Source organism: Vicugna pacos, unplaced genomic scaffold (genome assembly GCF_048564905.1).
Source record: "Vicugna pacos unplaced genomic scaffold, VicPac4 scaffold_19, whole genome shotgun sequence".
In the NCBI taxonomy this organism is placed as follows: Eukaryota; Metazoa; Chordata; class Mammalia; order Artiodactyla; family Camelidae; genus Vicugna; species Vicugna pacos.
This window is the reverse complement of record NW_027328740.1, coordinates 65,544,285-65,688,463: the sequence shown is the minus strand read 5'-3', so window position 1 is coordinate 65,688,463 and position 144,179 is coordinate 65,544,285. Positions and strand designations below refer to the sequence as shown.

At 43.0% G+C, this 144,179-nt stretch overlaps 1 protein-coding gene and 2 long non-coding RNA genes across 4 annotated transcripts in view; 2 read left to right on the top strand and 1 right to left on the bottom strand.

Moving 5' to 3' along the window:
• Positions 1 to 2,387, bottom strand: part of LOC140693181 (uncharacterized) — a 6,879-nt gene extending 4,492 nt beyond the window's left edge. The window contains exons 1-2 of the long non-coding RNA XR_012068894.1: positions 2,211 to 2,387; positions 590 to 826 (exon numbers count right to left, since the gene is read on the bottom strand). This is a non-coding gene — a long non-coding RNA (uncharacterized lncRNA). The remainder of the gene's footprint in view (positions 1 to 589; positions 827 to 2,210) is intronic.
• A 24,808-nt stretch (positions 2,388 to 27,195) lies between these two features.
• On the top strand, positions 27,196 to 112,281 carry LOC140693369 (trafficking protein particle complex subunit 9-like). Its single transcript, XM_072957274.1, has 3 exons — positions 27,196 to 27,218; positions 29,130 to 29,208; positions 111,912 to 112,281. Exons 1-3 carry the CDS (start codon positions 27,196 to 27,198, stop codon positions 112,158 to 112,160), a joined length of 351 nt encoding a protein of 116 aa, XP_072813375.1. The 3' UTR covers positions 112,161 to 112,281.
• Positions 112,282 to 118,073: 5,792 nt separating this feature from the next.
• Positions 118,074 to 122,245, top strand: LOC140693041 (uncharacterized). Of its 2 annotated transcripts, XR_012068693.1 has the most exons (5): positions 118,074 to 118,293; positions 119,468 to 119,823; positions 120,149 to 120,241; positions 121,724 to 122,023; positions 122,134 to 122,245. It is a non-coding gene; the product is annotated as an uncharacterized lncRNA (long non-coding RNA). The 2 variants fall into 2 exon arrangements; XR_012068692.1 differs by lacking the exons at positions 121,724 to 122,023; positions 122,134 to 122,245 and having other exon boundaries at positions 120,149 to 121,367.
• Positions 122,246 to 144,179: the final 21,934 nt, after the last annotated feature.

The following is a 144,179-nucleotide window of genomic DNA, read 5'->3' as shown; positions in this document are numbered from 1 at the left end:
GTAACCTATAATGGAAAAGAACCTGAAAAAGAAAAGACTATGTATATGTACAACTGAATCACTATGCTGTATACCTGAAACTAACAAAACATTGTAAATCAACCACATTTCAATTTTAAAAAATTGATAAGCTCTAAATATCTTTATTCAAAGAACATCTTGAAGTCTTCCCTCTTACAAAACTTAAAATGTGTAGCTTGAGCAGGACCAAATTATACTGGATGGGCAGTTACATACCTTCTCCAGCACGTGGCCCATGCTACACAAACATCGTGTTTTCCTACAGGTAAGAAAAGCCCTGAGTGCAGAGGGAGCGAGTCCTTCTGGGACAAGGTCTGTGGCAGTGGCCTCCTTGTCACCGCTCCATCTCACCAGGAGGCCAGGGTTTTCAGAGGTGAGGGGACATAGAGCTCATACACTTCAAATTGATTTCCCGAAAAATCTATGGAAAAACCAAATTCACCTGCAGTGTGGGAAATATGAGCAAGGCCCCTAAGCAGACTGACAAGACCAAAGTAAGATGGCCCGATGTTCAGATCGGAACCAGAACAACGACCACCTGGCCCCAGTTAAATGATCACCGCCTCACCTGCAATGAACTGCTCGTACTCAATGTCAGGGATGTTTCTGTTGAGACTTGGGAGGTCAAAGGAGTCGGACCAGGGAATCCAGACCTGGTTGATGTCGGGGCTCTGCCAGTGGTAGAGGTGGCCCCAGTACCGGCTCCTCCATCATCAGCAGGGCCTTCAGGAGGAAGGCAATGAGGATGCAGATGTTCGTACGGAGGCTGAAGCCCTCTGGAAGGTTGAAGTCACACAGAAGGTACCTGGCAGGGAGCAAAGGAGAGCAGGTCTTCAGGGCCAGGCCTTTTCACAGGAATCCCGGCTTAGATACAACAGATAAAATGGGAATCCCTGCACAGCCCATGGCCTAGACTCCAGACACATTCAGCAGCTTCTGGTTTGTAAAGTGGAGGCACTGCCCGCCCATTTCCATGTGGCCAATTACTTCAAGTCCGGGAGCAGTTGCGGAAGACATCTTGGCGTCCGTCTGACACCACTAAGCACCTGAGCACTCGTTCTCCAGGGGCTCTCATACTTCTTGTTCTACAGAACCCTATACACTCTTAACAATTACTGAGAACCCCAAAAGACTGCTATTTATGTGAGTTAAATCTATCAATATTTCCTGTGTTAGAAGTTGAATAAGAAGTTAGAAAAAGTGCATGAATTCACTTAAAAATATTAACACTCTGCTGTATGTTACCATTAATACTCTTAAACAAAATATAATTCTATTTTTCAAAACAAAAATCATTAGTGAGAAGAATAGCAGTGATTTTAATTTCTGCAAATCTCTTTTGGACTGGTGAGAGCTGAATTCTCCCATCTGCCTCTGCATTCCCTGTTTTTTGATATCACAGGCCAAGTTTTCCCTGGAAAACCCCACAGGGACACGGGAGAGCAAGAGTGTGCAAAAGGCAGGTGACATCCCGGCGTTTCTATGAAAATGGTCCTGCACCTCAGGGGCCTTGGATACACTTTGATAACTGCTGCCTTATCCTAGGTGAGACTCTTCTACACTAGAGCCAGGCAAGGGTCCTAGATTCTGTAATGAGTTACCGCCACCACACCCCTCCCTTCTCTGTGTGTTTCTCACAGCCTCCATTTCTGCAGATGAGGATGTAATCCTCATCCAGAGCCTCTAATCCCATAAGACTGCTAACTTCAAGAGAGAGGGTCCTATCTACCATCCCTACACCCCGCATAGTTTATTTTGAGTTAAGCCCTAGATAACTGCTTATCGGCACTGACCCTTGTGTCTTATTCCTGAGGTTGACTGAAGGAACCAACATCTGGAATGAACTGAAATTTCCCTGCAGATAAACAAGGCTGATAAATCACACCATTCCAACATCTGATTCTGGGGCTCTTCAAAACCCGGGTAAGGCCCCGCTTCATCTAAGATGGGTTCTCTGCCTGCCCTTCCCGGGGGGTTCTGAGAGGCCGAGGCCACTAAGGGAGACCCAGACTCGCGGCCCCAGCCCCAGGGCCTGAGGGGGAGGAAAGCTTGAGGCTGTGCCCAAGCCCTGCCCCGCCCCGCCCCAAAACGCTCCCCGGCACCATAGACCTCCCCCGCCACCACCCCAACCCCGATCCCACCACGGTTGATGTCCACCGGCCCCGCCGACGGCGCGGACGTACATTTACCTTCTGTGGGACGCCGCCCCAGACAGGATGTCGGCCGCCTACTGACCAGGTCAGAACTAGTCGCCCGGCCAAGCAAGCCGCCAAGCCCAGCAGCAAGCACCGCCATGGTCCCTGGCAGCTACACACTTCCGGAGCCCGCTCCCCTCCCCAGAAGCGCACTGTGGCCCGTGCGGAGCGCGGCGCCTGTAACCATGGCAACGCCGCAGGGCCCTCCCCTATCGCTTGCGTCGTGCGTCCTCCCGAGTCTAGATGTGCGAGGGCAGAACTTGTGGAGCCAATGGGAGCCAGGGCACGGCCAGCACGGGGGTGGGGGGAGGCTTATGGGACAGCTGGGCGGGGCCGGGGAGGGCGGGGCCGCGCGGACATCCTCACCTGCAGGTGGCGCCGGCCAGAGGCTGGGGCGGTGCTGCCACCAGTGGGCGGGGCAAGGGGCAGCGAGGCTGCGGGGCAGATGGGCAACGGGGCAGCGGGGCGGGGGCACCCTCACCTGTCTGTGTGCGGGGCTCAGCCTGGGCTCCGGGGCCTCCCCTTGCACCGGACGTGGACCCAGGCTGCCGGTGGGCAAGATAGAGGACTGAGCCCAGGCACGCACGGCTGGCCAGTTAGGGCACCTGAAATGCAGATCCGCCAGGCCCGCTGCCGGCCTTGAATACGCGCTGCTAGGCAGTTTCCATGAAGACGGGATCTGTCATAAGAGGGGAGGTAGGGCTGGGGTGCCAGATGCCGGATTGGGTGCAGTCTCAGAGGAGAGACACTGTGAGAGAGCGCAGAGTGGCCCCTGTGTTGGCTGGGCTAAGAGTTTGGTTTATAGGGTGGGGGTGGTGTGTGCCTTGCTCTGTGGTCTCCCCAAGAACCCTCACTCCAGAGCAAGGGGCTCTGCTCCCCCCACACGTCACTGCACTCCCTGCCTTCCCCAGCACCACCTGGGGTGTTGTCATGCCAGGGCAGGGAAGGCCCAGTGAAGGGGCTCAATCAGGGGGAGGGGCCATTCTGTAGGGATGCTGGACCTGATAGCGATGCGGTGCTTCAGAACTCCCCTGGGATGGGTTTCTAGCCAGTGGGATGGAAGGGCCTCTCCTTCCTGGGGTGCAGTTGGGGAAGCTAGATCCATCATGAATGTCAGCCCTGAAAATGGAGGCTGCACTACATCCATTCCTGGAACGAAAAATCAGGCCCCTCTGGCCAAGGTGACTCAGAAAGTCATTCAGCAATGTTCGGGGTCCCCAGTTTAGGCTTTCAATTAGAGTTGAGCGGCTCAGGAGGCCAGAACCCTGTCCGTGGCTCCAAGAGTAGGCTTTCTGCTGGGGGACAGGATCCTCACATACACCTGTGTCTTTGTGGGTCACTCCTTTCTGACAAGCTTGGAGGCAGGGTGCAGTTGTGGGAAATCGTGTTTCCATGAGGAGAGGGCCACCAAGTGGTGGGGGCACAGGAGACAGTGAGAAAGAGTCCCGCAGCCTTTCTGGAATCAAAAAACTAGCAAATGTGGAAAAGTGCATAATTTGTTTTATTGAACAGGCTGCTTATGTACGTCTGGAGGGCCAGGTTCAAGGACTCTGTATCCCTCCCGGACAACAGCCTCAAGAGTAAAGCAGACAGAGTAGGAGGAGATGTGGGGTTTCTCCCAGGAATGAGGCAGAACAGGGATTTCTGCAGATTTGCAAGGAGACCCCGACCACTCAGCACGGCGTTACAACCCCACGTGACCCTTGTCGTGTTTGGGCTCTGGGTCTGGACTGATCATGTATTATTCCAGGTGAGTTCCAGAAACATAGAGCGTAGAGTTAGAGGGGCTGAGCTTGGAACCTGGTGTGGAGACAGAGGGTCCATTATCCTGTGTCCCCTCAGCCTAATCACTGTAGCTGAGTTCCAACACCACCCAGGCCCCCAGAGTGGCCGTGGAGGGAGAGAAGCCTGGTAGGTGACCCAGGGGTCCCACTGCTCTTCCCCTCCCTTATCTTTGTTCCCTTTCTCCCTGGAAGGTGTGGATTGTCTCATGTCATGGTGACAAGCCATCTCTCTTCTCTGTCAGGTGGGGTCCCCACCCCCACTCAGCCTTCTCTCTGCATGGATGCTGAAGGACCAGTCTCACTTGAAGTTCTGAGCTTGAGCAGTAAGTTGGAAACAAAGAAACCAATGGAAACAAAGAAACAAGTGATTGTGGCAAAGCTCCCCACCACAGAGAACCTGCCCTGAGTGTAAGGGAGGGTGTGGGCATGCCCATTTGTTTCCTGTCTCCCAGTGCTCTTCATTTTCTTATTGCAGACCTGCATGGTTACAATAAAATGATCTGCAAAACTGAAAATATTTACTCTCTGGGTTTTACAGAAAAGGCTGACCAGCCTCTGGTTCCCATACCGGTCAAGTGATTGGAGTACCTTTCCAGTTTGCAAACATCTGGGCAGACCCAGGTTTACAAAATTCTTTAAGAGTAGTTACGGAGTTTTGCTTCTAAACATTTTTTACTGCTGTATACTTCTGAGCTGAGGTTGTGCTGTGTAATTCTTAGCCGGGATTTTCTTAAACTGTTTCTCATTTCTTATACCAGACACCCCTAAATTCCAAGGGGAATGGGATGTTAAGGAAGCCATGGAGTTTAAGAAAAAGTTACAGATTTAATTTCCACATAAGCATTGATGTATCTCCATCCTAGGCAGTATCAGTTCTGTGGTATTGATAGGGGAACTAAATAGCAACCAAATTTATAGAAAATAGTGGGTCATTGGGTACACAAGTTCTTCTTTTCAACATTTTTGTAATGTTTACAGTTTAAGATGACCATTCCTGAGAAACAGGCAGCCTCTTAGAATGAAATAGCATTTTCCCTGAACCATATTCAATTTTTATTTTGTAGACAGCAGGAAGGGCAATTACACATCCAATACTTGGGGACCTCAAAGATAAAATGTAACTTTCTGAGAGCACACTCCCCCCTTCTCCCCCTGCTCTTTTCACTATCCCATTGTCCCTGAAGGCTCTTTCGTAACTCCTGCTCCTGACTCTAGTAGCTCTTCCTCCTCGTTCCTCAGCTGGTAAGTTTACTTTTCTACTTTGACCAAGCAAACTGAAGCCAACAGAAGGGAACTTTCACCAGCAACTCCCAGCACATCCTCTCGCCTTCTGATGTCTGTGACCTCACTCTCACTGCCCCACCTCTTATTACAGGTGACATCGAAAGCCAGATCATCCAAAAGTCTCCATGGGTGCCATCCATCCAATCTTCTCCAGGCTGTCACTCCCACATCCATCCTCTCAGTCACTACCTCATCTATTTTGTTCTCCTGCTAGTTGTCTCCTATCAGTATATAAAAGTCCATCCTCTTAAAAGAAAAAACAGCACTCCTTGACCCTAATTCGCCCCCACCAATTGCCACCCCATGTCTTTGCAGCAAATCTTTAATGAGTAGTTTAAACTCAATGTCTGCATATTCTCTTGAGCCATCCCATTTTGCACCCACTCTGGCTGTTCCCCTGATCCCTTGCTCTATGGAAACTGCTCTGTCAAGGCCATCAGTGACCCCACGTTGCTAAATATAGTGGTCAGTTTTTAGTCTTCATCATGCGTGGCCCTTTGGCAGCATTTGACCCAGCTCTTCCATCACTCCTCCCCCGTGTTCCTGCTTTACTTGGCCTCCAGCCCATCGCTCTGCTTTTGATCCACTGGCTGGTCTTTTGCCAAAGTCTCCTCTTTTTTCCAAACATTTAATGCGAATGTGTCCCGGAGTTGGGTCCTGCGATACCTTTGGTGGAAGCAACCAGAACTGGAAATTGACATGTCCTCAATGTCTCGATTTGTCCAAAACTCCCTGATTGGCCTTTTCCATTTGGAACTCTCTCCCTGATACTCATATTCTTTTTCTTTCATTCATCTTGCTTTCACATTCATACATGTGTTCTACTGAGTAAATTACTTTTCCAAATTTTGAATCAGTCCATACATATCATGTGAAATGCTCAGATCTCTATTATTTCCACTAAGATGCTCATTCTACCTTAGAACATTTCTGCATTTCTTTATTTATATTAATAAAGTGAATAGTATTTCTACAAGCCCCATAGTTAAACAGTGTGTTTGTTTGGGGCTGTTATGTAACATGAAATAATGATACATCAACATAGTCCTTTTTCATTTAATTTTATGTAGCACCAAGATGAGGTTTTTGCATTGAAGACCGGTTTTATTGAAATTTTACCTATGTTATGGACAGTCAGTTTATGTGAAAGCCCTCATTTCTCCCCTTTTCTGATATATTTTCCATTTGGCTATTATAACATATAACTTGGCATGAATAAAATTCCAAATTCATTCACATAATAAAATTAATACATTTAAATTATATTTTTAAAGTTAAAAAGAAAGAAAAAAAACCCCAGACTCCTCTACCTATTAGGAATTTTGGTAGCAATATCTTATAGACTCCTTAACCATGACATTGGAGAACTGAGCTGATTCTAGCCCCTTTCCACCTGCTCAACCCCATCTTGTCCTATCCCCTGTGGATGGAGAGGACATCCATCCCATTTTCCAGGTCCAGATGTTGGAACCATGTTCTTTCTCTCTCTTTCTCTTAAACACACACACACACACAGCAAATCCATCTTGTTAGAAAATTCTGGCTACTCTGTCTTCATTAACCACCTACTCCCTGTTCCCCACCCTCCTAGGAGCCACCTTCAGCCACTTCTTGGACACCAAATAGCCTCCTTCTTCCATCTTTGCTTTTCTACAATCTCATCCACACAGAGTCAGAGGGAGCCTATAAAAGCATACATTGAGGGGGTGGGTGTAGCTCAGTGATAGAGCCCATGCTTAGCATGCATGAGATCCTGGGTTCAAACCACAGCACCTTCATGAAAATAAATAAATTAACCTCCCCCCCAAAAAAACCAAAACACAAGCATAAATTGGACATCACCCATCCCATCAAAACTCACTTAAAGGGTCACCATTTCATTAGGATCCAAAGTCGCCCCAAAGTCTTCCAGGACACGGCGTGCTCTGCCTCTCCGCCCACACTCTCCCCCTCAGTCTGGGGGCCTCTGGCTCCGGCTCTTCCTTCTTCCTCCTGATCTATGCTGCTTCAAGTTCATTACTCTGTGAGATCTGCCAGAATTGCCTTGTTCCCTCCTGTCTGCCTCGCACCCCACCGCCATCACCTGAGTTTGCTCATATCACTCGTATTTTTCCCCAAGCTCTTGCTACCCCCAACATGCTGCCTGTTTCCTCTGCTAAAACTCTGAGCCCCCAGTGATGGGGAGTCGTGTCTATTTTGTTGAATAATAAAGCCCAAGAGCCTTGGGAACGGGTTTAGTTACTAGATTCCCATATGTAGTAGGAGCTTACACAGATTTGCTGAATGAATGCAGAGGTCCTGGTCCAATCTGATGGAGCACTTCTGTATCCTGCTCAAAGAATAACTCTCCTTTCCCCCTGAGAGGGGGTGACCACTTCCTTGGTGATCAAAGGCAAGGTCTATTTTCTTTATGCTGTTAACCTTAGGCGGGGAGACTGGGGGATCTTCATTTATATTTTAAAATTTGATTCACTCTGTAGTTTGTCTTCTGTCTATGTATTCTTTTGATAAACCATTTATGAGTGATCATTCTTCCATCAGATTGAACAGGATCCAGGGGGAATTACCAAGCCTGTTCCATCGGACATCCTGTGTGTCATGTCCTGTGACCCAGTGGATGCTCAGCACATAAGTGAACCGACAGGAGTGAGTGAAGAGATGGGAGCATCTCATTATTGTGTTGGCTGCACTCTGTCCGATGCCTTGAGATTTGGGGGTTTACAAGTGCGGAGGGTAGAGGTAAGGTCCTCTGTGATCTTCCTGAGTGCCCTGGCCTTACCCATTCCCCCAGCCCCCTCTGGGCAGCCAAGGCCAGGAGCTGGGCTACCGGCGATTGTGCTGATCATTAATCCACCTCACCCAAAGTCCGGGGGTAGGAGCGACCAGCACAACTGGTTATAGACCCTAGAGTCAGGTCCTTGGAGGAATTCCTCACTGAATGATGTTTTGGACCTTTTATTTTTCTCTATAGCCTTCAGCTGAAGAAACAGTTTGCCTTAGATACATGAAAGTTGAGGACACCTACTATCCCCATCGAGCCCTGGTGGGGCTGGGAGTGTGCTGTTTGTACAGCCGGTGGGCTCGTGTTGCTTTGGGCATCCCTGTGCGTGAATTCCTGCAGTACACTCGGTGGTAAGGATGGGGGTGCCTGGCAGGGAGGGAAGCGGGTCGGGAGACGGCACAGCTGGGGTGATGTTAGCCTGGGGTGAGCGGGAACCTGCTGATGCATGGCATCTCGGTGTAGGGAACTCTCCACACTCAGAGGGGTTCCCACTCCTGCCGGGGCCCTTTGATCAGGGTGCTGGGCTGTCAGCACAGCAGGGTCCCTGTGAGGATCATGGTGCCTTCAGGCAGTGGGAAGTGAGGGGTCAGTGGCACCTAATGTGTTTCCTAATCTGCAAAACTGGAATGATGTTAACCATCCCGCAGGTTCGTTGATGGGCTGGGACACACTAGACAACCAGGAGCTAGAATTCCTCTGTCCGGATTGTTTTCCTTCCTTCCCACTATTTGCTCTCACATGCTCAGTCTCTCTGTCTCTCTCTCTTTCACTTGTAACTTTCTCTCCTGCTCTGGTTTCATTTGATTCCCACCCTCCTCCCAATCCCCAGATGAGTGAAATTAATTTCTGTGTGTCAGTTCCAAATTCCCGGGAAAGATGCTCTGTCCCATCTGGATAAGTTGTCCAACCAATCAGTTGCAGCCAGAGGAGAGAGTCCCTCTTTGACCAGTGCAGGGGCTCTGCCCAGCCACCCAGCCACCACTGTGGGAGCACATAGCTCTCCGAGGAGGAGGTACTGGCTGTGACTTGGTGTCACTAAGTGTGAATTTATGTCTCCACTTGCCCCACCTTCATCCTCCTAAACAAAGATGAAAATTAAACATTCCTGAGATTTGTGTCATGGAACACTCAGGGTGGGGGCTAAGAGGGCTGGATTCCCTGCTGAGGGTAAGGGGCTGCAGTGACTCCCCAACGAGAGCTTGTGAAGGGAACAGCACCAGCCCCACCGGACGCTTAGCACGCTGAGTCTGCGTGACATTGAGTCAGGCTTCTGACCACAGCTCAGGGGTCTGGTCCGACTCGTTAGTCTCTGAAACCAACCAGCTTTGGATTCCTCAATCCCTCCATGAGGTTTTACCTGTATCACCAACTTCTGTATCTCTGAAGACAGATGATGAGGACCCTTCACGTAAGGCATTTGTACAGCCCTGTGCGGGAATTTGTGCTGCACGGTCTGCCCGGCGAGCTGACCGAAGTTGGTATTTTACTGATCTTAGAAATAGTCTGGTTTCCTGATGCACTGTTTCACTTAACAAGCAACAGAAGCAACCTCTGTCTGATAAAAACAAAAAGGGACTTAATGAAAAGATACTGGGAGGTTGCATGGAGTTGCCCAGACCAGAGCCGACCCGGGGGCCGTAGGAGATGTTGGGGAGCCCTAGGCACCAGGCTGGGCAGGGTGTCACCGGGCCCCCTGCTGCCCCAACAGGGACCCCCCTCCTCCTGACCCTCCACCTCAATGCAGGTTCGTGTCCTGGCAGGGCCAGGTCACACTGAAGCCACCAGCACACAGCTCAGTAGGGGAGTTGGCCCCGTCTCAGCTAAGGGCGTGCCTGGTGTGGGGAGAGGCCCAGTTAGAGGAAGGCAGTTCCCCTACTGTTCCGAGTTAAGGTGCAAGTCAGTGCCGGTCACTCAGGGGAGCCAGGGTGGTCTGACTTCATTGTGGTGACTATGCCGTCTGAGTTCACTTATTACTTTTTAGGTTGGAAGGCCCAAGAGGGAGAAAAATTGGAGGTTCTAGTACTTATTTTATATTTCCCATGTACCAGGTATAGTAAGCAAGCCACTTGGGACAAGGCCCAGAGCAACCACTTTAATAGGCCACGGAGCAAGTCGTGCAGTCAGGCCCCTGCAGCCCCGAAACCCATGTCCTCATCAGCTCCGTAGTTACCAGTGGATGTTGTAGGGATTTATGGGACTGTGTGCTCCTGTGGGGGCTCGGATGTGTGTGTTTAAATCCACATCTTCAGAAATTGGGCTAGAACCACAGCCACTGATTGTCTGCATGGAGGCAGAGGAGGGGAGGCTTGCAGACTCTAGTCCAGCTTGTGAGGAGCTCAGAAGTGGCTCCTTCTGTCCTTAAAATACCAGAGCTGAGGGAGCTGAAAACCCACTGCTCTTCTTAGATCCATAAGAAAACTGAGGGGGAAAGCTGCTCCCAACCCAGAGAGGCAGCCGGGCAGGCTTAGAAAGTCACAGCTCCCAGGGCAGAACCGTCTTTTGTAAGAACCTCAGGGGCAGGCAGATTTAACAGGTCCCTGAGGCCAGCGGGAGGTTCAGCGTGGGGAAATCTGAGTGTGACAACTCCAGGGGGCCAGTCAGATGGGCCCCCTGCTCTTTTCCATGCATTTTACCTCCAAGAACGTGTTCTGTTCTCAGAATGAAGGTCAGAGGAAAATTCCTCATGCTTCCTGCCTGGAAAGGAGAAAATAACTCTATTGAAATACACCCAGAACATTCTGTTTCATTGGGGGTAGTTGTTTTTTGTTTGTTTTTTTAATGAAAAATTATTTTGCCAGAGCCTAACCAACCTGGGAGAAGGGAAATCCCTTCTGTGTCACCCAAATTGGGGTGGGGGGAAAGAGACACACTTGTGGAGGTCACAGCTCAGGGCACAGGCTCAATGAGAACTAATCACAGGACTGCAGATGCCCTGCTCTTTCCCACTCCCCCAACACCTTACCTCCATGACAGTAGGGCCCCTGTGTAATAACAGGAATAAAACTAAAAGAAGTAAATGTCTCAGGAGTGTCTAGGGAAAATCCAGAGACAGCGGGGAGATGAAAACAAGGACACGCAGGCTGTTTTAGCCTCTCACACCAATAGCTGTAGCAAACTACACACAGCCCAGCCCCAGTAGATAAACAGACAACCTCACAGAAGAAATTATTTATTTTGGTTCTCTTACCCAGTGCATTCCGTAGTGCATCCTCGCCTAGAATTGAGTGGAAGCAAGTCCATCTCAGAAGGGACATAACTGAAGAGGGATGACTTCCCAGACTCTGATGGGCAAAGAGAGCACCAGCCTGGGTGAGAGCACGGTGAGGGGAGGGGTAGGGGGTGGGATGCCTTCTTCCCCAAATAAGGAACCTTCCTGAGGCCAACACAGTAGGAGGGAGGGCCATGGGGTGGAAGCAGACAGACTTCTTCCTGAGAACTGATGGGATGCCTCAAAGGGACCATTCAGGTGCCCAAACTGGGCCCTGAGGGTGGGAGCCAGTCGGTCTGACTCAGAGCCCAGGACTGAGGTGGGCGCACAGCAGGCCGGTCTTACTTGGCCGGATCCATTTCTCTTCTCCGAAGCCCTGTGTAAAACATGAAGCGTGGACGGCCTGGTGAGCACAGCTCTGCCCTCAAGACCTGTTTCAACTCCTCTCTTCCCGGAAAACAGCATCTCTAAGCCCGTCCTTGGTGACCTCACAGAGATCACCCAAGTGGCCCAGGCTAGTGACCGGGAACATGTACCTTCCTGCAGGCAACCCCTGACGTCCACTGATGCATCATATACTGGCAAAGAATGAGTCCCTGTGCATTGGTCTAACAGCTGCCAAAGGCCCAAGAGGTGGTGTGTAGGACATGCAGGGGTGCAGGTGTGTAGGCAGTGCAAAAGTAACTTATGACAGACGTGCAGGGGCTGTGGAGGGCGCAGGCAGTTCAGGGGATGCGGGAGTGGAGGGATGCAGAATTGCAGAGAGTAGCAGGGGTGCAAATGTGCAGGGAGTGTAGGGATGCAGGGAGGTGCTCAGGAACGTGGCCAGGATTAGAAGGCAAGTGCACATCCTTGCAGTCAGCCTGACCCCGGGAGGCTAGTACAATGCTTTTGGGCGGCGGCGGCGGCGGCGGCGGCGGTTGGGAGGCTGCCCGGGCAAGCCGGTCGATTTCTTCTCTTCCCGGCAGCCTGGCCTGGGTGGGGCTTGGCCGCCAGAGATTCGCCAGATTTTGGGCTCCAGGTAAGCTTGCTCCTGGGAGGTGGGGCGGTCAGGTCAGGGGGCGGCGGCAGAGACAGAGGGGCGGAGCGGGGCTGCCCCTGGCGAACTGGTGGAATAGCTGCCTTGTCCCGGCTGCCGGGCCTGGGAGCGGCCTCTGCTTCCCCAGGTCGCCGGACACGCCTGCCCCCTCAGCTTGCTGAGTGGGGAGCGGAGGCGGTGTCGTTAAGCTGCGGGGCCAACGGGGGGAGGGGGGCTGCCGCGGGGAAGCCCGTCAATTCGCTCCGCTCTCCCCGGCGGCGGAGCCAGGGGCGGCTTCTTCTGCCCTAGAGGCGGGACGCGTGTCTCCAGGTGAGCTTGCTCCTGGGAGGCGGGGGCGGCGGCGGCAGGGGGAGGGGATGTGTTCCAGGGAGCTGCTCCATTTCTTCTCTCCCCCGCGGCCTGGCCTGGGGGCGACCTCTTCCACCGGAGATTTGCCTGAGATCCGACTCCAGGTGAGCTTGCTGTGCGGTCAGGGGGCCGATAAGGTGGTGGCTGAGGGCATAAGGAGGCTGCCCCGGAGGAGCTTGTGGATTAGCTCCCTGTCTGCATTGCGTGGCCTGAAGGCGGCCTCTGCTGCGCCAGGTCCCGGGCCACCCCTGTCCCACTTTGCCTGCTGGGGGCGGGAGGCAGGGTAGTCAGGGTGCAGGGGTGGCGGTTGTCGGGAGCCTGCAGTGGGGGAGTGGGCCCATTTGCTCCCATCTTCCCCGCGGCTTGTCCTGGGGGCGGTCGCTGTTGCCCTGGGTTACGAGACACGTGTATCCTAGTCGGCCTGACCCCGGGAGTTGGACTTGGTACGTTGGGGGTGGTGGCAGCAGCGGCAGGTTTTCCCATGGAGCTTGTCCATTTGCTCCCACTTCCCCCCATGGTTTGCCCTGGGGTCGGTCCCTGTTGTCCCAAGATCGCCGGACGTCCATCTCCAGGTCAGCCTGCTCCATAGAGGAGGCCACTTTGAAGTCAGGGGCAAGATTGGTGGCTGCTGCGGGGGTAGGGGCTGCCTTGGGGAGCTGGTGGATTGGCTCCCGTCTCCCTGATGGCCTGGTGTGGGCGTGGCCTCTCCTACCTCAGATCACCAGACACACCTGTCCCACTCAGCCTGCTGGGGGAGGGGCGCCCTGGGCGGTGACTTTAAGGTGCGTGGGTGGCTACGGCGGGGGTAGAAGACATGCAGCGCGGAGCCTGTCAATTTGCTCTCCTCTTCCCTGTGGCAAATCCTGGGGGCGTCCTCTGCTGCCCAAGAAGCCGGATGCCCGTCTCCAGGTCAGCTTGCTCCTGGGAGACGGGCTCGATGCGGTCGAGGGGCAGAGGCAGCTGCGACGGCCGGCTGCCCCGCCTAATGGGGCCACTTTTTCTCCTCTCCCCTGACCTGCCCTGGGGACGGCCTCTCCCCCCCAAGATTCGCCTGACACCACACACCCGGTCTGGTTGCTCCTGGGAGGTGGGCGCTGTGAGATCAGTGGGTGGAGAGGACAGGGTGCTGCCCCTGGTGAGCTGGAGGATAAGCTCCCATCTCTCTGCAGGCCTGACGTGGGGGCGGCCTCTGCTGCCCCTCATTCCCAGGTCACACTTCTCTGGGTCATATTTCCCCGGGGTTGCAGTAGGGTGCGGGGGTATCGTTGTGTTGGCGGGGGTATGGAGCCTGCCGCTTCGGAGCTGGTGGTTTAGCTCCCATCTCTTCCGCAGCTTGGCCTGAGGGCAGCCTCTGTTGCCCCAGGTCGCAAAGCATTTTCCCTGACGGGTTAGCCACCGGAGGTGGGCAGGATGGGCTGACAGGGTTGAGGCAGCCGCCAAGCCGCCTGGCCAGCTGGTCAATTTGTTCCCATCTCAACTTTGCTGCCCCAGTTTCACAGAACTCCCTTCTCCAGTTTATTCTTCTCCTGGGAGGTGGGCGCAGTGCATGCAGCCCAAGGTCTGGGCTTTCCCCTGGGGAGGGGCAGAACTCTCTTTTTCTCCTTTGTCTTTATTCTTCAGCGAAGTGGTTACTGGACGCAATTCTTAATTCTGAGAATGTGTAGCCTGTGTTACGGAAGAGCTGCTGGACAGTGAGTTTTCTGGGTGGATTTTCACATCAGCTGATGCCCCAGGCAGGCAGGAAAGCTATTACTCAGAGCTTCTTAGTCTGGAGTTGGCTGTGGCCCCGCAATCCTCACCACGCTTTTTAAAAATGTGTTACTCCCCTCGTTTTCCTAGGTGACATTTTAGGTTATTGGGTCACAGATTCCTGGCACACTCATCCCTGTTCTCAAACATCTTTTAAACATGGGTGAAGTGATAAGTAGGGGAAGATGATTTACTGAAAGTTAAGAATACTTAAATTCGCATTAAAGCTACATTCTGTCAATCTTTCTCAAATGATTTTTCTCTGATTCTAAATCCACGACCTAGTGAATGTTGTACTCCTGTGTAAATCATTGATCTTCACATCACATTTGTTGAGTGGTCAACGAGATTTGTTAATTAGATTATTCCTGAAAGGAAAAGTTCTGGCTTTTCAGAATTCCTTGTCTGATGTCACCCAGGCAGTCACAGTAGAAGACAGAGCTGATATAAAAATCCCTCAGCTGGCTGAACTGCAAATCTTCTGGGATTACTGATCCCTGAAATGCAGGTGACTCTTGATAATCTGGGGGATGGTTTATATGATCAGATTCTTCCAGTCCTATAAATGGGTTCCATGGTCCCAGCCCCGGGAGAACTGGTCATAAGGGCCATATCATGAAGGGTGGGATGGGAAGGCAAGGTGTAAGAGCTGGAATCACTGAGCTTCCACACTCACTAAACACAGACTCCAGAGCCTAATTGTTGTCAGATTCTGTTCTGGATTTGAGAGTGTGTTCATTCATGATTCTTGCCCTTCTGGAGTCACTGCCTGGGTGGAAGTAACCTTTACATAGATCTGTGGAGGATGACAATTAAGTAGATGGGCTTTTATGGTTCTCAGAGTGCCCAGGCTTGCTCTTCCAGGCACTCGTGGGACTAACGAGAGTCATGTTATTCACTCATTCACTGATTTATTACCCTTGAATTGATCACTCGTCCCACAGTAAGTGAAACAAGGGATCAGGAAGCTGAGTTTTGTCCCCTCTCCTATCACTGATTGTATCTGTCAGTCGGGTGCCCTGCGTATGCATTGTGAAATGGTGGTATTTCGTGCCCAATGGGGCAGCCCTGTCAGTTCTGAGAATCAGTGTAGACACGTGGTTAGGACAGCAGCCTGACACAGATGGCACCCCCCCACCCCGTGAGACAGCATTGTCGATGCTCAGGTGACCCGATGTAGACCGCGGTGCTAAACCTGAGCATGTTTAGTGATCCTGGTGGCTATGGGAAATACAGACTACCGGTCGCTACCTCTGGAGTCTCTGAGGGTGTGCACCCCAGAATACTGCATTTTAATAAGCAATTTAACTAATTCTGATGAAGAGATCTGAGTGTCCCACTGAGAAACACTGGTGTGCGAGGCACCAATATTGAGGATTCTCAGGGAACGATGTCTTTTCAGGATGGTCCAAGGGCCCTCACTTGAGACTTTTGCCTTGGGTTTAATTGTATGTGTTCAGAAGAGATGTCTTTCACTTCCAGTGCTTGTCAGCATGCTCTGTGCAGGGATTTGCTCTCAGTAGATGGCAAAAACTATGACTCTTCAGGTCACCGATCTACAGTGTGAACGATATTTTATTTTGGTTTTCTTTATAGCAATGCAGAGTCTCCCGAGAAGAGATTCAGACTGAACAGACTTTGACTTTGGAAGACTGCTGCTGCCCAAGGTGTTCTCTGGCAGTGCAATGACGAATCTAGGCCCCTCTTTCACTGCTACATCAATGAAGTGGACCACTTGGACAAAGCCAAAGCTGGTATCCCTACCATAGTCCTTTACAGTGATATTCGGCTACAGGAAGTCATCAGATGCAGCAGGTGGCCAGAGGAGGAGCCGAACAGACTCATGAAATGTGACATCCCCAACTTCATCAACACGGACCAGAACTCTTCCTTTGAGGAAGATGATCTCCTGATTTTGTAACTACCGATTGTTCTAGAAAATAAGCCAGTTGTCCAGAACTCACACAAAGACTTGAATTGAGAAACGTGCTTGTCAGGTATCTTTCTGAAGATGTGAAGTCTGTCTTTGTATGGCAGGAAGTCCCCTTTCACAAAACTGTATGTGTTTGTGTCTGAGAGAGGGAAATGGAGACAGACAGAAAAACGAAGGAGCAGAAGAGAGCCCCCTCAGAAGAGAGCTAGTTAAGGTGAGTTTTTGTGCCTTTAATAAACATTTGGGGTTTTGGGGGGAACAAAGTATTTACACTGTCTTATTCTCCTCGTTGGAAACCTTGGCCCCGTCCTCAGTGTCAGTGGCCTTGAACGGGGGTTGCACGCTGCGTTACATCTGGCGCTGCCACTTCCACGCTCTGCCTTTAGCACGTTGCTTTGCCTGTCAGGGTTGTTACCATTTTAACTGTAAGGTGAGGAGTCTAGAGTAGATGATACATCCCAGCTCTGCTGTTTTGCAAATTTCTGATTTCGTATTCGGATGAGGCTGGGATACACCCAGAGCAGTATAAACCAGGCCCTATCTCCTGCCTACTGCTGGGGCATCCCTCAGGTCTGTGCCTTCTACTCAACCCTTTACTGAGCCCAGCTTTTGTCAGGAGCCCAAGTGCCTACCGGGATGGCAGGGGACTTGTCTTTCATGGTCACGGTGGCCTACAATTCTATTGGTTGTGCTGAAACAACTCTTCTGAGATCCTCCACCCACCCTTGCTCACACCTAAGGACAGCCCTACGGTTCCTTTCCTAGGAGGAGGATCAATCCATGGTGCATTTTATGACAATCCTGTCCCCAGGAATGCAAGGAAGTTTATCAGCTGAGTGAGGGGAGGTGCCTCTGTGTCCCTGTATCTCTGTCTGCTCACAGTTCCCTGCCACCGGCTACTGAACAAGAAAAGTGCTATTCACCATGCTGTGTGTTTTGCAAATGTGTAGGTGATGGTCTTGTGGCTCGTGTGTGGGCTTTGATTTGGGAGGGTGAAGGGCTTATGTATACCTCATCAACATGTATTCGAGGTGGCCTGGTGCCACACAGATTTGATTCATGAAGGCATCAAGCCTGCACACTGGTTTGGAAACAACTTGGTTTTGATCATTCACACTGCATGCATGGCTCGCTGCTAATCTGTGGGTGATTTTTTCATTTTAGTTTTATTCACCCCGTGTCTTGCTTAAGCTGATAAATACATTTATTTCACCAGAATATTCTCTGATTCTTTGTTTACACACATCCAGTTTTTTTAATTCCTTTAAAAATGATTCTGTGTTTATAATGCCTCCTAATTTCTATCATCTCTATGTTCCCAGTGGCCTGAGCCATGCACCAGATTTGATGCCGGAACTGTTCCACCAAAAGAAATCCCTTCGCCGTAATATCTTTTGAGGAAAATATTATTCTTTAAGGCTCTAATAGTAAATCGTAGAACAAAGCATGGAACATTTCTTGTAGTTAATATATGTTCGTGCAAAAAGAAATGATATTTTTATTAAACTATGTTGATTTTAATAACTTTTACAAATGTGAATATTGTTATTCATAATTTAAGTAACCAAATAAAATCACAGTTATTCATTATGAAGATTGAAAACTATTTACACGGTCTCTTAATTAGAAGTAGCTTTATTAGAAGACTGAAGGGTATTTAAAAGATGGAAAAATACCCATGATGACAGCATCATTTTTATTAACTAAATATCAAGAACTCTGCAGGGTTAAGATTTAACCCTCTGCAAGCTGCCAAGTTGGCATGAGGTAGTTTGTGGATGCTGCCAGAAGACAGGACACTCCCCCAGGATCAGAGACATAGGACTTCCTGCCAGCACAGCAGACAGCCAGTGGTTCATGTTCATGTTGGTTCCTGAGTTCCTTTCCTATTGCTGTTGTAACAAAGGACAACAGATTCAGTGGCTTAAAGCAATACACATTCATCTTCTCACTGTTCTAGGGTGCAGAAGTGCAAAGTCAATGTCACTGGGCTAAAACCAACGTGTGGCCAAGGTTACGTTCCACACCGAGGCTCTAGGGAGAGATTCGTCTTCCTACCTTTCCCAGCTTGCAGAGGTGCTCACACTCCTTGGCCCAGGGCCCTGTGTCACTGTGACCTCTGCTGCCACTTTACATCTCTGTCTCTGACTATATAGATATAGAGGAAGAGTCTTCTACATCTGGTATGGACCCTTTTTCCTAAATGGACATTGTATCCCTATTTATGTGCAGATGTAAACCCCTTCCCTCCAGGTTGCGGTGGCATCAGCTCACAAGATGACCACTCTGGGCTTTAAGTGTCCTCTTTGTATTGTCACCTGGGATATTCTCTCTCCATATTTAGCTCTGTGTTACTTTTGTTGTTGTATTTTACCCGGCATTACTGAAAATTTTACTTAAAAGAGATCCTAATTAACTCTGTTTACCTGTTTCCAGAGCTGAAAGTTTCAGTTTTAGAGTATCTGTTTGATTTTTCTTAAAAATACATTCCAGTATATTTCTCTGGTGAAAGTCTTTACCCTGTTATCTATTCTCCCATCATTTCCTTATTTTCTTGAATATATTAAAAGTATTTTATAGCCTTTAGGGGTAACTCTGATGCCTACATCACCTGGGGGTTTACATCCTTTGTCTAATGCTTCTTATTCTCATATTATCCGTCATATAGTCTTGACATGTTGCATGTCTAGAAATTCTTTATTACATGGCAGACACTGCAGATCAAAAATCCATACATTATCATCCGTGAAAGGTTTTCTACCTTCCCGTTAGGCAGACAGGGTGAGGGACTTATCATGTCACTCCAATCAGGTGCTGAGTTGGATCAGGCCTGAAGTGCCTTTTTTCTTAAAACAGCTTTGAGGTATACTTGGCAAAACAATTTTCACACGTTTAAAGTGTACAGCTTAATACGTTTTGACGTAGGTATATCCCCAAGAAACCATGACCACACTCAAGACAGTGAACATACCCATCACCCACAAAGCTTCTCTCCTGCCTTTTGTTGTCCCTCCCTCCCTCCCCATCTCTTCCCCTGGAAACCATTGATCTGCTTTCTTTCACAACATATTGGTTTGCATTTTCAAGATCCTTGTATGAATGGATACATGCAGTATCTACTCTATGTCGTCTGACTTCTTTCATTCAGTGTAATTATTTTGAGAGTCATCTGTGTTGCTGTATTAATAGCTTATTTGTCTTATAGCAGAGTATTGTTCAGTGCTGAGTTTTTACTGAATAGTTTATTGTGGCCAGTGTTTGAATAGACCATCATTTCTTTCTGCATTTACTTCTTTATGGATGCATGGGTTATTTACAACTTGAGCTATTATAAATAAAATTGCAGTGAATATTTGTTTACAAGTCTTTGTATGGACATATGCTTTTATTTTCTAAAGCACCAGATGAGGAATATCTGGGTTATATGGTACAAAGGTGTTTACCTTTTTTAAAGAAACTGTTAAAGACTTTTCCAAAATGGTTGTACTATTGTAAATTCCTCGTGGTGTGTATCAGTTCTGGTTGCTCTACTTCCTTGCCAGCACTTTGTAAGGTCAGTCTTTCTAATCCTATTCATTCTAGTATGTATGTGAACTAGTATCTCACTGTGGTTTTTAAAAGCATTTCTCTAATGACTAATGGCATCTTTAATCAGCATCATTTCATATGCTTATTATCCATCTGGATATCTTTACTGAAGTGTGTTTCCTGGCCTCATTCATTCATTCATTCAGGTGTTTGCATTATTATTGAATTTTGAGACCTTTTTATTCTGGATCAGATACAAAGAGAGATCTTTATCAGATATATGATCTGCAAATAACTTCTGTCTATGGCTTGTCTTTTCATTTGCTTAGCAGTGTTTAGAAGAGCTTTGAAGAGTCTTCATGTTGATAAAGTTCACTCTACCAGTTACTTTTTAAAATACATTATACTTTTGGTGTCATAACAAAGAAATATTTGCCAAACCCAAGGTCATAAAGCTTCAGCCTATGCTTTTTCTCCTAGCTGTTTTATAGTTTTAGATTTCCTATTAAGATCTATGATCCATTTTAAGTTAAATATTGTATATTTTGTGAGGTATGGATTAAAGTTCATTTCTTTTTTTTGCGTATCACTATCTAATTGTTCCAGCACTACATGTTGAAAAGATCCTTTCTCCACTGCATGCTTTTTGAGAATCAATTGTCTATGTAAGTTTTGGTTTAGTTCTGAACATTCTATTGTGTTCCATTATTCTATTTTCCTGTTTTACACCAACACCATACTTTCTGATTACTGTAGCTTTATAAAAAAGTGTCTGAAAATCAGATAGTGCAAGTCTTCCAGCTTTGTTTTTCTTATTCAAAGTTGTTTTGAATATTTGGGATCCTTTGAATTTTTTTTTTCCATGTGTAGAAGTGTTTCACTTTTTTTTTTACATTTTTTTCTCTGTGATTTATCATAACATTTTGTGTATATTTCCCTGTGCTATACAGTGTAATCTTGTTTATCTATTCTACAGTTTTGAAATCCCAGTCTATCCCTTCCCACCCTCTACCCCCCCATAACCACAAGTCTGTATTCTCTGTCCATGAGACTATTTCTGTCCTGTATTTATGCTTTGTTTTTGTTTGTTTTTGTTTTTTAGATTCCACATATGAGCGATCTCATATGGTATTTTTCTTTCTCTTTCTGGCTTACTTCACTTAGAATGACGTTCTCTAGGATCATCCATGTTGCTGCAAATGACATTATGTTGTTGGTTTTTATGGCTGAGTAGTATTCCATTGTATAAATATACCACATCTTCTTTATCCAGTCACCTGTTGATGGACATTTAGGTTGTTTCCATGTTTTGGTTATTGTAAATATTGCCGCTATGAACATTGGGGTGCAGGTGTCATCCTGAAGTAGATTTCCTTCTGGGTACAAGCCCAGGAGTGGGATTCCTGGGTCATATGGTAAGTCTATTCCTAGTCTTTTGAGGAACCTCCACACTGTTCTCCATAGTGGCTGCACCAAACTGCATTCCCACCAGCAGTGTAGGAGGGTTCCCCTTTCTCCACAGCCTCTCCAGCATTTGTCATTTTTGGATTTTTGAATGACGGCCATTCTGACTGGTGTGAGGTGATACCTCATTGTAGTTTTGATTTGCATTTCTCTGATAATTAGTGATATTGAACATTTTTTCATGTGCTTTTTGATCATTTGTATGTCTTCCTTGGAGAGTTGCTTGTTTAGGTCTTCTGCCCATTTTTGGATTGGGTTGTTTATTTTTTCCTTATTGAGTCGTATGAGCTGCTTATATATTTTGGAGATCAAGCCTTTGTCTGTTTCACTTGCAAAAATTTTCTCCCATTTCGTAGGTTTTCTTGTTTTATTCCTGGTTTCCTTTGCTCTGCAGAAGCTTGTAAGTTTCATTAGGTCTCATTTGTTTATTATTGCTTTTACTTCTTCTAGGAGAAAATTTTTGAAATGTATGTCAGATAATGTTTTGCCTATGTTTTCCTCTAGGAGGTTTATTGTATCTTGTCTTATGTTTAAGTCTTTAATCCATTTTGAGTTGATTTTTGTATATGGTGTAAGGGTGTGTTCTAGCTTCATTGTTTTACATGCTACTGTCCAGTTTTCCCAAACCTTTGAATTTTTATATGAATTTTGGAATCGGTTTGGAACCTTACATCCTGTTCTGCCAAAATTCCACACATGTCTTTGGCCATCTCCAAAGCCACATTTTCTGAAGAAGTCTCTCTAGATCCCAGATGAAAGGAATTTCTCTTTCATCTGTGCTCCAATCACATTTGATATTATTTGATTACCTTTATGCACATTTGGCTGTATGTACTTCTCTGATCTTTCCAGCCATATAGTAAATCTCAAAAGATTAGGAATCTTGACTTGGTTCCCTCTGTCTGCTGAGAAATTAATTCTATGTTTTGCAGGAGTGAGCCCTGCAGCAAGAGGTATCTGCAGCACACATCTAGCTCATTGCTTGCGTATTGTCAAGGAATCCTACAGATTTAGAATTGTTTATTGATTGTTGTCTCCAAGACGGCTCAGTCTTTTTTATTTCTATTGCAACTGCTGCAGTTTCAAAGAACAATGGGCTAATTATTTTCCAAATATCAAATCATACTCTAATTGTGTTGTCACGCAAATTATGTACTGCTGTGTCTTAACAACCTGCTTAGTGTTCACAGGCTCCTTCATTCATGGAACTTTTGGGAGAATGTCATATCCTTAGAGATAGTAATGCTGTCTTTGGCGACCTGAGCAGCAGTATCTGAACTCACTCCTGCTGTTTTTCCTGTGTCCCCTCTAGCCCTCCTCCAGCCCTCCATGGGGGGCCCTACATTTCTGCCTTGGAAAAGCCTGTTGCTTCTCAGGAAGACTTCCCTATGAAAGATAATCATGTCCTTCTTTTGGGGACATTCAGTCCAGAGACCTGACAGCAGGGGAAAATGTTTAGCCTGCTTTGGGTAGAACCTAAATTCTTCCATACTTATTAGAAGCAAATCCAATGAGGAAACTGTTCTGGCATCTAACAAATCAGCATAAATATCTGATAAGGCAGATCAGCTTCCCCATCCCACTCAGTGGTCATGTTGATGTGACACTCACCTTGGTTAACATTTTCTCCTGTGAGCAACGTAAAGTTCAAGACGTTATGAATGGCTTTTTTTCTTCCTTAGTCTTTCTGCATTCACTGTGTTTCGTGAGATTATATGAATCCTGCTTATTTTCAGCACAGTACTAAGCTTTTTAAAAGGATCATGTGTTTAAAAGGCTAGTGGACAATTTTTTAGAAGACAGAAATCCTCAGATTTTGGTCCTAGAGTTGAATCTTGGTTAGTGATGAACGAAAATTCCCATTAAAATTTTAAATTCAGTGATATAAAGTTTTAAAAATAGTTAAATATTAGTCAATTTCATTAAACACTATAGCAGTTATTTACTTTTAAGACTGTTTCTGGGGTAACTTTGCAATGATTCCCTCCCTTTATTGATTCCCTCTTTATCAAATCCTTGAGAGTCCCCTGTCATCATTGTCAGTATCATCATCATCATCATCATGGAACTGATTCCTCTGGAAGATTCTAGGAAAATAAAGAGATGGACGGGGTTATGTGTAGGTCAGTGTGTGCATATACAATAAGAACAGCTGTCAGACATTAGATGCAAGATACCCATTTCATTTAGGGAAGAATGTGGTCATGAAATCCTGATGTGGTGAATGAAGGAAGCGGTGGGAACAGGATAGTCAATGGAAAGGAGGAGGAAGTGAGTGAAGCGGGGAGCATAGATCCTTGGTTAGGTGATCAGCACATTGGTGAGAAAGAGGGGAGTGTGATGGCAGAATCATGTCCCTCCCAGGCCACAGGATAGCCACCTGTGACATGTTACTGTACATGGCAAAAGGGATGACAGATGTTTTAGAAAAAAAATCTTAGAGGATTTCTGTTTCCTAAATTGTCTATTAGTTAGCCTTTTAAATCCATAGTACATTATTAAAGATAAGTGCAGGGGCACAAATAAAAAGGATTCATATAATCTCACCAGACATACTGAATGTAGAAAGATAAGGAAGAAAAACAAACAGTCACTTATAAGTGCCTTGAACCATAAATTGCTTGTGAGAGGAAATTTTACACAAGGTGAATGTCACGGCCACATACATACTGCCTGAGTGGGATGGGACAAGGGGATCCTGAGATAAGACAATAGGGTGAGTAGCCTGGATTGTCCAGGTGGGCCGAATGTAATCACAGGGTTCCTTAAAATGGGGTGTATTTCCCAGCTGAGTTTAAAATCAGAGGGAGGTGTAGCCATGGAGTAATGTTCAGAAAGGCTGCTGGCCATGAAAATGGAGGAAGTTGATGGGCACAAACTAAGGAAGGTGGGTGACCTCTGTAAACTGGAAAAAAACAAAACAAAACAAGGAAATATTCTCTTCTAGACCCTCTAGAAGGAAGGAACCCTGCTGGTACCTTGAATTTAGCCCAAGGAGAACTGTGTTGCATCTCTGACCTCCACAGCCATAAGCTGATAATTCTGTGCTAGTTTAAGCTGTTAAGCTTATGGAAATTTGTTACAGTGGTAATAGGAAAATAACATAGTGAGCGGTAGTGTAAGGGATTAAAGGTCTAGGATGGGGTGTGGATAGAATTCTGACATTTACCGCTAAAAAACAACCAGGTGAAGTGGGAAGGTGTTTTAAGGAAGACCTACCTGACAGGGCTGTCAAGCAGACTGGAGCGAGCGGAGCCTTGGGGTTAGAGGAATCAATTAAATCTCTACCAGAAAAATAAGGAATAAAATGTAACAGGGCTTCAGTGTTAGTGGATGTAGGAATGGAAATGGGCAGAGAGATATAAACATTATTTTGAAATTAGCTACAGGTTTGATGACAACATGTTGGGGAGAGTTAGCCGATGTGTGGACTGAATGTTTGCATCCCCTCAAAATCCATATGTGGAAACCCCATCTCCCAGGGTGATGGTATTGGGAGGCGGGGCCTTTGGGAGGTGATTAGTAGGATAAAATGAGGTCATGAGTGTAGAGCCCTCATGAATGGTATTAGTGTTCTTATACAGGGCCCCAGAGTGCTTGCTTCTCTCTGCTCTCTGGCCCATGAAGATAGTGGGAAGACAGCCATCTTCGAGCTGGCAATCCTCTCCCAGATACATTGACCTTGAAAGCCTCAGCCTCCAAACCGTAAGGAATATGCTGGTTGTTTAAGCCACCCGACCCACGGTAATTTGTTACAGAATCCCAGACTGACGAAGACAGTGGAGGATAACACTGAGTTTGGCACTGATTGACTGGAGAATGCTGAAACCCAGGGAAGTGGGCAGCCCAGACGTTTACTCATTTAATCCTGCCAACACAGTAGGGGATAAAGTCTACATATTCCTCGCTATTTGAAAAGTAAGGAAAAAGAGGCACAAATAATAACAACGGCAACGACAACAACAATAATTTGTCCAAGATTAACACAGAACCCCCTGGAGGGAGAGTGAGAATTTATACTTATGCAGGCTGGCCCCAGAGCCCCTGCTCATAACTACTAAGTCAGACCATCTTGCTTATGTGGATCAGTTGTTTTCAACTGTGATATGAGGGTACTGTGTCCAGTAACTTATAATTTCAAAATACCTCACTGTAAGGGAAACATTAGTCACAGGCATTACAAACCACCGAAAGCAAGACATACAAAAATAACTTGTTAGGGCAAGATAACCAAAAATGTTTTTAAATATTATACCTGCTGACCCTTTGCAATAAAATGTTTATTTATAATTCTGTCTGGCTACAGAATAACATCATAATCCTGCATGTGGCTCGTGGCTCCCATGTTGGACAGCACGGGACTAGAGAATTTAAATGACTTGCCCAGCCTCGCCCAGGAAGCTCGTGGTGGGATCAGAGCTATAGTCTGGGACTTTTCCTTCCTATCCAACAAGTCCCTCATGGAAGTTTAGAAGCTTCTCCTTTGGTGCCCAGCTGTCTATCCGTACTTATGACATCTTGTCAGGTGCCCCGGCCTGCTTCTGAAAATCAGCCAGAGCCCACTTCTGCTCTTTTTTGGCCTGGTAATACCTTCTAGCAACTTCCATTGCCTTCTTGGCATCAGTTCTTACCTGGAAGGGTAGTGGCTAGAGATGGAAATGTGTCCACATGACAGGTTTTTCATAAGTATAGTAGGAGTGGTCAAGAGAAGAAAACGTCAGGAAGACGAGTGGTAGCAGGTCATTTAATATACAAAATGCATACTTTCAATGTATGTTTGTGTTTCCGAGTCCAGGCTTGTTCTACTCGTGCATTACAGGCCAACACATCAGGAGACCAGGTTTTGGGGCAAGAAATAGCGGCTTTAATTTGTAAAGCCAGCTGAGAAGATGGCAGACCAATGTCCTGGAGAACCATCACCCCAAGTCAGAATTCAGGCTCTTCTTATATTAAAAAGGAGAAGCGGGAATGCTTGGTTGTTGCAAACTTGGTGTATGAATTCTTATTTGTTAGAATCCTTGGTTCTTGCAGCTCTTCACCTGGGTCAGATCCGTGTAAATCTCCAACAAACAAATGTTATTTTCTATTCTGTATCTTGTTATCTTTATACGAATGGAAAAGTGTTAATATCCTTCAAAGTCAGAGCCTTGAGAATAGTGTCTCCTGTATATTTCAGGCTCTAGGCAACATTGTTTCACAAAAGGTGCAGAAACAACAAGACTAAGCCTAGGAAACAGGGCACAGGGTTAAAGTCAAAGGAACAGATCTAATAAGGAGTCAGATTTGTTCTTTCCTATTTCAGTAGTGCCATGGAGAAGGCACTTTGGGCAGCTTTCTGTAGGGTCCTGGAGGCATTCTCTCTCAGACTCTGTGCGCCTCTATTGAAACCTCTCATCGCTATCTGGCCTGCTGGAAAAGCACTCCGCCTGTTTTGACCTGAAGATGTGTTCTGTTTATAACTCATCACTACTCCTTGGAAAACAACTCAATAAAAACTCAGTTGGCTTTCCACCAGCTCTGGGCAGGGGTGAGGGATAGCTTGTTATTATTTTATAAAAAAAAAAATATAAAAGAAGTCTTAAAACAGCACAGGGCACCTAGGAGAGAGACAATCAATGCTTCCTGGCTTAAATCAAAAGTGATGACTCAGTGAGTCCATGGCTGCTGTATTTGCTGAGCTAGTTACTCCTTTGCTCCATTACACTTTTATTTTAACTGAAAAAGAAATATATGCATATGGTTACAAAAATTCAAATAGAGCAAAAAATACTCACGTGAAAGAAGTTATCCCTCATCCTCTGTTCTTACAGGCCTCCCTTGAGATGCCACTGATTACAATCCTTTGTGTGCTTCTCCAGATATGCTATGCACATTCCCACAAAAGTATGTAAATTCATTTAAAGTTTTACTTATTTTTAACTGAAAGGGATTTAAATCCTCAAGTGGCTTCTGCCACGGTAATAGAAAAGAACAAATCTGACTCCATATTAGATCTGTTCCTTTGACTTAAACCCTGTGCTCTGTCTCCAAGGCTTCATCTTGATTGTAAAACAATGTTGCCTAGAGCCTAAAATATACAGGAGAGCCTATTCTGAAGGCTTTGATCTTTAAGGGTATTTAACACTTTTCCAATCATATAAAGATAACAAGTTGCAGAATAGAAAATAACGTTTGTTTTGTTGGAGGTTTACAGGGATCAGACCCAGGCAGATTACTGCAAGAACAAAGGATCCTAACAAGAAGGAATTCCTACACAAGGAAATTTGCAAAAACCAAGCACATAGGAAAGGAGCCTGAATTCTGACCTGGGGAGATGGTTTCCCAGAACATTAGTTTGCCATCTAGGTCTACAGAAACTATCTATTCCATGCCCCAACACATGGTCTCCCAACTTACTGGCCTGTCCTGCACTGAGGAGAATGAATTTGGACTCAGTAACACTTCTACCTTCCTAGCAAGCTGGGCACTGGAACTGAGGGCAGCTCTCCCACACACAGGGGCCTACAGTGAGCCCTTGATTATTCCCCAAGGTTGGGGTGTGGTTTACTCAGGAGGGATGGGGACTATGCACCAACACTCAGGCAGTCTGCTCCTTCTGGGGCTCTGACATGTTACCTCCCGCTCCCTGCCAGCCCAACACTTGTGACAGTGAAGCTAAGGCAGAGATCCTGCCTCCCTGTTTCCCAGCGTGTAAAACGGGAATGTGTACTCTTCCCAAGGTAGTTTTGAGCGACACCTGCGGGTGCTTGGTTCCCGGAGCAACAGTAAACCCAGCTCCTTGTGGGGGCAACGGGTGAGATACCCATAGGGTTTCTGCAGAGACCTTAGCTGGAGGGCTGGACCAGGGACGTAAAATATGAGCTGTGGGCATTGAAGGGTTAAAGAAAGGTGCATAGGCAGGACTGCTGTCTCCTTTGTGGTGCCCCCAGAGGTAAAACGCTTTCTCCCCATCTCTGCAACTCCCCTCCCAACTCCAGATACCTGCCTTCTCTCTGCTCCTCCTGTCCATCTGTCTCCCTCCACTTTTCCCCTCCTCCCCTCCTCCTCCATTATTCTCCCTCCCTCGGTTCCCCACCTTCTCTCTCAGGATCCAGAGCGGATCGCTGGCCCTCCTGCGCATGCGCAGTCGCTGCCAGCTGGACCGCGGGTTGGAAGCTCCAGCTCAGAGTGGAGGATCGGCCCCAAAGGCTTCTCAGCCCTGTCGCCCGGTAGGCCTTTGGCTCCTGCCTGGGGCCGGGGCCTCTGGCTGTGGACGTGCAAGGTGGGGGGATCTCGGGAAAGGGGTCATTCGGCTGCGGGAGGGCGGTCGGCTTGTCACAGCCCCCCAGGGCGCCAGTCAGCGTGTGTTCTGCTGAATTGCTCGCTCCAGGCCCCTCTGCCCGCGTCACCTGCCCCGGCGCCCCGGCCACAGCTGTCCAGTGCCAGGTGTGCCCCTGCCGCCTCTTGGCTCAGCCGGGATCCCCTCAGTCCTCGGCCGGCGTCCACTTCCCCTCTCCCGCCCGCTAGTCCTCTTCTCCCGGGCTTCCTCTCCTCGGCCGCCGGCCGGTCCCCACCACTGGCTGGGCTGCGTCCCGGGCGGGCGGGGTCTGCGGACCCGGACGGGGGCGGGCACCTGGGGATGGGGCTGGGGCTGGGGCTGGCCTCTGAGCGGGGCTGCAGCCCGCATCCCCCACCCCGCTCTCCCTGTCCCGCGACCCCGGGGCTGCCTTCCTCTCCCTTTCCCGCTCCCTGAGGTACAGATCAGCGGCGTGGGCGCTGCTCTCCCAGCTAAGAGCCTCCTGCTGTAACGCCCAGCTTTTCCTGGTGGAGTCGGGAAAAGGGAGCGGCAGTTCTGAGGGAACTTCTGTCTCCTCGCTCAGTATTTCTGCCCCAGGTAAGTACCTTGATCCATTTCAGGTGTTATGATGGCCGTGCTTGTTGATGTCACGTGTTTTTTATAGTAAGAGGGATTACAGTTGTGAAAGCAGGGCTTGGTTCAGTTAAAAATAAGCTGAAGGCATGAGGCTGTGACATCCTCCATCCTTCACTGTCCCAGGGTGAAACGTGAGACCGTCGATCTTAAAAAGATACTTACAGTCCCTAACTAGCCCAGCCCAGCTAGTGTGTGTTAACAGGAACAGCACCACCCGAGGCATTGGAGACCCAGGGACTTCGCAGTCCTAAAGAGCTCCTGGCAAAATCTGTTTTTTGTTTTGTTTTGTTTTGTTTTTTGTTTTTCTTAAATTGTGGGACAGACTAGTAGTATAGAGGGAAAAATAATTGGCAAGAAGGATTTTTTCATATAACAGCTTTATTGTGATATTGTTCACACACCATGAAGTCCACCCACTTAAATGTTACAATTCAGCAGCTTTTAGCATATTCACATTTGTGCAACCATTATTATTCCAGAACGTTTTCATCACATCAGAAAGTCCAGTGGAAATGAATGACCTATCCACTCCTTCCCACTGGTGGTTCTAAAGAAGTTTCTTGGCTGTTTTTGACCATAAATTAACTTGTTACATTCCATGAAATATCTCGGAGGAATTCTAATCAGAATTGCAATGAATCTGTCTATCAAAGCAGGAAGAATTAATGTCTTTATGGCATAAACTTCTTCTACACATGAATATATCTGGGACCCTATCTTTTCATCTGTCCAGAGCCAGGCCTATGGGAAATCCTCATTAATTCTTGGGTTTGTGGATGATGAGATTCAATACATCGTTAGATGCAACTGTAGACTTTCACAGAAGAGAAAAGTAACCTCCTAGAAGCCAAGTGATTCTCTAATGGTTAGAATTAGTGACAGCCTGTGCTGGAGTGTTCGAGTGGACTTGGTGCTTGCAGAGATCTCCACCACCTACAGCTAAGGGGATTACCGTGTTCTTTTACTTTTTTTTATGGCGTTGCTTTTATTTTTGCTTATTATATAAAATTATTTTTTATTGAAGTGTAGTCAATTTACCATGTTAGCTTCAGATGTACAGCAGAGATTCAGTTATAAGCATATGCATATGTATATACATGTCTTTCAGAATGTTTTTAGTACAACTCATTACAAGAAATTGAATATAGTACCCTGTGCTATATAGTAGGTCCTTGTCATTTAGTTTATATTTATTAATGTGTATCTGTTAATCCTCCCTTTCCTGCCTGCTAACATCAGTTTGCTTTCTATGTCCATGAGTCTATTTCTAGCAGCACCGTTTTTGCTAGTAATATATGCTGGTTGGCTGCTTTCGGTTTCAGTAATTCCATCTTATGTGTGGGCGTTTTTCTTCTGGTGGGCCTGTGTGTGGTTTGCACACGTGATAATAGAGATCTGTATTTGGGAGAACTCCAGGCCTCGTGTAGTCCCTGGTACGGAGCGCCCACTGAACTGATGTTTGAACTTGGAAAAAAACAGTAAATGTTGGAATTTCCACTATGGTTGAGACTTCCAGGTTTCTATAACCTGTTTAGCTCACCTTAATGTTGGCTGCACCCATAATGGGTAATTTGGTGGAACTTCATGGTATGGTGATGTAGAGACAGGGCCTTGTATGCTTCTTCTCTTTCTGTTTTCTAACACTCATTCTACTGGGCCTTCCAGATCCTCCCCCTGAAGTGCCCAGGGCTGGCTTTGTGCTGCGCTGAGGCAATATTTGTTAATAAGGCCTTTCCTCATCTCTTCTGAGCCACCGTTTCTTTCTCTGCACAATGAGGGCTTAGACTAGACAAGTGCTTTTCAGTTTCTTTTAAAGCCATGTTTCCTTTGAGAAACAGAAAATGCAAATCTCTCCTCAACCCAACCTTTTAGATTTTGATAAGTCCTCCAAGGAGTGACATAGCTCTTTGTGGAAAATTGATGTGATTGTGATTCCAGGTGACAGAGAAAAGGCTCTTCAGAGATTTATTGCAGGGAGAGTGCAGGAAAGGGGCAGTATGTCACACTTTCTAGTGTAAGCACTGGAGCAAAGGCTTGGGTTTAAATACGGTGTCTGACGTGGCCTCTCTCTAATCTTGCACAATGTGATAAACCTCTCTCCCTAGTTTCTTAATGTGTCAAGTTGGGGTGATAATATTTTAAGGGTTTTGTGAAACATTATTCACATAAGCCATTTGTGTCTCGGTAGATACAAGACCTGCTAGAGAGTCAGGGATGTCTTTAAAAATATATATATATTGTCCACAGCACTCAGTCTGTGTGCATTTTGAAGCTCCTGGAGGGTGAGTGTGGAGTCTAAAGTCCATCGTGGGACAGGTGGCCCATGGGTCTGTGTGCCTCAGATTGCCCCCTCCTCCCCAGTCCTCTTCCTCTCAGTCCAGGATGAAGTTCCCTCGTAGATTTACACAGAGGTCTTGTGGAAATGGCTTTTCATTTTATTGTTTCACCAAGGAGGGTTGCCATCATGATCTCTGTGGTCAGATTTTGGTGACCTGAAGGCTATGCAACTGGGGATTTCTATTTAATAAAAAGAAAAAATTACAAATACAAAATTAGACCTAGGGTGATTGCAGGGGCTATTGAAAGTGGGGACCATTAGCTTTGTTAGCTTCAGGTGCAGTGGCCTCTGGTTTGTTGGAAGGGTCCTCTGGCACGAGGACCCTTCCTCATGCTCTGAAGTTGGAGGGACCAGTGGGTTCAGTGGGAATATTTACTGAGTGTATCTCATGGGCTGTGCATTGTCTTATTTGTACTGTGTGTTCATTATTTGAGACAGTGAGCTCATTTAACCTCAATAGCCTCTTTCAAAAATTAGACTTTTTATTTTGAGATGTAATGTAGATTCCCATGTATTTGTAAGAGATAATATGGAGAGGGCCTATGGACTCTTTGCCCAATTTTCTTTAATGGATCCATCTTGCAAAGTTGGGGTACTATTCATTCGTGACTCACTAACCCTTTTAGGTTTGTGTTATTGCCCTCATTTCTACTTATGAATAAACTGGTGTTTAGACAAGCACACAGGCCTGCCCAGATCACCCACGTGGTTAGTGTAGAGTCGGGTGGAATGTGGGCTTGGCATTTCCACGCAGTAACATTATGATGGTCTGTGGCAGGGAGCAGCATTCACTTTGCTTGTTTATTCATTCATTCAACAAACATTTATTGAATAAACTGTATGATTCAGATGCTTTCGTAGGGTTATCTGATTCTTCAGCATTATGGAGAATCAGGTAATGTTTTCTTTTTTTTTTTAATATGAGAAAAGTATCTCTGAGAGGTTATGATCTCCCCAAAGGAAAAATAGCTCATAAATGAAGGATAGCACATTTGTATAGTTCCTACTTATGCAGGTGGTACTCTACGCATTTTACATTTGCAAACTTCCATAATCCAGATGTATTCTTGTAAGGCAAGGATTTTTTTAAATTGTTTTATAGTCAAGTTTACAATGTTGTGTCAATTGCAAGGTGTTTTTATTTTGAAGTTTGAATTGAAAAAATATTTTTGAGGGGGTAATTAGGTTTATTTAGTTGTTGCATTTTTTAAAATGAGGTACTGAGGATTGAGCCAAAGTCCTCGTACATGCTAAGCACGTGCTTTACCACTGAACTGTACCCTCCTCCCCAAAGGAAGTTTTCTTACCCATTATTCTGCACCTTAGGAGTTCAAATAAATTGGAATTGAAATCCAGATCTTTTGATCCCACTATGGTTCTTTGCATTATATCCTGCTGAGAGGTGGGGAAGCAGTTCCTTTATTCATTCCTTTATTCAGCAGTTTTGAGCACTGACTTTGCATCAGGGCCTGGCTAGGTGCTTGGAAACAGAAAACAAGAAATGACCCTTTCCTGCAGGGGATGGAAGCCTAGACCAAAAGCTGGGTAATGTGATCTGAGCTACAGTAGCCATGTGCAGACGCTGAGGACAAACTTACCCCCGATTTGCTAGGGCTTCCCTTGCCTTCTGGCTGGTACACACCAGGTCGCTGCAGCCCAGTGAGGCACGCAGCCCACAGCACAGTATGTACCTCGATCTCTCCCCTCTCGGCAGGGCCTGCAACATGAGTGCCCCTGACTACGTGCAGTGTGCTGAGGACCACCAGACTCTCCCCGTTGTGGTCCAATCCGTGGGGATCATCTTAGAGGAGAATTTCTTTTGCATCTATAATGGAATCTCCTTGGTGAGCCAGATCAGCCAGTGCGGCTCCCAGTGGGCACTCTGTATCTTCTATAGGTATCACTATGTGCCCGAGAATGGATGGAGTGGCTTCCAGACCCACCGCAATGTCGTGGGCCTTGTCACCATTACCGACTGCCTCTTGGCCAAGACCTTCTAGAAGCTCCACGCACAGAGGAGCTGTATGGCACCACGCTCTACGACTCTCAGCTCTTTGTCTTTGTGCTGTATGGGGAGGTGGCCGAGCAGCCGCGCGCCGACATGGCCTTCAATCTACGAGGACTGCAGGGTGGTGGAGAAGAGGATCGAGGACTTCACTGAGTCACTCTTCATCTTGCCCAAGTCCAAGTGGCTGGATGGGGACCCTGAAAAGTCTGGGGAGAAGACTCCCTTCCTCTACATCCTGTTTGAGAAGGAGGACTTCGTGGGACTGAACACAGACAGCAGGCAAGTCAACCTGGAGGCCGGGCCACCCTGGCTGTGTGAAAGGTTGCTTCCCTACATCCTGAATGGGATCAGCAAGGAAGACGGCTGTCTTGAAGCCAAGGCCGGTTTTCAGACGTTTAAAAGTGAATCCGCCTTTGTTTCAGAGAGATCCTTTTAGGGTTAGTGTGGACACTTACTCCCCCTTTTCAGCCAGGACACTTGGTGGGACCCCTGGAGTTGCTGTCCAATAGAGTAGCCACAGCCACTGATGCTAGCTGCGCTGGGGAGGAGGCTGGTCTGAGCTGAGATGTGCTGTAGGTCAAATGCACATCAGACGCTGAAACTTGTCTAGTAAAAAGAATGTAAACTATCTTCTTACTTTCTATATTGATTACATGTCAAAATGATAGTATTTTACATACAGTAGAATAAGTAAGATCTGTTCTTAAAATCAGTTTCTAGTTTTTTTTTCTCTTTTTTTTACTTTTTAAACGTGGCAACTGGGAAACATTATTTACATGACTCTCATTTCATTCCTGTTGGACAGCCTGTCGTGGGACAGTTTCATCCCGTTGCTTATAGATGAGACTCTGAATCCCGAGATGCAGAACGAAGCGCTGGTTGAGCTGGGGGTGGAGCCGATGTCTCCTGCCTCCCAGGCCCAGCACCAACACGGCTCAGGCCCTCTACCCTGCCTGACAGCCGCCATGCCAAGTTATGACATCAGAAACACTGCCAGGGGCTTCCGAATGAGCTCCATAAGCAGGGAAAAGCGTGTCACGGAGAATGGGACAGGGCAGGGAAAAATTCGTCCTCACTTTGTCCCTGTGATTAGGTCAAAGGCCCCACTATGTCTTGGAAATGCAGACGAGCTCTTCTGGGCTGCCTAGCCCCTCACCCTCTACCATGATTCCCTGTGTATCTTTCAAGTTGTACCTCGGGCGGAAGAGGGTGAGATGTCTTTGCCGATGGGTTGTCCCCCTTTACTGGGGAGATTGAGGGCAGCTGTGTCCCCCTGGCCTTCGGCCTCGGGCCCTTAGTCTGGAGAGCGCTCATGGCGGTCCCACAGGTGAAGGTCGGAGGACCTGGCACGTGCTGCCGGGCCTGATGTGGAGGAGGTGCTCTATGATTCTCTGTGATTCTAACGTCAGATTCTATTTTCTGGTTGTTGGTAGATTGGAGGAGAAGATGCCAGAGAATTTATAAAAAGAAAGTCGACACCAGTCCTGTGAATGACAGGCACAGGGGATCCGTGTCCCACCTTCGTGTGGTGCCTGGCGGGCTCTGGATTAATTTTCACTTCCTCCCCGGACATGCCTCTATGGTTTAAGGAAGGGGAGAGTCATGTCGTGGCCATGATCTGTACTTGTCCTCGCAGGGCCCTATGATCTACGTGCCTGCACTCCCCTTCTGCTCCTTGTAGATGAGCTGGCAGGTTTAGTGGCCTGGGCAAAGCTGAGGGCACAGCTGCCAGCACCGGCCACTCCCAGGCTGGCTGCATTCACCTGATCTGTCACCTCCTGCTGAGCCCCCAGGCTTTAGTCAAGGTAGGTGCATCGGTGCAACGTAAGCAGGGACCACCTTCTCCCCCTGGACAGACTGGTGAGTGAGCAGTGGAAGCCTGGAGCCCTGCCCCAGCCCCCAGGACAGTGCCTCCTCTATTGTCATAGGAGACACTGGTGACATTTTTGCTCAGCAACTGCTTGGCTGTGAGTCTGCAGACCCACCAGAGAATGCGAGCTTGTTTTTGCCTTTTGAAGTCTGCCCTTGGGATTTGGCGGAGTAGCTGGATGTGTGCTTAGCCCATAGTGGTTGACACTGTCACCATTGTTTACCCAGAACCTCGTGTACCAGGCATGGCTGCCGGCATCAAAATACAGCAGCGCATTAAACCTCCCTCCTGGTGGGTCTGTCTGTTCTGGTACCATAAGGGCTCAGCCAGCATCTGAACGTCAGTGAGATAACGTGGCCAGTGAGCTCGGGTCAAGCAAGTTCTCTTCCAGTCACTTTTACTCCATTGTTGCTTTTACTATTCCACAGTCATTAATTTTTAAAAGAATGTTTTGGTGCAGGAGCAGAGCCTAATTCTCCCGTTTCTCTTGGTGGGATTGAGTAAAATTGTCCAGCTTGAAATGAGACCACATTTTGTAGCTCAAAAGCTGTCTACACGCATCTAGGTGAAGTTTTGGTTTGGGGCGCTGATCACGTTGGGGTTCCCCGGCAGCGCCGCTTCCCTCAGGGCCCTGCCTTCCCTGGATCAGGAGGTGAGGGTGGGTCTCACCGTCCCCACGTCCCTGTCCTCATCACACTCACGTAAATTCTTGTAAATGCTGTCAGTTATTTTTGTTCTCGTGTGTTTCTAATTTTTGCTGTTCCTCTTTTCCTTTTTCTATTTTCCTTCTTCTCTTATACCACCCTGTGAGCATGTTGTTGGGTCTGAAAATGTGGGCTGTGCACACCCTGCATTGGAAATAGCCAGATCGCCCTCTGTGCTGTCTCCATCGCTTTAAAAAGCAAAAACTTAACAGTTGCCTTGATCCATATATTATCCTGGTCATCTTTTTCTTTTCTAGTTTTTTGAGATTTTTGCTCTGTTAGCACATCACCCACTGGAGTTTGATACCTGTTAAAGTCCTTGCTTTCAGGAACCTGTTTGTTCCTCCTTATATTTGGTGACAAATGTGCTCTTACTAATTTTGTTTATTTGTTTTGAAGAAGTGAGATGCGAATTGATTTAGGCGGCTGCTGAGGGATTTTTTTCATGGAGTATTTAAACTTGGAAAGTCAAAATCTGCAGCACCTTGCTTGATTCTGGCTTTTACACAAACGTGCTCGGTACGCGGTTCCTGGCTGTCACTGTGTGACGTGCGTGATGGCTTTTCCTGGCCCGCGGTCACTGGTGAGGAAGTGGCCGGCTCGGGGGTGAGCAGCTGCAGGTGACGCTGTTGGAGGAAGCAGTCACCGGTTTTTTGTTTTTTTGTTTTTATTTTTGCATTCACTTTCCCAGTGCCATTTGCTTTACTTTGCATTCATAGAGGGGCAGGAGCGGGCCTAAAACCATGCCACTCTTTTGTTCCCTTTATGAGGCTGGTTTTTCTAAGCATCAGGACAACATGGCCTTCTCCTAAGTAGCTGGTTCACTTGGATCTGGTGGACACAGGGACTGCTAAAGGGGACCGTAGCTTCCACTCTGCTTCAGCCAGTGAGCATTCAGAGCCAGGTCTGTGGTTTGCCTCAGCAGCCGTGCAGGCCTCCCTGCAACGGCCTTTACTTTTACCCCTTTTTGGCAGTAAATAGCTGACTCTGTGTCTGTTGCAGCTGATTCCACCACTGACGGCCATGTCGTTATTTTGCGGTAGTGAATCTCCAACACCCCTGTCAGCCGTGAAGGGACCTTGCATTCTCACCCCGACCCTGGTTCTTCTCACCCAGGGGAAGGGTTTGGCCACCACCGTCATGCTGGCCATGAGACCTTGTTTCTCCTTTCATGCTCTGGTCCAAATGTGGACACTTCATCCTTCACTGACTTGGTCTCGTTTGAGACAGGCCAGACTTTCTGAAAGAGTCCATCACATTCTGGAGGGGAACAGAACAGAAGTAAGAGTCGCAAGTAGCAGTCTAGGCTGTCTGGGTTGGAAAATGCCGGCTGGCATCTGTGATGACCGGGCTGTGCCAAGAAAACAGGCCTTTCCCGTGGCTCCCGAGAGACCAGGGGTCGGAGCGAGAACAGACTTGCCTGGGTTCCCCCATCCTCATCTGCTCACTTGCAGGAGTGTCAGCTAACTAGGAGCTCCCCCAGACCTCGGGCCCTTCAAAGCTCAGACCACAGGAGATCCTTGAGTCCCTTCTCCTGGTCCTCCTTTGTGAGAATCCAGTGCCTTCTAAGGTGACCGGCGGCAGGAGATGCCTCCCCCTCCAGGGAGCTCCCTTCGGAGGACTGTGACTCAGTGCACCTTTCTGTGAGCTTGTGGGTTTCCGTCCGTGGTCCCTGCAGAACCAGACTTGAGACTGGCTTAGCGACAGAAATGACAAGACTGATTCCAGGGAAGGGTCAGGTGGAGGGAACAGTGGAAATTGAATGTGACCTCAAATACCTTGGTGGGTGCTGGGGCTGTTACTAAAATGGGGAGCCTGGGAGGTACCTGCCAGGAATCGAAGTCTAGAGTAAATGGTGGACATAAGGCTTATTTTTTTTGACATAAGGCATTTTTAAGATGCCATTTGTCTTTCAAGTTAGGACTTCCAAGAGGCACTCGTGTCTATGAGCCTGGGGCTCAGGTGAAGTAGGCGGACTAGAGATACACGTTGGGATTCGTCATTCTTAGCTGGTGTTCACAGCCGTGCAAATGGATGAGCTCATCTCAAGAGGTGCCGACTGTGGCTGAGGGAGGGCAGGGCTGTGCCTGTGTTGGAGGAAAGCCCAGACCATGCAGCTTTTCTGTGTCAGTCAGCAGCGTTTGCGATTTTCAGAGCAATGGCATTTATCCTTAAGGTTCTGGGGGTGGGCAGGGTCACCCAGGAAGAAATCTGAAGGGAGGGTTGTGGCCACGTGTGCCTGTCTTGGGAAGATCCAGAGGCTGCAGGGTCCAGGAGGGGAACCTCCTCAGAAGCTGGAGTCGGAGTGGGGAGTTGGGAGAAGGTAGTCACGCTCTCCTGTGAGGAAGGGACGGAGGCCTAGGGAGACCACTCCCTAGTGGACTCTCTTTCCCATGAACAAAAGGCAATCAGACAGAAGATTTGAGGTGAGAAGGGATGGGCGCTGGGAGAGGAGCCAACCTGGAGAAAGGTGGTTGAACAATTCTGGAATTGTCTCCCTGCAGCATAGAGTTAAAAAAACCCAGACTCTTAAGAACATTGATAGTGACTGTGGAGGACGCAGTTGTTTTTCTGGCCTCCTAAGGGTAAGGTATGTATCCGGGGATACACAGAAGAATCGGGCAGTCTGTTCCGGGGTCTTCACCCTTACCAGGGGGAACAGTGCAAGTTTAAAGGGGGAGAAGGGCAGCGGTGGGAAACTAGCCAGGCCCCGTGTCAGGTACCAGTCTGCCGCCCTACTTGTGTGTTGCATTCACATCCATGCCTCCCAGGTGGGCGGTGGCAGCCCCGTTTTGCAGATTGGGAAACCTTCTCAGAGGGGTTAAGGAATTGGTCCATTTAGCGGCTAGTAAATGCTGTAGCAGGATTCAAGAAGGGCCTTGTCAGACTTCAAGGGCATGTTCTCTCTACTAATTCCGGTACCTCCTCTTTGTACCTGAAATTGTGAAGTGAGTCAGTTTCGGAGTATTTCAGAGAAAGTACTCTTTAAGTGCCTCAGGACTGTTGCACAAAGCTTAGTGTTCTTTGATGGTTCGACAGCACCGCAGTGCTTTATGCCCCACAGATGTAAGGTTTTACTCTTTTGACGATGACGTGGTTGCAAATGACGTACAGGTGCAAAACCACACTTAGCAGCTTCTGAAGGGAAACTCTCCAGTTCTCCCTTGATCGGCTTACTTCCTCGGGATGTAACTGGGCTGCAGTGTAAGCCTGAGCTTTCCGTATGGAGTGAGGGTTTGATATCCAAATTTAGCATAAAACAGTCAGATGGAGAAAATCGAAGATGATAATATATTTTGCGGTTTCATTAGACAAGATATATTATCTGTCAATGGCCCATAAAGCGAATGAAATTGAGTACAGAACATTGCATTTCTTACTTTCTACTGAGAGCTGTCTTCCAATGTAAGGTTCTCTGCTTTGGAAATTCGGCTCAGACACTAGGGCGCCTGTCATTGTGTTGGTGTGATTGCATTTACACAGTGCATGTAATCTGGGCTTCATTAGCCCCAAACACTCCAGTGCAGAATCATAGGCTGTAGCCATCACTTAGTTATACAAATACTTCTAAAACTATATAATACCAAAATAAATAAATAAATAAAAATAAAGAGAGAGAGGGAGATTGCCTTTATCAAAGTTCCTTTGGATTTTAACTGCAAAGTGTTGTTGAGCAGCTCTGGTTTCCTTTGGATATGAATGTATACATTTCTTTGCATGTAACTTGGATTTTATACTTGAACACCAAGCTCTTGTTTTCCATGAGCCACAAAAATCATAGCCAAATGACACACGTATGAAACATTTTATTCTTTTTATCTGAGGCAGAATCCTTGAATTTGGGACTTGGGCTGTGATTTTGCTGTTTGTTCTTCCCACCCCTCTTGTCACCTCACTCCTTTTTCCCACGTGGCCTCCAAGAGGTCATGGTCTCAAAGGAGCAGGTGGACAAATACCAGTTGGTCGCCAAGCAGTGCTGCTGTAGAGGGAGCCCAGCCAAGAGCTAAAGGACATCATCAGAGAGGACTTCCTGGAAGAAATTGGCTCTACATTCAGTTCTGAGGACAGAGTAAGAGTCAGCCAGGGGAAGGAATCAAGAGGGTGACTCAGGTGGCAGGAGCAGCCCGGGTAGAGGCCTGGAGGCTTGTGGGATGGGGACTCGGGGAGAGTGCCCTTTGTGGTCCAGGGTGGTGGGTGCCCCTGCTGGGAAGGACACTGGAGAGGGCCTAGGGGTGGAGGGCTTTGGAGGAGCTTGGTTTTTACTAGAACTGACTCAGAGGAGGCAGTGAAGGGTGTTAGCAGGAAGTGACCCTCAGGAGAGCAGCTCTGCCTGTCCCTTTGAGCACCACCCCGTCATTCATTTATTCATAACACACGCAATTCTGAGTGTCTAGGGGAGAGGGGGTGGACCCACAGTAGTAAGCAAAATGTACTTGCTTCTTGAGAGCTTAGTAGTGTCAGAAGTTGACTTAGTGTAGATTGTTCTAGGAACACAGCAGGGCACCTAACTCAAAGTGCGCAGGTTGGAGGGAAGGAAGGCTTCCTTGACATACAGTCAAAATGAGCCTGGAGGCAAGTGGGAAGTAGCAGCAGGTCACGAGGCCCCTGAGGTCACTGGGGACCTGGGTACTGAGGTGAGGCTGGGCAAGCAGGGTCGGGGGTCGGGCTGGAACTCTACCCGGGAGCCTCTGAAGGGTTTGAAGTGGGTGATGTAATCAAATTTGTGCTTTGGGAAGGCTGTCTTGGCTCTGTGTGTGTGTGTGTGTGTGTGTGTGCACGCACGCACGCGTGTGCGTAGCAGGGAAGAGGGGGATGGTGCCACCAACTGGGAGGGTCATTAGAAAACCATTCACAGGCTGGGAGGTGACCAGTGGGAGAGGGGCATCGGGGCTGCTTGGGGACTTCAGGGGCAGTGTGGATGCCGGATTTCCTTATGGGGAGCGCTTGTTAACGGGGTCTCTCTAGCGGCACCTTGTGGCTGGAAGAAAACAGATGGAGGCCGCCAGCTGGACTTTCCTCTTCTCTCCTTCCCTGCCTTGTGTGATGATCCTAGCTCAGCCAACAAAAGGAACAGAAGAGCTAAGTTCCAGGGTAGCCCAGGACTTTGTTGAGCTCGTTCGACTGAGATCTGATAGGATATAGGCTTTTGTTGAGATTTGCATGTTCACTTAGCTAGAAACGTTCCATCATTTCGATTTCCATAGGGGTATTAATTCTTGATAAAAATTGTTTTCTTGATGAGAGGAAATATAATACAACTGCTTTCTCAAAAAATCTTATCTTTTTAGAAATTTAATATTCAAAAGAATTGGAATATTTAAAAATGATAAATTAAGGCTTTGGTGTAGTTTCTTTGGTTTTCTGAGTTGATGTGGAGGTAGAGCCTATGCATTACTTAATAGCACATCCTTGTCAGTATTTAAAGAGCTGTTAGTGAGCGCCCCATACCGCACTTTTCAAAGCATCATTAAAGCTTACTCTGAAATAGTGAAGTCATATAGGTCTTGTTTGCAGAAATCAAACAGTTGGTTTATAATCTGTAGCATAGCTCCCTTTATAAAATAATAATAGGTTTAAATTAAGAAAGTGGAAGATAATTGATTTTTTTTTAAACTGAAACATAAACTTTCTTCTGCTAATGTTGCAACTGGAAATTTCAAAAAGAAAGATCCCACTGTAATATCATCTACGTGAAATACATATATGTCTGTCACGTTTGAAAAGTAACTGCGCAGTGGTTTTTGAAGTCAGGATCATTCCAGCTCAGATACTGGCAGTGATGGTTGCTGGTTTTCAATGGAAGAGACTAAATTTGCTTTCTTAGCTTTATTCTTTTCTTTTCTTTCCTTTTCTTTTCTCTTTCTCTCTTTTTTTTTTTTTTTTGTAGTGCAAGGGTTGAGTAGTGCTTTCCCAACATGATTTTGGGGCAATTTGGGGGCAGATGTCGTGCACCAACAGTGAGATATTTCCATGCATTTTAATTTCCGGACATCACCAGGGAACATGTGTGGTTTGTGCCTGCAGGCTGGGATGCGGCAGGACTCCATGGTCCATCACCGTTATGTCTTGGAGCTGCTCCGGTCAGTGAATGATTTTCTGTGGCTTGGAGGTAATGTGGTCTGATGTAGTTGATCAGATGTTTAACTAAATTACTGTTACTTGAAATAAGAGAAAAGTTAGCAAAAATGGCTCTAAAATACAGGATGAGGGAGGAGAATTGGCTGAGCTGCTTGCAGTGGGGAATATTCTCAGGTGACTCCCTCACTGTGTCTCCTGTCACTCTCCCCCACAGCCCTGCACGGCAGTCCTACTGAAGCAACCATGCACTTTCTCAGAAATGTGCTGAATTTTGTTGTGCCTCTGACTGTTTGCTTTTTTTCTTGAAAGCACATCTTGCCCTTTGCTTAAATGCCATCCCTGCAAGCCACCTCTTTCACTCATTTTCCTGGACCTCGTCCATATATAGCTGCTGAATGGATGAACAAAATGCAGTATCTCCATTTAGTGGAACATTATTCAGACATAAGGGTGAATAAAAAAGAAAAAATAAATAAAGGGGAATATGAAAAAAGCCACCTGCTCTGGGAAGTCCACGGTGACTGCTTAACCCACCCTTTTCCCTTTGAAATCCCACCCCTTAAACTCCTCTCTACTCTTTTTGCTAGTATTTACCACCTTCTAATAAAGTTTAACATTTTCATAAAAAAAAGAGAGATGCTGATACCACTTCAACATGGACGAGCCTTGATAACAGCACGTTAAGTGAAAGGAACCAGACACCAACGGCCACATATTGTTGACTTCAGTGATCAGAAATGCACAGAAAAGGCACATGCAGAGGCAGAGAGCAGGTGATGGTTGCAAGGGGCTGGATGGAGGGGGGTTGGGGAGTGACTGCTAGTGACAGGGGTGTTCTTTTCGGACGATGAAGTGTTCTGGATATAGATGGTGTTAAGGGCTGCACAACCGTGACTGTGCAGAAGACTGCTGATGCTGTCTCTGGGAGTGCCTGTTGTTGGGGCGGCTTTATTTTGTTCTCACCCTGCAATGTGAAGACTCATCTTGTGCTGAGGCCATTCTACTCCTGTGAGAGTTGAGGCTCAGAAACTTTGTAGAGTCATGTTTCTTTTTTCCCCCTGGCTGAGTGTAGGCGAAAATGTTTTAAGCCTGAGAAAGTGCTCCATCTGCAGAAATGTCTTTCAGATTTGCATGGTGTAAAATTCTTGACAGTTTTTTAATCGTTGAGGACACTCTGTTGGGGGAAACCGCCCGTGAAGCCTGGGTGAGACCTGGAAGAGCCGCGCTTCCCTCCCAGACATGGGTGGGGATTTGACCCCCGTTCAGGCATTGAAGGGCCCAGACCCATGAGCGGAGTTGACAGTCGTGAATATTTACGTGTATCCGCTGCTTCATCTTGGATTTTAATTTCTAGCTGAGTCATTTTGTGGCGGCAGCCTCATCCTACATCAGGAATTTATAGTATCTGTTTTTTGAGGTGAAGACCTGACAGATTTGATTATTTAACAGTCTCCCTTGAATTGATATCTCAGATTCCTTTGTCAATCACAAAACAGCAGAAATACAGACATCCTTTAATGAAGATGTGACCTGGAGCAGGTTTAGTTTCTGTGCCTCAGTGGCCTTATCTGCAGGTGGGGAAGATGATAACAGTGCTTCCCTCAGAGGGGCTGGTGAGGGGAGAGTGAGAAGCACAAATGGAAGACTTACACGAGATGATCATGAATGACAAAATTTATTGCTCTCAGCCTGGTGAGGCCTCAGGGGCAGAGATGTCAGAACAGAGCATTCCTAGCCAGAGCTCGATCCGCCTTGGCAGCTTTTATGATCAGTATAAACACTGTGGGTTATCAGGTAGTTTTAAGACTTGGTAATATGAATTCATGAATAATGTTAAAAGACTAGACAACTCAGAGTCGGTTTACATAGTTCTCAAGATTTCCTGTGAGAAATGGATTTTTTTTCCCCATGTTAAATGTGAGTTGAGTCTCTAAAAAAATTCTGTAGTCTTCCATCTTTTTGCTTTAATTCTCCATTTTAAAAAAAAATAGTTTTTAAATGGAGTTACTGGGGACTGAACTGAGGGCCTCATGCATGCTGAGCATATACTCTCTCAACTGAGGTATAATCTCCCCCGTAATTTTTTTAACTTTACTTTCCTTGTATTCAGAGGTTAGAGGCCTCTAATTCTTTTCCTGGAGACTTGTCCATGAACCTGTAAATCTATAATTAATGGACAAAATTTGGTTTATTAAAAAAATCAATAGAACTTTCCTCAATCCATTCAAAAGGAAATGCTCATTGAGTTTAAATGTTTCTCCTTTATGGTGATTTCTAATTTTTGGTCTAGCTTAACTTATTAAAAGTAATCCTCATCATCATAATGACCAAGCTTGCTGTGAGTGGACACCTACCAAAGGCTAAAATGCGTTTCTCATGTTTCGCTTCAAAGCAGGTGTTTGCGGGTAGGTATCAGTGTCTCCTTTTTTGCAGCTGAGGGACTGAGAAGTGGGCAGTTTGTCCCAAATCAAACGTAGCTGGCGGTGGCAGGCTCAGGGCTGGAACCCAGGCTGCACAGAATGCATTCTCAATTGCTCCTCTGATCAGCCTCCCGTTGAGTGGTTTCCAGAACTCCTGTGAGTCCATAAATGACCGATTTTGGCGATCTCAGCCTGATGAGGCCTTCAAAGGAGAGACACCAGTGAGAATGTGAGACAGAGTGGCATAAATTAAAATTGTATATTTTCACACATGTTGCATTCTCAGGTAATGACTTAAAAAGTTTATGTTTTCTTTATTTTAGTGTTATGAAAGCACAAATAACAAAACATTAAAAATGATTATAGTGCAAAATAGGAGTAGGCTTTGAAAGTCCAACCATTACTAATGATGTTGCTTGTTTTTCTCTAGTGGTTTATTAACAGAATAATTTGCAATGACTGAATTTGTTTTATGTAGTCTTAGTATGGAGGAAAAGTTTGTCAGTGAATATTGAAAGTAAAATATTTACTCTTTTCTTTCCTGATGACAAATATGTAAGTTGTTTTTATGGCTTAAGTATATTTCCTCATAAAATTTGAGTGATGCCGTTTACCGTGTCTGACTGTGAGAGTTAGACGCCTTGTATACAAAGCATCCATGAGCTGCTTAGTAAAAATGTGCTGTCACAATGACAGGGATTTGCATGTGTGTGTGCATGCAGTATGAACTTTTAATGAAATCTGTATCATTCTATTGAAACAGGGACTAGTTAAATTGTCTTAAGCAGACGACCTTGAAGATTATTTACACAGAATGTGTATTGTTGCAACTCAGTATTCATGTTGCCGTGTAACTATCCACTCAGATATTTAAATTTGTAGGAATCTGACCAGAAGCATTAAGTTTATAAAAATCCACATTGATCATTTTCAGGGAATAAGCTTCTCTCTTTTGTGATTAAAGAAAATTTTGATTTATGTTTCTGCACTTTTAATAGGTTTTAAAATATCAAAACATTGATTTGACATGTCAGCTTTTTTAATAGAAAAAAGCTCATGCTGTTTTAATATGTAAATAAATGTTTTTGTATTTCAATACACTTGTATGATTTCTTGGCTCTTTGAGAAGTATTTTGCAAGATACGTAGATTACCTACTGTTGGCAAAATACAGACGTGGCTTTTATGAATATAGGCCTAGTACAGGTCTGTTGGTTTTTGCTACAGTGCAAGACATGAGGCCTAGGAGAGCTTTGCTGCCAATGGCCATGAGGACAGATCCCAGATCTCAGTCTCCCCTCCTGTAAAATGAATTGGCTGGACTGGATTCTTTCCTCTTCAAAGATGAGTTTCCATGAGCCTGGGTCTTTTGTATATATTCAGGAGTATTAGCAATATCAGATTAAATACTGAATACCCCTTCCTTTCCCCAAGCGAAGTGCAGTATGTGCTACATAAGCTTTTAGTTATCTGATTCTTGTTTCTGATCCACAGGCAAGTTTTTTGTTGCATCTTTCCCGGCAACCTGGAAGGTCTTTTTAGCCATAGTTGGCGCTGTTGCACCTTCTTACAGTCTTAATATTCCTGTTTGTAAAAGAAGGCTTAAACAACGTTATTTTGTTTTGATTCCTTTGCTTAGTGCTTTAGGATAGCACAATGTCCATTATGTCTGTCTACCTGGAAATATTATTCTGCTTATATCTTAGTTTTATTCTATCATCTCGCTGTGAACATTTCAGACTTCCTGTGCAAACAATGGCAACATCGGACTTTTCTTCCAGTGTTAGAAACCAATGAGCCGGGATTTTATAAAGCAGATAGAAGCGGCCTCTGGAGCACCTTAAAGCTGAAAAGTGTACTGAGTTCCCTAAGTATTGACCCCGCTGCTGTGTGTCAATTGGTGGTAGGAGATTTGGTACATATACGATGGGGTGTAGTGTTTTGACTTGGGTTTGCGTGCACGCGCTGCCACTGAGCTACGTGATCCTGAGTCAGTTCGTTCTGAGTTTTTCCCTCGTCTATGAGATGGGGACACTCATTTCTGCTTTGTAGAATTGTGAGAATTAGAAATTTTGTAAAGTGTTTAGCACAGTGCGTATGTCAAAAGGGCTCATAAACTTAACTGCTGTTTTGTGTGAAGCCAACATTTGATAGTCTTTGGCAATTATTGAGAAACAGGAAAATAAGAAAAGGTGGTTTTATGATGAAAGATATTTGAGGAGGTTCCATAGTTCCTATATTCATAATTTAGCATCAGCAGAGTCAGAAGTGTTACACAGTCACCCTGAACCAATGTTAAGCAACAGAATTTCTTGTTACTTCATATATGTTGGGGCTTAAGGGGACCCAATACTTATATACATGTCTCCAGCAGCCAACTGAGAGATAACAAAGAAGAACAGGCAGGTGATAAATGTCTCCTTTATTACTGATGAAGCCACGTTCTCCATGAAATTCAGTGCTGTGGGATAGTGGGTGTCATGACACTATGTCCCAGAATTAGAGTCTCACGCAGTCCCACGTAACTCTGGGCCACAGCAAGCCTTCCCTTGAGAGGATCTGACCCATAATGTACAGGGCTGTCTTGCCATGGAGCTGAGCATCCCGGGTGCTTCCTAAGGGTGGCCAACACTGGAGGGAAAGGAAAGGTTTCATATGCCCTGTTTGTCTCCCCGGACTCACACCTCAATCTGTTAGTGTGAGGAGGGCTAGCCGTGGGCCAGGGGTCAGGGGTGTGAAAAGAGAAGCAGTCTCCCATGGCCCAGAGGAGTGGGGAGGAGGCATCCCCTCCCTCAGTTTAAACAGGTGGTGGACTGGAAGAGAAGGGTGCTCCCCAAGAGTTTATAAGAGGGGAAATAAGGATTTCCTTTGGGACTCAGACTAGCCATGAAATACAGAAGATGAATAGATGGGAGACGTAAATCATTTTCTTATTAAATTGACATTTGTTGGGCACCAAAAATGTGCTACATTCTTTTCTGAGAGTTTTACAGAAATGAATCCTTCAAACTTCACAACAAGTGAGTAAGGAAGATTTGATTGTTATCCCAGGTTTACAGTGTGGAAATTGAGATACACAGAGGGTAAATAAGTTGGCCAAGGTCACAGAGCTAGTAAGTGGCAGAGCTGGGATTTAAACCCTGGCTGTCTGGTTTCCAGGCTGCCAGGGATGGGCTTTGGGTGTTTAGAGGTATCTGCATCCCTGGATCTCTGTACCTCTGTGCATCAGTTAACCCAGAAAGGACAGGGAAAAGAGAGTTACACAGGTGCTCACAGTCGTGTCACAGCCACTGTTCACGGAGAGTGCACCGTGATTGGCGTTAATTGTCTTCTGGGCAGCAGACCTGTTCTTATAACAGAAATTTAGTCCATTGAGTTAGTCTAGAAACCCTTCCTGCTCTGCTTCTGTCCACAATTGCCATGTGACTGCCTGCCCAAGTTTGGGCCGTTGAGGAGAAACTGTACTCATGGTTGAACTCTGATATTTCAGTCTGGTTTATAGTTTCACATTTCCTGTTACATTAATAAGTTAAATTTCTGGTTTTCTTGCATCAGTGTGTCATAAGTTTGGTTAATATGAAACCAGTCAATGGGAGCCCAGGGGTGCTGACGGTATAATTTCTGAGCACGTTGTGACATTTCTACCCGTGCAGACATGGCTGGAGGATGTCCATCTTCCTCACTGATTTCTCCCAACATCAGGGTCCTCTCCCACCCCAAGATATGAGGATGGGAGCTCTCTGAGTAGGCCAGTCAGAGGCCGAGTCCATCAGTCAGAAAATGATGAAGTACCTGGAAGTGGGTTTAATAGAAGAAAAGGGCTCCCAGGTTTTCCGATGGGCTGTTAGAGTCAATTTGGTGAAAAGCTGTCCACTGTCTGTGGTTGAGCTACTTCTTTGCTTTTTAAAAGTCTGTATTACATGAAGGGATTTTAAAAAGTAGAAGGAGTGATTTCAGGTGGTACATCTGCACTGGTGAGAAGTGATGGATGACCGCCTGTGTGAGGCTTAGACAGAGTCTTACAAACTTCATAAAACAGCTTTAAAAGCTCTGCCATCTGAGTGCTCTTCATAAGGGGTCCAGTTCATCATGGCCGTGCTGAGAGGGCAAGTAAATGATGATGGCAGAAAGGACACAGAGGCATCAAATAGGTCTCAGTCATGTTCCGTGTTTAGAAGATGCGGCACAGTATAATATATTTGAGCTGTTTTTTCACTGAACACTTTTGAGTGTTTTCTGGGACTCCCCAGTTCCACAAGTTTCCATGCAGCTGGGTGTCCCCTTAGAGCAGCACTGTCAGCGCTTGCCCTGGGCTGACGCGGTGTCACGGGGAGCAGGACGGTCAGCGTCCCCGGCTCCTCCGAGCTCCGTCCCCTCATCCGCAGCACCGGGTTTCTCATCCGTGTCTTCTTAGTAGGGATGCTGAGAATCACACGTGATGCTTGTCAGGTGTGATTTCTGGTTGTCTCTGGGATTATCATTTAGTCAATATTTGATAGAAACTCTTGTTTTTTATTATAATTGTGGCTCCTAGATTGCAGTGGTTTTCAGTATGCATTTTTTTAATAAATTTATTCTTATTTTTAAATAAGCACTTGTGTTTATTTATTTTCATGAAGGTACTGGGGATTGAAGCCAGGAACATGTGCATGCTCAACAGGTGCTCTACAACGGAGTAAAACCCACCCTCCTTGTCTGCACTTAATAATAAATATTTCAATACACAAAATAGTTCTTAAACACCATCATGGGACCTATTTTCTGCATAGACAATTGAATACATATGCTATTTCAATAAGAATAAATGTCGTAGGGACATACGTTTCTGAATCTGTTTACGTGTTTTAAAACGATCATAGGTAGTGATAAACACGAGTCTTGGATCCACTACTTCTTAGGGTTTGCTTTGCCATCATGGGAAATTACGTTCTACAGAGAAGGCTAATTGGGTCCCTTTGATATTTGGATGATTTAGCAATGTTCAAGGCTTTCAAAAGCTGACAGTTTTGTATTTTAAACTAACTACAAACTTATCTTCTAGAAGTTGGAAGTCCTTAGCTTGTGAAGTGCCCAGTAATTCAGTGTGTATGTCTGTGTCTCTGTGAACGTGTGTGTGTGTGATTTCAGGAATGTAGCAATAAGTTCCATATAGCCTTCTGATACCTTTCTCCTCCAGTTCAAGGTGTAGGTATATATTTACACAAATAAATTGATACTCTTTTGTCATTTGGCATATTTGTGGGAATAAGAGGTTCTCATACTTGTTTCAGAAGGGTTGGGGAGCATGAGCTTAGAAAATGGGAGGAGATAGAGGCAGGGAGGTTCTTTACACTTTGTGCAGGATGAGAAACAGTAGCTTTTCTTTTTTCTTCTAAAGCAAACTGGCACTGAATTGTAACATACTAATACTCAGAATTGCTTTTCTGATCAGAGACAAGTGCCTCAGATTTTTCAAGGCAACATGAATGATGAAATGTGTTTCAGCAGTTATCTTTAAATGTAGTTTTATTTTTCAAGTAAAAGGCTATATAGCCTGTTCTTTTTTCCAGCAGAACAAGAATTTCTCATTGATCCAGGTACGTGATCAATGTGTTTAGTTTCTTTGGGTTTTTTTTTTTTAAGTGCTTGTTTCATTCTGGTGTGAATGAATGTTTAAAATTTCAGGATTTTGATCTTTAGAACATGCTGAATTATCAGAACTGTTAAAAACCTGATGTTTGGTCCTCGTATGGTGGGGCAACCTATTGATTTATATTGTCTGTTAAAGAGGGAACTTCTTCCTCCAGCCTGCAGATAAGTAAATGGTTTGCAGTGTACCTTTAAAATTATTTGAATGCATTGAGCATGTTTGTCCAGTGAATTTTGAATTGAGTCATAATTATGACTTTGCTTTGATTCTGTGTCTTTTGTCCTCTCCACAAGAATTTGTATTCTGTGTTGCATTTTGTATACGTGTTCTTAAAGGGGAAGAAATTTTGCATTTTTTACAGAGGTGGGTTTTCCTATCCTCTCTGAATGCCTTCTGTAATTGATACAGCAAAAATCTGTTATTGCAGTGCTTAATTATTTCTTAAACTATTTTTTGGCTTAATCAGAAACAATGACAAAGAATGATAAGAAAAAATAGGAAAACCTTCCTTCCTTTGAAGAATAGAAATGAGGTGGTCTGGCTCACGCAAGCTTTGTGCCTGACACACTTAATTTCATGTCATTGTGTATCATGATTCGGAGATGGAGTTGCTTCATGTCTGTAGATTTTTGTTTTAACATTTGTGTTGAATTCATTCTCTAGGCTGATGATTCCTGTTGCATTTGTAGAAAGTGTAGATGAAGGGAAACAAACGCTTTGTTTTGTTTTCTGGAGGCCTGTGATGCTGATGAGAAAAGAGAATAGGTTGGGCTAAGGAAAATAGTGACAGACCCTCACCTCCAGGCTGAAATTGATGAACAAAGAAATCAATTATGTGTATCAGTATTTGACTAATAGAAGTCAGACAGCCCAGACTGTCTAGTTATGCCCAAAGGAAAGTACTGAATTCACCTGCAGAATTAGGTGCTTTACCAATAAAGCAGCTTAGAGCAATCAGAAAAATCAGTAATATGATGAGATATAAAAAGAATATAATATCTTTTATTTCTGAATCTTTTCTACATTAATTTGTGTAGAGCTAAAATTAAGTTTCAAGCACAAGGAGTTAAGAGTTTAGGTGGTTCTGTGGGGTCGTTATTCAGGGATGTGTCTAGACCCTGCTGGAGTGGCCAAATCTGGCAGGAAAAGACCCAGAGCCAGGATTTGTCATCCTAGGATGTCCTCAATAATGGTTCCATTTGGGAGCCCATGATTGGGTTAACAAGTTGTAACACACCCCAGCCGCCTGTCAACTTTAAGAAGAAAAAATGTGCTTAGTAACTGCTTTTAAGCAAGCACCTGTGCATCCACACTCCTGTCTCCTTGCCATAAAAAGCAGAGACAATGCCTTGCTTGCATAGTTGAGGTTTTAGATAGCACTCTGCTCATTGTACAGCAATGACCCAGGCCCTCAGATATAAACGCTGGGCCTGCGTGGTGTTAGTCTATTAGCCCCAAAACAGGGACCTGGCTGGTCTGGTGTTCTGCTGTGTAATGAACATGTCTAAAGAATGTATCTTGTTCCCTCTCCCCAAGACTTCCCTATAGGTACACTAAGCCTTTGTACTTATGGTGGATCTACAATCTGTGTCTCATCCTGTCTTTCCCCAAGTTTCTGTCTACTATCACACAACTGTTAATGACTTTTTCGTTGATTATACACAATAAATATGGGAGCATTTGAGAGACTCGTGGAGTTGGCTCCCTAATCCCTCTTGCTTTCTTTCCTTTTTCCACAGTCTTGAGTAATTCATTCCCTGTAGGTAAGATTTCTGCCAGCCAGAACCCACAGTTCTAGGTGAGAAGGATGCAGGTTTTATCTCTCCTACCCGAGGGAGAGAGAGAAGATAATTGAGATCTGCTTCCCCATGTTCCCTTCCTGCCCCAGGGCCACTCCAGTTCACCTGCAGCCTTCTGGCCTCTGCTCTCAGGGCCTCTGTCCCAGGACTGACTGCAGCCTTTTCTTGTCAACATTTCCTGTGCCTTTCAGAAGTTGGTCTGTTTTCTGGAATTTAGCCCTGGCAGATGTGATGGTGGTCAGCGTGCTGGTGGGCAGTAACTTGGGGACTTCCAGGAGCTATCTTGATTCTTCTGAGTCTCCCATTCGTGGTTAAAGAACTGTCGAGCACCGTAGGAAGCCCATTCACGTGAGGTCAACACAGCATTGCATCACTTTCATTTTATTTTTGAATTTTCATTGGAGAAATTATTTGTAGCAAACTGTTCCAGATCTTCGGCCACCTGCTTTCCTCACCACAATTTCCTTGTTGGCTCTGGCGCTTGTTTTAAGAACCAGGTTTCTTCTCTGGTCATTTGTACCAGCTGGGCTTGCCGAATCCTTGATTTGCATTTGAAGCAGAATGCTTTTTCGTGATGTCAAGCTGATTTTCCTTGTCATGTCTGAATATTTCGTGTACACTCAGCAACTGTTTCAAGTGAAATGCTCTTGTCCAATTTCGGGTAACTCACATTTGCTGATCTCCTAATTTCATGCTGAGGGCAGTTTCTTCTTCTTGTAATAAAAGTTAGCAATTTGTATTTACTATGGGAAGGTACTAGACTGAGGTGCTTTTGTTCTTAACAGTTTTAATACAATTCACCCATTAAAATGTACAGTGGATTTTACTCTATGCCCAGAATTGTGCATCCTAGTCAATCTTAGAACATTTTCATTCCCCAACAGGAAACCCCGTATGCATAAACAGACATTCCCAACTTTCCCATCCCCCAGCCCCAGGGAGCCCCTCTTCTCTCTCTGTGGATTTGCCTGTGCTGGACATTTCATGCAAATCGAGTCACTTCATGTAAGTGGAACCATCTATTGTGACTGACTTCTTTCACACTGAGTAACGTTTTCAATGTTTGTCCACGTTGTGGCCTGGGTCAGTACTCTATGCTTTGCTATTGCTGAATAATATTCCACTGTATGGCTGAGCCCCTCTGTTTACCCATTCATCACGTGATAGACATTTGAGTTGTTTCTGTTTTTTGGCTCTGACTAGTAATGGCGCGGTGAATATTCCTGTAGGAATTTTTATGTTAACATTTGTTTTCAATTCTCTTACTTGTGTGCCCAGGAAGCAGAATTGCTGGATCACTCTGAAATCAAATGTTCAGCTCTCTGAGGACTTGCCAGGCTGTTTTCCAAACTGGCCACGCTGTGTTACGTCCTCACCAGCAAGGTCTGCGCGCTCCAGTTCCTCTGTGTCCTCAATAGAACTTGTTACTCTTTTTCTGATTATAACCTATTGTAGTGAGTGTGAAGCGGTTTCTCCTAGTGGTTTTGACTTGATTTCCTTTAGCGCTAGTGTTATTGAACATTGTTTCATTGTGCTTATTGGCCATTTGTTTATTTTCCTTGAAAAATATGTTTTCAGATCCTTTATTCATTTTTTAGTTAAGTTGCCTTTTTATTGTTGAGCTGTGGAATTTGTTTTTTGTTTGAGATACAAATTCCTTATCAGATAAATGATTTGAAAAAATTTTCTCCTCTCTGTTGTTTTTCCACTTTCTGGATGGTGTCCTTTGAAGCAAAGTTTTAAATTTTAATGAACTCCAATTTATCTCTGTTTTCATTTTTCCTTGTGCTTTTAGGGTAATATTTAATATCTGAGGTATTTTATTTAAACTTGTATATATAAAATAACTTAATTCTTAGGACCGTTCTAGGAGACGGGTGTTGTTATTATCCCCAACCTATGGATCGGAGACTGAGATGCAGAGAATTTGACTGACATATCAGTATCAAAGCTACCCAGTGCTGTGGGATTTCAGACCCTCATGTTTTTCCCTAGCAACTGAGCTCTTCACCACCATGCTCCACTCTTTCCAGGAATCGTTAATGAAAATGTCTTTACTTTTTTGATTGTTAGTTTGTTTTCTCATTGGGGACCTCATCTCCTCATTGTCCTGACAGAGATCAGTGTAGGTTTATTTTAGGTCTCTTGTAGGCAGAAGCATTGCTATCAGTTAACTTCTTTATTACTCACTCTCCAGTGATTATTGTTGCTAGTTTACCTAATCAAGTCATGCTTAAGTCTTTCCTGCTCATGACACTAAAAACAGTCATGGCTTACAGAATGCTCAAGAAAGAAGGTAATTGATTGATTTTATTTTGCCAACCAATCAAACCAATCAAATAAAAACCCCGGTGTTGACACTGACTAGGGTCACTGTCTTACTTGTGTTTCATTTGTTGGGTCACAGTGTCTGGATAGTGCCTTGCTGTCCAGCAGTTTTGTGAGGATTCGGTGCTCGTGAATCATTGTAAGGACAGAATTTTCACAAAAGACTGTGTTGTTCATTTCACGAGGGGAAAGGTAATATAGAATTACTGCTCAGATATGTTTTAAAATTAAGCTTTGAATTTTGAGAATAGTTCAAAAAACCATAAGAAGAATTTTTTCACTAATTTTAGATCTATCTTAGACACATTATGGTTACATAGCAGAATAATTTATCAACTAGATTTAACAAGAGGAGTGTAATATTGATTACTTGTTTTAGTTGAAATATTCTACCCGGGATAAAGTAATCAGTGCCCATAAATGAACAAATATGTTTGTATTTCTATGCAACATGGGAGCAGACTTCATATGTTTCTATATAATATATATGACTGTGTGTTTTAATCTTTCTGTCAGTGTTTTAATAGTTTTTTTAGCAATTTTGTAACTTTAGAATTCTTCTAAGAAAATCACCCCCAATTCTAGTGCAGTTTGTACTGTGTATCCTGTCTTATGCATGGGATTCCACTGTCCCGTCAGTGAGGAATTTCCTCTCCTATTGAGTTAGTAGCAGATTTAAAGAAGCTGTGATTTCTAGGCCTTTGCTATCCACGTGTTTGCAGTTGGCTGTCAATCACGATTTTCCCTTTCCTGAGTTTTCATTATTCAATTAGAATTTTTGAAAATAACTATTAATATGTTGCATTGGTCTCCCTAGAAACTTCACGTGTTTGTGCTTTTCAGTTTTCAATTAATGAAAAATGAAAATGCACTCTTGTTTTTAAGTAGTCCTTTTTCACTAGATATTTGTTTATATCTTTATTGATAAAATAAGTTTTTCTGAATGAATGAATCAGTGTGCATGTTTTAAAGTATAAATTACTTTTCATTTTTCTTATTGTAACAGTTATATTCATTGTAGAGAATTTAGAAAATAAAGATAAACATAGCAATCTCTTCACAATGGCCTCTAATCTCACCTAGAGTTACAGTTGTAAGGTTTGAAATTGAGAATTACAAGTCCTCTCACGTTGTTCTTCTTTTCCAAGTACGTTTTGGTTACTGAGACCCTCAAATTCCCATATGAATTGTAGCAGCAGCTAGTCAGTTACTGCAGAGGAGCCCGCAGGGATTGTGATCGAAGCCATGTTGAGTATACGGATCGCCTTGGGGAGCACTGTCATCCCAAGAGCGCTGTCTTTTGATAGAAGAATGTGCGTGGAGTGTCTGTCCTGGTATTTAGGTCTTCTTTAACTTTTGTTTCAACAATGCTTTGAGTTTACAGAGTATTATTTTACTTTTTTCTCTTTGCCTTTATACTGAGCACAAGTGTGCAAGGTACCGGGATCAGAAGTGTATTTGAGCCCCACAACTTGCTGCCACCATGGACGCTTCGCTCTTGCTTTACCTGCTGTACAATCTTGCACAGAATAGGATCTCAGTAACTCTCTCTTGAATGAATGATTATATGATTCTAGGATGATGCTTGAGAGTCATTGTGATGATTTTTTTTTCCCCAGCCTTTCCCCAATTCTTAGCTATGCCCTTTCTCTTCCTTTCCTCCAGCCTGGGTTTCAGCATTCCTGTGGCATTGATTTTTCCTGTCTGTGGACTCTTCCTTTCACTGGTTCACGATAATGTTATATGTGGGCTGTGGAAACGTGCTAGATGTCAAGAAACAGCAAATCCATTGTATGCTAGTATTTTTAGAGTGTGTTATTGTTTTATCGATTGAAACTAAATCAGCTGCCCCTTGAACTCTCCCATGAGCTCTTTTCGCCTTCCTACAGGTGATACTGCTCTAGTTGCTGCATGGGCCCTTTCCCCAGCCTTGGTTTTGGAGTTGAGTAAATCACCATCAGTGATGCCCTCTCTTTAAAAGATGAAGAGAACATTTGCTCCTTCTCCCTGTTTGGGGACTTGTATGAGATGAGGTACCAGATAAAGAATGGAGCCCCACCTCATTCTGACCCCCACTTTTCCGTTCCTTTCTCCAGGGGAAAAGAGTACAACTCAACAGTATAAAGATTGATTGTGAGGTAATGAGATAGACAAGACAACCGATCATTTATTAAATATCCTTTCATGCTAGAAAAAAATGTATTATACACACAAACAGCACACAAATCACGGTAGTACCGTGGTTACAAACGTGGGTCAGAGTTCGAGTCCTGCTCTGGAGTGACCAGTCCTGTGAGATGGAGAAATGGTAGGTCGGCTTAGCCTCTCCAGAACTGGTTTTCTGTCCTGCAGAGACTGGGCTCCCTAGGCGTCCCCCACCCGTAGAGGTGCTGTGGGGTGTAAATGATGCGCGTGGGCAGCCTGAGCACAGCTGCTCATTCCTCGTAAGTGCAGGATAGCATAGCTTTTGTGGTGACGGCTATATGACCGCCCCGTGTACACTCTCAGTGCTCTGAAGGGATGCCTTGTGGTTTGGAGATGGGATTCTCACTTCTGTAAATACCCAAGGATATGGTTATTGGGCCCTGCTGATTTGAATCTATTCTTTAGAAAGTACATATTGTAGATATATTTTTCAAGCATGCATGCTTTTTTCTTTTACTATATAAGTTCTACCCTCTCATCTCTTGGTGTGACTTTTCATGGAATTCAGGAAACAGTCTTAAGCTACCTGCCTCTTCACACTTCTCCGTAGTGGTTTCCTTCCCTGACTAGAAGAGGGTTTTGCATAGGAAATTTTCTTTGTTCCCCTTTTCTTGGAGTTTGTCTGTCTGCCCATCTTTTACCTCTCAATCCGTCCATTTATCTACCCACTGATTATTCTGACATGTTCCAAAACGCATTTCAGGCAGCTTACAGAAGAACCGATATCAAATAAACAGGTGAGAAAATGGGGCCAAATTCATACAGTGAGGCTAGGAGACGAGCCTGTGTGAGGGTTGTAGGCGTGAGACACACGCCTCTACCCTGTGACTTACAAGATGGACAGCAAGAGTGTGCCTGAGGCTGCCAGCAGACACAAGGATACAGGGCTTGTGGGAGATGCTCACTGGCTGTGAAATAAATAAATGGCTGAGCTACTTAGGCTTAGAAGAATATTTTGAGTGTCTTCCAAAATCAGAGAATTGCATCTTTTATTTTGTGAGAGTTCTACGTATAGTTGGTTACATTCTATACCTGGAAGTTTCTCCAAAACTCCTCCCCACGTGAGTCCCATGGCTCGGGATTGGGGTGGTTCTGCTCATTGACGGGAGTTGGCCAGAAACCGAAAATGACAGCCTCAAAGGAGCCTGGGATTTGTCAGTTATGTTTTGTCAGTTCTGTAGAGTTCAAAAAATGCTTTCACAGTTTCTCTCCATCTGAGGTGGCAGCGTGCTCTCTTACCAGCATCAGGAGCTCAGGGCCACGTGATGGTGGGGGCTGACTGCACTGCCGTCAAGACAGCTGAGCTAGTCACTGCAGGTGTGGTTCTTTTACATACGGCATTTCATGTTCTTTACTAGAATTTTTCAAAAGGAAGTTAATTAACTGAGTTAATTAACATTTAATAAATGTGATCTTTGTTGAAAAAACACTTATAGGCAGAATATAAGTTGTGAAGACTTTAAAAACGGTTTCATTACTGAAATTTCATTTGGGAAGATACACAGTTTATCTTATAAATGCCTCTCTTTTAAAGTAATAAAGAAACAAGACAGAAAATGCAGAGGATGATTTCTGTTCTTCCTCTCGGCTTGCAGGTCCCCTCACCCCCAGTAGCATCCATCCAGACACCATCACTGACACTGGCCGTGCTCAGAACTGCCTCAGCCCTGAAGACACTGCTGACAAATAGAAGGGGGCCGCGCCCTGTTACAGCTGGTGCTCTTACTTTGTGGGTCCTTATGTAACTGCGTGGTGTTAATCAGGATCGCCCGTTGTACATTGTGTGACGCTGCTGCCTTGTCTCCTAGCTACTTGTTTCTCTAAGTATTCATGTATTATTCTCCAATGCGTGGTACTACACACCTGAAAATGCTTTTTTCAGATGAAAAAGAATGTGCATTTAAAATAATAAGTCTGAAAAAGGGGGCAAAAGGGGCTATCCTGGTCCCGCTAATCAAAGATAATAATTAACACGTTAACGTCTTTTTTCTATCATTTTGTCATTGAGTATCACCTCTGTCATAAAAAACCAGAGAGCACTCTGTGCCTGTTTTCTGTGTGGACACCTCCATTTTCCATTCGGCTTTTTATATGTTTTTCTACAATATTCTATCTCCTCTGGCATGATTTTTGATGACCAGTATAGCATTCTGTCTTGTGGAGGCATCGTCCATTTTACTTCGGACTTAAATAAACTTTTAAATTCCAAGTATACTTAACTGAAATACAGAAAAGAGAACTGTGGTGGTACAGGAAGGCCCCTAACTCCCTTCCCCTTATTTCCTGAGAGTAAAAGCTGTTGAAAATTGGTATATATATTTCATGACCTTTATGCCTATGACATACATATTTACACACATATGAGAATTCTATGTATACCTGTGTGTATATAAGCTTTATTGAAAAATAAGGCCACACTATATGTTTTTCTGCAGCTCGCTTTATTCACTCAGGTGTATATCATAGACGTCCTCCCGCTAAAGACTCACCCGGTCCTTTCAGATAGATTGGAGGGGTCTCCTGAGGTGCGGCTGTGGTCTCTTGTCCACGCACACTTTTGGTGGGAGAATGCTGTGGACAAGGCCCTGGACCACGGTGAAACGCCGGCTCCCTCAGTGCTCGCAGCTCGCCGTGATTTACCGCATCATTGTTTTGATGGTGGACAGTTAAGTTTTCTCCATTTTCCACTGTCAGAAAGGATGTTTGAATGGGATCCTTCTTGTACAGACATTCCTGTGATCTTGAATGAGTATTCCTTTAGTTAAGGCTTCTTGAAATTTAGTCTCTGGATGTGACATTTACATTCATCACAGACTCCTTTCAAGTGACTCTAGAAATTCCTTCTCCATTGGGGCATGAAAAGATGCACAATTACTTATGTAACCAATTCTCTATTGCTGGATATAATTTCACTTCAGTTTTTCTTCTCACCATTGTAAACAGTGCTGTGTAAATGCCCTGACTGATACATCTTTTTGGACTGAATTTTACTTTTTCCTAAAGGAAACGATTCCTAGAAGTGGTGTTGAGTCAGTGTGTACGTACGTTTTTCAGAGTTTACATATCCATTGACATGTCGTCCTCCGAAAATGTCGCTCATGGTTTGTTCTCCCACAGATGGACACTAGCTAGAATATCTATTAAAAATATTTGCGCATATGATGAGCAAAAGTGCTTTTTCATTATTTTAGTTTGCACTTGATGACCAGTGAGGTATTGAGCATTTTTTACTCATTAGCGATTTGAATTCTTTAAAATGAATGATTCCTTTTGTCCTTTGCACACACTTAAGTGAGGGACCTTCTTGTTGCTTTTTGACAGCTCTTCGTATGTTATGAACATTAACTTCTTGTCTTCATCAACATGTATCACAGAGCTTTTTCTTGTCATTTCTTGCCTTTCATATTGTTCAGGAGGATTTTTATTTTGGTTGTGTCTGAAAATATTCTTAAGATAGTAAATGTCTTCCTTATGGGTTTTATCTCTGACATTATTCTTAGAAATACTTTCTTATAATTGAATAATTCTCTTCTGTAGGTTTTTTTTAATCTCTAAGATGGGGATGATAGTAGTACTTGTTAATCTAAGGGTAAGTTGAGTTAATATGAGCAAAGTGTTGTATTTGCTGTTATTAGTACTTTTTAATAGTTACATCACGGTCTGTAATTTATCTTGTGGTCCTTATGAGAGGAATAGAATTTATTCTTTCCAGGTGATTCTCTGATTGTCCCAGGACAATTATTGAAGTCATACTTTTCTCTTTGATTTGAAATACCACCTGTACAAATTACTTATGTACACTAGAGTCTCTTTTTGAGATCATGGTTCCCTTCTGTCAATCTGCCTTACTTACTCCAGCACCATATCTTACATATTGTAAAACTTTATTTAATAATTGTCAGTCTGAATTTTTTTTGATTCTTTTCTTCCATCCCAAATTTTCTTGTCTAGTATTATGACTTTATTATTCCTGAAGAATTCCAAAATATTTTGTTAAAGTTAAAAAAAATCAGATTGGATTTTTCATGGGATTTTTTAGTAAGTTTTGAATTATTTAATGAGAACATACATCTTTACAAAACTGCTTTCCTCCATGCAATTTGTTGATGTCTCTATATTCACACATCTTACTTTACCCCCCAGGACAGTCCTGAAGTTTCTCCATTTAGAACATGGGCATTATATTTGAATTTATTCCAGATTGTTTATGTTTTTGTCAATTTTGTAAGTGAGAATTTTTTGCTATTATATTTTTAAATGCTTAAAACTGACATTTAGAAAGGAAGATTCGGTTTGTAAATACTCACTTTGTAACTTGTCATTTAAACTTGTAAGTATTAAGTACTTGTTCCAGAATCCTTTCTTTTTTTGTTTTTAAAAATTTGTATCCAAGATTCTCAAAATGGTCATAGCTAAGTAGTACAGGTGGGGAGACAAATGGAGAGAGGTAGTGTGGCTCATGTACAAACTGTGAGCAGTTTCATGGCTGCCTTTAGGCTGGAGGAGCCACAGAAGAGCCCAGGTTAGACCAAGGATGGCTTTGTATGCACTTGAAAGCCAGCTTTCCTGCCTGTATGGAGAAGCCTGGTGGGCGTGGCAGGTAGATGATCAAGGTCTGATCAAGGTCATTGGCTGCACAGAGCACTGTGTCTGTGAGAACTGGTGACCGTTGCCATGGGAAATGCTTGGTACCAGGAACACTGCAGGGGAGCTGGGGAGCCTGTGTGTTAAGGATTTTCCAGTCCTGGGAGTGGGAAGATCAGACTCTGCATTCAACTCTGAGTTTGAATTCATCCTCTTTAGTTTACTAGTCCTCTGACTTTTGTCAAGTTATACATCCTGTTTGAGCTCCTGCTTTCTTGTCTCTCTAAACAGGAGAATTACGGCCTGCTGCTAGAGTGTTTGATCATGGTAAATGATTTGTGTCTATAAGATGCCACGTACAGTCACAAGCTCAGTGAGAAATGAGCTGTCGCCTCTTCTTCTGCAACTCAGTGCTCGATAAGTCATCAGGGGAAAGCAAGTCCCTAATTTGTATGTGGTGCAAGGAAGAAAAAAACTAACGTCTTGCCTTTCCATGGCAGTACTCTTACTTCTTTGCTTCATGTACCTCTTTCCTCCTTTTACTCTCCCCTTTCACCTCCTCCACCAAGAGCCTGAGACTCTCTCAGAACACTAGATACAAATTAATTTTAATGTTGGCTCATCCCCATGAAATGACAGTCACATAAAAAAAGTTTACACATCCCAGACTTGATTGTATTTGACTTACACACACACACGTGCACACACACACACACACACACACACACACATCAGGTTACTTCCCATTGCTGAGGGAGAAGGGCCACTTTTTCTGAGTTTTCATTTACTGAGAGTGAGAGCAAAGTCTCTTAAGCAAAATTTCGCCTGGGTTTGTGCATGATTTTTTAAATTGGATTTCTGCTTTGTGTCCATAGAAATATTCTCCTATTAGAAGAGAGGAAGTGGAGACATAGATATTCTGCTGAGATATTGGTGTTATCATATTTGAGTTTTAAACGACTTTAGACAGCATAGAATCGTAACTTTTTATGGGTGAGAATCCATGATGGTGTAACTTGGACAATAACCTAGGTCTCCTGCCGTCATGTCCATGCGGGTGAAGAGGCAGCTGGGTGGGAGATGGCAGGAATCCTTCTTGCTTGATTTCCAGGGTCTTGTTAGTTTTCATTGCTCAACTGCCTTTAGTTTATGTCCATGTGGCCTCTCATGGGAAGGTCACTATGTCTTGAAAGACTGAGTTACTAATCAGCAAAAAGCTCTGGACCCACTCATATTTTCCAGAATTTTTCTGCTGACCTGCTGACACTATATATAAATGAGACCTAACAAACTACTGGATATAAAATCTTTATTGTTATCATTTGCCCTCGTGTTCCACAGGAATGGGGTGCTGTCTCAGGCTGTCTAAGGCTAGATCTGAATAAAAATAGGGTGATAGACTGTGCTGCTGGACCCTCCCCAGTCGAATGGGATTTCAACCTTAGTTTTTAGAATCAGGCATATGAGTTCAAATCTTGTCTTTACCAGTTACTAGCTTTATGACCTTTGGGAAGTAACTTTACTGTTTTGAGTTCCAATTTTCTTTATCTGTAAATAAGTTCAGTATTTATTTTAGGGTGTTTGTTTTAGAATTGAATGAGCTAATTCCCTCATTTATTCCTCAAATACTGATCACATGGTTCTATGCTGGTGCCTTAGTAGTTGATTACTAAGGGACTCAGCAGTGAGAATGGGGGTGGGGCCCCCTGGATCATAGAGCTTATATTCCAGGATATGCTTGTAAAAGACTGGATTGCAGTGGATTTTTAGTAAATGTCCATTCCCTTCCTAATCCCCATTGATTGTGTATATATCATTATAATAATACATGCACAATTTTTTTTGCAATTTATATCTCTTTGTAGTATTTAAAGAATGTAGCTATAACAAAAATATGTGAAATAAAATGATTTGAATTTTATTTTCCTTTCAATAAGCAAAACAAAATAAAATAGAAAAGAAAAGAAAAAGTATTGAAGGAGTAGAAATAATTTTATTTCCGTGGAATCAATCCCTATGTTAGGTTTTTCCATTGTGTTGTTAAACAGCATATAAAATTGACAGGTTGTGACGTCAGTGTTGATAGCTAGGTGAGTATAGTTTCTTTTTGTTGTTGTCTTTGATGAATTATTTGCACTAGATCATAAATGATGTGCATGTTGCATATTGGAAATGAGGAAACAGTGGAGACATACTAACTCCAATGCAGTCATTTTGTTACCGAGTCCAAACTCGTTCTGCTCGCCTCATGACAGGCCAATAAACCGGGAGATGAGGTGTTGGAGCAAGGAATAGTGACTTTATTTGCAAAGCTGGCAGACCCAGAAGACGGCAGAATGATGTCCTGGAGAACCATCTTCCCCAAGTCAGAATTCTGTCTCCTTTTATACTAAAAAGGTGCGGGGATGTGGTTGCTTGTTGCAAACTTCTTGCTGTATGAATTGTTTGTCCTTTGAATCCGCTGTTCTTGCAGCTGTCCATGTGGATTAAATCATGGTGCCCCTGTAAAACCTCCAAAAAAACAAAGGTTATTCTCTTTTTTGCAACTTGCCATCTCTACAGAAGTGCAGATGAGCTAACATTTTTAAAGATCAGGGCCAGGAGAATAGGCTTTCCTGTAGATTTCAGGCTAAAGGAAACTTTCTTTTACAAATCCTGCAGAGCTACCAAGTTTGAGCCTAGAAAACAGGGCACATGTTTAAAGCCAAAGGAACAAATCTAACATAGAGTCAAAATTGTTCTTTTTTATTACAATTCCCTTTTCAGCTTCATAGATAATTTTAGTAAGAAACAGCAGAAATTTTGTATTTTTGCTTCTTAATAACCGATTAGTGGGCCAACTACATTTTTGTGAGTAGGGATGCTGTGCGGGCATTGGGGTCACAGCAAACTCTTGTTGTGGGTGGCCGACCCTGCAACATGTGTGATGCCCCGTGAGTGTTGGTGAGGGTCCCAGTAGCCAGGGGCTCTCTTCAGGAACTAGCATATGGGCATTGACCTCTGGAGACCTCTTTTTCGGCTGCAGGAATTTTTTTCAGATACTGCGATTGAAAAATCACTCCAGCTGGGGTTAATTAGGGAAAAAAGGAAAAGGAAAAGGGTTTGGAGTAGAGTTGAAGAGTAGGACATAAGATCACGGAGACTGAGTGCTTGGCAGCCGAGCCTTGGTAGAGAGGGGAGCAGAGGTGGGGAGGGGCCTGGCTCCGGAACCAGCTCCTAAACCTGTCCCCGCACCCAAGCCACATGGCTTTTAATTGGCCTGGGCCACCTCTCTGGGCTGGATGTCAACCTGGGTAGAACCTTGAGAATCGATGGTAAGGGGTGGGCACCACTCACCTAGGGGGTCACTGAGGACTTCGTTCAATCCACAGTACCTTTTCTGGTCATGTGTCTTCACTTGTCCTTTATCTCAGGATCTGAGTAGGAGGAGCAAGGAACTCAGTGAGAGATCCAGGAAGATATCCGACTGTGTTAAGAGAGGACAGAAAATGTGAAACGGGGAGTGAGGAAACTTGCAGCAAAGTAAAATGACTTTACAACTACTGCACAGAGCTGCAGGTGTGAGAGAGCCTAAGCCTGTCTCAGAGTGCAGGGGACAAGTGGGAAGGAATGGCAAAATTTCCACTGTCAATTGAAATTTTGTTAAATAGCCTGCTACTCTTGTTTGTATCACTTGAATGAATGCAGGCAGATTTCTGTGGGTAATTTCAGGTTCACTCAAACCCACCAGCTCCTCTTGACCCCATCGGGGATGGGCTTTCTCAAACACAGTGCCCCTCCTGCTTGGGTGGGCCACGCTGCTGGTCCTTGCCTGGGGCCGGGCTGCTGCAGGGCACTGAATCCCCGAGGCACGGCCTGTGAGACACGACAGGAACATCTCTGCTCTTGACTGGGGGCCTCCGATTCCCCTGCAGTGTAAGAATGCCGGTGACTGAGTTAGAAGCATGCTTCCAAGCTGTCCTTGTCTTCGGCATCCCGAAGCGGAGCCGGGAAGCTTCCGAATTTCTCCAGAATGCGGTCTACATTCACCTTCGGCAGGTGAGTGTATGTCCTTATAGAAGTTGAGGAATAACTGCAGTTTTCCTGGAACGTTCTCACCACTAGTCCATCTGATTTTTCTGTGCTAGGATTCAGTATGGCCTGCTAAAAACTCTGGAGTCAGGTCTTGAAACCCTGATGAGGAGGATTATTTATTTCATTTCCCTATATGATAGACTTTTACTTTTAAAATTCAGAATTTTTGTTTCTTTCAGGAATTTTTGGGGGTGTTGGAGAATCAACTTTGCTCTTACCATCTTTGTGACCTGTCGCTTTGTGCCTCTCAACTGTCTTCTGTCACTTGTGAGGCGGTTCCATTTGTGACCCTGTCAGGGTTGTTCATTTTATAAAACACAAAGCCTGTAAAAGTACTTTTACTCCGAAGGCATTCCACAAATACTCCTTTAATCTGGGTGTGGTTTTAAGTAGACAGAATCATTAGAACATGACATTGTAGGTTGCTAGTGCAAAATCCCCAAATCAATAGTCTAGCTCAACATCTAAAATCTTTCTAATCTTCCTTGGATTTGTATAGATAAGTGAAGCAGTTTGCAAAGAACTCAAGACCAGGTTTAGAATACAGGCTGGTGTAGCTCAGTAGGTCCATCGAAGCTGATGCTCTGTCAGAGGATGGGGCCAAGGGGAGAGGGCTGGTCCTGCCCTCCCTGTGCTGACAGTTTCATGGCAAAGACTTTCACCAGGTGAAGAACTTGGAGTTTCTTCTAGGAACAGTGGGTCTGAAAAGAGTCCAAAAAGCACGGGAGTGACACAATCCCATTTGTATCAAGTAGGGGAGAGTGGCTGTGTGGCCACTTGGGAGACTCGTGAGTCCAGGTGGGCAGTGTTGGTGGCTTCCTCTTGAGCGGTGGGACGGTCAGTGTGTAAAAGCGAATAGATTGAAGGCATGTTAAGATGGTAAAAAGGAAAGGATGAATGCTGTCTGTGAATGTAGGATGGAGTAAGGCCAAGGTTTCTGTGTGGATTAATGAGGTAAATCATGGTCCTGCTTTGCTGTGAGGAGGGAAAGCTGCAGAGGGAGTTCTGGGGGAAAACTGATGAGTTCAGCTGTGGGTAAGGTGAAAGGCTGTTAAATGTGTGGTCTGGGAGCTCAGGTGAGAGCCAGTAGTGAGTAATGGGAGGGGAGAGGGACTTTCAAATCATTTTGTCTTGTGAATATACAAATAAGTATGGGTAATGACACACTTAACACCTCTATATTCGGGATTTAAAGCCCAATAACATTTTGCTATACTGACTGCAGAGTTTCTTAATTTTTATTAATAGAAAGAAAAAGAAACCAAATAGTGGAGTTAATGAACATCTTAGAGTTGATGTGTGTCCTTGTATGTATTTTGATACCTCATCTGTTTATACCCATAATCTACAAAAAGTTAGCTTGCTTAGCATAAGAGTTAAACAGAGGGCCTTGACACACACTGTTTGGGGTTAAAGCTGATCTTCTTGGGCAAATTATGTAGCCTCTCTGTGCCTTAGTTGCATCTTCTGTGACTGCCCCCGGGCCCCTCATCACAGCTGATTTCCTAGACTCGATGTTGGGAGGGAGGCTGCTGAAGGGAGTAAGAGGTGGCAACTGCTAGGGATACTGAAGAGAGAGACAAAAAAAAGGTTAAAGCCGATAAACTGGGTACAATTACCCTCAAAAGAGTAAGAATCCCTCAGTGTTTTGAGCCACTTAGCGTAAGGGAAACAAAATCACGTGGATCCAAAGCTCTTGAGCATATGAGTATTGTGGGTGGGAGGGTTTCATTATAAAAGTGTTGAGAAATGACCTCTTCGTTTCCCTTGACTTTCCAAGTAAGTATGGGGAGCAGAAGCGAAAACCCCCTGCTTCACAGTTGAAGGTGCTGTTTTGTGCAAAATTGACCAAAGTTTGGAGACCAGTCATCAGCGTTGCTGGCAAATGAAGAGGCTTCTGTATGGGGTGGGGCACTTACTGTGACTTCCAGGTGACCTGCTGGCTGGGGGCTGTGAGGTGGGCAGTAGGTTTGCAGGGTGACCTGGGCATAATCCCTTGGTCTTAGGCTGCTGGTCTGACTAGCAGGCCTGGGCACCCACAGTCCTAATGGGGCTCCTCGGGGTGTGGCCTGGGACACCTGCTGTGCTGGGGGCGAGAGTAGGGCTCCCCGGAGTGGGTGTCTCTGCGAAGAGTGGAAACATCCTCCTGCATCGGAGAAGAGTCTCTGAGCAGGGGGCCGGATGCACTGGCAAGACCAGCTTGAGCACGGAGGTTTCGGGGAGCCGGGATTCATACAGTGGCCCGAATAGCCTTGTTCCTGTGAAACTGGAGGGAAAAGATGCTGAAAATGCATGCTAATTTCAGACCCTGTGGTGGGTCATGAGTGATGGGAAAGACTGGTCAGGCAGGAACAAGAGAGCCCTGTGGGTATCCCAGTTGGGGTGTCACACCGGAGGGAGAAGCAGAGTTATAGACTTTGTCACTTATTATCTGTGTGACTTTGAGCAAGATCACCCCACCTCTCTCTATATATATCTTCATCTGTAAAGTGACAGAGTGACAAGCTCGTGTCATCAGAAGGCTTAGTTAAGCTCTGATCCTCTTTGTCCAGTCCTGTCAGTGCTGCCCTGCAAGGTTCTGCAGCGGCTGCTCTTACCCTGAGATGGGAGGGCGTGGAAAGACATTGTAGCACCCGAAGGCAGGAAGGGGTTGCTTTAAAAGCAGACATGTAGCCTCCTGCAGCTGCAGACCTGCAGGCAGTTTGGTTGACGGTCGTGGAGAGGACTTTGTAGGCCTTAGCATTGTCTTAAGACTTGTTTTCCCTTGGGGACCTGATTTGCCTTTGCAGATTAATGTTGAAGATTTGGGCTTCTGGCAAAGCTGTTTTCAGAGATGGGTATATAAGTAATATGTCGTATAAAATAAAATGTTTTCATTTAATATGTGGGACTTCGCAGCTGTTGGGAACAGCTCTGTTGGCCTGGTCTCCACGGAGGACACTAGTGGTCAGCAGAGCGTGCGGGAGGGCAGGCAGCCAGCCCTGCTTCTGCGGGGGCTTCTCCCCAGCAGGGCGCTCTGCTGCATTGACTCTTCTCTGAGTTTGGTTGCCAGATGAGCAGACAGCAAAGTAGTGAGTTCTGGTGGGATTGTATAATGACAGGAAGAAAGATGGAGCCGTGGATTTTCGTGACTAATACACGCTTTTGGTTCCTGTGTGTCCCTTTACAGAATTGACGATTTGTGTCTATTCTTGCACTTGATTGAAATAAACGTGGAGCCTTAAAGTTAAGAGTTATGTTTTATTTGTCGGGAGGACTCGAGCCAGGATGACCGCCTCTCAGATTACACTGAGGGACTACTCCCAAGAGTAGGGGAGAAGCTAGGATTATATAGGAGCTTTATAACAAAGACCAGGTAGTTGAAATAATAAGATTGCTTGTTATCTAAAGAAAGCAGGTATCTCAAGTTCAAGTGTTTAGTGCTTATCCATGTATGGGATAAAGCAATCATTTGGGTCTTTGAATCCATACATTTGACAAGCACCTAGCTGTCTAGGGCCAGTATCCTGTTCTTTCTTATTCTGAGTCCGCTCAGAGGCACCACTGTGAGTGGCTGAGAGGCTGGGCTGCAGGCATGTCCTCGCTGGGGGATGGCGGCAGCTACTGATGACTTGGTTTCAGCATCCTTTGTTTACTGACATGGTTGCAGTATTTTCATTCACAGTGTGGTATTTTCATTCACAGTGCTCCCCCTTGTTCCTAAATTCGACCAATATTTTGAGAGACATTTCAAGACCAATTTTGTCCCACGGTGCTAGGATGGCTCATATCCTAGTTCAGGTGAAGAATCCTCTGAGCTGCCATTCAAGGTGTTAGGTTATTTTTCAGGCCCTGTTGATACTGAAAGTTCTCTGGATCGCCTGTCTTCCTAGCCTTTTTTAATCCAGAAAATGTTTTCCCTTCGTTGTTCATTCCCATACCTCGAATCACACTATTATATTTACTTTATGCAGGGTTATAAGTTTTATCTATTTCTTCAAGATGTTTAGCCATCATCAATCTTGTAGGCCTAGTTACACATTGGGAAATGTAAGAGAGAACAATTATATAAAATAGACAGTATATAACTACTACAGCTAGTAACATTAATAAAGTCACGAGTAAGAATTTAATAGTCGAGAAGTTATATTCTGGGGTAAAATTTTGCTTGTATTTCTGATTGAGTCTGAGTGATCTTACGAGGAAGTTCATATTTAAGATCAGGCTCAGGGAAGTTATTAATTGGCCAGGTGATGTCTCCCACCATGTAAGATCAACAGTGGCCTAAATAGAACTATAATTTCTTTTTAGAATAACGTTTCTGAGGGCTATCTAGTTAGAGACTTGGAGTAGGGAAACCCACCAATGTAACACAGAAGTAATAGACATAATTAATTTACCATAACCTTAACAATTGGAGTAGTTCATAATCTAAGGTAGGAGAAATTATCACAGTAATTGGTATACAGGCCTAGTCCGGTGTCTTGGGTCAGCTGTGTACCTCAGATGTCGTCTTCTTCTCATCCTGGCCTGGTAGCTTTTTCTCCAATTGGGCATTGCTTAAAGCTGAGCAGTGCTCTATTGGCCATTGCACTGCAGGGGATGTTTCTTATAGGAAATGATTCTGAATGTCCGTTTCCTTCAGTTTTGGTGTGTATGGTCTAGTTAAGAGTACCTGATAAAGGGTCCTTCCATTCAGGTTGTAGACAGTTCTTTAAGTCATGCCTGTTCCACTATGTATAATCCCCTGGCTGCAGGTCATGGGGCTTTGGAACTTTACCCAAAGTTAGATTACTGAGCTTCAGAAACAAAGCTAGGGTATCCTTTCAATAATTCAATTAAACTTTTCAGCAATGTTACATAACAGCAAGGAATGATCTGGGAAGTGTCTTACTAAATATAGACCTCAATTAACGAAACTAGAGTTTAATATCCACTAATATATAAACTTTTTTCTCTATAAAGTGACCATCATTTTTCTCAAATATAGCCAAGTAAGGATTAATTTGTTTACAAGTTAATTCTGATTATTTGATCATATATGCTTTTTTAAATTGGCTGTGTTGGAAGTTTTAATAAGGAGTCTAAGGGTAGAAAGTTAATAAGGTTTTCTAAGGCCAGGAAAGCCACGTCAAGAGCTTGACATGGATTTCTGCCGTACAGATTTAGGTAAATACTTTTCTCTTTAAAATCCTTAAAATATCTTTAGATTCCTATATCTATTAGGAGATGATCTTCCTAATTTGTCTGATAGAGCCACTGGGGACCTAAGAGTTTTTAGTCTCTTGAGGGCTCAGATAGAGAGAAAAGATAACTCTTCCAAGGCTGCTTACATAGGTATAATTTATCAAATTGCTGTGAATCATAAGTAGCTTAAGGAGAAGAGTTTCTTTATGTCTGAGAAACAGGTTTAAAGCGAGTAGTATTTCAGACAAAATCAAAAATTATTACCATATTCATCATTTTACTCAGTCCCATGTAACTAATTCTTTTAATCAGAGTTTTCATTAGACCTTTAAAATTTCTTACCCAGTTTAGTTCAGTGCTATAGTTTGAAATTTATTAGAAATCAGTAAATCTCCTTGAAGATCATGCATTTTACAAAATCATCAGAAGAAAACAATTAACTGTCTATAAATGACAAAAGATTTAAAAGCATGGTTAAGCACCATTACACCATAATTGATAATGTAACCTGGTCACAATAACCAGAATTATGAATGGTAACATTTCAGATATACCAGAATTTTAGGGAGTCCATATAATTTCTGTAATATCTATATTAATAATATTTTCTCATACAATATAACCTAGGAAGATTTATGATTCATTTGACAATACCATGTTATTTAACATGCCAAATGAAACTTAGTTGTTTAAAATCTCTCTTTGGGATGTTTCAGGGGCCCTCTGTAGCATCCCAAACTTAACTGGAGATTAAAAGAACTTTAATTAGAAATTGATATCTGGGGAGCTTTTTGAAAGATTTCAAAACACTTGGTCAGATAAACATATAGATCACTGTAAAGTAGTACTTATTCATTAAAAAGGTAATACGTCAAATGTAAAGGCAGAACAAGTCAGTTAAGTGTTATAAGAAGTTTTACAATTTGTTACTGAAGGTGGATTATCATTTTAAGAAAATTTTGTCCTCTTAACTGTGAGAAAACCAATTCTAGTCTTGTACCAGCTTACTCCTAATATTCATTTACTTTGCACAAGTTGATTCTAAACTTGGCCAATTCCGACCACGTACAAAACTCTTTCCTCAGGTTTCCTCTTCCACAAGACTTCCACAGCTTTCTATATTCATATTAGTGTGTCCTTCATTTTCTCTTCCATTCAGAAGTAACCAGCTTCAGTACAAAGTCACTATTTTTCATTAACAAAATATAATTCCATTCGTTATATCTTCCCTTACACATTTATCTTACTTTCCTAGGATAATGAGATCTTTCCCTTAATAATAGAGACTATTTCAGGATGGCACCAATCATTTATTCATATTTCTAAACAGCTTTAGTTTCTCTGTAAGAGGAAGTTAAATGTTATGTAATTCATATTTCAATCTTAATTTATCTGAAAATGGCATAGCTATTTAATAAAATCCTATCATTTAACTTAATTTAGCACAACTCTAGAATTTAAAGATAGTAAACATTCAGAGATTATGTTAAGCATACATTTTAAAAATGTATTTGAAAGAATTTACCCAAAGTTCTCATCTCATTTGCATTAAATTTACTTAAAATTTTACCACACCACATTAGTATTGTTTTTTTTTTTTTGACAAATCTACAATGGATGTAAAAGGATCTTATTTGACTTTCATTAAACCTAGGTACAGTAAAGGTATTATACTTATTATTGATGAATTTAAAGATGTCTATATTAATTAGAACATACTTAAACAATACTTAATATCAAGTATTATCTTAATATTGAATATTTTCCAGTACACGTGAACCTGAAGGTCAATTTGGTCAGTTTTTATTTTAAAAATACTTAATTTGTAACCTATTATTTTTTACATCAATTAAGCACAGCTCTTTGACTTTGTTTTTTGTATTTTTTTTTTCGGTGTATAAATATCTCACATCTATAATGTGTATGCCAGCTTATAAAGAGACAAAAGCTAGAGATCTCATAGCTTCACTTTAAAACTTACCTATGAGATAGGGATAATAATAGTTGGAGTAAGCTGAATTTGCTTGCTCAAATCACTAAGGCTTACTATTTATGAAACAGACATAAAAGATTTCTTGACAAATCTGAAGGACCTGTCAGAGTTCTCAGTTCTAAAATGCGAAAACTTTCTTTGGCCTTAAGTTTTATCTCGTTGAGCTAATTAGGTTCACACCTATGTCACTGCTGTATTTACATTTCTGATCTGCAAGACAAAGACACATGTGTCCAGTTCTCCAGAGAACTGCTCTGTCACCCAGGCCCAATTGCATCTCCTTAATTTGCTTTTTTGAATCAGTGTGAAGAGCTGTAAACAAAGAATTCCATGTGTTAAAACTTTAAAGTTTACTTTATCTTGTCTTCCAAAGCTTGCATAAGGCATTAAGTAAGGTCTCTTTCCCTTGAATTATAAGTTAAACTCAGGGTAAACCTCTTATTATACTTTTTATTAGCCACTGAATATTAGTTTTTAGTTTTACGTTATATTGGACGGCTTGTGTAACTCTAATATTTTCCTTTACTTTGTTCAGTCAATATTTTCTGAGGGACAAATATGTGCCCAGCCTTATAATACCAAAAAGGGGAAGCGTTTTTCCATTGAAACATATCTATCCCACAACATAATTAAGTAAAAAGTTTATATAAAGCTGATTTAAATATACCGATTTTACAAACTTTTATCTCAAATTTATTAACTCTTACAGCTTTAATTTTAATATTTATTAGGTTTAATCAATAGTTCTTATTTCTAGAAGGAGTGCCAGAAGCCTTTTTGTTTGTTTGTTTTTGTGCATTGTATCTAATTTAATAGAAAAGTCTCTGGAATTCACAAGTTTGAGCCAAAGGGCTTACACCCTTCTCAATGTTTAATTTGATTAATTGATCTGTTGTCCCAATCACTGATGAAGTATCTCAGTATACAAATATATATATATATGTATATTTTAGCCCTATACATTCATACATACATATTAAACCGTGGTAAATAAAATGGACTTGTTTGAACTTTAATGTTGGGGGGCAGTAGGTGATCTCTTTGGCCCTTTTTTTTTAACTTTACGTAGTGTAGTATCAAAATCTTGTATCTAAATCCAAAATTGTCCATTTTATTTATCTCATTCAAAATAACAACATAAAAATATTTATCCATTTGGGATAAGCCCCTTAACTTTTTTTTTCATTAAGAAAAAATCGAAATTTTTACAATCCTCTTTCCAGTTATTCAACCTAATTAACATTAATTGTTCTAAATTTTTATTAGCATCTCTAAAATCATTGATGCGAAAGGAAAAACACAAATGTAGCTTTTCAAACCAGGTTTTTTTTTAAACTAAGTTCTTAGGTTAAACATTAGATATATTTTTCTACCTTTAAACTTGATTTTAATACGTACCAAGAAAACAGCTGTTTATATTGAGAGCTCTTTCAACTTTCACCAATTTAAAAGTTTTTCCAAATTAAAGGATCCATCATATGGCCATCAATTTATATATATATATCTCAAAACCAAAAAGATGAAGAGGCTTTTCCACATGAGAGTGGGGGTGTTGCCTAAATGAAATTCAAAAGTTTACTCTCCAAAAGCTAAAGGCCTTTGTGGTCCAGGCTGATGCGAAAAAGGTTAAGATGGCAAAATGTCTAAAAAATGGTACAAACAAAGGATTGTTGAGAATCCCAATTCATTTGCGTGGCCACCATATGTGCACAATACTTGTACCTTTCGCATGGCAGAGTCCAAGATTTCCTTTAAAAAAAAAGGAAACACATATATACATACATATACACACACAAAATACCCAAAGAAATAAAAACGTTTATATTACAAGGACACAGGAAGAGAAATCCAAGTTCCCATAAAGGGGATTTTGTTTTTATAAGTTCAGAATTCCAAAAAATATTTTTATCAGGCCTGCTTAGTTACTTTCAGAGTGAGATTTTTTTTCTAGTTCCTAATTAAAGTTGTAAGTTTTCTATGTATATAAACCTGGCTGGGATATTAGTTGGAGGTTGGCAATCTGTCATTTATTTTTCTTTTCTTTTCTTTTTTGTTTGAAAGTTCTGTGCCCCATTCTAAGGCCGGGTTGTCAGAATAAAATTGCTAGTAAGATTTCCCGCAGGGACAACTCTGTGGCATGAAGTCTTTTCCTCTACCACTCTTTCAAGTTTCTCTCTCACCCGAGAAAGCTATTATCAGCCAGGAAGAGGGTCCCATTTTTGGAGTTGAAAGTTTCTTCATAAGAGTTTTACTTTTATCCCAAAATATTCAGTGGAGTTAACTAAATTGAGGAAAGCATTAGACCAGTCTCCTACCTAGCCACTCAGTCCTGATCCCAGTGTCTTTCAACTTGGAACCAATCGGGACGTCTCCACTGGGTGAGTATTTTCCAGGTATCTTTCCAACAGCCCCACCTCAGGTGTCTCCTCAAGGTGGGTATTTCCTGTTACCTTCCAACAAGGCCCCACCCAGCATGTCTCCACTGGGTGGGTAATTCCCCCCAGTCTCTTTCAACTGGAGGGCCAGGTGCCTGGATACACTGCCAAATAAAACTCAGGATCATCAATCAATATTGGAGATCCGAGAACCAGGACAGGCTCACCCAAATTCATCTGGACTCCCTGAGGAGGCATATGGGCATAAAGGGCCACTGATGGTACCAAGGCTCCGGTTAATCAGAGAGTCCAGGTGGAGAGAAGTCTGCTCTGGGTCCCTTCATGGTGGCCAAAACTGTTGACTGAAATACATGTTCAGCCTAAAAGTTTAGAGTTAAGTTTAATTTGGCGGGAGGACTCTAGCCGGGATGACAACCACTCAGATGGCTCTGACGGACAGCTCAGAAGAGGTTGAGAACAGCTAGGATATATAGGAGCTTTACAACAAAGACCAGGTGGTTGGAACAATAAAACATTGCTTGTTATCTAAAGAAAGCCAGTTACCTCTAGTTCAAGAATTTAGTGCTTTTCAATATATGGGAGTAAGCAAACATTTGGGCTGACTGAATATATTCTTTAGACAAGCACCTAGCTATCTAAGGCCAGTAATCTGTCCTTCCTTATTCTGAGTCTGCTCAGAGGGCACCGTTGTGAGTGGCTGCAGGCCTGTCTTCACTGTGGAGTGGCGGCAGTGCTGATGATTTGGTTTCAGCATTCTTTGTTTAGTGACAAGGTTGTAGTATTTTCATTCACATTGTAGTATTTTTGTTCACAGGAAATTTTGATATTACACTGATTATGTATAATCTGGAACCTTGGAAAGAACCGACATGGAATTACTGCAGGTACCTTCTACTTTAATAAGCCGTGTGCAAACATAAACACGGAGGAAGCATACAAAAGGATTCAGTGGTGAATGGGAAGGGTTTCTGCACGTTACAGGAGAAGGCAAGGCAGAATTCCTCTTCTTTGTGGGCAGGGACGTGAGTCCAACATTTCTTTCTGAAGTGATTTCTGAGAACTGTCTATGGTAATTAACCAATATTGACAAATGGAGACACACATTGCATTTAAAAGCTGGCCGGCTTCAAACTTGGGTATTGGACAGGTGGATTTCATAGGCAAGTGGTCAGGTGGATGGGAGAGAGATGGAGCCAAGGCCTGGGCCCAGATTCAGGTTGAAATCGCCATTTCTTCACCACAGGGCCTTGGACTAGAATGTAACCTCTCAACCTGTTGGAGAATCTGTGAAATGGGCATGATAATATTCATTTCTTCCAGGGATTTTTGTATGTTCTAAAGAGTATTATAGTATATATGAAGCACTTAACACACTGGCACTTAGCAGTGTACACTTTGTGCGGCCGCCACACTTGGCGTGTGTCAGAGCCAGAAAGGCAGTATTTGTCTGTTGAGGATGCACTGGTAGCCCCTTGGCTAGGTTGTGAATTTGGTGATTTCCTTTAACACTTGTAACTCTGTGTGCCATGGACAGTTATTTTCATGGACAGATGAGGAATCTCAGGGTAAAAAAGACTGTGTAATTTGCCCAGTCAGACCATAATTTTGGGTGCAGGGGCCTCGGTTCAGCATGGGCCCCTGGGCTTTCTACCCTCTCCGTTCAGCACCAGAGCTAGATGTGGGATCGGCTGTTTCCCAGCCCAGAATATCCGGCAGGCCGCAAGACACACCTGGCCCTGCGCTGCTTCAGCAAAAATTCCGGAGGAAAGGCAGTTACAAAAGGGATAAACATAAAAAGAGACGACAGCAAACTGTAATCAGCTCTGAGAAGGGAAGGAACAGGTCTCGCCGTTCAGCGCTGGCAGCATTCCCGACGGGGCTGCTCTGGGGGCGTTCATCTCAGCTAAACAAGCTCTGCTGCTGCACCAAGGCAGGAAGGTAGGGCGCGAGTGGCCAGGTACACTGGGCCTCATTGATTGTAAACATTCCCCATTAAGCGGCAGCTCTCACGGGCACTTACCTAGTAAAAAGGTGTCGGCCGTAAACATCACGCACTTTGCTTGGTAGTTTTATTGGCCCCAACTTTGAGATGAGGTCATTGAAGCTGCAGAGTTTGCTGCATACCCGTTTATAACATGGAAATATCCCCACTGGTTTTTCAACATACACTGGTGTGGCTGTCATGTCCCAGCCCTGTGAATGTCATCCTGTAGCTTCTCCCAAGCGGCCCAAATGACTGACATTGATATGCTTAATTCGTAGGAAATGATATGTGACAATAAGAGAAAAAGGTAGTAAGAAATTGTTTGGAAAACTAGAAAAGAATCCAATTCTTCCCCAGCTGGGGGAGCGTACCCTGTGTCACTCACCCCACTCACTGCCTGTCACCTCTTCCCTGCCGACTCTGCATTCAGAAGCCACCCTGAGCCTTTGAGGAACATTTTGCCTCATGACACTTTTGACTAGGACCTGCAACATCTTTGTCCCTGGTTAACTCTCACTTCAAAGCCATTTAAATTTTATGCAGATTCCACTCAGATGCAAGAATAGCCTATTTAAACTTCTTCATGCAACTCCTTAATGAAGATCTTGTGAAGGAACCTTGCCAAAACCTGGGAGGTGTGCACATACTGACTGTAACCTCAGCACTTTGTGAAGTTCAGCATCAGAGGGGTGGGAGACTCAGGAAAGGCTTTTTTAAGGTAACAAGGGGAAAGTGAAAGGACACAGGCTGTGTGAGAAAGAAACACCTCGGTCCCAGCCAGCAAGGCACCTGCATTCAGGACGGTGTGTGAAGACTGCAGAGTTCTCACAAAGAAAGAAATGGTGGGATTGGAGGGAGGACAGTTGGGTATTTAACTGGGGAGGGAAAAAGTGGGCTGAACATTCCCTGGTTGAACAAGAGGATTGTGACATGATGTGCTTGTATTTTGGAGAGAAGGGTTCCGTGGGGACAGGCCTAGGAGAACGCTCACTGGCTGGGGTGTCATCACAACAAACACAGAGAACCGGGCCGACCCCCAAGTCCCCTGCTAGGGGAGAGGTTGACAGCCAATTGGAGCCCTGTTGGCTGCTTCTGTCCCATAGCTGGGGCCTCAGAGCTCCCTTCACAACCCAGTCCTGTTGATACAAGAAAAAAAAAATGTGGGGCATGAGAAGGGCTGTGTCCCAGGCTTTGATTGAGCCCCTGGGATGTGCCCCACCAGATTTTGTTCCTTGGCTTCATGCATCAAAGAATTCAAGAGCAAGCCAGTGTTGAGTAAAGGTAGATTTATTCAGAGAGATACACTGAAAGGCAAGAGAAACGTCACGAGATTTGGGGGTTTGATTCTCAGATTAAAAGTAGGTACACAATCCACAGACAGAGTGTGGGCCTTTTCGGAAGAGGGAGAGAGAGGGGTGCCCGCGAGGTGGCGCTTTGTTGCTTGTTTTCTTGGGTTTGGTGGTTTCATATGCTAATAAGTAGAAGGACCAGCCTAAGGGCAAGGGGCTGGGATTCCCAGGGAGTTGGCCATTTCCCATCCTGTGATATATTGTAGCTAGCCTTGGGACTGCTATTGTGTCTGGGGGCATGTTATTCACCATGTTACTATTACAATGGGTGTTTAATGAATCTCAAGATCTGCTAGAATTTAAATCTCTTCATCCTGAGCCTCAAGGCCTATTGGGGTTGAATCCTTCACCATTTTGATGTTAATTGTTTTGACCTTCCTTGAATGGCTGTGCTCTGCCCCCTTTCCATCCTGTCTCACTGTGATGACACGGAGAGAGCAAAGGCCTGGCCCTGCCTGTGCTCCTGCATTTAACAGCGGGAGGGGTGAGGTGGACTGAGGCTGACTATGATTGATGAGAAGGATGTTTCAGATTTTCCCACGTGAGATATGGGGGCCTCCCAGCAGCCACCGCAGATTTATTTCACAGGCATTATCGCTTGTGTTGTTACAGAAACAACACGCTAGCCAAGAAACAAGCACCACACAGAGGGTGGGAGTACTGAGATTTATTACGCCTGCAGGTGCAGAGTGGCTTCTGTTCTGTGGCTCTGAGAACCTCCAAGTCCTGCACATGAGGTTTTATAGGGTTAATTACAAGTACGGGGCTATTAGCCAATAAGACTCAAAGAGCAAAAAGCAAGGAATCAGTACACTGAAACTTATCAATTTGGAACAGATCTCGTTAATGACAATTGTTGATCTTGGATTTAGGAGTTAGCTTACTAGCCCAATAAACTGACACTAAACTTCAGGTTTACCAGGTAGCCCAGCAAAACTGAGATCAGTAAACCGACACTTAGCACACTTATATTTCTGACTTAGCTTGTTAGCCCAGCTGGGCTTTTCCTTCAGAGTGTCACTTGTCTTTTCTAGTTTTCTTTTTATTTTTTTAAGTATTTAATCCAAATTTAATATCAAGGATTTTTGGAAAAGAAATTTCTCTTTTTGTTTTCTTTGGGGCTCTTTTTTGCGGGTAGGTAATTAGGTGTATTTATCTGTTAGTGGAGGCCCTGGGGCTTAAACCCAGGACCCCGAGCTCGCTAAGCACATGCTCAACTACCACCCGCCCCATCATCTTTTTCTTTTTGCTTTAGCTGCCAGGAATCTTACAGTTGAATTTCTAGTCGGACTTTAACACTTGCCCTGACTTCATGGAATCCATTTTTATGACTTTATCTACCCCTTGTTTCATTTAAGTATTGAATCTCCATTGCCTCTTCACTCTCAGTTTTGCCTTTTTATTGTTATGGTTGTTAAGCTGTGTTAAAAAATATTGTTTAAATTCTCTTTTAGCAGGAGGCTGAAAGTAAATAAATATGTAAACATACAGCACACTTAAATGATTTTATACATTCTAAGTTGTTTATTAGTTATTTAAAATCTGAATCGAATATTAAATTGATGACATTTTAAATTATTTTTTAACTTTTTATAAAGATATAGCTGATTTAAAATATGTTATAAGTTTCAGGTGTACAATAGATGCTCCATTTATAGTTGCTGTAAAACATTGGGTGTATTCCCGGTGTTGTAAGATACATCCCTCTAGCATGTTTACATTACATGTTGCAGTTTGTATAAGAACTTTGGGTAACGCAGAGTCTGGGACGTGGCTGTGTCTGACCCAGGTTCACGCTCACCCTGCCTGTCAGAGCTGAAGCCCTCACAACTGTCTGCAGGGGAGCGAGTGGAGGCAGCTCTCATCAGCGCTGGCACCACCCTCTGAGTGGCAGTGACAGCAGTGACTGTGTGTGGACGTGCAAATTGTTGTTCCAAGAGCTTTACATACATTTCTGCATTTAATAATTAAAGCCCTCCTGTGAGGAAGCGTTTTATGTTTTTATGAATAATAAATTTTATTTTGATATTGATAGACTTCAAATCTCCGGAAAATTTACAGGAGTATTACAATAAACTCTTAGATACATTTCACCTTAAAGAGGACTATTTGCCCTTTTGTGATGTGCTTATTTTAGCATAAAGTTTCAAGGTTCATCCATATAGTAGCCTGAATCAGTACTTTATTCTTTTTGTTTGATAATATCCTTTTCCTTTTTTTTCATTTTTGGTCAATTTAAAAATATTTTCATTGAAGTCTAGTCAGTTTATAATGTATCAATTTCTTGTGTACAGCACAGCACTTCATTTAAATAGGAAAATACCTGTATTCATTTTCATATACTTTTCAAACATAAGTAACTATAAGATATAAAATATATTCTTCTGTGCTATACAATATAAACTTGCTGTTTATTCTATACATACTCAGTATCTGCAAATCTTGAACTCCCAATTTATTGCTTCCCACACCCTCTCCCCTCTGGTAACCATAGTTTGGTTTCTATGTCTCTGTGTCTGTTTCTGTTCTGTAGATTAGTTTATCTTTTTGTTTCTTTGTTTTTTGTTTCCTTTTTAGTTTTGTTTAGTTTTTTTCTTTTAGATTCCACATGTGAGCCATCTCATATAGTATTTTCCTTTCTCTTTCTGGCTTACTTCACTTAGAATGACATTCTCTATGTCCATTCATTTTGCTGCAAATGGCATTATTTTATTATTATTTTATGGCTGAATAGTAGTCGATTGGACAAATATACTACAATCTCTTTATCCAGTTATCTGTCAGTGGACATTTAGTTTGTTTCCATGTCTTGCTATTGTAAATAGTGCTGCTGTGAACATTGTGGTGAATGCGTCTTTTTGAATTACAGATCCTTTTGGATATATGCCAAGGAGTGGGATTGCTGGGTCTTATGGGAGGTCAATTTTTTGTCTTTTGAGGAACCTCTATAGAGTTTTCCACAATGGCTCCACCAAACTGCATTCCCACCACAGTGCAGGAGTGTACCCAATTCTCTGCAGCCTCTCCAGCATTTATTGTCTGTGAACTTCTCAATGATGGCTATTCTGACTGGTGAGAGGTGATGCTTGATTGCAGTTTTGATTTGCATTTCTCTGATAATGATATTGAGCATTTTCTCATTTGCCTATTGGCCATTTGTATGTCTTCATTGGAGAAATGTTTCTTTAGGACTTCTGCCCATTTTTGAATTGAATTGTTTGCTTTTCTTTCTTATTAAGTGTAAAAGGTGTTTACATAGCTTGGGAATTAAGCCCTTGTCAGTTTCATTTATTGCAAGTATTTTCTCCCATTCCATAGGTTGGTTGTCTTTTTGTTTTGCCTACTGTTTCCTTTACTTTGCAAATCTTGTAAGTTTAATTACATCCCACTTGTATATTTTTGCTTGTATTTTTATTGCTTGAGTAGACTGCTCTAGGAGAACATTGCTGAGATGTATGTCAGATGTTTTGCCTATCTTTTCTTCTAAGAGGTTTATAGTGTATTGTCTACATGTTTAAGTCTTTAAGCCATTTGGAATTCATTTTTGTGTATGCTGTGAGGGAGTATTCTAACTTCATTTATTTACATGCAGCTGTCCAGTTTTCCCTACAAGATTTGCTGAAGAGGCTGTCTTTACTCCATTGTATGTTCTCACCTCCTTTGTCAAAGATTCAAAGACCAAAAGTTTGTGGGCCTATTCTTGGTAATTTTGTTTATCCATTCATTGATGGATGGATATTGTTAGCAAATTTGGCTACTCTGAATGATACTGCTATGAATATTGATGTGAAAGTTTTTGTGAGAATAGGTTTTCATTCTGTTGGCTGTTCAGTTGGCCCGCCATATCTGTAGTTTCCTTTTCATGGATCCAGATGGCTGAGTGTAAAGGGACTTGAACATCCTTGGATTATGGTATCCAGGGTGGGGGGTTCCTGAAACCAACCCACAGAGTGTACTGAGGGATGACTCTATATGTAGGAGTGGAATTGCTGAGCCATATAACTCTAAACTTTAGAGAAAACACCGGGCTTTTACAAAGAAGCTGCACCATTGTCCCTTTCCACTGGCCTCATATGAGGTTCCTCTGTCTCCTGAATGACACTTGTTATTGTCCATGTTTTGATTATAACCATCCTAGTGAGTGTAAAATGAGATCTCATTTTGATTTTGATTTCGCTAGTGATGCTGAGCATCTTTTCATATGCTTATTGGCCAATTGTGTATCTATTTAATTCCTTGGCAAATTTAATAATTGGGTCAATTTTTTTTGTATTGGTTAATTGTAAGCATTTGTTATATATCCTGGATACTAATCTCTTATTAGATATATGATTTTTAGTCCCTAGATGTGACATTTACATTCATCACAGACTCTTTCATTTGACTCTGGAAATTACTGCTCCACTGGGGAATGAAAAGATGCACAATTACTTATGTAACCAATTATCTATTGCTGGATATTATTTCACTTCAGTTTTTCTTCCCACCATTTTAAACAGTGCTGTGTAAATGCCCTGATGGGTACATCCTTTTGGACTGAATTTTTGTTTTTCCTAAAGGAAATGATTCCTAGAAGTGGTGTTGAGTCAGTGTGTACGTACGTTTTTCAGAATTTACATATCCATTGACATGTCATCCTCCGAAATTTTTGCTCATGGTTTGTTCTCCCACAGATGGACACTAGCTAGAATATCTATTAAAAATATTTGTGCATATGATGAGCAAAAGTGCTTTTTCATTGTTTTACTTTGCATTTGATGACCAGTGAGGTATTGAGCATTTTTCACTCATTAGCCATTTGACATTTTTAAAATGAATGATTCCTTTAATCCTTTGCACACATTTAAGTGAGGGAGCTTCTTGTTCCTTTTTGACAGCTCTTTGTATGTTATGAACATTAACTTCTTGTCTTCATCAACATGTATCACAGAACTTTTTCTTGTCATTTCTTGCCTTTCATTTTGTTCAGGAGGATTTTTTTTTGGTTGTGTCTCAAAATATTCTTATGATAGTAAATGTCTTCCTTATGAGTTTTATCTTTGACATTATTCCTAGAAATACTTTCTTATAATGGAATAATTCTCTTCTGTAGGTTTTTTTAAATCTCTAAGATGGAGATGATATTAGTACTTGCTAATGTAGGGGTAAGTTGAGTTAATAAGAACAAAGTATTTTGTTTGCTCTTATTAGTACTTTTTAACATTTACATCACTGTCTGTAATTTATCATGTGGTCCTTATGACGGGAATAGAACTTATTCTTTCCAGGTGATCCTCTGATTGTCCCAGGACAATTATTTAATTCATACATTTATCTTTGATTTGATATCCCACCTGTACAAAATACTTATGTACACTAGAGCCTATTTTTGAGCTCATGGTTCCCTTCTGTCAATCTGCCTTTCTTACTCCAGCACCATATCTTACATATTGTAAAAATTTATTTAATAATTGTCAGCCTGAATTTTTTTTGATTCTTTTCTTCCATCCCAAATTTTCTTGTCTCGTATTATGACTTTATTATTCCTGAAGAATTCCAAAATATTTTGTTAAAGTTAAAAAAAAATCAGATTGGAGTTTTCATGGGAATTTTTAGTAAGTTTTGAATTATTCTAATGAGAACTTACATCTTAAAAAAACTGCTTTCCTCCATGCAATTTGTTGATGTCTCTACATTCACACCTCTTACTTTACCCCTCAGTACAGTCCTGAAGTTTCTCCATTTAGAACATGGGCATTATTTTTGAATTTATTCCAGTTTATTTATTTTTTTGTCAATTTTGTAAGTGAGAATTTTTTGCTATTATATTTGTAAATGCTTAAAACTGACTTTTAGAAAGGAAGATTCACTTTGTAAATACTCACTTTGTAACTTGTCATTTAAACTTGTAAGTATTAAGTAGTTGTTCCAGAATCCTTTCTTTTTTGTTTTTAAAAATTTGTGTCCAAGATTCTCAAAATGGTCATAGCTAAGTAGTATAGGTGGGGAGACAAATAGAGAGAGGTAGTGTGGCTCATATACAAACTGTGAGCAGTTTCATGGCTGCCTTTAGGTTGGAGAAGCCACAGAAGAGCCCAGGTTAGACCAGGGATGGCTTTGTATGCACTTGAAAGCCAGCTTTCCTGCCTGTATGGAGAAGCCTGGTGGGCGTGGCAGGTAGATGATCAAGGTTGATCAAGGTCATTGGCTACACAGAGCACTGTGTCTGTGAGAACTTGTGACCATTGCCATGGGAAATGCTTGGTGCCAGGAATACTGCAGGGAAGTTGGGGAGCCTGTGTGTTAAGGATTTTCCAGTCCTGGGAGTGGGAAGATTAGACTCTGCATTCAGATCTGAGTTTGAATTCATCCTCTTTAGTTTACTGGTCCTCTGACTTTTGTCAAGTTATACATCCTGTTTGAACTCCTGCTTTCTTGTCTCTCTTAACAGGAGAATTACGGCCTGCTGCTAGAGTGTTTGATCATGGTAAATGATTTGTGTCTATAAGATGCCACGTACAGTCACAAGCTCAGTGAGAAATGAGCTGTCGCCTCTTCTTCTGCAACTCAGTGCTCGATAAGTCATCAGGGGAAAGCGAGTCCCTAATTTGTATGTGGTGCAAGGAAGAACAAAACTAACGTCTTGCCTTTCCCTGGCAGTATTCTTACTTCTTTGCTTCATGTACCTCTTTCCTCCTTTTACTCTCCCCTTTCACCTCCTCCACCAAGAGCCTGAGACTCTCTCAGAACACTAGATTCAAATTACTTTAAATGTTGGCTCCTCCCCATGAAATGACAGTGACATAAAAAAATCTGTACACATCCCAGACTTGATTGTATTTGATTTACACACACACATGTGCACACACACACACACACATCAGGCTACCTCCCATTTGCTGAGGGAGAAGGACCACTTTTTCTGAGTTCTCATTTACTGAGTGTGAGAGCAAAGTCTCTTAAGCAGAATTTCGCCTGGCTTCGAGCATGGTTTTTTAAATTGGATTCTGCTTTGTGTCCATAGAAATATTCTCCTATTAGAAGAGAGGAAGTGGAGACATAGATATTCTGCTGAGATATTGGTGTTATCATATTTGAGTTGGAAAGGTCTTAAGACAGCATAGAGTCGAAACTTTTAATGGGTGAGAATCCATGATGGTGTAACTTAGACAAAAACCTGGGTCTCCTGCCTTCGTGTCCATGCGGATGAAGAGGCAACTGGGTGGTGGATGGCAGGGATACTTCTTGCTTGATTTCCAGGGTCTTGTTAGTTTTCATTGCTCAGCTGCCTTTAGTTTATGTCCATGTGGCTTCTCATGGGAAAGTCACTATGTCCTGATAGACTGAGTTACTAATCAGCAAAAAGCTCTGGACCCACTCATATTTTCCAGAGTTTTTCTGCTGACCTGCTGACACTTTATATAAATGAGACCTAACAAACTGCTGGATATAAAATCCTTATTGTTATCATTTGCCCTCATGCTCCATAGGAATGGGGTGCTGTCTCAGGCTGTCTAAAGCTAGATCTAAACAAAGATAGGGTGATAGGCTCTGCTGCTGGACCCTCCCCAGTCGAATGGGATTTCCACCTTAGTTTTTAGAATCAGGCAGATAAGTTCAAATCTTGTCTTTACCAGTTATTAGCTTAGTGACCTTGGGGAAGTAACTTTACTTTTTTTGGGTTCCAATTTTCTTTATCTGTAAATAAGTTCAGTATTTATTTTAGGGTTTTTGTTTAGAATTGAATGAGCTAATTCCCTCATTTATTCCTCAAATACTGATCACATGGTTCTATGCTGGTGCCTTAGTAGTTGATTACTAAGGGACTCATCAGTGAGAATGGGGGTGGGGCCCCCTGGATCATAGAGCTTATATTCCAGGATATGCTTGTAAAAGACTGGATTGCAGTGGATTTTTAGTAAATGTTCATTCCTTTTCTAATCCACATTGATTGTGTATATAACTTTATACTAATATATGGGCAATTTTTTTGCAATTTAAATCTCTTTGTAGTATTTAAGGAATGTAGCTATAACAAAAATATGTGAAATAAAATGGTTTGACTTTTATTTTCCTTTCAATAAGCAAAACAATATAAAATAGAAAAGAAAAGAAAAATTATTGAAGGAGTAGAAATAATTTTATTTCCATGGAATCAACTCCCTATGTTAGGTTTTTCCGTTCTGTTGTTAAACACCATATAAATTTGACAGGTTGTGACGTCAGTGTTGATAGCTAGGTGAGTATAATTTCTTTTTGTGGTTGTCTTTGATGAATTATTTACACTAGATCATAAATGATGTGCATGTTACATATTGGAAACGAGGAAACAGTGGAGACATACTACCTCCAATGCAGTCATTTTATTACCGAGTTCAAACTCCTTCTGCTCGCCACATGACTGGCCAATAAACTGGGAGATGAGGTGTTGGAACAAGGAACAGTGATTTTATTTAAAACTCTGGCAGACCCAGAAGATGACAGAATGATATCCTGGAGAACCAAATTCCCCAAGTCAGATTTCATTCTCCTTTTATACTAAAAAGGGGCGGGGTTGTGGTTGGTTGTAGAATACTTCTTCCTGTATGAATTTTTTGTCCTTTGAATCCGCTGTTCTTGCAGCTGTCCATGTGGATCAAATCATGGTGCCCCTATAAATCCTCCAAAAAAACAAAATGTATTCTCTATTATGCAACTTGCCATCTCTACAGAAGTGCAGATGAGCTAACATTTTTAAAGATCAGGGCCAGGAGAGTAGGCTTTCCTGTAGATTCCAGTCTAAAGGCAACTTTCTTTTACAAATTGTGCAGAGCTACCAAGTTTGAGCCTAGAAAACAGGGCACATGTTTAAAGCCAAAGGAACAGATCTAACATAGGGTCAAAATTTTTCTTTTTTATTTCAATTCCCTTTTTAGCTTCATAGATAATTTTAGTAAGAAACAGGAGCAATTTTGTATTTTTGCTTCTTAATTACGGATGAGTGGGCCAACAATATTTTTGTGAGCAGGGATGCTGTGCGGGCATTGGGGTCACAGCAAACTCTTGTTGGGGGTGGCCGACCCTGCAACATGTCTGAAGCCCCGTGAGTGTTGGTGAGGGTCCCCCTTGCCATGGACTCTCTCCAGGAACCAGCATATGGGCATTGACCTATGGAGAACACTTTTTCGGCTTCAGGAATTTTTTTCAGATACTGCGATTGAAAAATCACTCCAGCTGGGGATAATTAGGGAAAAAAGGAAAAGGAAAAGGGTTTGGAGTAGAGTAGAAGAGTAGGACATAAGATCACGGAACCTGAGTTGTTGGCAGCGGGGCCACGCAAGAGAGAGGAGCAGAGGTGGGGAGGGGCCTGGCTCCGGAACCAGCTCCTGTACATGTCCCCGCACCCAAGCCACATAGCTTTTAATTGGCCTGGGCCACCTCTCTGGGCTGGATGTCACCCTGGGCTGAACCTTGAGAATCGAAGGTAAGAGGTGCGCAGCACTCACATAGGGGGTCACTGAGGACTTCGTTCAAGTTCACAGTACCTTTTCTGGTCATGTGTTTTCACTTGTCCTTTATCTCAGGATCTGAGGAGGAGGAGCATGGAACTCAGGGAGAGATCCAGGAAGATATCCGACTGTGTTAAGAGAGGATAGAAAAAGTGAAACGGGAAGCGAGGACACTTGCAGCAAAGTACAATGACTTCACAAATATTGCACAGAGCTGCAGGTGTAAGAGAGCCTAAGCCTGTCTCAGAGTGCAGGAGACAAGCGGAAAGGAATGGCAAAATTTCCACTGTCAATTGAAATTTTGTTAAATAGACTGCTACTGTTGTTTGTATCACTTGAATGAATGCAGGCATATTTCTGTGGGCAATTACAGATTCACTGAACCCCACCAGCCCCTCTTGCCCCCATCGGGGATGGGCTTTCTCAAGCACAGTGCCCCTCCTGCTTGGGTGGGCCACGCTGCTGGTCCTCGCCTGGGGCCGGGCTGCTGCAGGGCACTGAGTCCCCGAGGCACGGCCTGTGATACACGACTAGAACATCTCTGCCCTTGACTGGGGGCCTCCGTTTCCCCTGCAGTGTAAGAATGCCGCTGACCGAGTTAGAAGCATGCTTCCAAGCTGTCCTTGTCCTCGACATTCTGAAGCGGAGCCTGGAAGCTCCGGAAGTTCTCCAGATTGCAGTCTACATTCACCTTCGTCAGGTGAGGGTATGTCCTTACACAAGTGGAGGAATTACTTCAGTTTTCCTGAAACTTTCTCACCACTAGTCCATCTGATTTTTCTGTGCTAGGATTCAGTATGGCCTGCTAAAAACTCTGGAGTGAGATCTTGAAACCCTAATGAAGAGGATTATTTATTTCATTTCCCTATATAATAGACTTTTACTTTTAAAATTCAGAATTTTTGTTTCTTTCAGGAATGTTTTGTGGGGTTGGAGAATCAATTTTGCTCTTACCACCTTTGTGACCTGTCGCTTTGTGCCTCTCACCTGTCTTCTGTCACTTGTGAAACGGTTCCATTTGTGACCCTGTCCAGGTTGTTCATGATATAAAACATAAAGTCTGTAAAAGTACAGTCCCTATTACTCCGAAGACATTCCACAAATACTCCTTTAAACTGGGTGTGGCTTTATGAAGACAGAATCATTAGAACATGACATTGCAGGTTGCTAGTGCAAAATCCCCAAATCAATAGTCTAGCTCAACATCTAAAATCTTTCTAATCTACCTTGGATTTGTATGGATAAGTGAAGAAGTTTGCAAAGAACTCAAGACAAGGGTTAGAATACAGGCAGGTGTAGCTCAGCAGGTCCTCCTAAGCTGATGTTCTGCCAGAGGGTGGATCCGAGGGAAGACGGCGGGTCCTGCCCTGCCTGAGCTGACAGTTTCATGGCAAAGAGTTTCACCAGGTGAAGAACTTGGAGTTACTTCTAAGAACAGTGGGTCTGAAAAGAGTCCAAAAAGCGTGGGAGTGACACAATCCCATTTGTATCAAGTAGGGGAGAGTGGCTGTGGGGCCACTTGGGAGACTCGTGAGTCCAGGTGGGCAGTGTTGGTGGCTTCCTCTTGAGCGGTGGGACAGTCAGTGTGTAAAAGCGAACAGATTGAAGGCATGTTTAGTTGGTAAAAAGGAAAGGATGAATGCTGTCTGTGAATGTAGGATGGAGTAAGGCCCAGGTTTCTGTGTGGATTAATGAGGTAAATCATGATCTTGCTTTGCTGTGAGTAGGGAAAGCTGCAGAGGGAGTTCTGGGGGAAAACTGATGTGTTCAGCTGTGGGTAAAGTTAAAGGTTTTTAAATGTGTGGTCCGGGAGCTCAGGTGAGAGCCAGTAGTGAGTAGGGGGAGTTGAGAGAGTCTTTCAAATCATTTTGTATTGTGAACATACAAAGAAGTATGGGTAATGACATAATTAACACCTCTATATTCGGGATTTAAAGCCCAGTAACATTTTGCTATACTGACTGCAGAGTTTCTTAATTTTTTTTAATAGAAAGAAAAAGAAACAAAATAGTGGAATTAATGAACATCTTAGAGTTGATGTGTGTCCTTGTATGTATTTTGATACCACATCTGTTTATAACCATAATCTACAAAAAGTTAGCTTGCTTAGCATAAGAGTTAAACAGAGGACCTTGACACAGACTGTTGGGGGTTGAAGATGATCTTCTTGGGCAAATTTTATAGCCTCTCTGTGCCTTAGTTGTATCATCTGTGACTGACCCCGGGCCCCTCATCACAGCTGATTTCCTAGACTCGATGTTGGGAAGGAGGCTGCTGAAGGGAGTAAGAGGTGGCAACTGCTAGGGATACTGAAGAGAGACAAAAACAGATTAAAGCCGAGAAACTGAGTATAAATACCCTCAAAAGAGAAAGAATCCCGCAGTGTTTTGAGCCACTTAGTGTAAGGGGAACAAAATCACATGGATCCAAAGCTCTTGAACGTATGAGTATTGTGGGTGGGAGGGTGTCATCATAGAAGTGTTGAGAAAAGTCCTCTTCATTTCCCTTGACCTTCTCAGTAAGCATGGTTAGCAGAAGCGAAAACCCCCTGCTTCAGAGTTGAAGGTGCTGTTTTGTGCGAAACTGACCAAAGGTTGGAAACCAGTCATCAGCGGTGCTGGCAAATGAAGAGGCTTCTGGATAGGGTGGGGCACTTGCCGTGACTTCCAGGTGAACTGCTGGCTGGGGGCTGTGAGGCGGGCAGTATGTTTGCAGGGTGACCCGGGCATTATCCCTGGCTCTGAGGCTGCTGGTCTGATTATCAGACCTGGGCACAGGCAGTCCTAATGGGGCAGCTCGGGATGTGCCCTGGGACACCTGCCCTGCTAAGGGCAAGAAGAGGGCTCCCCTGAGGGGGTGTCCCTGCGGAGAATGGAAACGTCCTTCTGCAGGGGAAGAAGAGCCTCTGAGCAGGGGGCCGGATGCACAGGCAAGACCAGCCTGAGCATGGAGGTTTTGGGAAGCCAGAAGTCATACAGTCGCCTGAGCAGCCTTGTTCCTGCCAGAATGGAGGGAAAAGGTGCTGAAAAGTCAGGCTAGGGTCAGACCCTGTGGTGGGTTATGAGTGACAGGAAAGGACTGCTCAGGCAGGCATGAGAGAAACCTGTGGGCCTCCCAGCCGGGGCTTCACGCCAGAGGGAGGAGCAGAGTTATAGACTTTGCCACTTATTAGCTGTGTGAGTTTGAGCAATATCACCCCACCTCTCTATATATATATCTTCATCTGTAAAGTGACAGAGTGACAAGCTCGTGTCATCAGAAGGCTTAGTTTAGCTCTGATCCTTTTGTCCAGTTCTGCCAGTGCTTCCCTGCAAGGTTCTGCTGCGGCTGCTCTTACCCTGAGATGGGAGGGCGTAGAGGGACATTGTAGCAACCGAGGGCAGGAGGGGGGTGCTTTAAAAATAGACATGTAACCGCCTGCAGCTGCAGACCTGCAGTCAGTTTTGTTGACGGTCGTGGTGAGGACTTTGGAGGCCTTCGTTTCGTCATAAGACATGTTTTCCCTTGGGGACCGGATTTGACTTTGCAGATTAATGTTGAAAATTTGGGCTTCTGGCAAAGCTGTTTTCAGAAATGTGTATATAGCTAACATATATTATAAAATAAAATGCTTTTATTTAATATGTGGGAGTTTGCAGCTGTTGGAGCATTTCTGTTGGCCTGGTCTCCACGGAGGACATTAGGGTTCAGCAGAGCGTGCGGGAGGGCAGGCAGCCAGCCCTGCTGCTGCGGGGGGTTCTCCCCAGCACGGTGCTCTGCTGAGTTGACACTTCTCTGAGTTTCGTTGCCAACTGAGCAGACAGCAAATTAATGAGTTCTGGTGGGATTGTACAATGACAGGAAGAAAGAGGAAACCGTTGTTTTTCTGAACTAGAACACGCGTTTGGTTCTTGATTCAGTGTGTTCCATTACAGAATTGATGAGCTGTGTCTATTCTGGGACTTCATTGAAATAATCTTTCAGACTAAAATTGAATAGTTATGTTTTATTTGGCGGGAGGGCTCGAGCCTGGATGGCAGCCCCTCAGATGACTCTGAGGGACTGCTCCCAAGAGGTATGGGAGGAGCTAGGATAAATAGTAGCTTTACAACAAAGACCAGGTACTTGGAACAATAAAAGATTGCTTGTTATCTAAAGAAAGCCAGATATCTCAAGTTCAATTATTTAGTGCTTTTCTATGTATGGGATGAAGCAAACATATGGGTAATTGTATTCATTTCTTTGGCAAGCAACTAGCTATCTAGGGCCAGTATCCTGTCCTTCCTTATTCTGAGTCCACTCAGAGGGCACCGCTGTGAGTGGCTGAGAGGCTGGGCTGCAGGCATGTCCTCACTGGGGGTTGACAGCAGCCGCTGATGGCTTGGTTTCAGCATTTTTTGTCTACTGACATTGTTGTAGTACTTTCATTCATGTTGTAGTATTTTCATTCACAGTGCTCCCCCTTTTTCCTAAATTCGACCAATATTTTGAGAGACATTTCATGACCAATTTTGTCCCACGGTGCTAGGATGGCTCAATCCTACTTCAGGTGAAGAATTTTCTGAGCTGCTATTCAAGGTGTTAGGTTATTTATCAGGCCCTGTTGATACTAAAATTTCTCTGGATCGCCTGTCTTACTAGTCTATTATGATCCAGGAAATGTTTACCCTTCGTTGCTAATTCCCATACCTAGAATCACAATATTACAATTATTTTATGCAGGGTTATAAATTTTATCTATTTCTTCAAGATGTTTAGCCATCATCAATCTTGTAGGCCTAGTTACACATTGGGAAATGTAACAGACAACAATTTTATAAAATAGACAGGATATAAGCAATATAGCTAGTAACGTTAATGAAGTCACGAGTAAGAATTTAATAGTCGAAAAGCTATATTTTGGGGTTAAAAGTTTGCTTGTATTTCTGATTGAGTTTGAGTGATCTTATGAGAAATTTCATATTTATGGTCAGCGTCAGAGCAGGTATTAATTGGCCAGGTGACGTCTCTCACCTTGTAAGATCAACAGTTGCCTAAACATAGCTATAATTTCTTTTTAAATAACATTTCTGAGGGCTATCTAGTTTGAGTGTTGGAGTAAGGAAACCCACCAAGGTAACACAGAAGTACTAGACATAGGTAATTTATCATACACTTAACAATTGGAGTAGTTCATAATCAAAATTAGGAGTAATTGTCAAATTAATTGTTATACAAGCTTGGTCTGGTGTCTTGGGTCAGCTGTCTACCTCAGATCTCATCTCCTTCTGATCCTGGCCTGGTAGCTTTTTCTCCATTTGGGCATTGTTTTAAGGTGAGCAGTGCTCTATAGGCCAGTGCACTGCAGGGGCTGTTTCTGATAGGAAACTACGTTTCCTTCAGCTTTTGTGTGTATGGTCTAGTTAAGAGTACTTGATAAAAGTTCCTTCCATTCAGGTTGGACACAGTTGTTTAAGTAATGCCTGTTCCAGTGTGTATAATCCCCTGGCTGCAGGTCATGGGGCATTGGAAATTTACCCAAGGATAGATTACTGAGCTTCAGAAACAAACCTAGTGGACCCTTTTCATAATTCAGTTAAATTGTACAGCAATGTGACATAACAGCAAGGAATGATTTGGGAAGTGTCTTAGTAAATATAGACCTCGATTAACAGAACTAGAATTTAATACCCACCAAATTAAAGTCTTTTTTTCTCTCTAAAGTTACACTCATTTTTCTCAAATATAGCCAAATCAAGATTAATTTCTTTACAAGTTAAGTCTGATTATTTGATCATATAGGGTTTTTTTAAGTTGGCTGTGTTGGAAGTTTTAATACGGTGTCTCAGGGTATAATGTTAATAAGATTTGCTAAGGCCAGGAAAGCCACGTTAAGGGCTTGTCATGGATTTCTGCCTCTTTTCTCTTTAAAATCCTTAAAATACCTTGAGATTCCTATATCTGTTAGGATATGATCTTCTTCATTTGTTTGTTAGAGCCACTGGGGACCTAAGAGTTTTTAGTCCCTTGAGCGATCATATAGAGAGGAAATATAACTGTTTCAAGTCTGCTTACATAGGTAAAATTTATCAAATTTCTGTGATTCATAACTAGCTTAAGAGGAAGAGATTCTTTATGACTCAGAAACAGGTTAAAACCAGTAGCATTTCAAACAAAATAAAAAGTTATAACCATATTCATCAGTTTACTCAGTCCCACATAACTAATTCTTTTAATCAGAGTTTTCATTGCACATTAAAAATTTCTTACCCTGTTTAGTTCAGTGCTATTGTTTGAAATTTATTAGAAATCAGTAAATCTCCATGAAGAGCAAGCATTTTCAAAATCATCAGAAGAAAACAATTAACTGTGTATAAATGACAAAAGATTTAAAAGCATGGTTAAACACTGTTACACAATAATCTATAAAGAAACCTGGTTGCTATACCCAGAATTATCACTGGTAACATTTCAGATATACCAGAATTTTAGGGATTCCATATAATTTCTACAATATCTATATTAATAATATTTTCTCATTCAATATAACCTTAGAAAATTTATGATTCATTTGACAAAACCATGTTATTTAACATGGCAAATGAAACTTACTAGTTCAAAATCCCTCCTTGGGATGTTTCAGGGGCCTTCTGTAGCATCCCAAACTTAACTGGAGATTAAAAGAACTTTCATTAGAAATTGATACTTGGGGAGCTTTTAAAAACATTTCAGAACACTTGGTCAGATAAACATATAGGTCATTGTAAAGTAGTACTTATTCATTAACAAGAAAATACGTCAAAGGTAAAGGCAGAACAGATCAGCTAAGTGGTATAAGAAGTTTTACAATCTGTTACTGAAGGTGGACTAACATTTTAAGAAAATTTTTTCCTCTTAACAGAGAGAAAACCAAATCTATTCTTGTACCAGCTTACTTCTAAGATTCATTTATTTTGCCTAATTTGATTTTAAACTTAGCCAATTCTAACCACATACAAAACACTTCCCTCAGGTTTCCTCTTCCACAAGCCTTCCACAGATTTCTGTACTCATATTAGTGTGTCCCTTATTTTCTCTTCCATTCAGAAGTAGCCAGCTTCAGGAGGAATTCACTATGTTTCATTAACAAAATATAATTCCATTCTTATATCTTCCTTTACACATTTATATTACTTTGATAGGATACTGAGATCATTCCCTTAGTAATAGAGACTATTTCAGGGTGGCACCAACCATTTATTAATATTTCTAAACACCTTTAGTTTCACTGAAAGAGGAAGTTAAATGTTAAGTAATTCATATTTCAATCTTATTTTATCTGAAAATGACATAGCTATTTAATAAAATCCTATCATTTAATTTAATTTAGCACAAATCTAGAATTTAAAGACACCAAACATTTACAGATTATCTTAAGCATACATTTAAAAAATATATTTTAAAAATTTACCCAAGACTCTCATCTCATTTGCATTTAATTTACTTAAAATTTTACCAAACCACATTACGGTTATTTTTTTTTTTTGACAAATCTGCAACAGATATAACAGGATCTTATTTGACTTTCATTAAACCTAGGAACAGTAAAGGTATTACACGTAATATTGATGACTTTAAAGATGTCTATATTTATTAGAACATACTTAAACTAAACAATATCAAATATTACCTTAATATTGAACATTTTCCATTCCACATGACGCTGAAAGTCAACTTGTTCAGTTTTTATTTCAAAAATACTTAATTTTTAAGCTCTTATTTTTTACATCAATTGAGCAGAGCTCTTTGACTTTGATTTTTTTTAGCAGTAGAAATATCTCACATCTATAATGTGTACGCAGGCTTATAATCAGACAAAAGCTAGAGATCTTATAGCTTAACTTTAAAACTTACTTATAAGATAGGTATAATAATAGTTGGAGTAAGCTGAATTTGCTTGCTCAAATCACTAAGGCTTACTATTTATGAAATTGACAGTTAAGATTGCTTGACAATGTCTGAAGGACACGTCAGAATTCTGAGTTCTAGAATGCCAAAAATTTCTTGGCCCTAAGTTCTATTTCATTGAGCTAATTAATTAGGCTCAGTCCTAGGTCACTGTTTGCTGTATTTACATTTCTGATCAGCAAGACAAAGATATGCTCTTCCAGTTCCCCAGAAAACTGCTCTGTCACCCAGACCCAATTTTATGTCCTTAATTGGCATGTTTTATCAATGAGAACAGCTGTAAACAAAGAATTCCATGTTTTAAAACTTTAAGGTTTACTTTATCATGTCTTTGAAAGCTTGCATAAGGCATTTAGCAAGGTCTCTTTTCCTTGAGTTATAAGTTAAACCCAGGGTAAACTTTTATTATATTTTTTATTAGCCACTGAATATTAATTTTCAGTTTTACATTATATTGGACAGCTCATGTAACTCTACTGGTTTCCTTTACTTTGTTCAATTAATGTTTTCTGAGGGACAGATATGGGCCCAGCCTTATAATACCAAGGAGGGGAAGCGTTTTTCCATTGAAACATATCTATCCCACAACATAATTAAGCAAAAGATTTTTATAAAGACCATTTAAATATACCAACTTTACAAAATTTATCTCAATTGTATTAAATCTTATACCTTTCATTTTTATATTTATTAGGTTTAATCAATAATTCTTATTTCTAGAAGGAGTGCCAGAAGCCTTTTTTGGGGGGGCATTGTATCTAATTGTATAGAAAAGTCTCTAGGATGCCCAAGTTTCAGCCAAAGAGCTTAGGCCATTTTCAATTTTTAATTTGATTAATTGTTCTGTTGTCCCAATCATTGTTCAAGTATTTCAGTCTATACATACATATATTTTAAACTGTGGTAAATAAAACGGACTTGTTTGAACTTTAATGTTGGGGGGCAGTAGGTGATCTCTTTGGCACCTTTTTTTTTTAACTTTACATAGTGTTGTATCAAAACCTTGTATCCAAATCCAAAAATATCCATTTTATTTACCTCATTCAAAATAAATATATAAAAATATTTATCCATTTGGGATAAGCCCTGATCTTTTTTTTTCTACATTTTTACGATACTTTTTCCAGTTATTCAAACTAATTAACATTAATTATTCAAAGTTTATATTAGCATCTCCAGAACCATTTATCGGAAAGGAGAAACACAAATGTAGCTTTTCAAACCAGTATTTTTTTTTAACTAAGTTCTTAGGTTAAACATTAGATATATTTTTCTACCTTTAAACTTGATTTTAATAGGTACCAATAAAACAGATGTTTATAATGAGATCTCTTTCAACTTTCACAAATTTAAAAATTTTTCCAAATTAAAGGATCCATCATTTGGCCATCAATTTATGTATATATATATATATATGTGGTGATTTTAAAACAATAAGTTGAAGAGGCCCTTCCACATGAGAGTGGGGGTGTTGCCTAAATAAATTTCAAAGTTTTACTCTCCAAAAGCTAAAGGCCTTTGTGGTCCAGGCTGATGCAACAAAATTTAAGATGGTAAAATATCTGAATATTGGTACAAAGAATTGCTTAGAATCCAATTTATTTGCGTGGCCACCATATGTACAAAATACTTCTACCTTTTGTATGGCAGAGTCCAAGGTTCCCTTTAAAAAAAAGTACACGTATATACACATACATACACACACTTAAAACACCTAGAGAAAGATAAAACATTTACATTTCAAGGACACAGGAAGAGAAATCCAAGTTACCCCTAAAGGGGATTTTGTTTTTATAATTTCAGAATTCCAAAAAATGTTTTTATCAGGCCTGGTTAGTTACTTTCAGAGTGAGGTTTTTTTTTTTCTAATTCCCAATTAATGTTGTAAGTTTTGTACGTATATAAACCTGGCTGGGGTAACAGTTGGAGGCTGGCAATCTGTCATTTCTTTTCATTTCTTTTCTGTTTTTAATTTTTTTGAAAGTTCTATTCCCCATTGTAAGGTCGGGTTCTCAGAATAAATTTGCTAGTAAGATTTCCCGCAGGAACAACTCTATGGCATGAAGTCTTTGCCTCTACCACTCCTGCAAGATTCTCTGTACCCGAGAAAGCTATTTCCAGCCAGGAGGAGGGCCTCATTTTTGGAGTTGAAATGTTCCTCATAAGAGTTTTAATTTTATCCTGAAAAATTCAATGGATGTAACCAAATTGAGGAAAACATTATAACAGGCTCTTACTTAACCACTCAGTCCTGAACCCAGTGTCTTTCAACTTGGACCCACTTGGGACGTCTCCACTGGGTGAGTATTTTCCTCATATGTTTCCACCAGCCCCACTTCAGACGTCTCCTCAAGGTGGGTTTTTCCCGTTATCATTCAACCAGGCCCCACCCAGTATGTCTCCACTGGGTGGGTAATTCACCCCAGTTTCTTTCAACTTGAGGGCCACGTACCTGGATACACCGCCAGAAAAAACTCAGGATCATCAGCCAGTATGTGAGATCCGAGAAACAGGAGAGAGACACCCAAATTCATCTGGACTCCCCGAGGAGGCTGATGGGCACAGAGGGCCACTGCTGGTACCAAGGCTCCGGTTACTCGGAGAGTTGTGGTGGAGAGAAGTCTGCTCTGGATCCCTTCATGGTGTCCACAACTGTTGACTGAAATACATGTGCAGCCTAAAAGTTAAGAGTTATGTTTTATTTGGCGGGAGGACTCGAGCCGGGATGACAGCCTGTCAGATCTCTCTGAGGGACTACTCCAAAGAGGTTGCGGAGGAGCTAGGATATATAGGAGCTTTACAACAAAGACCAGGTTCTTGGAACAATAAAAGATTGCTTGTTATCTAAGGAAAGCCAGGTATCTCATGGTCAAGACTTTAGTGCTTTTCTATGTATGGGAGGAAGCAAATATTTTGGACTCATTGAATTCATTCTTTAGACAAGCACCTAGCTATCTAGGGCAAGTATCCTGTCCTTTCTTATTCTGAGTCTGCTAAGTGGGCACCATTGTGAGTTGCTGTAGAGGCTGGGCTGCAGGCCTGTCCTCGCGGGGGGTGGCGGCAGTCGCTAATGACTTGGTTTCAGCATTCTTTGTTTACTGACATGGTTGCAGTATTTCATTCACATTGTGGTATTTTCGTTCACTGGCTGATTATGGATAATCTGAAAACTTGGAAAGCAACCGAGATGGAATTACTGCTGGTACCTTCTAATTTAGTAAGCTGTGTGCAAATATAAACTTGGAGGAAGCATACAAAATGATTTAGTGGTGTAGGGAAGGGTTTCTGCACATTAAAGGAGAACGCAATGCAGAATTCCTTAAGTCCAACTTTCTTTTCTGTAGTGGTTTCTGGGAACAGTTTATGGTAATTAACCAACATTGACAAACGGTGGCACACATTGCATTTAAGAGCTGGCCGGCTGTAAACTTGTGTATTGGACAGGTGGATATCATAGGCAAGTGGTCAGGTGGATGGGAGAGAGATGGAGCCAAGGCCTGGGCCCAGATTCCGGTTTAAATCGCCATTTCATCACCATAGGGCCTTGGACTAGAATGTAACCTCTCTTAACCTGTTGGTGAATATGTGAAATGGGCGCGATAATATTCGTTTCTTCCTGGGATTGTTGTAAATTCTAAAGAGTATTATAGCACACATGAAGCACTTAACACACTTGCACTAAGCAGTGTTCACTGTGTGGCCGCCACGCTTGGCGTGTGTCAGAGCCGGAAAGGCAGCATATGTCTATTGAGGACGCACTGGTAGCCCCTTGGCTAGGTTGTGAATTTGGTGATTTCCTTTAATCCTTGAAACTCTACGTGACATGGGCAGTTATTTTCATGGACAGATGATGAATCTCAGGGTAAAAAAGACGGTTATTTGCCCAAAGTCAGACCATAATTTTGGGTGCAGGGGCCTCGGTTCAGCATGGGCCCCTGGGCCTTCTGCCCTCTCCGTTCAGCACCAGAGCCAGATGTGGGTTCAGCTGTCTCCCAGCCCAGAATATCCGGCAGGCCGCAAGACACACCTGGCCCTGCGCTGCTTGAGCAAAAACTCTGGAGGAGAGGCAGTTAGAAAATGGATAAACAGAAAAACAGACGACTGCAAACTGCTATCAGCTCTGAGAAGGAAAGGATCACGTCTCGTCCTGCAGAGCTGGGAGCTTTCCCGTCGGGGCTGCTCTGGGGGCGTTCATCTCAGCTATACAAGCTCTGCTGCTGCACCAAGGCAGAAAGGCAGGGCGCGTGTGGCCAGGTAGACAGGACCTTGTTAATCTTACTCACTCCCCATTCAGCTGCAGCTGTCACGGGCAATTACCTAGTAAACACATGTCGGCCATAATCATCAAGCACTTTGCTTGGTAGTTTTATTGGCCCCACCTTTGAGATGAGGTAATTGAACCTGGGGAGTTTGCTGCATGCCCGTGATTTCCTTGGAAATACCCCCACTGGTCTTTCAACCTAGACTGGTGTGGCTGTCATATCCCAGCCATGTGAATGGCATCGTGTAGCTTCACCCAAGCAGCCCAAATGACTGACATTGATTTTCTTAATTTGTAGAAAATGCTATGTCACAATAAGAGAAAAAGGTAGTAAGAAATTGTTTCAAAAACTAGAAAAAAATCCAATTCTTCCCCAGCTGGGGTAGCGTACCCTGTGTCACTCACCCTGCTCACTTCCTGGCATCTCCTCCCTGCCAACTCCGTGTTCAGAAGCCACTCTGAGCCTTTGAAGAACATTTTGTCTCATGACACTGTTGACTACGACCTGCGACCTCTCTGTCCCTGGTTAACTCTCTCTTCAAAGCCATTTTAATTTTATGCAGGCTCCTCCACTCAGATGTAAGACTAGCCTGTTTAAACTTCTTGATGCAGCTCCTTAATGAAGATCTTGGGAAGGAAACCCAGCCAAAACCTGGGAGGTATGCACAAAGTGACTGCAAACCCAGTATTTTGTGAAAGTCAGAATCAGAGGAGTGGGTGATTCAGGAAAGGCTATTTTAAGGTGGAAAGGGGAAAGTGAAAGGACGCAGGGTGTGTGAGAAAGAAGCATCTCAGTCCCAGCCAGCAAGGCACCTGCGTTCAGGATGGTGTGTGGAGAGTGCAGACTTCTCACAAAGAAAGAAGTGGTGGGATGGGAGGGAGAACAGTTTGGTACTTTACTGGGGAGGGAAAAAGTGGGTTGAACATTTCCTGGTTGAAGAAAAGGATTGTGACATGTTATGCTTGTATTTTGGAGAGAAGGGTTTTGTGGGGACAGGCCAAGGAGAACGCTCTCTGGCTGGGGTGTCAGCACAACAGAGAAACACAGAGAACCGGGCCGACCCCCAAGTCCCCTGCTGGGGGAGAGGCTGCCCGCCAAATGGAGCCCTGTTGTCTGCTCCTGTCCCTTAGCTGGGGTCTCAGAGCTCCCTTCATAACCCAGTCCTTTTGATACAAGAAAAAAAACGTGGGGCATGAGAAGGGCTGTGTCCCAGGATTTAGTTTAGCCCCTGGGATGTGCCCCTCCAGATTTTGTTCCTTTTCTTCATGCAGTAAAGTATTCAAGAGCAAGCCAGTGTTGAGTAAAGATAGATTTATTCAGAGAGATACATTGAAAGGCAAGAGAAACATCACGACGTGTGGGGGTTTGATTCTCAGATTAAAACTAGGTACACACTCCACAGACTTGAGTGTGGGCCTTCCCCGAAGAGGGAGCGAGAGGGATGCCCGCGAGGTTAAGCTGTGTTGCTGGCTTTCTTGGGCTTGGTGGTTTCATATGCTAATAAGTAGAAGGACCAGCCTTAGGGCAAGGGGCCGGGATTCCCAGCGAGTTACCCATTTCCCACACTGTGACCTTTTGTGGCCAGCCTTGGAATTGCCTTGGTGCCTGGGGCTGGGTTATTCACAATGTTACTATTACAATGGGTGTTTAATGAAGCTCAAGCTCTGCTAGAAGTTAAATCTCTTCATCCTGAGCCTCAAGGCCTATTGGGGGTTGAATCCTTCACCATTTTGTTGTTAATTGCTGTGGCCTTCCTAGAATGTCTCTGCTCTGCCCCCTTCCATCCTGTCTCACTGTGATGACACAGAGAGAGCAAAGGCCGGGCCCTGCCTGTGCTCCTGCATTTAACAGCGGGAGGTGTAGGATGGGCTTATGATGACTCTGAGTGGTGAAAAGGATGTTTCAGATTTTGCCACGTGAGACATGGGGACCTGCCAGCAACCACCGCACATTTATGTCACGGGCATTATCGCTTGTGTTGTTGCGGAAACAACAGGCCAGCCAAGAAACAAGCACCACTCGGAGGGTGGGAGTACTGAGATTTACTACGCAGGCGGGCTCAGATGGGCTTCTGTTCCGAAGCTCTGAGCACCTCCAAGACGTGCACATGAGGTTTTATAGGGTTAATTACAAGTATGGGGCTATTAGCCAATAAGGCTCAAACAACAAAAAGCAAGGAATCAGTACACTGAAGCTTATCAATTTGGAACAGATCACGTTACTGTCAATTGTTGACCTTGGATTTACGAGTTAGCTTGTTAGCCCAGTAAACTGACACTAAACTTCAGATTTACAAGTTAGCCCAGCAAAACTTAGATGAGTAAACCGATACTTATCACACTTGGATACTTGACTTAGCTTGTTAGCCCAGCTGGGCTTTTCCTTCACTGTGTCACTTATCTTTTCTATTTTTCTTCTTTAAGCATTTAATCCAAATGTAATATCAAAGTTTTTTGGAAAAGAATTTCTCTTTCTTTTCTTTGGGGCTATTTTGGGGTGGTAGGTAATTAGGTGTATTTATCTGTTAGTGGAGGCCCTGAGGCTTAAACCCAGGACCCCATGCACGCTAAGAACACACTCTACCACCTGCCCCATCATCTTTTTCTTTTTGCTTTAGCTGCCAAGAATCTTACAGCTGAATTTCTAGTCGGCCTTTAACACTTGCCCTGACTTCATGGAATCCATTTTTATGACTTTATCTCCCCCTGGTATCATTTAAGTATTGAATCTCCATTTTCTCTTCGCTGTCAGTTTTGCCTTTTTGTTGTTATGGTTGTTAAGCTGTGTTGAAAAAATTGATTAATTTCTCTTTTAGCAGGAGGCTCTAAGTAAACAAATATGTAAACAAACAGCACACTTAAATGGTTTTATACATTCTAAGCTGTTTAGTAGTTACTTAAAAACCGAATTGGATATTACAGTGATAACATTTTTAAATTAGTTTTTAATTTTTTATAAAGATATAGCTGATTTAAAATATGATATAATTTTCAGGTGTACAATAGATGCTCCATTTATATTTACTGAAAAACTTTGGCTGTATTCCCTGTGTTGTATGATACATCCCTCTAGCATGTTTACATTTCATGTTGCAGTTTGTATAAGAAATTTGGGTAACGCAGTGTCTGGGACATGGATGTGTCTGACCCAGGTTCACGCAAACCCTGACTGTCAGAGCTCAGGCCTTCACTACTGTCTGCAGGGGAGCGAGTGGAGGCAGCTCTCGTCAGCGCTGGCACCACCCTCTGAGTGGCAGTGACAATACTGACTGTGGACGTGCAAAGTGTTGTTCCAAACTTTACATGCATTTCTGCATTTAACAATTAAAGCCCTACTGTGAGGAAGTGTTTTATGTTTTTAATGAATAATACATTTTATTTTGATATTGATAGAATTCAAACCTACGGAAAATGTACAGGAGTAGTACAATAAACGCTTAGATACTGTTCACCTTAAAGGGCACTATTTGGCCTTTTGTGTCTGGCTTATTTTAGTATAAAGTTTCAAGGTTCATCCATATTGCAGCCTGAATCAGTACTTTATTCTTTTTGTTTCATAATATCCTTCTTCTTTTTTTTTGTTTTTGGTCTATTTAAAAATGTTTTCATTAAAGTCTAGCCAGTTTATACTGTTGTGTCAGTTTCTTGTGTACAGCATAACACTTCAGTTAAATAGTAACATTCGTGTATTCATTTTCATATTCTTTTTGAACATAAGTTACTATAAGATATTAAATATATTCTCCTGTGCTATACAGTGTAATCTTGCTGTTTATTCTATACATACTCAGTATCTACATATCTTGAACTCCCAATTTATTCCTTCCCACACCCTCTCCACTCTGGTAACCATAGTTTGGTTCCTGTGTCTCTGTGTCTGTTTCTGTTCTGTAGATAAGTTTATCTTTTTGTTTCTTTGGCTTTTTTTTTTTTTAGATTCCACATGTGAGAGATCTCATATGGTAATTTTCTTTCTCTTTCTGTCTTATTTCACTTAGGTTGACATTCTCCAGGTCCATTCATGTTGCTGCAAATGGCATTATTTTATTATTATTATATGGGTGAATAGTAGTCTATTGCACAAATATACTGCAACCTCTTTATCCAGTCATCTGTCACTGGACATTTAGGTTGTGTCCATGTCTTGCTATTTTAAATAGTGCTGCTGTGAACATTGGGCTGAAGGTGTCTTTTTGAATTATAGATCCTTTTGGATATATGCCCATGAGTGGGAATGCTGGGTTATATGGGAGGTCAAATTTTTGTCTTTTGAAGAACCTCTATACAGTTTTCCAAAATGGCTCCACCAAACTTCATTCCCACCACAGTGTAGGATGGTTCCCAATTCTCCACAGCCTCTCCAGTATTTATTGTCTGTGAACTTCGGAATGATGGCTATTCTGACTGGTGAGAGTTGGTACTTGATTGCACTTTTGTTTTGCATTTCTCTGATAATGATATTGAACAGTTTTTCATGTGCCTATTGGCCATTTTTATGTCTCATTGGAGAAATGTTTCTTTAGGACTTCTGCCCATTTTTGAATTGAATTGTTTGTTTTTCTTTCTTATTAAGTATAAAAGCTGTTTACATATTCTGGAAATTAAGCCCTTGTCAGTTTCATTTATGGCAACAATTTTCTCCCATTCCATATGTTGTCTTTTAGTTTTGCTTACTGTTTCCTTAGCTGTGCAAAAGCTTGTAAGTTTAATTAGATCTCAGTTGTATATTTTTGCTTGTATTTCTATTGCTTGAGTAGACTGCTCTAGGAAAGCATTGCTGAGATATATGTCACATGTTTGCCTATGTTTTCTTCTAAGGGGTTTATAGTCTCTTGTCTACATGTTTAAGTCTTTATCCATTTTGAATTCATATTTGTGTATGCTGTGAGGGAGTAGTCTAACTTCATTGATTTACATGCAGCTGTTCAGTTTTCCCTACACCATTTGCTGAAGAGGCTGCCTTTACTCCATTGTATGTTCTCACCTCTGTCAAAGATTCAATGACCAAAAGTTTGTTGGCCTATTCTTGATAATTTTGTTTATCCATTCATTGATGGATGGATATTGTTAGTAACTTTTGGCTACTCTGAATGATACTGCTATGAATATTGATGTGAAAGATTTTGCGAGAATATGTTTTCATTCTGTTGACTGTACAGTTGGCCCACCACTTCTGTAGTTTCCTCTTCATGGATCGAGATGGCTGATTGTAAAGGGACTCGAACATCCTTGGATTATGGTATCCAGGGTGGGATGTTCCTGAAACCAACCCCCCGAGGATCCTGAGGGATGACTCTATATGTAGGAGTGGAATTGCTGAGCCATATGACTGTAAACTTTTGAGGAAACACCAGGCTTTTCCAAAGAAGCTGCAGCATTGCTTCTTTCCAACGGCTGCGTATTGAGGGTTCCCATTTCTCTGCCTCCTGACCGACACTTGTTATTGTCCATGATTTGATTATAACCATCCTAGTGAGTGTAAAATGAGACCTCATTTTGATTTAGATTTCACTAGTGATGCTAAGCATCTTTTCATATGCTTATTGGCCAATTGTGTATCTATTTAAATCCTTGGCAAATTTAAAAATTGGGTCGATTTTCTTTGTATTGTTCAGTTGTAAGCGTTTGTTTATATCCCGGATACTAGCCTATTATTAGATATATGATTTGCAAAATTTTTCTCCTATTCTGCAGACTGTCGTTTCACTTTAATTTTTTTAAACAATAAAACAATTTCTTTATAGGGGAGGTAATTAGATTTATTCTTTTTTCTTATTTTTGCCAAGCACACACTCTATCACTTGAGCTACCCCCTTCCTCTTTCATTTCACTTTCTTGATTATGTCCTTTGTATCAAATGGTTTTAATTTTGATGAAGTCAATTTTATCTGCTTTTTTTTTTAATCACTTGTGCCCTTGGTATTGCATCTAGGAAGCCATAGCCTATATTATGACCACAAAGATTTATACTATGTCTTCTTTTAGAAAATTTATACATTTAGTTTTTACGTTTCTGTCTGTGATCCATTTTGAATTAACATTTATTTGTTATATAAAATACAGGGGTCCAGATTCCAGATTCATTCTTTTGCCTGCAGATACCCAGGTGTCTCTGCACCATGTGTTGAATAGACTATTCTTTCAATGGAGTGTTGTTGGAATATTTGTGGAAAACTGACTGTAAATGTAAGTTTTCCCCCTGGATTTTTTATTGTGTCTCATTGATTTATGCATCCAAACTTATGCCAGTACCATAATGACTTGAGTACTATAGATTTGTAGTAACCTTTGAGTGATTCCTCCAACTTTGCTCTTCTTTTTCAAGTTTGTTTTGGCTGACCTGGGCCACTTGCAATTCCATATGAATTTTGGAATCAGTTTTTCAATATTTGGAAAGAAGTCAGCTGGAATTTTGATAGAGATTCCATTAAATTTGTAGATCACTTTGGGGAATCTTAACATTTTTGACAATATTGTCTACCATTTCATGAACATGGGATGCCTTCCATATATGTAGATCTCTTCAATATTTTTTGGTGATACTTCAAAATTTTCAATGTATAAATCTTGTAAAATTTTGTTAAATGTATCTCTCATTTTATTTTTAATGCTGTTGTAAATGGAAAGGCTGAACTTCCTAAGGGTGGGACTATATAACAATTTATTTATTTCTAGGATTCCTACACGGCAAATACACTACATTTGTATTTGCTACATAAATCTATCCACAATTCTTCCCATCCCTGTGTTATAAGAAACCAAGACCTAGGTTAAGCTGCCTGAACACCTATGTGGACTTGAGAAATGAGACCCATTGGTGAGGCTTTGTGCAGATGATACTGAGAGCTTATTCAGGATTGTTCATCTTAATTTCTTTTAAACAATCCTTTCAGTGTATTTAGTCAGATACATTAAGAACATGACCTTTTGTTGTGCGGAGGATCTAAGAGTAAAATTTTCAAATGATTTCTAGTGTGTGTGTTGTACTTGAAACCTAATTTACATAAATCTTTGAAGATTTATGTTTCAGGAGCTTTGAGGGAATAATGCCTGTCTTTATTCAATAACTACAACTAAAATGCTCAAGCAACATGTAAGAGTTTGAGCAAACTGCCCCCGCCCCGTAGTGCTGGGTGGCTGCAGCTGTAAATGGAGTCAGCGCTTACCTCTCCCAGTACGCTTGTGCTGATCTGCTCAAAGCGGTTTGCCCAACAGTTTGTTGGTGGTCTTTTGGACAAAGCCATAAAGCATTGATTGAAGGTTGCTGGAATGGAATCTATTCTTATTAATATTAAGTAAGCACATATTGAGTGCTTACTGTATGTTGGGAATTGTCCCTCAGCCTCACATGAAAATTATTTCTCTTAAAATCTCTCATATTTCCTTGTTATTCACACTTTACAGATAAGGAAACTGAGGATTAAGTCTTCTCTCTTTTGTGGGGAGCTCATTTTCAATGATGGGAATTTGTAAGGAAAAAGATATTGATTCATCCTGAGAAAACATTTTTCTGAGAGTCAGCATTGAAGAGGGTGACCAGTGAAGAGGGTGATCATTGTTTGAGTGAGACGAGCCCCGGGTTGTACGGAATCAGCATCCCTGTCTGCACGCGGCACATGTAGTGCTACATGGTGGGTGAGGTGGCACGGCTACACAGGGGATGTGGATGCCGGGCCATTGGGTTGTGCTCAGGCCTGGTGGGGCATTCTCCTAAGGGCAGTGGACCGTCATTGACAGATTTTAAGTAGGGGAGTGGGGTGCTCTCATAGATCACTTTTGTCTTGTAGAATGCTTAGAAACATTTAGAAGGCTCGGTAGGAGATGATGTGATGAGTCAGAGTAGGGTGGCTGCGAGGTGTAGCAGTGTTCAGTTTTCAAGTGATTTTCAAGCCCAGGTTTGTGGCTCAGTAGCCGTGTCACTTTGGATGACGCACTCAAGGAAGTGAAACAATTTACCTAATCAATTGAAGCAGTGATGTACCGACTTCCCAGGACTGCTGTGGAAATCCAGTGAGATAACTTGTGCAGAGTGTGCAGCGTGGTCTGCAGCACAGAGTCATTGCTGAGTGAGTGCCAGTGAGTACCTGGTAGGTCAGGTGTGGGTGGTGGGACTTGGTGACTGAGGATATCTGGGCCCTGAAGGAGGGGTCCAGTCACATCTGTGAGTGATGGGCCTGAGCTGGGAGAGGCAGGGAGACCTTGCCCCCAGACCAGGGGCCCTGGGCAGGACGGCTATTGGAGGAGCACCGTGAAGTCAGCTCTTTGCAGGTGGAGTTGGAGGTGCTCTTGAGACATCTAAGTGCAGTGTCACGAGCTCACAGAGGAGGTCTTATCCCGGGCTGTGCATTTTCCTATAATCTCAATCCCTGAGGACGCCGAGGTATTGATCACTGAGCATGAAGTCATACTTGACAGGACAAGTGAATAGTAGTATCATGTCTGTCATCAAAGCTCACGTCTCTTTATTCATCACTCACTTTGCTAATTGGGTACTTACAGAGCTCACTTCATCGCCCTTCCCTGGGCTCAGGCTCCACAGAAAATAGCTGGTGAGTCTCCCTCTTTTCCAGAAGAAGAGACATTTAGCTGGTAGACTTCTATACCTTGCCAGACTTAGAATTTTAGTTTGTTGGTTTAATTCTATTTTCTGTTGGCCATCTCCTGACAGGAGAGACGTTTTACCTCATGGTCAGGTTTCAATTAGCTGTTACTGAGAATTGCTTATCTGATCCATAGTGTATGTAATCTATTAACTTTGTAGAGTACTTATCATTTTCTGTCTTTGCCCTTTAATTTTGTTTGCCCCTTCAATTTTCTATCCTATTTGGGGCCTAATTTTATTTTTTAATTAAAAAATATCTGTTAGCAGTTAAGAAAACAAAAGGAAAGAAAAGATGCACATGATAGCTAAATTTAGAAAATATCTTGTATGTTTTCTGTCTCGGTGATGGAGGGTTCAAAAACTCGTGAAAACCTTCATTACATAAGTTCCTTAAAATGTAGATTAAGAAATAAAACCTTCCTTCTTCATCTTTCAAGCTGCAAGGCTAATTGTCAAGAAAGTGAGGGGACATCCTCAGAAGCCAAGACAAACCAGAAAGCAGGGATTCTGGGAGATACGTGAGCCTTAGAAGCCCTGGGGTGCCTGTTGGCTCCTGAACTGAGATTCAGTTGCCCTGGCAGAAGGGCAGGATTTGAGCCCGAAGCCTCTCACACTGGGTGTTGGATGGCTGTTCTTATGTAAGGCGAAGCACATCCTTAGGATCTTGCTTTACAAAAGGGTGAATTTGAAACAAAAGAAAAAATGTATTCCTCAAGGCAAGGAAATAAGGAAAGTCAATTTTTTTCAAAGAGAGGAAAAATAACATATATAAAGTAAGGGTTTAGTTTAAAGCTGTTATGGCATGAGAGTGACCACAAACTCCTGGCAGAAAATCTTAGCTCCTCCCGGAAAGAGTTGCTGTGTTTTGAATGAATCAGTGGACAGCCATTCCGAAAAAGGCCTCCAGAGTCTTCTAGATCAAGATACTGGACCCAAATACCTCCCTTCCATGGTCTCACTTAAATAACCAGAAACGTTTTAAAAGAGAGAAGCAATAATCATAGTTCTATTTATTGACATTTTTATATGCTAGGAATTCAGAGGTGACTGTGGAGTTGTCTCTTATTTTATGGACCTTAATTTCTATTTGACATAGTTGGGGAACTTGATGGAGGGTGTTGGTGGTCTGTTGCAATTAGCCAGGAGAGGAGATTAAGAAAGCAGTGAAGGATGGGTGATATTTTTAGGTGAGGACAGTCCTGTTCAGTTGGCTTGTAATTGCAGGCTCGTTGAGTTGTCACTGGAGGGAGTTGATCTTATGGAAAATGGACTTAACTCAGGCTTCTTCAGAATGGACAAGTGAACCTGGAGAAAGACAGTCAAATCTGTGCAGACATTAAAGTCCACGTGAACGTGCTGTATCCCTGAGCCAAAGATAGGACAAGTAGGCAGCACTTCTTGAGGACAGAGGAGTGGCTTTTAAGGTTTTCCAAGAATGAATCCCAGGGAACCATGATGGCCAGTTGTCAAACTGTGAATTTGCTCTTTGGATGGTGTACCCACCAAGGGTATTGGCCTTTCATATGTTTTCATTTCTCTTTAATACATGTCAGGTGATGAGGACATGGGCATAAACATTTGATACCTTGTCGAGGTGAGTCTTGGTACCTGCCTAGATGCGTGGGCACAGCTACTGCTGCGTCATACATCTTGCCGCCCATCGCGCTCCCAGGCTCCGTGATCACGGCAGAGTGGTTCCTTATTGAGCTATACGTCTTCTCTGTGACATTGTAACCAAACAAAAGGCTGGAGCGTATTAGCTTGGTTTTGCTCTTTTCCATCCTTCTCTTCGAAAGATGATGACTGGTATTGGACCCAGTTACGTTTGCAGATGATTTACAAGTAGGGCTGTCAGTACAAACCTTGTAATCCCCGCTGTGTGATCTAGAGAAGAAAGTTACATTCTTTCCAAATTGTTTTGATGCACTTATGTGGGAAAATGTTGTACGTTTGAATGTGTATTTACTCTCTGAATCATCATGGCTAGAGATGAATATTTGTAGACATGGAATGAGTTTTCTGTATTTGAACTGTATGGTCCCCTAAATTCTCCCCAGCTTTTTAAAGTCATCACTGGAGTGCTACCTCCAGAGTGCCCCAAAGTATCCACCACTGCCTGCTCTTCGGACACTGTGAGTTTCCAACTTGGAGAAGGCTGCTGGCTGGTGAGGCATTCTCTGGCACATCTCTGGTTGGCTGATGTGAGCTTACCACACAAGAATTGGCAGACTGTAACTAACCACGATCACGTCCATTTCTGGAACACTCATGGAGGAATTTACACCTATGCTAGTGGAATACGTTATTCCATTTAGTTTTCCCAACAATCATAATTAGACTTTATCACCTGTATTAAAAAGGAAACTGTCAAAGCGACTGACGTGCAGACTTTGGACTGGAACACAGGTCTTTCTGATAACTGTCTCTGTTCCCTCCCCGGCCTATCCTTCCAAATGGCAAGGAGAATCTTCCTCAGTCTTGAGTTTCCCACTGATGTTACCACTCTCTTTGTTTCTGGAGAGGAAAGCAAGTCTAAACTTCCTTTCCAGTTGGAAATGGAATGGAGAATTTGCGTTGGAAGCCGGGAAAGTCTGTCCTGTGATGAAGCGTTCCCCGAGCCACTTCCACTGGGATGTCACGTCCCTGTCTGGGCCCCTTGCTCAGCCTGTTCACAGGTGACAGTGCAGATCTGCCGAGCAGTCCTCCCGGACAGGGCAGTGGGTTGGAAATGAGTTTGGGGATTTGGTTTCATTACATAGCTTCCTGAGGGTCTTCGGCTGGCACTTCGAGTGGGAGCATTCCCTGTCACACAGACTTGTGCTCTGGGCCCGTGCAGACCTGACGTGGCCTCAGCCTGAGGCTCAGGGCCCATGGTGATGAGGAGCATTTTAGTCCATGGTCTGCCAGAGGCTCTGACACTTCTGGTCTGTGGGACTTTTCCAGGATGATAATAATTCCTCCCCGAGTTTCAGATTTCCTTGCCTGTGAGCCAGGGTAGTAATAGTTTCTGAGATGATTGTAAGGATTCAGTAACGGGCGCAGCATGTGCTGGCAGGTAGCTGGTGCTTAAGGAGAAGAAGTCGCAGTCACACTTTCAGCCTCTCACTGTGCGCTCTGTGCTTTGAGAGGTTGTGTGTTTGGTGAAAGTCCCGCCCAGACCCTAGGGTCTAGATGAACTGTTGTTCCTTTACTTTCCCTTCCTGTTCCTCTTTCCCTTCTTTGTGTCCCATGTTTAGGTAGCAGATTCCTCTATTTCAGGGAATAAGGGCATTTCTAGTAAAAGGACAGGCGGAACGCGGAGAGGTGGGGCCCGGAGGGGGTCTGGAGCGTCTGCACAGCGCTGCTTCCCTGCGTTTCTGCATCCGGTCCCGTCAGTGCACGAAGTCAGCCTTCCTCTTCCTTCCTGTGTCATCAGGTCTCTGTTGTAAGGGAAAACTTTTTTACGGGTCTTTTTTCACTTACGTGTTTCGTTCAGATGCTTGTTGCTTTTCTCCCTGTGCTTCAGCGTTCCGAGGAGAGAATTCAGCAGTGCAGCCTCCTCTCCGAGCTCTATGAGTTGATCGACTTCCACTGCAAGTCCGCCTTCTTCAAGCAGGAGGCCCCCGTGCGGCCCGCGGCCCCCGGCATCCCGGAGCCTGGCGGGAAGGCCTACTACCGACTCCTCCTGCAGACGCTTCCTGGCTACAGTCTGTCTCTGGACCTGCAGGACTTCAGCAAAGGTGTTGGAACTAAAACATTGCATCAGTCCCATTAACCATGCCTGGTTTGGTCCCTGCTGTCCTGTCTCATCAGGGTGAATATTGATTCGTGTAGAACAGGGCACAGCAGACTTTTTCTGTCAAGAGCTTGGGGGTAAATATTTCAGGGTCTGCAAACCTCCTGATCTCTGGTGCAGCTGCTCAGCTCTGCTGTTCAGACCCCAGGGCAGCCAGACAGTCCACACACCCACAGAGCTTTACTCACAGCGGTGACTGGGGCTGGATTGGGTGTATGAACTGCAGTTTGTCCCCACAGCCTCCTCACTATTGACACCTGCACCTGAGTGTGCATTTGTGATAATGGGTGAACCTACAATGACACGTCATCATCACCCAGAGCCCATAATTGACACTAGGATTTACACTTGGTGGTGTGCACTCTGTGGGTTTGGACAGATGTGCAATGACATGTATCCACCATCACAGCATCATACAGAGTAGTCTGTCTTAGTGACCTTAAAATGCTCCGTGCTGCACCTCATTCATTGCTCCTTCCCCTCTAGCCTCTGACAGCCACTGATCTTTTAGTCTCTATGGTTTTCCCTTTCCCAGAACACCATACAGTTGGAATCAGACAGTTGCAGAACTTTCCCAGATTGGCTTCTTTCACTCAGTAATATGCACTTAAGGTTCCTCCATGTCTTTCCATGCCTTGATAACTCATTTCATTTTAGCACCAAATAATAGTCCATTTTCTGTCTGGACCACAGTTTATCCATTCACCTACTGAAGAAGAGCTTAGTTGCTTCTGAGTTCTGGTGATTATGAATAAAGCTGCTATTAACATCTGTATGCAGATTTGTGTGTGGACATAAGTTTCCATTTCGTTGAGTAAACACCGAGGAACACAGTTGCCAGATCATATGTTAGGAGTACGTTTAGTTTTGTAAAAAATTGCCAGACTGTCTTCCAAAGTATCTGGGCCATTTTACATTCCCACCAACAATGCATGAGAATTCCTGATGCTCCACATCCTCACCAGCATTTGGTGCTGTCAGTGTTCTGCGTTTTGGCAGTTCTGACAGGTGTGCAGTGGTACCACGCTGTTTCAGTTGGCATCCCCTTTATGACACATGTTGTGGAGCATCTTTCCATAGACTTCTTTGGCATCTAGATTTCTTCTTTGATGAGGTGTGTTCAGGCATTTTGCTCAGTTTTTAATCAAGTTATTTATCCTTCTTGTTGAGTTTAAAGAAATTTTGGTATATTCAGGATATCAGCCCTTTATCAGTGTGTCCCTGCCCTTCACCTGCAGCACCGGAGTTGTCCTTTGGGTCTCAGTGGAGTGTCAGCTCTTCAAAGAGTTTCCCTGTTTTCCCTCAGCCTAAACATTGTCCTTGTATTTTTCACTTTCATTGACTCATTTTGTTCTTTTTAAATAGCATTTCCCATAATTTGTAAGTACATTTAAAAAAAAGGGCAATGATTGAACACTGCCTCTCCCACCAGGTTGTGTGCCCTGTGAGAGCAGAGGCCCTGTCCCCATTCACCATTTCCCATGACAGCACATGGCACATTTCCATGTAAAAGTGTGTAACGTGGGGCCAAACCTGATGAGCAACTATGACGACATGTGTTGGCTACCATTTATTGAGTAGACTTTGTTTCTGATCTCAATTATTAAATCACATGAATGAAACTTGTTTGTTTTGAAAAATAAAACAACAAAGCACACCTCCATGTGATTGGTACATTCTACTTAGAATTCTGACCCAGGCAGGGATGTTCACCGTCATTTTGTGGAGGAGGTTGGGGAGGTAAAGTAAGAGAGTGAGATCAAATAAAGTAAAAATGATAACTATCAGTTGGCTTTATATTCACTAAGATATAAAAGTTACTTTAAACCCTATCTCAGCTGTTGTTCTGTTGTTTTAAACATTTCTCATAGAATTAAATGGAAGCCCACTAAACCCTGAAAGGGAAATTTTGTGCTAAGGTCCTGAAAATAGTTTATGTCTATTTCTTGAAATGCACATTTTCCCTGCTGGTTACATAAAGTCGAGGCGGGAACATAGCCTTTTGCTGTGTGTGTCTGCCGGCTTCACGGGCTGCTCACTGTCATTTTCATTTTCTTGTGTTGCAGTTTATGACGGTTTTCCATGAGATATATTTCTCAGCCTTTTCCTGAATGAAGGATTGAATTTTCCACAGGAAATCTTATGAAAGAGAGTGACAAGGCACATGGGTTTCCCAAAAAGGAATAGTTGATGTAATAAACTCTCACTATGGTGAACTTTTTAAATACAAGCCAGTTGAAAATTTTATCACTAGGTCATATGCCACAAATCTGTATTAAAAATAAAAAGATTCAAATTTTATAGAAGAATCGGTTTGAATCAAGTAGAAATTATGATTTGTACACTATTTGTTTTTAGAACTTATACTCAGTCTTATCATAATTGCCTGTGGTAGGAACTGGATCATTGTTTATTTATTTAAAAAAAATCCACTAGGTGCTATTTGCCCCATTCTTGATGCGGCAGGGCTGAGGTTAGTTAAGTTGGGCCATTTAGGATTCTTAGCTAGGTTTTCCGGACATTGATTTCAGCCTCTTTATCTTTTTTACAATCGCTTCTGTTGTGTCGGCCTTTGGTCTTTTGACAACGTGGAAATACTGCACGGATCTGCCTTTCCCTTTTTTCCTGTCTTTGTGGGAAAAGATTTCTGTAAGACGAACTACTAGGATATTAAGGATTTTGTGTGGGGTAAGTTTGGTCAGTTCTAAGGATTTCAATTTATACGTATCAATACTTGGTATTCTGCTAATGACAGTAAAATTATAAACTAACTTAAGTATACATCAGTAAGTATAGTACAGTAAGCCCAACACCCAGATTAAGGAATTCACAAACTTTTCCATATTTCCTTTATTGAGACCTTTGTTCTTTTATTTGTCCTTTGTTGAAGTATTTGACAGCAAATCCAAGAAGACATGTCACTTTACCCTATGTACTCAAGTAGGCATGTCTGAAATATGAGGGCCTTTTCTTTGATCAGGTTTTTCCATTTGACCCATGTGCTCATTAAGTCCCAGCTGTATCAGGAATCTCACTAGGCATTAGGGATCCTTGGGGCAATGAGACAGTCCTGGCTCCCAAGGAAGTTAAGGGCTGATGGAAGAAACCAACACAGGAGATTGGGTGCCTCAATTAAGGTCCCTGCTGGATGACACCAATTGGAGAAAATTTGTGCACAATACAGTAGGATTCACAGAAGGGACTGTTCAGATTTGTAGGGCAGGCAGTGAGAGAGGTGGTCAGCAGGGCTACAAGAGGAGGAATCATTTGATCAGAATCTGAAATCCTTTCTGCCAACCTTTCTATCAAGCTCCCAGTGCCCATCACACACAATCCTGTGCTGTAATTGTTTTTGATTCCAGTTACCACATCTCCTTCAGGAAGGATTTTAAGGTCGAAAATATTTAAAATCCATAATTGTTGCCAGAAGGGACATAGAACAAGGAACATAGAAACAACACAAATGTCCATCAGCACATGACTGGCTAAAGACGAGGTGATATATATATACAATGGAATACTACTCAGCCATAAAAGATGCCATTTGCAGCAACATGGATGGACCTGAAGACTGTCATTCTAAGTGAAGTGGGGTGGAAAGAGAAAGAAAAATGCCACATGACTTCATTTATGGGGAATCTAAAATTAATAGCAATAATAATAAGACCACAAATGAACCAAATTTTATTTTGATTTCTTGAATATATGTAAGCACATCTGACTGTCCTTTGTGATTGGATTACCATATTCTGTTTATTATTCTTTTGTAGATGTCCTTATTCCTCTGGTAACTGTAATTTGAAAAATCTAAAGCTCTAATCTGTTCTTAGAAACAGTAATTAGTACATATATGTAAACTAAAAAATGCAGTATACTCTATACATGTATTTACATGCAATATGTGTATGTGAAGTTGAACTGTATTAATTCTACCTACTAAAACTGAAAAAGGAAAAAAATAAGAAATCTATTTAAAAAAACACCCCTCTTTAGATATTAAAACGTTCATTTCTGAGATTCTGTGAAAGACAACATGGAAGTAGGTTTTTAAGATTTTCTCCTTGCGCCTCAGTGAGCAGCCTGGGCTGCACAGCTTGGCAGCCACAGTCACCCAGGACTTGCCAGATTGCTCCTCACTTCTTGGGAGGAAGGTTAGCTGCTTCAGGAATATTTATGCTCTTAGAAGTTGCTGAAAACCCCACAGAACTTCTGTTTACATGGAGTGTATCTGTCATTATACCCCATTTTAGAAATTAGAACAGAAAATTTAAACCCGAGAACTGACAAGCACACGCTGTCCCAGCATGTGGTCAAAGCAGTGCTGCCATGGTGGGGTTGTTTTGGTTCCAGAAAAATGCACCGTACACTCAAGAATGAGTGTGAACCCACAGATCTCATCTCATTAATGCTATGAAGAGGTGGGACCCAATGCCCCTAAAACAGTGCTGAAGTCTCCAGATGTCTCAGAACACACAGAGCCATGGGATCAAGAATCCAGTGTCTCGTGGATCATCAGCAGTGGGGACCGCGTCCTGGGTCAGGAGGAGCAGAAGTAGGGATAGCAGGCACACAGTCCTTTTGATAGCAAAGCTTTAAAGGTTTTGATCTGACTGAAAGTTTGGCAAAGATTTGCATTTAGACTAAAACATTTCCTCTCCTGGAGACGTTAGAAGGATAACACTGATTAATAGAGGATGATTGTAATGGATTAATTATGATACTGATGACATGGGCTGCAAACACTAACCCTGCACTCAGTGTAGACTAAGACTTTTATGTACACAATTCATTAGGTCTCCACACCCCTGCAAGGTGGCATTAGCACTCATACAACCATGAAACCAGTGACTATAAAACAGTCACAAGCCTTCCTCTCCAGCATGAGGTAGCAAAACCAGCAAGGATTTTCAATGACAAAAGCAAAAATCATATATTTTTGGGAAAGAAAGCAAATGAAACACTGAAGAACAATAAACAAAAAGAGCAGATGGAATGGAAAATTTTATTGAAGAAAGCAATGATTGATTCAATTAAAACAGGTAATGTCCCTGGTATAATTGAACCATGAATCCAAATTTTTGGGAAAGTGGATTGTGAAATTACTGTCTCATTTAATATTGGAATTCCTAGTTGGACCAATTTGATATGCATCACTGGTGTGAGGTTAGATATTTAGACAAATAACAACATTCCTATTCTTTAAGTTAACAGGAAACATATCACAGGACTCCAGACTTAGGGAGAGAATGCAAACAACAACAATCATACTCCATCAAGTAAGGACACGTGTCCCTGCGTCACCAATGAGAATTTGCACAAAGAAAACACAGTTCTCCAATTGTGACAAATATGAGACTGTGACCCATGAATTACAAGAAAAAGCAACTGTTTAAATGCCATGGGCAAATTTTTTTTTATCATCTTGAAAACATCACTGATGTTCTAGGTAAGAAAAAGAATTGTTTTACTAACAAATCCAACTGACACAGGGGTTTTTCCAAGTGACAAGGTGATTCCAAAAAGTGCAGTAAAATGAGTAAATATGATCTGTGCAGTGACGGAGATGGTCTTAGACTGACCAGCATCACGGTTCCCGGTTTTACACTTGCTATCTGCTCGTCACCTCTGACACAAGAACTCAACAAATGATTTTTTCCTTTAGAAAAAAAGATAAATAAAATCTAACTACAAGATGTGGTATGTAAAGCGGTGATGAAGTTGTCTAACCTTATAATGCAGCCAGTGTAATGTAGCACTTATTCGGGCACTAGAATTTTTAATTCATTATTTCTTTTATACCCTCATTCTATCCTAAAGGAGTCACTTAAAGTTTTCTACTTTATTCAACATATCTTGTGAGGGTTGTGATATACTCTGGTATGGCAGTTTTCAGAGATTTAAAATCGCCTCTGTGGTTGTGGTCTGGAAAGAGAAGGTTCCCTCACAGCTGCGACGGAGAAGGAATCCCCGGAGTCCGCCTCCGGGCAGCTTCCGAACCGCATCTGCTTGCACTTGGCACGGGACACCATCAGCAAGTGTAACTCTGACAAGGAGATTTCCCCGGGGCCTGGGAGGTGCTCTAACATTGTGAAGACACTTGTTTCCCAGTTAGGTAAGTCTTGGAAAAATAGTTTATTAGAAGTGACTCCCTTTGTATGTGCCTTTTGTCCTGAGAGGTTACTAATTAGCATAGGATATAAAATACCCCATAATATAAGAATTTAGGTACCACATCTTTCCATCTACCTGTCTATTTGTTTATCATATTTATAGTTAGGTTACATTTTCTATGACGTTCACTTCTGGGCACCAGAAAAGAAAGGTTACAAAATATTTATTATAAATAGGGGGGACTGGGTCTAAGGGTTAAAAACCACTACTGCTAACAATAAAAACCATATAATAATTTTAATCTCAGTTGCATCAGACCTTCCAGAATTACTCCCTCAATTTCACTGTTAAAACAGTAATGGAATCTCTGTTCTTCCAAGACTCGGGCCTGATCGCCACCCATCCAGACATCTGTCTGTGGGTCCCTACTTGTCCTCGATGCCCCCAAACACACCTTACGGGGTGAACTTTCTTCAGTGCCCCTACTGTAGGGGAAACCTGGAAGTCCCAGGCACTGTCCAGGAGTCACATCAACCTGCAAAAATCAAAGTCATGTGACTGAAACGGGACAACCCAGGTGGTGTGATAGGGCTGAAAGCTCACCAAAAACAGGTTTGGGGGCCAAACCCAAGCCCACCGGCTCCTCACATGAAGAAGGACAGGGAGGCCCAATTAGCCACGAGACTGGGGGGCTTCATTACTCCATGAATAAAGGATTTGTGCCAGTCCCACCTTTAGACAGAGAACCCGAAAACCCAGACTTGGAAGCACCCCATCCCCTCCCCTCTGAACAAATATTCTCTCAAGACACATAGTGAGAGATGGGAGCCCTGGTGAGCTCTGGAATAAGATGCAATATGAAAGACTGCTGGTACCATATGATGCGGAGCTCAGGCAGCCCCCAGGGCCACCAGCCCTTCTGGTACAACTGATGCCCAATCTTCCATCCACAACAGTTTCTTCAGGACACTTACACACACATAACCATCACACAAAAATGATTGCTTAGACATATTTTAAGAGAAATAACATTATGAGAATGCCAAATTCATGACAAGTCAGAGTCAAGACCCCAGAGTATTTACTGAATGAGATTTCACATGTGCTCCGCAGAGAACTTTAAACCCTTAGGACACAGTCATGGAAAAATAGGCATTTTCTTTCTTTCCTCCAAGTTGGCTTTGCTGGAGAACTCCATAGACACAGGAAGACTCTGGATCCCACCTCTACTACTTACACAAAGGGCTCAACACGTGGAGAGGGATCAGCGCTGGTGCGACCGGCTCCAATGTGACCACTCCCGTGCCCAGCTCCCCAAGGAGCAGAGCTCCCACCAAAGGAGCAGAGACCCCCAGGAGCAGAGCTCCCCCCACGGACACTGCAGTGCCTACAAGAATCAGGAGTCTGATGAGTGAGCCTGGGGCGGGCAAGACAGGAAGCAAGCACCGCTCCCTCAAGCTCTGCAGGTGATCTCTGTGTCATCTTGAATAAATACAGTCAGCATTAAAGATGTTTGACAAGAGGGTAAAAGGTAAGGCCTCCCCAAATCTCCACTCATTCCTTTAGTGGGAGTCCTGTTAGAACACATGGTGACAGACGCTGGCATTACATGGGCACGTTGCCCTCAGGGCTGCAGGGGAGGCCACGGTGCTGCCTCTGCCCCACCTCCTTCCCTCATCCCCCAGAACTCACAGGGGCCACTGACACGTTTCTCTGACTTTCTCTCCTTGGTATTGCTGCTCTTCTAGCTTTTAAGAGCTCATAAACACCTCACCAGAAAATCTTTAACAATGAATCCAAATCAAATGAAATCAACCACAGATACACACTGCCTTCATCATTACTTTTCATTTTAGGACGAAATTCTTGAAGACGACTCCCTGACCTGAAGGGATGGATGGAGGAGAAAAGAAAAGAAGACAAGTATTTTGGCCCCCAAAAAATGAGAGGTAACCAGATGGTGGCTAGTTTTCATCGCACCTCTCTGCCCGCCCCAATTTCACATGCCCCTCCCAACTCAATTCATCAGAACTCGACTGAAGGAGACGGCTGTGCAAATTTATTGGAAGCCAAAGAAATTGCTCCAGAAGCAGTCTCCCGATCCCAGCGAGAACACTGAAAACTGACCAGTGCCAGGATCTGAGTACTAAAACACACAGACCCAAACTCCACCCCCCTCCCTGGTGGGTGTACTTACAATGGGGGTGTCGCCACGCAATTTGTCATCATCCAACATATAAAAATGAAAGGGACACCAGTTTTCAACATCACAGTCCCTCTGAAACAACTGGTAGTCAATTAGCGTTTATCGGCAACAAAAGTCGATTTTCTCCCCTGCACGTGGAGGTCAACACACAGAAGAGACTGATGATCCCCACTGCGAGTGTAGCTAAGTGTGTCTAAGCAAACTGGCTCTATCAGCCTCCTGATGAGCAGGGAAGTGTGTGAGCTGCGGGGCTCTGCAGACTAATGGCCAGGCAAGGAGGGCGCTTCCTTGCTTTGGGGAGAAAAACGCGGAAGCAACACTCGCTGGAAATAAATTCTAATTAAAATTTCAACTGCGGTTCCTGCAGCGTAACCCCCGCCAATAGATGAGGCTCCCTCTGTGCTGTCCAGTCATGTGAGGCAGGCTCATTATTATAACTGTGTGTTTGGTTTAGCAAGTGAATCATGTCTGTTTTCTGGAAATTACTTGAGGGTGGAAAACCTTCCAAATATGTTCATTTATTTGCTGTGGAATCTGTTTAATCTTCGTAAGAGCATTTACAATGACAACCTTCTTAATTACAATGACAACCTTCTTAAATAAGCATCTTTGCCCGAGAGACCTTTCCAGGCACATGCGCCGAAACCTAGGACAATCCAGAAGCAAAATCAAAACCGTTTCAGCTGCACAACACCGCAGAATGTGTCCAGTTTGAGAATCAAGGATTTTTTTCTCCATACCCTTATACTCTTCTGCCCAAATTAATCAGCCTCTGCTGCTCTTGTATACTGAGTATTGTATGACTCATCTTCTCTGCCTGTGAAATGGAAATGGGAGATACTTCTACCCAATAAAATGTCATAGAACTAACCAGCAAAATTATATATATTAAAAAAAAAGCCAGGGCTTTATGCTGTCCAGGGTTATGAATCATTTATTTAATGTGTCAATTGCTACAAGAATAAACTTTTCTAAATGTAAAACCTCCTCAGAAATCTTCAACTACTATTCAAGAAAAAATATCTCAGAAAATTTCTGAGAAGTATTTAAAGGAAAATCATTTTAACTGAATCATATTCTATGCACACTGAATACATTCTCTTTAGAGAACTCCTAGTTTTTTTTAAATGACCTATAAAAATACACCCAGTATTAATCAGTAAATCTTCATTCCTTATTTTTAAAATTCTTAAGACATGCTATTTTTCTTAAATCAAATGTGTAGGTATTCACAAGCCAATGGACAACGGAATTACCTAAGAAGACATTATAAAGCAGCAAGAGCAACTAGCACTTTGCCAAACATCCTGCCTGAGAGCCACTTGGATCATCTCATTTTGACCTGACCGCTTGAAGGAGAGCTCCATCAGCCCATTTAACACATGAAGAAACTGAGGCTCTGGGTGGTCATGTTTCCTGTACTTGATGGAGCCGGGATCTAAACCCGGATCTTTGTCTATAGAGCCTGTGCCTTTACCAGATCACACTTATATTTCTCATACTTCAAATGCACTCAGTCCCCGAGGTAACACACCTTCCTTGCGTTTCTGAGAGTTTTAGGAAGTACTGAATTATGAGGACTAAGCAGACATTTTGTGTGGGCTAATTTTTTATTTTCTGATTTTCCTGAATCAGTTCAGGCTGAATTCATACTACTTACGAGGAGAAGTCCTGAGGCAGAGGAGAGAGGGGAAGATAAGCCAGTCATAAACAATTTCAAGAGATCCAATTCATCAAGGAAGCAAAGTATAAATAAACCACTTCAGCAACACTCTTGTCAGTAAGCCTTGGTTTCTCTGTCTCAGCCTGAAGGAGGGTAAGCCCTCCAGCCCATCTGCCTTCCTGCCACCTACCGTGGATGATCTTGGCTCCCTCACCTGTGACACGTGTGTTCTCCAGGGAATCTTTGTAGAGATTAAACAATAAAACTATATGCAAAGGGGATAATTATTTGCTAGACAGCAGGCAAAAAACAAAAAATAAAATTATTTTATTTCATGAAAATGGGAGGTAGGTCTCCCAATTAAACATTCCTGATAGAATCCCAACAAGGACTTTAATTTACCTGCCAGAAATTGTAAAATAACCTTTCTTTTTTAAAGGCTGTATCCATTCTCCCTACTTTTTACCAATCCTGGCTGTTATCCTGAAAATCTATTCCCAGAACTTGGCATCCATCTCCCATATTTAAATCCTTAAAGTTTGAAATTATGATGAAGCTTGGGCACATAAAGATTCACACCATAATTCACAGAATAAACAAAGACCACAGGAACAGGGCCACCTCCAGACCCCATGTGCTCAGGACAGGCTCCAAACTTCATAAAATCTGATGCATGCTGTTTGAACAGAAAGAAAATTGAATGCTATCAAGGAGGCTGACACAGAGCACTGGCCAGCTCAAGAGACGACTCCTTCACCCCTCGTCTGACTTAAGTCATCTAACAGTTGTCAGTTGATCTCTAACTAAAAGTAAAACAGGGGTAGGGTTGGAAAGTAACATTTTTCCTACAATATATACATATTGTCAACTAAAAATTGGCACTTGTCATCTGCCTCTGATTTGATTAAATCATGAGCCACTGCAGCTGCTGACCTTCAACGCCCTCTGAAAGTAGTTAAGGGTGGAGATCAGGAATGGGGGGCTCTGTGCTCTGGGAAAATGGGCAGAAAAGCCTTCAGATAGTTAGACATTTTCAGGAAATTTTAAGAGCCCAAATTCTTTCATCTCCTCCTATCTAGAAAAGCACTAAAATCATTAACAGAGACACCTGCTCCTCGACTAGCAGCAGCCTCTGCCTTAACGTATACTTGACTGCACGTCCCCCTTCACTGAAATCTCATATACTGCTGAGCTCCCCCTCATCTTCAGAGCACTTCCTCCGAGCTCTCTGAGATGCTGACACCTGGGCTCTGGTTCTCATTTTGCCCCAGATAAAACAACCCACAACACTCATGTTGTGTGGTTTATTGACAGTATCACAAAAATGAAGCTTACATACTTGAACTCATAGTAAACATTCATTATAAAATATTTCTTGACTTAAATTACTTTTTAAAAGTAAATAATTATTCCATTTCTTAAATATAGCATTTTTAAATATAAATTAACAGATATTTGTGAATCTTAGGAAAATATATTCTGGAAAAATTTTTAGCTAATTAATAAAAAAGCTACTGTGTGGAGTTATAGAAATTCAGAAGTGGAAAAGAATATTATTGTAACTCAAGTTCTTGTTTTAATTGCAGAGATCCTGAGGCCTCAGAAGACATATAAATTTGCCTGATTTTATACACTGTCCTTTAACAGAAAGCCTAGAACTAAGATCCTGGTCTTTGAGAAACCAAGACTTGCTCAGCTGGTGCAGGGTGAACTTTATGAAAATGGGTCATGAGAAAGAACCAGAATGTGGGGTCCTGGGTGAGGCAGCGGAGGAAAGGAGGGTCTCACCTGGTCGTGGGTGAGAAATAGGCTCCTGCAGTGCTGGTGTGATGGGCATCCCTCAAGTGCCTGAAAACTACTATTTAGCACACCTGCCACCGAAACGCACACGAGCTGTTTAACTAGAAGGCTGACCAGGAGGCTTTCTCAGTGACACAACAAGCTATTTTCATGTTCACTCTACAACTACAAGAAGAGAAAGAATAGAAAGCTGATATTAATTATTAATAATTTACACCAAGAACCAAGGAATTTCCAGGAGAAATATAAAGACTTGTTGGAAGTTTCATTATGTGAACTTACTGCCAATTCAGTTGTCTTAAAAATTGTTCTATAAAATATATTGTCCTTTGCTGCTCCAAATCACATTTGAAAGAAATAATGTTTCTTAAGGGTGTTTCTGGAATTTTCTTCTATTTTCTAACACCAAATCTCAGAGCTTTAAAGAATTGCAGGGTTGGAATTTGGTCCACTCTTCTCTAGGCAATTTATTGTTCCTTCAAAGAACAAGGGGGGAATCACATAGAAAAGCATTTGAGCATCAGGCTGCTTACATTTCCTCCGGAAGTCTTGGAAAATAATGTGGAAATGAACAGCAGGACAGAATCCTGGTTGGAGGGTCACTGGCTAGAAGGTGAGAACAAATGTGTTCTCCAACATGCTCTGGTAGCCACTAGTTTAAATGAACCGAGCATACACGCACCTCTACGTGAAAATCTCAACCGTTACCAATCGCTCAGTGCAGCCCGAAGCAATGAACGGAGTGCAGAGGTCCCCGGCGGCTCATCGTGGTGTCTTACACCACGTGCAGGATGAGAGGTGCCTCCCCGCCCCCTCCCTCCCCTCCCCTCGAGGGAGATGGCTGGTCCACAGCTGAGCTTACCTCATAGCAAGCTGTCTCTCAGCCCTCTGTCTAAAGCAAGATAAAAGCAGGAAAGCTACCTGGGACTATACAGAACCATCCCAAAAGGGAACTGAAGCACCTTTCTTCCCTCCTCTCTGCTGCCTGGAATGTGGACCTGATGGTTACCCTCAGGCAGTCACTTTGGGCCATCAGGTTGATGGGCTGAAGATAACAGGCATCTTGTTCTCTGACCCAGGGGCCATCATGCAAACCAGCCCTGGGCTACCGATTGCTTGACTTCTTTATGTAAGAAGGAAATACAATTTTAGCGGAATTGGGAATTACAATGTATTAGGAAATACAATGTTTTAGCCACTGCTGTTATCTAGGGAACTAAGTGTTGTACATTGCCATGGTAAGACCTAATAATAAAGTTAAATATTCACCAAAAACTATTTACCAAATAGTTAATAAATGATAAAGAGATCTTGATTTTTGTTTTAATGCTATGAAATGTAAATCGTTTCAGCATATGCCAATAAAACAAGACACTGTGGAGATAAAGCAAAACAGAATTTGTAGAACAGAGACCAAAAGCATCCTCCTCTCCAAGGCACAGAAGGACAGCCATGACTCTACGTGACAAGGCTGGAGTCACATGGGCTCCCTGTTTTCCTTGTCTTGGGTTGTGTTCTGTTTCCGACCTTGGGAAAATTGGATAAGACTGCTGGTCAAATCATTTCAGGAACAGCTTCCATCGTGTAGAACCCATGTCTCTTCCTTTCCTCTGCCTCCTGGAATGTTCTGACACAATTAATCAGTCCAGCCTTCTAAACTGAGCAAATGGATCTCAATCAATCTGCTTTTAGACACAGTTAAGAAATAGACATTAAAAAGCATAACTAGGAAATCTTATCTTCCAGAGGTCATTGCACAGATGAAATAGGAGAATATCTGTGAATCACTCTGTAAACACTAAGTACAATACAAACAATAGTAGTACTGATTCTATGTCACATTCATCAAAAAAGGAAAACAGAACAGTTTTCTACCAGAAGGAGAAGGTGCTTTGCAATTTTCTGTCACTTTAATTCTTCAAAAGTTTCTATAAAATTGATGTCTTTAGAAAAATCAATGCACATTAGGGACTAATTTTAATTCCTTCATCTCCCCCGGTTTAACACATATCAAGAATGTTACCATTTCTAGACATTTTACTTAGGAAATCCTTTGATATACATGAGGCACAGAACACGGCAAATTGTCAGTATCACTCAGGATAGGAAATCCATGTTTGATACCCGAACTTGAAGACATGAAGAAGATGCCTGACATGTCCCACTGACCTTTCAAGCTATTCTTTTTCAGACACTTGTTTCTTCTTGATCCAGAACAGACATGCATTTGTTGATGTGAGACTCTTTAAGTGAAAAGGTCAACCCATCATTACCACTTTAGAGACTGAAATCTTACCCTCCTCATCCATGTGGACATAGTATCCTTACTGATTCCTAACATGAAAAATGACCATCGATGACATCTCAGGATGCTCCAATGCAGAGGTTCTCTGCTGCAGTGAGGAGGAAAGAGCCGTGTGCTTCAAGATGCACTTACTGTCTGTAGCTCACTTGGTAAGACAATGCAACTTGTCTAAGCTAAAACTTAAAAATGGACAATAGAGACAATGTCCATGGCAAAGGGCATTTGGAGGCTAATTCCTTAGCCCCACTTAATCGCTTCTCAAGAGCCATGGGCAATATCTTAAGAAAGGCAGCAACGTGGTACCCAAGTCATCAAAACCTGCACCTCCTACTAGTTGACAGTAAAGCAAGTGTCATCTGGCTCAACAGATCTCCCTGTGTCTCTACAGTGTACGGCTAAATTTTCTTTATTTTCTCGGTCGGGGGACACTCCATTTTTGAAAATCCCCCTCCGTGCAGTCAAAGTTCTTATTTCCCAATCACAATGCAGGCTTGAAGGGGGGATAACAGAGCTGACAAAACATTGATCACTATTTATTGCTTGATAAATTTTTGGCACATGGACTAAAAATCTTTGGGTCAGTTGGACATCAAGATTGTACCTAATTTACACAATTGTCAACTGTCATTTTACTACCAGCTCCTGAAACAGTCACGTGGTCACTAGGTATTTTTTCCTTCCCTTGACCCATGGATTTGATGATTTCTAACCAGACACAATAGATTTTTGAAAAGAAATCTGTTTCACCTTTTGCTTTTAAACTAAATTTGTGTACCTGACAGTGACTTCACTCTAACATTCACAAAAAGCTATCCAAGAACACCCCCTTTTGACATCATCTGTAGATGTCTTGAATACACTGCTGAGCTGATTCTTCCAGATCATTAAAATATATATGTCCATTATGCTGTGGTCCTCTTCAATTTGTGGTGTTTTCAGTAATTATTACCTCTTTTAATAATTTATTACACATTTAGCATTTCTTTATCCAATACAGTTACATTAGTATATAAGATTTCAAAAGAACTGGTTTCTCAAAATGATGATATTTAACATCTATGGCCTTTTCTTAATCAAGTAATTCTATAAGGCAGTCAAGGACAGCAGTGAAAGTTGTGTGTGGTGATTGCTGCTTCAGAGTCTCCGGTCCTGCCCCATGATCTTGCATGTGTTTACGCATCCTTGTGAATGTCAACACATCAGTCTATTAGGAGCTGAAATTAAACTACCTGGATGCTAATTTTTCTTTTTAAAAACAATAAACTCAATTTCCCCTACAAATTCTTTATTGTTTCTCATACTGAGGCTCACCACTTTTCCTAATATATATGTTTGGTGGGGAGGGGGGCACAGCCTTGAAGGCCTGCAGACAGCACCAACTATATAAGGTTAACCAGAGGTGGCCATGGATGTTGTGTGACTTCAGCCACCGAGCACAAGCACCTGCTGTCCCTCCAACTGTTCTGCCTCCATTGCTGACATCCCTGAAGGTCACTGCCTCTTGTAAAATTCTACAACATTACAGTTCATATATTTTTAAAGGTTTCAATTTGTGAAAGTCGTCTGTTGTTTGTGTAAAATGGGGGGGGGTACTTGCCATTGCTCGTTTCAGGCTAAACTAAGTCCAGAAGGACACACACACTCAGTTCTATGTGCCCCCAAAGACAAGTTCGAAAGGCTTCGGGACAGTGGTGACACTCAAACCTTTGGAATTTTGAGCTCTATGAAAGTATCACTTATTAAGAAATTAAGCATTATAATTCTAGACCAAGAGAAACAGAATCCCCCACAAGTTACTTACCAGAATTTTTTTAAAGAAACTATCTTCCCTAAAATCCAATGATAAATCAAATATCCATGGAAAGAATATAGAACAGTAATACCAAGCAACAATTTCTACACTAATGCTGATTAGCCATCAGCCCAAACCAAAGGACATAGAAATAAGACACTTGGAGATAAAGAGATGGAAGAGAGGTATTAAAAAACAAGAATATAAAAGAAGTAATGGCCCTATGGAAACCTGCCCACTTTTTTGAAATAATTACTTGGTTAAAGGAACTCACTCGTGAGGATTGGAAATGCACCAAGAGGAAATCTAGCAGGGAAAAGAAGCAGAAGCAGGTCTCAGTTTTCTCCGAGGCTGATCCTAAATGAAAAAAATTTCCTTGGCTTCCACAATACACAACCTGCATTGATGTCTAAGCAGAAGAGTGAGGAGGAGAGAAAACCGAATGTGTGTGGAAGCCATCCTTCACCAACACTGCTGGAAACACAGAACTATGGTGTTGGGGCACTGCCCGACCGATATATATAACAGCAGGAATAAGCTCTAACTAGGTTTCTGAGCGATAAATGCTTTTAGCTTTAAATCTACTCAAGTAAACATACAGAGAAATCATGGTAAGTGCTTGAGGTGTAGCCTTGCTGTTTAGGTGAGATAAAGGAATGCTTCTATACTTGTTCCATTTTGGAAACACGTGTGAGTGGAAGCCAACCTTCACCTATGTTTCTGAGAACCCAGAGTTTCTCGCCTCGGGGAATTATGGTACTTACATACATAAGTGAAGGCACAAGCTCCAGGTGGCTTTTCCTTTCCAAAGAGCTTTTACTTGAAACCAGCTTTTAGAATCATGCAGAGAAATCAGAGTTAGTGTTTCTATGTCACTCCACCTTTTATGCTGTATGAAAGAACTCCACACCACATGCCCAATTTTCAGATATGTATGAGTTTGGAAGCCGTCCTTCAACTAGCTAATTGGGAACCCACAGTTTCTGGGGTTGGGAAACTACGCTACATACATATCTATGGGGATGCACTAGTACCAAAACGGTTGTTCACTGCAAACCACGTTTACTTGCAACCGGCTCTGAAAAACATACTGAGAAATCAAAGTGTTCCAGTGTCACTTAACCTTCAATGCTGGATGAAAGAACACCTCTCCACATGATAACTTCTGACATTTGAATGTGTGTTGGAGCTGTCCTTCACCTAAATTGTTGGAAACCCAGAGTTTCTGGTCTAGGGGATCTACGCTACTTACATATGTAACAGGAGGCAGTCGCTCCAACGCGGTTTTCCTAAGCAAACCGCTTTAACTTTGAAACCGGCATTAGTAAACATGCTGAGAAATCAGAGAATGTGTTTCTACATGTCACTCTGCCTTTTATGCTGGATGAAAGAACGCCACTCCACATGCTCTATTTTCAGATCTGTATAAGTGTGGAGGCCGTCCTTCACCAAGCTTGTTGGGAACCCAGAATTTCTGGACTAGGGAAACAACGCTGCTTTCATATATATGCGGACAAACTAGCACCAACTCACATTTCCACTGCAAAATGTTTTTACTTGAAACGGATTTCAGAAACATGCTAAGAAATCAGAGTGAGTGTTTCAGTATGTCACTTAACCTTCAATGGTGGAAGAAGGAAAGCCTCCCAACATGCTCACTTCTGACATCTAAACATGAGTTGGAGCCATTCTTCACATAACTTCTTCGAAAACAAGGGTTTCTGGTCTAGGGGAACTTCACTGCTTACATATCTAAGCAGAGGCTCTCGCTCGAAAGCGGTTTTCCACAGCAAATCGCTCTTCCTTAGAAACTGGCATTAGGAAACCTGCTGAGAATACAGAGTGACTATTTCTGTATGTCACTTAACCTTCAATGCTGGATGAAAGAATGCCTCTCCACAAGATCACTTCTGACATTTGAATTTGTGTTGGAGACGTCCTTCTCCTAACATGTTGGAAAACCAGAGTTTCTGGAATACGGGAACTGCCCAATTTACATATCAAAGCGCAGGAACTCGATTCAAAGCAGTTTACCAAAGCAAAGTGATTTTTCTTTGAAACCAGCATTTCACAGTAAACATAAAAGGCAGAGTGAGATGTACAAACACGTTCTCTGATTTCTCAATATGTTTCTTAAACCAGGTTTCAAGTAAAAGTGGTTTGCAATGAAAAACTGAGTTCGTGCTAGTACGTCCCCATATATATGAAAGCAGCAAAGTTTTCCTTGGACTGAAAATCTGGGTTTCCAACAAGCTAGGTGAAAGGCGGCTTCCACACTTCTACATTCCTGAAAATTGAGCATGTGGAGAGGCGTCCTTTCATCCAGAACAAAAGGCAGAGGGACTTCCAGACACACATTCTCTGATTTCTGAGCATGTTTCTTACGCCGGTTTCAATGTAAAAGCGGTTTGATCTGGAAAAAGAAGTTGGAACGAGTGCCCCCCCCCTTACATATGTAAGTAGCTTAGTTCCCCTATACAAGAAAATCTGGGGTTCCAACAAGTAAGGTGAAGGACGGCTCCAAGAGAAATTCAGATGTCAAAAGTGAGCTTGTGGAGAGGCTTCTTTCATCCAGCCTTGAAGGTTAAGTTACATACAGAAACAAGTACTCTGATTTCTCAGCATGTTTCTCAAAGCCGATTTCAAGTAAAAGCAGTTTGCAGTGAAAAATCGAGTTCGTGCTAGTACATACACATATATTGGAAAGTGCAGTTTACCTTGGACTGAAACAATGGGTTTCCAAAAAGCTAGGTGAAGAACGGCTTTCACACTCATACAGATCTGATAAATGAGCATGTTGAGAGGCGTTCCTTCATGCAGCATAAAAGGCAGAGATATTCTAGACACAAATTCTCTGATTTCTAAGCATGTTTCCTAACGCCTTTTTCAATGTTAAACCAGTTTGCTGTGGAAAACCACTTTAGAGCGAGTGCCTCCCCTTACATATGTAAGAAGCGTAGTGCCCCTATACAAGAAACTTTGGTTTTCCAACTAGTTAGGTGAAGGACAGCTCCAACACAAATGCAGATGTGAGAAGTGAGCTTGTGAAGAGACGTTCTTTTATCCAGCATTAAAAGTTACGTGACATACATAAACATTTACTCCGATTTCTCAGCATGCTTCTCAAGGCCGGTTTCAACTAAAAGCCGTTACAGTGTAAAACCGAGGTCATGCTTGTTCGTCCCTATATATATGAAAGTAGCTTAGTTTACCTTAACTGAAACTCAGGGTTTCCAACAACCTAGGTGAAGTATGGCTTCGAAAATCATACAGCTCTGAAAATTGAGCATGTGGAGATACGTTCTTTCATGCAGCATAAAATGCAGAGGTATTCTTCACACACACCCTCTGACTTCTCAGCAGGTTTCCTACCACCGTTTTCAATGTAAAACCGATTTGCTGTGGAAAACCAAGTTGGAGCAAGTGCCTCCCGTTAGATATGTAAGCAGCTTAATTCCTCTATACCAGAAACTATGCGTTTCCAACAAGTTATTTGAAGAATAGATTCAAAACACATTTAGATATCCGACGTGAACTTATGGAGTGGCATTCCTTCATCCAACATTGAAGGTTAAGGGACATACAGAAACAGTTACTCTGATTTCTCAGCATGGTTGTCATAGCCGCTTTCAAGTAAAGGCAGTTTGCAGTGTAAAATCGAGTTCGTACTAGTACGTCCCGATATATATGGAAACAGCGTAGTTTATATTGGGCTGAAACTATGGGTTTCCAACAAGCTAGGTGAATTACGGCTTCCACACTCATACAGTTATAAAAATTGAGCATGTTCAGAGGAGTTCCTTCATGCAGAATAAAATGCAGAGGTAATATAGACACACACTCTCTAAAATTTCAACATGTTTCCTAATGGCGTTTTCAATGTAAAAGCGATTTAGTGTGAAAAACACGTTGGAGCAAGTTCCTCCCCTTAGATATGTAACTAGTGCAGTTCCCCTATAACAGAAACTCTGGTTTTCCAACAAGTTAGGTGAAGGAAGTCTCCAAAACAAATTCAGATGTCAGAAGTAAGCCTGTGGAGAGGCTTTTTTTCATCCAGCATTGAAGGTTAAGTGATATACAGAAACAAATTCTCTGAGTTGTCAGCATGTTTCTCAAAGCCGGTTGCAAATAAAACTGTTTTGCAGTGTAAAACCAAGTCCGTGCTAGTAACTCCCTATATATATGAAAGAAGCGTAGTTTCCATTGGACTGAAACTCTGGGTTTCCAACAAGGTAGGTAAAGGATGGCTTCAACACTCATTCAGTTCTGAGTATTGAGATTGTGGAGAGACATTCGTTTGTCTAGCATAAAGGTAATGGTTTCCAGTAGAAACAGCTACACTGGATTCTCAGTATGTTTCCTAGTGCTGGTTTGAAGTTCATGCAGTTTTCATTGTAAATCCGAGTTGGAAGTAGTACCTCCACATTTCTACAAATGTAGTGAATTTACCCACTCATAAAAAACTGTGTTCCCAACAAGCTAGCTGACAGAAGACTTTCACACACACTTAACTCTCAGAATTGTGCAAGTGGAGAGATGTTCGTTCATCTAGCATGAAGGGAATGGGTTGCAGTAGAAACACTTGTTCTGGATTCTCAGTATGTTTTCCTAGGGCCGGTTGGAGATTCATGCACTTCACACTGAAAAACAGAGTTGGAGCTTGAACCTCCCAAAATATATTAATTTCACACAGTTTCGCACAGAAAAGAAACTGTGTGTTCCCCAAAAACTATGTGATTGACACATTTCATACTCATTTAAATGCCAGAATTGAGAATGTGAAGAGACGTTCGATCATCTAGCATTAAGGGAATGGGTTGTAGAAACATGTACTCGGGTTTCTCAGTATGTTTTCAACTGCCGGTTTGAAGTTAATGCAGTTTTCACTGTAAAACCGAGTTGGAACTACTACCGCCCCAAATATATATAAATAGTGTCGTTTCCCCACTGAAAAGAAACATAGTGTTCCCAACAAGCTACGTGAATGACGGCTTTCACACACATTTATTTCTCAGATCTGAGCATGTGGAGAGAAGTTCGTTCATCTAGTATAAAGTTAGTGGGTTGCAGTAGAAACCCTTACTCTGGTTTTACAGTATGCTTCCTAGCGACGGTTTGAAATTCATGCAGTATTCCCTTTAATACCGTGTTGGAGCAAGAACGTCCCCATATATATGTATGTACTGTTTTTCCAACTGAACAGAAATTTTATGTTCTCAAGAAGATAGGTGAAAGACCACTTTGATGCACACTGATCTATCAAAATTGAGCCTGAGGAGAGGCGATCGACCATCAAATATAATGGGAATGTTTTGCAGTTGAAACACTAATTCTCTTTTCTCAGTATGTTTCGTAATGCTGGCTAGAAGTTCATGCAGATTTTATTTTAAATTAAAGTTGGAGATAGCACCAACCATTATAAAAGTATGTAGCGTTTATTCAAACTGAAAAGAAACTTACTGTTCCCAACAAGAAACCTGAAAAACGGCTTTCACACAAACACTTACCTTTTAGAACAGAGATTGTGGACAGACATTCGTTCATTTAGCATAAAAGAGATGGTTTGCAGTAGGAACATTTACTCAGCGTTTTAAATCGGTATTCTAGAGTCAGTTTGTAGTTCATGCAGTATTCACAGTAAAACGGTATTGGAGATAGAATCTCCACATATATATACATGCAGTGTATATCCCACTGAAAAGAAAATGTGTTCCCAAGAAGCAGGTGCAGGATGGTTTCACACAAATTATCTTTCTGAGCTACTCATGCAGTGAGAAGTACGTTCATATAGCACAAAGGGAATGGGTTGCATAAGAAAGACTGAATCAGAATACTAAGTCTGTTTCAAGTGCCGATCAGTATTTCATGCAGTTATCGACATAAAATATTGTTGGAATTAGAATTTACCAATATATACGAATGTAGTGTAGTTTCAAAAAGAAAAGAATCTTTAATGTCTAAACAAGAAAAGTGAATAGAAAATATTACATACAAACACATAAAATAGAGCATGTGGAGGGACGTTCGTTCTTCTAGCACAAAGGGAACTGGTTGCAGGATAAACACTTACTTTGATTTCTCAGACTGTTTCCTACTGCCAGTTTGAAGATGCTGTAGTTTTCACTCTAAAACCGAGTTGGAGCTTGTACCTCACCATATATATGTATGCACTGGAGTTTACAACTGAAAAGAAACTTTGTGTACCTATCAAGCTAGGTGAAGGACGGATTTCACACACACTTATCACTCAGAACTGAGCATGTGGAGAGACGTTCGTTCATCCAGCACAAAGGGAACGGGTTGCAGGAGAAACATTTACTCTGGTTTCTCAGTCTGCATCCTACTACCGGTATCAAGTTCCTGCGGTTTTCACTGTAAAACCGACTTGGAACTTTTACCTCCCCATATATAAGTATGGAGTGGAGTTTGCACCTGAAAAGAAAATATGTATGCCCTTCAAGCTAGGTGAAGGACGGTTTTCACACACACTTATCTCTCAGAACTGAGCATGTGGGGAGAAGATCGTTCATTCAGAAAAAAGGGAACAGTTGCAGGGGAAAAAATTACTCTGGTTTCTCAATCTGTTTCAAGTGCCGGTTGGAAATTCCTGGGGTTTTCACAGTAAAACCTAGATGGAGCATTTACTTCCCCATATATATGTATGTACTGGAGTTAGGAACTGAAAGGAAACTTTGTGTTCCCTTCAAGCAAGTTCAAAGATGGCCTTCACACACACTTATCTCTCAGAATTGACCATGTGGAGAGACGTTCGTTCATCCAGGACAAAGGGAACGGGTTGCAGGAGAAACCCTTTCTCTGGTTACTCAGTCTGTTTCCTAGTGCTGGTTTGAAGTGCCTGTCGTTAACACTGTAAAATCGAGTTGGAGCTTGTAACTCCCCATATATATGTATGGAGTGGGGTTTGCAACTGAAAAGGAACTTTGTGTTCCCTTCAAGCTAGGTGAAGGACGGCTTTCACACACAAATCTCTCTCAGAACTGAGCATGTGGAGAGACGTTCGTTCATCCAGCACAATTGGAACAGGTTGCAGGAGAAACAGTTACTCTGGTTTCTCAGTCTGTTTCCTAGTGTCGGTTTGAAGTGCCTGCAGTTTCCACTGTAAAACCGAGTTGGAGCTTGTTCCTCCCCATATATATGTATTTAGGGGAGTTGGAAACTGAAAAGAAACTTTGTGTTCCCTTCAAGCTATGTGCAGAACGGCTTTCACACACAATTCTCTCTCAGAACTGAGCATGTGGAGAGACGTTCTTTCATCCAGCACAAAGGGAACGGGTTGCAGGAGAAACCCTTACTCTGGTTTCTCAGTCTGATTCCTAGTGCCGGTTTGAAGTGCCTGCCGTTTTCACTGTAAAACCGAGTTGGAGCTTGTACCTCCCCATATATATGTATGGAGTGGGATTTGCAACTGAAAAGAAACTTTGTGTCCCCTTCAAGCTAGGTGAAGGACGGCTTTCACACACACTTATCTCTCAGAACTGATTATGTGGAGAGACGTTCGTTCATCCACACAAAGGGAACGGGTTGCAGGAGAAACCCTTACTCTGGTTTCTCAGTCTGTTTCCTAGTGCCGGTTTGAAGTGCCTGCCGTTTTCACTGTAAAACCGTGTTGGAGCTTGTACCTCCCCATATATATGTATGGAGTGGAGTTGGCAACTGAAAAGAAACTTTGTGTTCCCTTCAAGCTAGGTGAAGGACGGCTTTCACACACACTTATCTCTCAGAACTGAGCATGTGGAGAGACGTTCGTTCATCCAGCACAAAGGGAACGGGTTGCAGGAGAAACACTGACTCTGGTTTCTCAGCCTGTTTCCTAGTGCCGGTTTGAAGTGCCTGCCGTTTTCACTGTAAAACCGAGTTGGAGCTTGTACCTCCCCCTATATATGTATGGAGTGGAGTTGGAAACTGAAAAGAAACTTTGTGTTCCCTACAAGCTAGTTGAACGACGGCTTTCACACACACTTATCTCTCAGAACTGAGCATGTGGAGAGACGTTCGTTCATCCAGCACAAATGGAACGGGTTGCAGGAGAAAGACTGACTCTGGTTTCTCAGTCTGTTTCCTAGTGCCGGTTTGAAGTGCCTGCCGTTTTCACTGTAAAACCGAGTTGGAGCTTGTACCTCCCCATACATATGTATGGAGTGGGATTGGCAACTATAAAGAAAATTTGTGTTCCCTTCAAGCTAGGTGAAGGACGGCTTTCACACACACTTATCTCTCAGAACTGAGCATGTGGAGAGACGTTCGTTCATCCAGCACAAAGGGAACGGGTTGCAGGAGAAATACTGACTCTGGTTTCTCAGTCTGTTTCCTAGTGCCGGTTTGAAGTGCCTGCCGTTTTCACTGTAAAACCGAGTTGGAGCTTGTACCTCCCCATATATATGTATGGAGTGGAGTTGGCAACTGAAAAGAAACTTTGTGTTCCCTTCAAGCTAGTTGAAGGGCGGCTTTCACACACACTTATCTCTCAGAACTGAGCATGTGGAGAGACGTTCGTTCATCCCGCACAAAGGGAACGGGTTGCAGGAGAAACCCTTACTCTGGATTCTCAGTCTGTTTCCTAGTGCCGGTTTGAAGTGCCTGCCGTTTTCACTGTAAAACCGATTTTGAGCCAATACCTCCCCATATAAATATACGGAGTGGGGTTTGCAACTGTAAAGAAACTTTGTGTTCCCTTCAAGCTAGGTGAAGGACGGCTTTCACACACACTTATCTCTCAGAACTGAGCATGTGGAGAGACGTTCGTTCATCCAGCACAAAGGGAACGGGTTGCAGGAGAAACCCTTACTCTGGTTTCTCAGTCTGTCTCCTAGTGCCGGTTTGAAGTGCCTGCCGTTTTCACTGTAAAACCGAGTTGGAGCTTGTACCTCCCCCTATATATGTATGGAGTGGAGTTGGAAACTGAAAAGAAACTTTGTGTTCCCTACAAGCTAGTTGAACGACGGCTTTCACACACAATTATCTCTCAGAACTGAGCATGTGGAGAGACGTTCGTTCATCCCGCACAAAGGGAACGGGTTGCAGGAGAAACCCTTACTCTGGATTCTCAGTCTGTTTCCTAGTGCCGGTTTGAAGTGCCTGCCGTTTTCACTGTAAAACCGAGTTGGAGCTTGTACCTCCCCATATATATGTATGGAGTGGGGTTTGCAACTATAAAGAAACTTTGTGTTCCCTTCAAGCTAGGTGAAGGACGGCTTTCACACACACTTATCTATCAGAACTGAGCATGTGGAGAGATGTTCGTTCATCCAGCACAAAGGGAACGGGTTGCAGGATAAACACTGACTCTGGTTTCTAACTCTGTTTCCTAGTGCCGGTTTGAAGTGCTTGCCGTTTTCACTGTAAAACCGAGTTGGAGCTAGTACCTCCCCATATAAATGTATGGAGTGGAGTTTGCAACTGAAAAGAAACTATGTGTTCCCTTCAAGCTAGGTGAAGGACGGCTTTCACACACACTTATCTCTCAGAACTGAGCATGTGGAGAGACGTTCGTTCATCCCGCACAAAGGGAACGGGTTGCAGGAGAAACCCTTACTCTGGTTTCTCAGTCTGTTTCCTAGTGCCGGTTTGAAGTGCCTGCCATTTTCACTGTAAAACCGACTTGGAGCTTGTACCTCCCCATATATATGTATGGAGTGGGTTTTGCAACTGAAAAGAAACTTTGTGTTCCCTTCAAGCTAGGTGAAGGACGGCTTTCACACACACTTATCTCTCAGAACTGAGCATGTGGAGAGACGTTCGTTCATCCAGCACAAAGGGAACGGGTTGCAGGAGAAACCCTTACTCTGGTTTCTCAGTCTGTTTCCTAGTGCCGGTTTGAAGTGCCTGCCGTTTTCACTGTAAAACCGAGTTGGAGCTTGTACCTCCCCATATATATGTATGGAGTGGAGTTGGCAACTGAAAAGAAACTTTGTGTTCCCTTCAAGCTAGGTGAAGGACGGCTTTCACACACACTTATCTCTCAGAACTGAGCATGTGGAGAGACGTTCGTTCATCCAGCACAAAGGGAACGGGTTGCAGGAGAAACCCTTACTCTGGTTTCTCAGTCTGTTTCCTAGTGCCGGTTTGAAGTGCCTGCCGTTTTCACTGTAAAACCGAGTGGGAGCTTGTACCTCCCCATATATATGTATGGAGTGGGGTTTGCAACTGTAAAGAAACTTTGTGTTCCCTTCAAGCTAGGTGAAGGACGGCTTTCACACACCCTTATCTCCCAGAACTGAGTATGTGGAGAGACGTTCGTTCATCCAGCACAAAGGGAACGGGTTGCAGGAGAAACCCTTACTCTGGATTCTCAGTCTGTTTCCTAGTGCCGGTTTGAAGTGCGTGCCGTTTTCACTGTAAAACAGAGTTGGAGCTTGTACCTCCCCATATATATGTATGGAGTGGGGTTTGCAACTATAAAGAAACTTTGTGTTCCCTTCAAGCTAGGTGAAGGACGGCTTTCACACACACTTATCTCTCAGAACTGAGCATGTGGAGAGACGTTCGTTCATCCAGCACAAAGGGAACGGGTTGCAGGAGAAACCCTTACTCTGGATTCTCAGTCTGTTTCCTAGTGCCGGTTTGAAGTGCCTGCCGTTTTCACTGTAAAACCGAGTTGGAGCTAGTACCTCCCCATATATATGTATGGAGTGGGGTATGCAAGTATAAAGAAACTTTGTGTTCCCTTCAAGCTAGGTGAAGGACGGCTTTCACACACCCTTATCTCCCAGAACTGAGTATGTGGAGAGACGTTCGTTCATCCAGCACAAAGGGAACGGGTTGCAGGAGAAACCCTTACTCTGGATTCTCAGTCTGTTTCCTAGTGCCGGTTTGAAGTGCGTGCCGTTTTCACTGTAAAACAGAGTTGGAGCTTGTACCTCCCCATATATATGTATGGAGTGGGGTTTGCAACTATAAAGAAACTTTGTGTTCCCTTCAAGCTAGGTGAAGGACGGCTTTCACACACACTTATCTCTCAGAACTGAGCATGTGGAGAGACGTTCGTTCATCCAGCACAAAGGGAACGGGTTGCAGGAGAAACCCTTACTCTGGTTTCTCCGTCTGTTTCCTAGTGCCGGTTTGAAGTGCCTGCCGTTTTCACTGTAAAACCGAGTTGGAGCTAGTACCTCCCCATATATATGTATGGAGTGGGGTTTGCAACTATAAAGAAACTTTGTGTTCCCTTCAAGCTAGGTGAAGGACGGCTTTCACACACACTTATCTCTCAGAACTGAGCATGTGGAGAGACGTTCGTTCATCCAGCACAAAGGGAACGGGTTGCAGGAGAAACCCTTACTCTGGTTTCTCAGTCTGTTTCCAAGTGCCGGTTTGATGTGCCTGCCGTTTTCACTGTAAAACCGAGTTGGAGCTAGTACCTCCCCATATATATGAATGGAGTGGAGTTGGCAACTGAAAAGAAACTTTGTGTTCCCTTCAAGCTAGGTGAAGGACGGCTTTCACACACACTTATCTCTCAGAACTGAGCATGTGGAGAGACGTTCGTTCATCCCGCACAAAGGGAACGGGTTGCAGGAGAAACCCTTACTCTGGTTTCTCAGTCTGTTTCCTAGTGCCGGTTTGAAGTGCCTGCCGTTTTCACTGTAAAACCGAGTTGGAGCTAGTACCTCCCCATATATATGTATGGAGTGGAGTTGGCAACTGAAAAGAAACTTTGTGTTCCCTTCAAGCTAGGTGAAGGACGGCTTTCACACACACTTATCTCTCAGAACTGAGCATGTGGAGAGACGTTCGTTCATCCCGCACAAAGGGAACGGGTTGCAGGAGAAACCCTTACTCTGGTTTCTCAGTCTGTTTCCTAGTGCCGGTTTGAAGTGCCTGCCGTTTTCACTGTAAAACCGAGTTGGAGCTTGTACCTCCCCATATATATGTATGGAGTGGAGTTGGCAACTGAAAAGAAACTTTGTGTTCCCTTCAAGCTAGGTGAAGGACGGCTTTCACACACACTTATCTCTCAGAACTCAGTATGTGGACAGACGTTCATTCATCCAGCACAAAGGGAACGGGTTGCAGGAGAAACCCTTACTCTGGATTCTCAGTCTGTTTCCTAGTGCCGGTTTGAAGTGCCTGCCGATTTCACTGTAAAACCGAGTTTGAGCCAATACCTCCCCATATAAATATACGGAGTGGTGTTTGCAACTGTAAAGAAACTTTGTGTTCCCTTCAAGCTAGGTGAAGGACGGCTTTCACACACACTTATCACTCAGAACTGAGCATGTGGAGAGACGTTCGTTCATCCAGCACAAAGGGAACGGGTTGCAGGAGAAACATTTACTCTGGTTTCTCAGTCTGCATCCTACTACCGGTATCAAGTTCCTGCGGTTTTCACTGTAAAACCGACTTGGAACTTTTACCTCCCCATATATAAGTATGGAGTGGAGTTTGCACCTGAAAAGAAAATATGTATGCCCTTCAAGCTAGGTGAAGGACGGTTTTCACACACACTTATCTCTCAGAACTGAGCATGTGGGGAGAAGATCGTTCATTCAGAAAAAAGGGAACAGTTGCAGGGGAAAAAATTACTCTGGTTTCTCAATCTGTTTCAAGTGCCGGTTGGAAATTCCTGGGGTTTTCACAGTAAAACCTAGATGGAGCATTTACTTCCCCATATATATGTATGTACTGGAGTTAGGAACTGAAAGGAAACTTTGTGTTCCCTTCAAGCAAGTTCAAAGATGGCCTTCACACACACTTATCTCTCAGAATTGACCATGTGGAGAGACGTTCGTTCATCCAGGACAAAGGGAACGGGTTGCAGGAGAAACCCTTTCTCTGGTTACTCAGTCTGTTTCCTAGTGCTGGTTTGAAGTGCCTGTCGTTAACACTGTAAAATCGAGTTGGAGCTTGTAACTCCCCATATATATGTATGGAGTGGGGTTTGCAACTGAAAAGGAACTTTGTGTTCCCTTCAAGCTAGGTGAAGGACGGCTTTCACACACAAATCTCTCTCAGAACTGAGCATGTGGAGAGACGTTCGTTCATCCAGCACAATTGGAACAGGTTGCAGGAGAAACAGTTACTCTGGTTTCTCAGTCTGTTTCCTAGTGTCGGTTTGAAGTGCCTGCAGTTTCCACTGTAAAACCGAGTTGGAGCTTGTTCCTCCCCATATATATGTATTTAGGGGAGTTGGAAACTGAAAAGAAACTTTGTGTTCCCTTCAAGCTATGTGCAGAACGGCTTTCACACACAATTCTCTCTCAGAACTGAGCATGTGGAGAGACGTTCTTTCATCCAGCACAAAGGGAACGGGTTGCAGGAGAAACCCTTACTCTGGTTTCTCAGTCTGATTCCTAGTGCCGGTTTGAAGTGCCTGCCGTTTTCACTGTAAAACCGAGTTGGAGCTTGTACCTCCCCATATATATGTATGGAGTGGGATTTGCAACTGAAAAGAAACTTTGTGTCCCCTTCAAGCTAGGTGAAGGACGGCTTTCACACACACTTATCTCTCAGAACTGATTATGTGGAGAGACGTTCGTTCATCCACACAAAGGGAACGGGTTGCAGGAGAAACCCTTACTCTGGTTTCTCAGTCTGTTTCCTAGTGCCGGTTTGAAGTGCCTGCCGTTTTCACTGTAAAACCGTGTTGGAGCTTGTACCTCCCCATATATATGTATGGAGTGGAGTTGGCAACTGAAAAGAAACTTTGTGTTCCCTTCAAGCTAGGTGAAGGACGGCTTTCACACACACTTATCTCTCAGAACTGAGCATGTGGAGAGACGTTCGTTCATCCAGCACAAAGGGAACGGGTTGCAGGAGAAACACTGACTCTGGTTTCTCAGCCTGTTTCCTAGTGCCGGTTTGAAGTGCCTGCCGTTTTCACTGTAAAACCGAGTTGGAGCTTGTACCTCCCCCTATATATGTATGGAGTGGAGTTGGAAACTGAAAAGAAACTTTGTGTTCCCTACAAGCTAGTTGAACGACGGCTTTCACACACACTTATCTCTCAGAACTGAGCATGTGGAGAGACGTTCGTTCATCCAGCACAAATGGAACGGGTTGCAGGAGAAAGACTGACTCTGGTTTCTCAGTCTGTTTCCTAGTGCCGGTTTGAAGTGCCTGCCGTTTTCACTGTAAAACCGAGTTGGAGCTTGTACCTCCCCATACATATGTATGGAGTGGGATTGGCAACTATAAAGAAAATTTGTGTTCCCTTCAAGCTAGGTGAAGGACGGCTTTCACACACACTTATCTCTCAGAACTGAGCATGTGGAGAGACGTTCGTTCATCCAGCACAAAGGGAACGGGTTGCAGGAGAAATACTGACTCTGGTTTCTCAGTCTGTTTCCTAGTGCCGGTTTGAAGTGCCTGCCGTTTTCACTGTAAAACCGAGTTGGAGCTTGTACCTCCCCATATATATGTATGGAGTGGAGTTGGCAACTGAAAAGAAACTTTGTGTTCCCTTCAAGCTAGTTGAAGGGCGGCTTTCACACACACTTATCTCTCAGAACTGAGCATGTGGAGAGACGTTCGTTCATCCCGCACAAAGGGAACGGGTTGCAGGAGAAACCCTTACTCTGGATTCTCAGTCTGTTTCCTAGTGCCGGTTTGAAGTGCCTGCCGTTTTCACTGTAAAACCGATTTTGAGCCAATACCTCCCCATATAAATATACGGAGTGGGGTTTGCAACTGTAAAGAAACTTTGTGTTCCCTTCAAGCTAGGTGAAGGACGGCTTTCACACACACTTATCTCTCAGAACTGAGCATGTGGAGAGACGTTCGTTCATCCAGCACAAAGGGAACGGGTTGCAGGAGAAACCCTTACTCTGGTTTCTCAGTCTGTCTCCTAGTGCCGGTTTGAAGTGCCTGCCGTTTTCACTGTAAAACCGAGTTGGAGCTTGTACCTCCCCCTATATATGTATGGAGTGGAGTTGGAAACTGAAAAGAAACTTTGTGTTCCCTACAAGCTAGTTGAACGACGGCTTTCACACACAATTATCTCTCAGAACTGAGCATGTGGAGAGACGTTCGTTCATCCCGCACAAAGGGAACGGGTTGCAGGAGAAACCCTTACTCTGGATTCTCAGTCTGTTTCCTAGTGCCGGTTTGAAGTGCCTGCCGTTTTCACTGTAAAACCGAGTTGGAGCTTGTACCTCCCCATATATATGTATGGAGTGGGGTTTGCAACTATAAAGAAACTTTGTGTTCCCTTCAAGCTAGGTGAAGGACGGCTTTCACACACACTTATCTATCAGAACTGAGCATGTGGAGAGATGTTCGTTCATCCAGCACAAAGGGAACGGGTTGCAGGATAAACACTGACTCTGGTTTCTAACTCTGTTTCCTAGTGCCGGTTTGAAGTGCTTGCCGTTTTCACTGTAAAACCGAGTTGGAGCTAGTACCTCCCCATATAAATGTATGGAGTGGAGTTTGCAACTGAAAAGAAACTATGTGTTCCCTTCAAGCTAGGTGAAGGACGGCTTTCACACACACTTATCTCTCAGAACTGAGCATGTGGAGAGACGTTCGTTCATCCCGCACAAAGGGAACGGGTTGCAGGAGAAACCCTTACTCTGGTTTCTCAGTCTGTTTCCTAGTGCCGGTTTGAAGTGCCTGCCATTTTCACTGTAAAACCGACTTGGAGCTTGTACCTCCCCATATATATGTATGGAGTGGGTTTTGCAACTGAAAAGAAACTTTGTGTTCCCTTCAAGCTAGGTGAAGGACGGCTTTCACACACACTTATCTCTCAGAACTGAGCATGTGGAGAGACGTTCGTTCATCCAGCACAAAGGGAACGGGTTGCAGGAGAAACCCTTACTCTGGTTTCTCAGTCTGTTTCCTAGTGCCGGTTTGAAGTGCCTGCCGTTTTCACTGTAAAACCGAGTTGGAGCTTGTACCTCCCCATATATATGTATGGAGTGGAGTTGGCAACTGAAAAGAAACTTTGTGTTCCCTTCAAGCTAGGTGAAGGACGGCTTTCACACACACTTATCTCTCAGAACTGAGCATGTGGAGAGACGTTCGTTCATCCAGCACAAAGGGAACGGGTTGCAGGAGAAACCCTTACTCTGGTTTCTCAGTCTGTTTCCTAGTGCCGGTTTGAAGTGCCTGCCGTTTTCACTGTAAAACCGAGTGGGAGCTTGTACCTCCCCATATATATGTAT

Bases quoted from the DNA above. Each gene is read 5' to 3' on its own strand.
- LOC140693369 (XM_072957274.1), top strand. From the start codon at position 27,196: ATGCTATGCACATTCCCACAAAA. The intron at 27,219-29,129 runs GTATGTAAATTC...TGTAACGCCCAG, and splicing joins CTATGCACATTCCCACAAAA to CTTTTCCTGGTGGAGTCGGG. The intron at 29,209-111,911 runs GTAAGTACCTTG...CCTGTGCTTCAG, and splicing joins GCTCAGTATTTCTGCCCCAG to CGTTCCGAGGAGAGAATTCA.